At 32.8% G+C, this 109,272-nt stretch overlaps 12 protein-coding genes and 1 pseudogene across 12 annotated transcripts; 6 read left to right on the top strand and 7 right to left on the bottom strand.

The window, feature by feature from the left end:
- The first annotated feature begins 2,323 nt into the window (after window positions 1–2,323).
- LOC125817971 (syntaxin-71-like) lies at window positions 2,324–5,357 on the top strand. Its single transcript, XM_049497474.1, has 9 exons — window positions 2,324–2,598; window positions 2,674–2,799; window positions 3,447–3,606; window positions 3,686–3,771; window positions 3,863–3,931; window positions 4,026–4,070; window positions 4,156–4,218; window positions 4,344–4,420; window positions 5,272–5,357. The coding sequence occupies exons 1-9, from the start codon at window positions 2,446–2,448 to the stop codon at window positions 5,282–5,284; spliced, it is 792 nt and encodes a 263-aa protein (XP_049353431.1). The 5' UTR covers window positions 2,324–2,445; the 3' UTR covers window positions 5,285–5,357.
- Window positions 5,358–9,893: 4,536 nt separating this feature from the next.
- LOC125817958 (zinc finger protein BALDIBIS) lies at window positions 9,894–13,290 on the top strand. The gene is made up of 4 exons (XM_049497462.1): window positions 9,894–10,320; window positions 10,780–11,179; window positions 11,888–12,168; window positions 12,518–13,290. The coding sequence occupies exons 1-4, from the start codon at window positions 10,155–10,157 to the stop codon at window positions 13,162–13,164; spliced, it is 1,494 nt and encodes a 497-aa protein (XP_049353419.1). The 5' UTR covers window positions 9,894–10,154; the 3' UTR covers window positions 13,165–13,290.
- Window positions 13,291–18,784: 5,494 nt separating this feature from the next.
- On the bottom strand, window positions 18,785–20,560 carry LOC125817975 (fasciclin-like arabinogalactan protein 11). The gene is made up of 2 exons (XM_049497477.1): window positions 20,032–20,560; window positions 18,785–19,131 (listed from the first exon to the last, which is right to left on the bottom strand). Exons 1-2 carry the CDS (start codon window positions 20,527–20,529, stop codon window positions 18,913–18,915), a joined length of 717 nt encoding a protein of 238 aa, XP_049353434.1. The 5' UTR covers window positions 20,530–20,560; the 3' UTR covers window positions 18,785–18,912.
- A 2,480-nt stretch (window positions 20,561–23,040) lies between these two features.
- On the bottom strand, window positions 23,041–27,239 carry LOC125817990 (ABC transporter I family member 10). The gene is made up of 6 exons (XM_049497490.1): window positions 27,149–27,239; window positions 26,875–27,049; window positions 25,948–26,034; window positions 24,411–24,536; window positions 24,203–24,325; window positions 23,041–23,388 (listed from the first exon to the last, which is right to left on the bottom strand). Exons 1-6 carry the CDS (start codon window positions 27,208–27,210, stop codon window positions 23,179–23,181), a joined length of 783 nt encoding a protein of 260 aa, XP_049353447.1. The 5' UTR covers window positions 27,211–27,239; the 3' UTR covers window positions 23,041–23,178.
- Window positions 27,240–32,186: 4,947 nt separating this feature from the next.
- LOC125818425 (U2 spliceosomal RNA) lies at window positions 32,187–32,370 on the bottom strand (annotated as a pseudogene).
- A 6,672-nt stretch (window positions 32,371–39,042) lies between these two features.
- On the top strand, window positions 39,043–45,855 carry LOC125817954 (beta-galactosidase 8). Its single transcript, XM_049497458.1, has 19 exons — window positions 39,043–39,308; window positions 39,390–39,485; window positions 40,224–40,336; window positions 40,428–40,494; window positions 40,577–40,669; window positions 40,779–40,928; window positions 41,075–41,163; window positions 41,274–41,379; window positions 41,476–41,563; window positions 41,659–41,777; window positions 42,250–42,411; window positions 42,498–42,694; window positions 42,853–42,962; window positions 43,278–43,387; window positions 43,542–43,655; window positions 43,803–43,904; window positions 44,509–44,720; window positions 44,841–45,177; window positions 45,557–45,855. The coding sequence occupies exons 1-19, from the start codon at window positions 39,123–39,125 to the stop codon at window positions 45,662–45,664; spliced, it is 2,559 nt and encodes an 852-aa protein (XP_049353415.1). The 5' UTR covers window positions 39,043–39,122; the 3' UTR covers window positions 45,665–45,855.
- An 89-nt stretch (window positions 45,856–45,944) lies between these two features.
- LOC125817966 (uncharacterized) lies at window positions 45,945–47,439 on the bottom strand. The gene is made up of 2 exons (XM_049497469.1): window positions 46,994–47,439; window positions 45,945–46,819 (listed from the first exon to the last, which is right to left on the bottom strand). Exons 1-2 carry the CDS (start codon window positions 47,301–47,303, stop codon window positions 46,101–46,103), a joined length of 1,029 nt encoding a protein of 342 aa, XP_049353426.1. The 5' UTR covers window positions 47,304–47,439; the 3' UTR covers window positions 45,945–46,100.
- Window positions 47,440–50,626: 3,187 nt separating this feature from the next.
- LOC125817972 (probable pyridoxal 5'-phosphate synthase subunit PDX2) lies at window positions 50,627–56,756 on the bottom strand. The gene is made up of 7 exons (XM_049497475.1): window positions 56,381–56,756; window positions 56,174–56,301; window positions 54,787–54,874; window positions 52,729–52,802; window positions 52,069–52,260; window positions 51,243–51,340; window positions 50,627–50,943 (listed from the first exon to the last, which is right to left on the bottom strand). Exons 1-7 carry the CDS (start codon window positions 56,430–56,432, stop codon window positions 50,820–50,822), a joined length of 756 nt encoding a protein of 251 aa, XP_049353432.1. The 5' UTR covers window positions 56,433–56,756; the 3' UTR covers window positions 50,627–50,819.
- Window positions 56,757–61,819: 5,063 nt separating this feature from the next.
- Window positions 61,820–62,626, bottom strand: LOC125818332 (leucine-rich repeat extensin-like protein 3). The gene has a single exon (XM_049497865.1). The coding sequence runs from the start codon at window positions 62,624–62,626 to the stop codon at window positions 61,820–61,822; it is 807 nt and encodes a 268-aa protein (XP_049353822.1).
- A 955-nt stretch (window positions 62,627–63,581) lies between these two features.
- Window positions 63,582–71,238, top strand: LOC125817962 (serine/threonine-protein kinase GRIK1). Its single transcript, XM_049497465.1, has 13 exons — window positions 63,582–63,784; window positions 65,271–65,504; window positions 66,038–66,444; window positions 66,618–66,692; window positions 66,782–66,826; window positions 67,390–67,464; window positions 67,610–67,697; window positions 67,797–67,921; window positions 69,389–69,484; window positions 69,806–69,872; window positions 70,011–70,126; window positions 70,220–70,298; window positions 70,684–71,238. Exons 3-13 carry the CDS (start codon window positions 66,118–66,120, stop codon window positions 70,833–70,835), a joined length of 1,245 nt encoding a protein of 414 aa, XP_049353422.1. The 5' UTR covers window positions 63,582–63,784; window positions 65,271–65,504; window positions 66,038–66,117; the 3' UTR covers window positions 70,836–71,238.
- Window positions 71,239–73,889: 2,651 nt separating this feature from the next.
- On the top strand, window positions 73,890–76,005 carry LOC125817964 (F-box/kelch-repeat protein At5g60570). The gene has a single exon (XM_049497467.1). It carries the CDS (start codon window positions 74,530–74,532, stop codon window positions 75,694–75,696), a length of 1,167 nt encoding a protein of 388 aa, XP_049353424.1. The 5' UTR covers window positions 73,890–74,529; the 3' UTR covers window positions 75,697–76,005.
- Window positions 76,006–80,220: 4,215 nt separating this feature from the next.
- LOC125818331 (uncharacterized) lies at window positions 80,221–81,639 on the bottom strand. Its single transcript, XM_049497864.1, has one exon. It carries the CDS (start codon window positions 81,637–81,639, stop codon window positions 80,221–80,223), a length of 1,419 nt encoding a protein of 472 aa, XP_049353821.1.
- Window positions 81,640–88,726: 7,087 nt separating this feature from the next.
- LOC125817951 (zinc finger CCCH domain-containing protein 24) lies at window positions 88,727–104,204 on the top strand. The gene is made up of 14 exons (XM_049497454.1): window positions 88,727–89,437; window positions 91,801–91,893; window positions 91,981–92,295; window positions 92,406–92,478; window positions 94,237–94,369; window positions 94,456–94,609; window positions 94,787–94,873; window positions 95,277–95,399; window positions 95,783–95,956; window positions 96,065–96,199; window positions 100,474–100,569; window positions 102,357–102,791; window positions 103,457–103,500; window positions 103,616–104,204. The coding sequence occupies exons 1-14, from the start codon at window positions 88,727–88,729 to the stop codon at window positions 103,863–103,865; spliced, it is 2,823 nt and encodes a 940-aa protein (XP_049353411.1). The 3' UTR covers window positions 103,866–104,204.
- The last annotated feature ends 5,068 nt before the right edge of the window (window positions 104,205–109,272 follow it).

The following is a 109,272-nucleotide window of genomic DNA, read 5'->3' as shown; positions in this document are numbered from 1 at the left end:
TGGAATTTTTGGGCTTAGACTTTCTTCTTCTTTTTTCATTATTTTTTCCTTTTGTTCCATTTCTTCTTTTTAATTTGTTTTCTTTAAATTTATTAGACACATTCTTTTTATTTTATTTTTTATTCTTTTTATATCTATTATTTATTTTGTTTCAACGTAACTTTTTTTTCATATACTAACTTAAATAACTCTTTTAAAAAATGATGAATTATATTTAACTAGAAATTGATGAGATAGAAATATAATTTTTTTTTAAAAAAAAGAAGGTAAATTAGATGTAATTGAATGAAGAAACTTAAATATCATCAACATCCTTTCAAAAATATTAATTTATATAATTCATGAAATTTCTTTTATATTTTTAATTCTATTTTAGAGAGGTGAAAACTAAACATATTTGATTTATTCGTTATTTGTCTTTTTTATAGATTATGACTAACCTAGTAAATTGAACTATATGAACTAAAAAAATTGACAATGTTATTTATTTATCTTCTGAATATGCATTATAATTTTAGTAACTCTATTCTTACACACTTTTAGAGAATCTTGACGATTTTCATAGTAATATGTGATTTGAATGAATGCCAATTTAATTTTTTTAAAAAGGGAAAATTAAAGTATAAAAAGCACAAGAAATTTTAAGAATGCTCGATGGAGCATGATAAAAGTAGAAAGAAATGATTAATACGGTATAATAGAGTAAGTTAAATTTAGCATGATAAGGTAAATATCTTTCTTCTCTGTCTTGCATCCTTTTTCATCATTTAATTTTCACGTTTTTAGGAGTTAACTTACGTAATACAGTCGATCCACTAAAATTCTTATGAATGTATCTTTGTCCTCCATATTTTTAATTAGTTTAGTCTTTACTTTTATGAACCAATGAAATATCTATGGTTCTTGTACAAAGAGCATGCCGAGGGACTACTACGCTCACCGTGCACTTACATTATCACCTGAACTTCTCCTTTATACTTTGAACCCTTGAGCAAAAATCCTGGATCCGCCACTATTTTCAACATGTAGGAGTGTGAAAAGTCCACTATGAATACCAGACTTGATCACCTTAATTATATGATTTTGAACAATCCTCGACTCAAAACTCAAAAGATATAAAACTTTTGTCAGTAGTCCCAAAACCTCTCACCCTTTGCTTTATTATTGCCTCTTGTTTAAATTGTCTTTTCATCCACCAATTTAATTTCCACACACCACATTTTTCACAAAACACAAGACATATATTATTTGATAGATGGAGAATTACTTTCAAGGGATAGTAGGAAAATTGGGAAGACAATGCTACGCAGTGTTATGTTTGTGGGTGCTGCTTATTTCACTAACCATTGCTCATTATTCAAGTTTTTATGTTCAAGAATCCAATCACCAACACCGCCGCGTTCATGAACGCACCGGGAGGCGTGTTCGGGCCTTACATGGTTCTCCTCTTCTTCCACGCCACCCAAATTGCTAATGGAATTAGAGACGAATTTAGAATTTAAATTTAGAATTAATGAATAATGATGTTATATTGATCTTTGTTTAATTTTTGCATGTAATGATGAATTTGAATTGATGTACTATTGTTTTAATTAATTAATTTGCAAGATAACACATCTCGTTTTCCCCAAGATGGATGGATTACATTACATATTATAATGGGTGCAATCTTATCCTTTCTGAATTAACGCAATTATATGTTGTCTCTTGCGTTTTGAGAACTGAGCACCACTACATGTGCATACTCGAATTATAATATGTTTTAATCAAGTATCTAAATATATGATGAAATAATTTTATTAGATATTTTCAATTCATTTGCAAAAGTGTGTGTTGTGAGTTCATTAGGTGTCCGTTATAGATAGCTACGTTAATCACATAGAATATAAATATTTTTTTTCTTTAATTATACACAATAATAACAATTAAAATATGCATAAGATTTTACGTATTATCAAGGTTAGTGTGTATGATTAAAAGAAGTAATATATTTTAAATAAATTCAAGTCAAAAGTATCTAATAAACTTCACCATATGTTCATATCGTCATTCAAAACATCATAATTCGAACGTTAAAATGAAATTTATTGATAAGTTTAAGAGACTACGGGAAGTTAGGGGTGAAAGTGAATTAAACAAAAATTACCCCCACCCCTTTTTGTGATTAAGCTCCTTTTATGACTGAAAAAACGGATTACTACTAATTAATTACTCCCGCTAAATTCACTCTACTCTCCCGCAAAAGCCGATATCGCCGGTGAACCTTTGCTTCGCCGGTAAACCAGAGAGAGAAAGAGAAAGGGAAAAAATGGCTGAATTCGATGAGACAAATAGAGGAAGAAGTGTATCTACGTTTCTCTCTCCTCCCTTTTTCCCGTCCGCCATCATTTTCTACTTCTCAAAAATCCTCCGTCACCGGGAAAAAATAGTTAACCGGAACCGAAAATGAGCGTCATCGACATTATCTTCAGAGTTGATTCGATATGTAAGAAGTACGAAAAGTACGATGTCGATAAGCATGCCGCTAATGATTCCTCCGGCGATGCCTTCGCTCGCCTTTATTCATCCTTCGAATCTCAAATTGACGCTACTTCTGAGGTAAATTCTCGTTCCGATTACAAATTGAATCGAGTTGAGAGTTATTTTTTAAAATTTTGTTGTTCGATTTGGCAGAAAGCAGAGATGGCTGCTATGGAAACGAACAGAGCTAAAGCGGTGGCTATGAAGGCGGAGGTACGACGAACAAAGGCGCGTTTAATGGATGAAATAAAAAAATTGCAAAAGCTTGCTCAGAAAAAGGTAAAATTTTGGGTATTTTTGTGCTTAAATGTATGTATGTAATTGGAGTAGTTTTTTTTTTTTCGTGTGTTTTCGAGAATTCTGCGTTTTGCTTGTTGTTTTGGTTTCCCATCCGGTGTCTAGTACCTGCATTGGGACCCATTTAAAGAAAGCCCCTCTACCAGAATTTTTTCTATATCCAGGCTCGAACCTTAGACCTCTGGTTAAGATGAAAAAAGCCTATCCATCGCATCACAATCCTTGATAGTGTGTCAAGGCGAGCTCTGAAGGAAATATATACTAGATGTGATTTTAAACCATATGGTCTTCTTTTTATGTTTAATAATGTCGAAATTGGTTGATATGTTCTCCTGTTGTATTGAGCAAAATGGTTGCTTCCAACATTTCCGAGTATCATGTTACTCAGACTCTCCAAAAAGTTGCCGCAACCATGTTGGATCCTCTGAAAATGCACTACTTTTGGAGGGATCCAGCATGCACCCGTCTACATTTTCTTAAAAGTTCGAGCAACATAGATATTAGGCATAAAGAACGTTTAACTGCAGAATTTCATTACCCAAGGTGCTAGTTTTGATAACTGGACTTTAGGTCGAGGTATGAAACTTTTCATATTTGGAAAATGTTAGTCATAACTAGATTACAAACAGGTTAAAGGACTATCCCAAGAGGAACTGGAGACTCGTGGTGATTTGGTACTTATGCTATCGGAGAGAATTCAGGCAATACCTGATGGAAGTACAGATGCAGCCAAAACAACAGGAGGTCGCGGGACTTTATCATTCAACAAAAATATAAAATTTGACTCAGGTAATATATAATCAATTCTTTTTTGCTTTCGTAACAATTACGTTCCTGGATTTCTCATGATGTCAAAAACGCGTATTAGAGGGACAGTTCAACGAGGGTTTCTATGAGCAAACTGAAGAGGGTACTCACTTTAGATCAGAGTACGAGATGCGGAAAATGAAACAGGCTTGTAACTTTCCAATTCTTGTTCTTTAATTCCTTTTTGTCTGTTAGTTTTACATGGAACCATCACATAACCGAATGTTGAATTCTATAGGATGAAGGATTAGATGTTATTTCAGAAGGTCTGGACACACTGAAGAATTTGGCTCGTGATATGAACGAGGTTGCCCCTCATCACCGACTTGCCTCCTAAACATGATTCTGGTCTCAGGAATAAAACTGTTTCTTGATCATCATTTTGTTCCACTTTGTTTCAGGAATTGGATAGGCAAGTTCCTTTGATGGACGAAATCGATACAAAGGTTAGAATGATTTCTTAAATCTCCATTTATTGGACTACTGTAACAAACAACGTTCATAATTCACCTTACTTTGGTTGTCTTACAGGTGGATAAGGCAACCACTGATATCAAAAACAATAATGTCAGACTCAAGGATAACATTAACAAGGTATCCTAAAGTTCTATTAAAATTCCTCCTCTCCTGTCCGGTTCACAAAGCAGATTACTTTTTCTTTGTTTCGAGTCAATTTTCTTATGAGGTTTACCTACTGGTGTAGTTTTTCTTTCCTCCAGATAAGGTCCAGCAAAAACTTCTTTATCGATATAATACTTCTCTGTATTCTTCTGGGGATTATGGCCTATCTTTACAAGTGAGTAGCTATCTTGAGAGATTACTTTACATTGTTTCTTCTTATTCAGCTTTGTGATACCTTCCTTGATGATAATTATGCTTAGAAGTTAACAAAAGATGCAACATCATTACTATTCGCATAATAATCTGACAAACATATGGGAATCTGAATTTCATTACTTACACTATAGAAAGATCGAAAAAGTATTGGGGAGAGGTGATTAGACAGGACATAATGTAGTTTTAACTTACCGATGACATGACCTTAAATAGGAGGGTGTGGAGGACACACATTAAGGTAGAAGGTTAGTAGGTAGCAGTGCGTTGTCTTGTTGTTCGTTCATATTAGTAGTCGTAGTATTGCTTATGTAGTTTCATGTTCTTCAGTTTCTGTTACTATCTGTTGATTCCTAGTACCTCGATTATTTTATTGTTTTGTTGTAGTTTCTATTCTGTTACTATCTGGACTGCTTTAAACTATTTTTTCCGTTGAGCCAAGGATCTATCGGAAATAACCTCTCTACCTGTGAGGTAGGGGTAAGGTCTGCGTACAATCTATCCTTCTTTTCACTCGGCACAATCTTTGGTTGATGTCAAGTAGTTGCTTTAGTTGATGACTGCCTAGAAGAAAAATGAGGAAACCAGAGATTCTGTTTTGACTCAGTGTTCAAACTGGCTAAGCCATTGGAATTTAGATTGATTCTGTTTAAAAATGTACCAACTAGGCCTGCGTATCTATGATCTTGAACAAATTAAGTAACATTTTATCAACTTTTCTACTATGCTCCTGGGGAAGTGGTGTAAAAATAAAGTAACCAAGCAATAGATATCGCATCTACACTTCTAAACAATTTTTCTTTATTGGTGCAGTGTACTAAAGTAAAGTACTGGGAGCTCGAGCTTCATTTGATCCTGATTGATCTCCCGCGGTCAGGTGTAAGATTCATCTACTCCCCGCGCTTGCTAATTCTATACTGTACTAGCCTTGGGAAATCTTAGAATTCACAGTTAAGATTGTATATTTTGGCTACTTCACCTTTTTATTGTCTTCTTAATATTATAGAAGCCTATGTAGAAATGAATCAATTTTATCTAGCAGCCAATCTTTTTTACCATAAACTTGAGAGCAAGAAAGAAAATTGAACAGAAACAGATGGAGTGTTTGTTTTCTGGTGGGAGGGAGAGGGGAGCATTCTAGCAGAGGCGGAGTCACAGTTTTAACTACGGATTCAGGGGAACCTAGCTAGTAGTTTTGGTTCAAATTCTTTATTTGTGGTAAAAAAATTATTTGATATGTATAAATAATTTATAAAACCAGTAAGCAACAAGGATTATGGTTCAGAATGCATAAATTAAAAATTCTGGATCCGCTTCTACGTATCAGAAATTTGTATTTGTTTTCATTTGTTCCTTATTACTTAATATATATGCATACAATTATCGCACTATTAATAGCATGCAGTAACGTGTTGTCTTGCTTTTCCAGGGCTAAGGTTTTTTGGTGTTTGTCGCTGTATTAGCTATAGTATTGTAGTCTTTGCTTTTGATGTACTACATATCATCCTTTGTTGTTTATTGTATTTCAATTATCACACTGTTTTGTTGATCTTGTTCCTTTCTCGTAGGCTTTGCACTGCTTCCCGTGTTAGTTACTATGTTTTCTCTACTGTTTCTTCTTTGTACTTGGATTTGCCCCACTTGAGCTGAAGGTTTTTTTGGAAAACTACCTCTCTACCTCCACCTCCATGATATAATGATAAAAATTGCAAGGCTCTATGGTTCTCAAACTCCACTTACAAAATTTTATCGGGAAATAAATATTATAAAAGTGTCAAGTTTAGGTCTCGAAAATAGAATTGTCACACTTTTAAAGTTGAGCTTTTTCAGTTCAAATTTGTATTAGTCGAACTTCAGAGTAGGAAACACAAAAAACACGAGTACCAACATGTTCATTTTATATATTCATCAAATTGTGGGAGGGAACTCTTTGATATATTAATTGGCGAAGGAATTAATGTCAAGTTTGTTGTGCTTCCCGGGAATAATATAAAATAATATTTCCTTCGTCTCGTATTATTTGTCATTAATTTTTCTCCTCATTTTATTACCTCGGATTAATTATTTAATAAAGACAGAATATATCTTAAGACATAAATAAAGATAAAACAGTCAAAAATATCTCTTATATATATATATATATATATATATATATATAATACGATAGATAATTTGTGAATACGAGAATATAAAGATTGAGTGAGTGTAAATTCCTATTAGCACTATATTTGTTTTTGCTTTTCCAAGAGAGTTAATTAGGGTTAATTATACAAAGAACTATTCAAAGAGTAATGAGATTAGTTGAAGTTGTTGGGTATATGTCTCCATCATTTTATTCAAGAAAATCAATATATAGAGAATTTAATAAAAATAATCTGTCTTTCAAATACTAAATTCCAAGAACTTAATTCCAAAAAAGTGGTTGAGTAAAATATGCTTCCTTTTTTCTTTTTAAGTATATTATTTAATAGAGACACCTAAAGGTTATACATTATCCATCTTTTAGGGATCGTTTGACTAGATGTATTAGATAAAATGTATATGAATAATATTGATATTAAATTTAATATAATGTATGATTACTTAACTTCAAATGTCATTTATATAAAGTTGTTCGAAGTAAATAGACATACAAAAATAATGCCCCCAAAGGTTGGCTATATATGCACTTGGGCTTTTTTAGTTACTATGTTCTACTCAAATCATTTGTAACGTGAGAATTTAGAAAAGATGTGTTAGAGAGAGACCTTGACAAAAAAATAGTAGATTTTTTGTATATATATTTATATTTTGTATCGAAAATAATTCTGAATCTAAACTACATATATACTTGTATTTGTTTTCTTTATGATGGAATTGATTAACATTTTTTTTATTTTTAATTAAAGTTCTTACATTAATTACTATCTGTGGATAGGAATAGTGAATAGAGCTGCTTCTTTCTTAATTAGAATTTTTGGTTTTTAAATTCTGGATATATAAAATTTGAATAACTTCTTTTCCTTCTCAACTCAAGGTGATCTAAATATCAGGTCTACAACTCTCACCTCCCCGAAAAGCACATTCGTTCCCTATCAATTATACAATAAAATATATCTCGATTGGACTAAGAAGAATAAAAAAAGATCCTAGGTGGAGTGTTACCTTTGCATAGACCTTATCCGATGCGAACTCGGATGAGTCGGAGACGAATAGGAGTACCAAACATCGAATTAAAAACAAACAAAAGAAAAAAAGAGGTGTCAAATTAAATAAGCCCTAACATTGCTTGAAACAAATACTTTTTCCACCGTGGATCAATAAAAAAATTATGTGTTCATCAATTTCTCACCTAATCAACTCACTGAAAAAACTATGATGGGAAATTGATTCTTGATAAAATGCCGAAAAGTTTCATATTTTTTTTGTAAACACTACTATTTTTTCACCAATTTAATCAAACTATTTATATTTTAAAAAAAAGCTACCTAACATTTTCAGTGAGAAACTAATAAGAAAATAGTAACTTTTTAATAATGTAAAATAAGTACTGGGTGAGAAAAAATTAAATTTAATTATTAACAGTCACCAAATAAAGTGTGGAGAAACAATAATGACATAATCATTTTTACTATATGTAAATTGTAAAGGCAACATACTTTTTTTCAATCCCTCAATCAATCTTTTTGGAGAACTAAAGTTTTTCATTCTGTCTTTTTGCCCTTTTTTCTTTTTTTTTTTCTTTAATTCATCATATGGTATTTGAACTTATCTACATTTACCCTTCTTAATTTATGTGGTATTTAATAGAGTACAAAATTCATAAATTAAAAAAATAAATTATGTTAGAGTGGTAAGTACTTCATCCTTAACCACAAGATTTTGGGTTTAAATTTTTTTGAGTACGGAATCACCTTTGTTAAGGAGCGTTTTACCCTCAATGTGAATCTTTCCGACGTAAATCTAAATTTAGTCGAGCTCTGAATATCAAAAATCTAGTGGAAAACTAAAAAAATATATGATCTAAAATATATCATATATATTTGTCTATATGTAATTTTCTTGTTAAAGAAAAATAAAATAAAAAAGATCATTCTTTTATAGATAGATTAAAAAAGAAATATATACCTATCAATCAAATTGATTGGAGGAGTATTAAAGAGTCATCAAAGGAAGTACTTTAGTCTCCCTTCCAATTTTTATGATTGAAATTAGTTTGATTGAGTACGAAATTTAAAATTTAAATTTATGATTTAAAATAAAATATCTTATTAAAAATAAGATGTATTTATTTTTTTGAGGTTGGGATACAATCAGGGGCGTAGGCACATGTATGTCAGGGTGTCCAATTGGACATTCTTCGTCGGAAAAAAATACCGCATATACAAGTAAAATAATACACGAAGTGATTAAATAATATATTTTGGACACCCTTGACATAATAGGTTGTTATAGTCTAATGGTTTAAGATGTCTTGAATAAGTGTTTAGACATCTTTAATGAGCTAGTGCTTGTGTGTTCAAATCTCACTTACAACATTTTTTTCCGCTTTTTAAAAAGAGTTTTTTGTTATTTAATTTTTGGACCCTCTTCGTGAAATTTCTTGCTCCGCCATTGATACAATGGGGTTCGAACGCCCACCACAAGTGTGAAGGTGTAGGCAACTCGATCACCAACCGAACTATAAAGTTAAATTAACCTATATTTATCGAGATCGACAAAATAAAAAATATATCATATAAACTGAGACGAGTGATATCGTAGTATATATAATTCAAAAGCAGAACTTTCGTATTCAAAATAAAATATTCTCTCAATTTTATTTTAATATTTTGAAAGCAACACATCATGCAAAGCTGTGGCAGCAGTATATATATTGACAAATTGATACAGTTATTCTCTCACTCACCCCACTGTAAATTATACAATATTTACTTGCATAGGGAATTTAGATTACTAACATAACGATTTACGAAAAATTCAGTAACTTTTGTTTTAATCTTATGTATCAAAATAGATATTAAATATTTATAAATATTTAATTTATTATGAACTCGACTATTATGTATATTATTAACTTGAGGTTACCATTAGAATCCATAAACTTTAAATTTTATAAATATTTCCTTTTTTTCGTTTCTCATCTAGTGTCTGATATCAGCATAAGACTGAATTGGACTCGGGTTTATGTCTTAAAGTTCCATATTAGAATAAAACTCTATAACGAAAGTGAATCGTATTGAATAAGAATATGAATTCGAAATCTCTGATTAAAACTGAAAGAGTACTTGTCACTCCACGACAGCCCTCGTAATAGGTTGAAGTGGTCCACTTGAGTCTATGGCTGACCAACTTTTAGAGACAAAAGCCGTGTGTGAGAGAAGGAATAGTATAATAGAGGAAAATATTCTTTCTTTTATTAAGGTATAATAATTTTTTGCTTCTACTTCTACTATATACTAAAATCAAACATAAACTCAAAGAAGAGGAAAATCAAGAAGAAGTGAAGTTGTTATAACAACTCTATTGTTTGTTTTTGTTTTAAAAACATAGTACACTATACAATGAGTATTTCTTGGGATTTAGCTGTTTTGAGCAAATCTTGTGGCTTCTCTTGAAATCGAGCTGAGCTGAACTAAACTGAACTAAACCGAACTTCTTCTTTTCTTTTGGTGTGTGTGTTCATTTTACTTCAAATTTTGAGGTTCAAGAAGAAAATGATGTCTAATGATGGACTTTCTTGTTCCATGAGAGGTGGTTTCACTTTCATTCAAGATCCAAAAAACCCTAGTACTAATATTAATCATCCAAATCCAAACCCTAATTCAAATCCAGATGTTTCTTGTGCTAATAAGAGGAAGAGAAATCTCCCCGGAAATCCAGGTATAAGTCGTCAGAGGCAGATCCATAATTTGAATTATGAAGCTTATATATATTTTGTTTGTTATTAAAATCAAAGATGGATTCAGAATCTATATATTTAACGAGTCCAAGCTTATGTATTCTTCGAAAAATATGAGTTTAATTAGAACTTAATATTTATATGACTATATACTTTTAAAGATTTTTTTTCATGTATATATATTTTTTTAGTTGAAAATGATGTACGACGTTCATTGAACTCACTCTTGACACTCTAAATCCGCCTCTGAGTCCATCAATAACATGTTTTTTTTTATACATGCCTTCAAGATTTTATTTCTTTTTTCCTCCTTTTTTCAATTGAAAATGATATACGACGTTAATTGAACTCACTCCCAACACTCTAAATCAATTTTTTTCTTCTCATTTTAACCCTTCTTGCTCTAACATAACTAACTTCTTTTTGTTGCTAAAAAATAGATCCAGATGCAGAAGTGATAGCTCTTTCACCAACATCTCTAATGGCGACGAATCGATTCGTGTGTGAAATATGCAACAAGGGTTTCCAAAGAGATCAAAATTTACAACTCCATAGAAGAGGTCACAATTTACCATGGAAATTGAAACAAAGAAATAACAAAGAAGTTATAAAGAAAAAAGTTTATATTTGTCCAGAAAAATCATGTGTCCATCATGATCCATCAAGAGCATTAGGTGATTTAACTGGGGTTAAAAAACATTATTCAAGAAAACATGGTGAAAAAAAATGGAAATGTGAAAAATGTTCAAAAAAATATGCAGTTCAATCTGATTGGAAAGCTCATAGTAAGATATGTGGTACTAAAGAGTACAAATGTGATTGTGGCACACTTTTTTCTAGGTACGTAATTTCTGTTTCAATTTATGTAGCACATTTCAGATTTACTAGTAACTAAGTTTAAATGTGACTGTGGTACACTCTTTTCTAGGTACTTTTCATGACTTAGATTTTATTACTTTTAGAGAATTTAATTTAATAGAGAATATTGGTAATAAAGTACTAGTCCTATAATATGATTAGTTTGTTGATGAAATAAATGGTCTAGATATATGTGAAATTTAATTCTAACTCAATCAAGATTCACTACAAAAAGTTGTAAGATTCTATCGCAAAATTACTCGTAGTTAATTTTTTTTATAATCCACCGTTAATCTGTTATAAAATTGCTTGTTGCTAAGTTTTTAATAATACGTTGCTAATTTGTTCCAAAATTTCTCATATAGCTAAGGTTTTGATAATATGTTGTAGCTAATTTATCGCTAAGTTGTTTGTAGCTAAGTTTTTGATAATTTGTCGTTAATCTATGGTAAATTGCTCGTAGCTATGTTTTTGATAATTTATCGCTAATTTATTGCAAAATTGTTAGAAGCTGAGTTTTTGATAATATGTCATTGTGTATGTAATATATCGCTAAATAGGACTAGCGATGGATTTCTGTTGTTATCTATGTAAATTGTCTGTCGTTAATTTCTATTTTTTTTCAGTTGTGATTTTTGAAGGGTTTTGTTTTCTTCTATTTAATTTATCCATCGCTAATTTCTATAACAGAAAGGATAGCTTTATAACACACAGAGCATTTTGTGATGCATTAGCTGAAGAAAGTACAAGATTTACATCAATCCCAACAGCAACAAATCTTAATAACTTGAGAAATCAATTGATTATTGGTGGGATTAGTACTAATCTCCAACAACAACAACAACAAATGAGTGGAAATATTTCTCAATTAATGGGATTGGGATCATTAGACCCTTCAAATCAACTTAATCTTGATCATGGACAAAAAACAAGGCTACCACTTTGGCTTCATCATAACAATGCAAACTATGGTAAGCACACAGGTTCATCTGAATTCAGTATGTATATATATGTGAAAGTCACTAAAATATCGATAAATATTTGATTTTGACCCGTAATTTTGAAAAATACAATGAATTAGCACTATTGATAGATGTCAGATCCTCAAAAAATAGTGTATTTTGAAGGATCCAACACATAGTGCAACATCATATTTTATAGAGTCTAAACAACATAAACTAAATGTTGTAATCATATTTAAAATTAAAATTATGATTCGTCTCTATAAGTTACAAGTGAGTTCCACTTAACTTGATTTATATGTATATGTGAAATTCCTTTATCCTTATTTCAAATTTTGAATCTATCTCTGCTCTGCAGATAACCCTGATGACTTTTTATCAACACCATCAACCACAACAAGCACCTTGGCTCATGAATTGGTACAAATGGCACCACATACAAACATGTTAGGCTTGTCTTCGTCACAGAACAATAACAACAACAACAACAATAATAATCAATGGTTCGTCAATGACAATGGTGGTGGTGCCATCACCACCACCTCGTCATCGATGCCACGTGTGCTAAAGGAGGAAGAAGAGAACAAAAGTCTTAGCCCAATGTATTACAATAATAGCCACATGTCAGCAACAACACTTTTGCAAAAAGCAGCCCAAATTGGATCAACAATTCACCACAACAATTCACCACTCTTTAGCAATCAATTTGGGCTAATGACCTCATCTAGCCTTAATATGATGAATAATTCTTCATCATCAAGTGCTACAAATGTGGCTATTCATGAAAATATTCAAGGAAATAATGGATTGCTAATAGGGGCTACAAATTCAACATCTTTTGTGGCCAACAATGCAAATACTTTGATGATGATACAAGATAAAGGGAAGCAAGGTAACTTAACAAGAGATTTTCTTGGTGTTGGAAGGAATGAAAAGAGGCCATTTTTGCAACAAACTCATGAGATGGCCAAGTTTGATAATAATAATAATTCTAGGATTTTTTAATAGGTTATTAGATTTTGTTTTTCCTTAATTGGATTCGTAGATGTTGAAGACAACAAAAGAGAGTAGTTGAGAGGGTCGCCTCCAGAAAAAAATCCATCAAATAATCAGAGGCAAAATCAAAATTTCAGTTTTGTGAATTCTAAAACTTTAAAATGGCTACTTGATCAAGTGTTATTAAATGTGAGTTTTAAATGTAGAATCATAAATGTTAAATGAATTTCTTAATACAAATATACTATCTGACCAAAAGTTAATGAGTTTGACCGAATATGCAGATTGACTTCTATGCTCTAGCTTCGCCATGCTTGTAATGTACAATTTTGGATTTAATCGAGTCTCAATGCAGATCGATATCGAAGGAGATAAACATATTTTTTTTTAGAGATCTTGTGAATTGTGGGGGCTACTAAAAAGACTTTGACAAAAAGTGACATGGCTTTTTACCCACATTGTATTATTTTTGCTGCATGTACAAAGTTTTTTACCTTTGAGATTACTTTTTAGTGTTATTTTATGCATTTGTTTTTATTATATAGTATATGGACCACATAGTACTGTGAAACCTGTGACTTATAACTGATAAAACAATTTAGAATTTATGAAAAAGTTAAATTTATTGGTATCTTATAATTGTACCCTTTTGGAAATTTTATGTTTCTTCATTCCTTGTCATGTAAATTTGTATTGATCGAAAGTTTTAGTTTTGTGAATTTTATTTTTCTTCATATTATGTTATATATTTCATATAATAACATTTTATTATAGCATATATAAGATATTCAAACAAACTATACTGTTATATAACAGACGATTGATCATAATGTGGCATCATTAATTTAATTTGGAATCATTACTTGAGCTGTTGGGAGGCGTTCAAACATGATTTGATCGAAATTTGAAAAAGAAATAAGATACTATATTGATAATGTTAAAAAAAATATTTAGATTGTCAGTTTATATATAACTTAATTATTTCATTTACATTTTTTTTATGTATATATATACATATCATGTATCCATGGTCATAATAACAACAACAACAACGTTATATTATAATTTTATGAGTAGAGTTTAAAGAGGATAAAAATACTAATATTATCCTTATCTTTAAGTAAAATAGAAAAAATGTTTTCTCGTAGACCCTCGACTCAAAGAAAATATATCCAATCTTTATTGAAAAAACCCTAATTTTGTTATATGTGTGCGCGCAATGCAACTAACGTTATAAATGTGGTATATATTCTATATTTTCATCATCAAATTATAAGTCTTGTTATTGGATTTTCTTGTTTTCCACAATAAGTTGTGTAAGTTTGCAATAATTTTCATTTTTCATGAATTGAAGGGTAAGATTATCATAATAATTAATTAACGTACATCGTTAGGAGAGAGAAAAACAACGCAAAATCCAAATTTAAACTATACTAGTTCAGAATTTATCATCAAAACACATAATTTAAATATTCATAGATATTTAATGAATACATATATTAATATATGTATTTGAATCTATAACTAATACTGTAGCTCCGCCCCTCATGAAAACACAAACATTCAGAGAGGGTACATTCAGAGACTTGTCTTTTGTTTTGGCAGCATATATACTCACAAGAAGAAGAAAAAAAGATGCCCAAAAATATTATTCCACCTCTTTCCCAAGCTTATAATTTAAAGTTTAATGAACAAAAAGACAAGTTGTCAAGCTTAATTCTTTTTAAAAAAATTGTTTATTGTAATACAAAAGGACAAGTTTTGAAGCTTAATTTTTGAAATAAAATAAAATAAAATAAATTGTTTATTGTAATACAAGAGGACAAGTTTTGAAGCTTAATTTTGAAATAAAATAAAATAAAAAATTGTTTATTCCTGTTAATTACAATATCCTAGTTTTTTCTTTTTATGTAATGCTCTATCTGTTTCAAATTGTATGTCTAGTTTTAATTTAAGATGGAGTTTATTAAGAAAGTCAGAGGCGTATCTAGAGGGGGTTTCGTGGGATCACGTGAACCCATGCTCCCCTCTCTAGATTATATATAATAGTGTTATATATTTTTTAAAATATTTAAATATAGAGGTGTGAACCCACGTTAAAAATAGCATATAATAATATGACCATGATTGGGTGCACTTCTCTAAGCAAAGATAGAAATTTAAAATCTTATATCTATCTTATTTTTGTTAGTAGCACCCCTCCAAGTAGTTACCAGTAACACTTTTGGCGTTTCAATCAATTTTTCTTTTGTTTCTTGCTTTAATCTTTCAAAAATTTCCAGTGTGTAACATTTGAAATTCCTAAAAAGAATTAGCACGGTAAAATTTCTATATAATTAAATCAAATTTGTATATTAAAATTTAAAACTAGTAATATTATATATGTTGAATCTATAATTTTTAAAATTTAACGGTTCAGTGTTAAGAACGTAAAAGTCAAACCGATCAAATTTATATCTTAGATGCATCTTTTTGTAATAGTGCACCCATCCTTTCGAAATCCTAGATACGCCTTTGAATTTAGAAAGTAATGATTTTTTTTTGAATTTTAATTTATGATCTTAAATTAAAAATATATTTAGTGTATTAAAATATATTTTATTAATTTTAATTATGATTTTAAACATATCATGCGAAAATTAAATTTAAAATTATCAAAAAAGAAAAATATATTAATTTTTATCGAGCAAAAAAAAACACGAATAATTTAAAACAGATGAAGCAATAATTAATCAGATAATCATAATGAATCTTTATTTCAAAATAATGCATGACTAGATGTAGCTGTCAAATCCTCCATGTGATAAACCTATCAGAGCTGTCCACAAAATTATCTCTCTTTTTCAAAATTATTTGCATATTCTAAAAAAGAAGATATTAAAATAGTAGTAAATATTTATTTTTATTCGATATTTATTATTATTATAAACTTAAATCACTTTAATATTATTAGCAAAAACTCTTACTGATATAATATATATATAACTTAATTGGGTGAAACATTTATTTCATGTGTGGATGAAATGTTAGCATCACACATATATTGCGGTGGTCAATATGGTAATATGTCTTTTTTTATATATTATGATATCAAAATCAACCTTCTCTTAATTTTTCTTAATATAAATGTAAAATTTGAGCCAAAATAACTAAATTCTACTAAATTCAAAGCAACCAAGCATTATGATATATATATATATATTCATTTATTATAGTAAAAGTCGCTAGGCTTGAATTATAGTGAATTAGTCTAGTAAACCGTAATATAAGACTTTTAGACTTATAATAGAAGACTATTGACCTAAGAAAAAAGTGTTTTTCCTAAAAGAAAATGACATTTTTTCTTCTCAAGTCCCAAGTTTGGACATAGTTTTTTTTTTTTTTTTTTAAGGTTTAAGGGAGACAAAAGTACATATTTTAGGTAGTGTTTACTTTTCACTCTCTGGAGGAATTATTTATGAGAAATTTTGAGAAAATGTACTTTTGATGGAAAATTATTAAATTATACGTTATATATGGCCAAGTTCTTTTTTTAATAGGACCAAAAATTAAGCACCAACCTTTCAAAAAGCAACTTAGTTTAAGAGTTCATTATTTAAATACACGTTATTTTGCAATATTATAGATATTCTTATCAAATTTTGACAGAGACGTATCTAAGGGGGTCACCGGGTTCACGTGAACCCATGGTCTCCTCCAGAGATTATATACAGTAGTGTTATATATTTTTTTTAAAATATTGACATATAAATATGTGAACCCACACTTGAAGTATCACATAATGCGATTATGACTGGGTGCACCTCTCTCCACGAGGTTAGAAATTTGAATTTTATATGTATCTTGTTTTATTTCTCTCTCTCTCTCTCTCTCTCTCTATATATATATATATATATATATATATATATATATATATAGAATTAATTTTAGACCTATAATTTTTTAAAATTTTAACGGTTTTCAATAGTAAAAACATAAATGTCGAACCGATCAAATTTATATCATAGATCAACCTTTTTATAACAGTGCACCCATCATCTCAAAATCCTAGATACGCCTTTGGATTTTGATGTATTCAGATACGTCCAGATACATGTATCTCGAGATATATGAGGGCTAAAATTTGGTATAATTTGTTTTAGATGCATTGTATCTAAGTAGATTCGTGTATATCTGGAATACATAGACAAATGATTTCGCTCGCCTCTGTCCCATACATCTCGCTTACCACTCTCATATCTCTCTCCTTGTATCACAGATACATGTATCCAGTGTGATTTGCATGTATGTGGGATACATAGACAACTCTCACTCGCCTACCTCCTGTTCTTACTCGCTTCTCTCTCCATTTCATTGTATCTGGTAGCAAAACACATGTATCTAGATGTATCGATCTGACTTGAAATATGATATAAAATTATTAAATAGTGAGATAAAATGTAATTTCAAACTATAAAAAGAAGTAGTAAATATAATAGAAATATTTGTGTAATTAGAGACTTTCTTCTAAAATTTGAACATCAAGTTTCTATTTGGGCCTATCTAAGTGGGCCGAAAACATGATCCAGCTCAAGAACTAGCATGTCAAGATGATAACCTAAACCCTTTTGTTCCTTAACGTTTATTCTAGAAATTATTAATATTAATTGTAAAACTTACATAAATCTCGTAGTATTAAAGAGCTAATTACATCATATCCCTATTATTTTTTCAAGTTATAAAAAATCTCTTATATTTATTGGATCTTAGATACATTAGATACCTGCGGATACATAGCTCACGGATTGCGAATGATACATTACTTAATGTGAGGGATATATCCGAGAGGGGATAGGGGTGTAGCCGAGAGAGGATGAGGATGTATCCGAGAGAAGAATAGGGATGCACCAAGAGAGGATTATTATAATTTTTTTTTAAATGGTAGAAAACTTTAGAGATTATAATAAAATAAGATGTGTATTTATGTAATTTTTCCATATTAATTTGTATCCTTGGTTTACTTGATTAGACAGAATTTCTGTTGAATGCTTTGTTATATTTTTCCTATTAATTATTTTGTTAAGTAATTTTTTTTAAAAATTGTTCGGACATGCATTACTCAAATTGATGGGTCTTTTGAAAGTAGTCTATTTACTTTCACGAGGTAATATAAGGTCTTCTGTATACTTTGTATACCCTACTCAAACCCCTATTGTGGAATTTCTCTGAGTTGTTATTATTGTTATTGTTGCTGTTGTTGTTGAGTTTCTATTATACTCCCTCCGTTCACTCGTTTTACTTATCTAATGTAGTAAAAATACATTTTCAATTTTTAGTATATCTAAAGAAAAATATGTTATTTTTTTCATGTTCAATTCTATCCTTAAAATTAATTACTTATTTTTAAAATTAATTTTTTAAGTCTAAGACTAAATATCAATCAATGTGAATATTATGATAAAATATCATATTAATTATTATTTGTCAAGGAACGTGTAAAGTTCAGACCGAACAAGTAAAAGCGAACGAGGGAAAGGGAGTATGATGTAAGGCAAATCTTGGAACAAAAATATAATAAAATACACATAATTGTAGATACATCAAAAAATTGTTTCTTAGTAGTTCACATAGATGAATATACCCAAAATTAATAAAGGTAAAAAAATACATGAAAAAAAAGAATTTAAAATGAAATAGTAATTATTCAAATGAATCACAACCGTTGAATCAACTCATCAAAAAAATCACAATGAATCCTCACCGTTCATTTTCTAAAATTTACAACAATACAAACAAAGAAATTCCAAAAACCAAAACCGCCGTGCCGTGCATGGCAATCTTCTCAACACCGGAATTATCCGCCGGCGAGTCATCATTGCCGGAGGTAGGGCTCAATCCTGCCGGAGACTTGCTCTTTGGTTTCAACGTCGCCGGAGCCGGAGCCACTGCCAGAGAAGGAGCAGCAAAGATACTCATAGGTTGAAGCACTTTATCAACCTGAGAATTATTACACTGTCAGATCATCGAAAAGATATTTACAAATATACATTCTTAAAAAATGTTAATTTTTTTATCTCGAAAATAAAACATGTTATCTACTACTAAAATTATTAAAGACCATTTGATGGTGTAAAAATTCTTATATATATACTCTCATTATAATATTACATCTTTGCATGTCAATTAATGTGAAGGGGTAATTTAGTTTTTTTAAGGGTATTAACGTCCAACAAAATCTTAAAAGAATTTCTATCTATCGATATTTTACTTTTGAGGTGTGCGCTCTGTATGTTTTTTCAACGGAAAAGAGGCGAAAATGCCCGGACACTATTGCAAAAAAGTCTAAAATATCCTTTATTAACCTTTTTTGCAACAATTATTCTCTATTTATATTATTGACTCGCTTATACCCTTTGACTAACCGTCAACATTGAATTTAAAAAATATATTTTAACAAATATTCTCCAAAAACTGACTTTTTTCTGAAAATTATTAATTCTCCTATAGAATGTTTCCCGATATTTGATTGGAAAGCAAAAAATATTTTCGATCCAAAACAATAATATTTAATTACCAAATCTTTTTGTTTTTAAAAAATGAATAATATTTAAGTGTCAACTATCGATTTAAAAAAAAACTAATATGAAATTAAAAATTAAGATATTTTAAAGAAAATTATGACCTATCCCAAAAAGTCCAAAACATAAAACATTTCCCTCACAATGAACAACAACAATAACAAAATATCTAGTGTGACCCCACACGTAACACTACATGTTACCCCTACCTTATGTAACGTAGAGCAGTAGAGAAGTTGTTTCTCGCAACCAAAACATATTTTCTAAAAAAACATTTTCCATCGTACCAAATAAACGTAACAACTAACAATAATAATACCTGATAAACTGCAAGCTGACCATCAGTATAAATTGTGTTAGAAACAGTAGCATCATCAACTCCGGTAGAGACATTAACTTGATTACCGGACGTCGTTACGTTTAACGGGAAGTCTCCGGGAGTAGCATCACCAGCTTGTGTTCTTAAAGGGTTACTAATAGTTTGAAATTGTGACATTGAAATAAAATTTGGTAAAACATGAAATTGTACTAATTGAACTTGTTGTTGTGCACTTAATGAATTTATTGTGCCTGATTTTAGGCTAGAAAATGCATTATCTGTTGGTGCAAAAACAGTCATGCCTTGATTTGAATTGTTTAATTGTGTGTTGATTTGATCACTAACTTGTGATACTTTCATTAGTCTAATTAATGTTGTGAATTGGCCTGCTTTTTCTAGGATTTGTGTTATGTTTGTTGGACCAGAAGGGGTTGTTTGAGATAGTGTTAAAATTGAAAATTGGAGGATAATAAAAATAATAAAAATTTGGTGTTTCATTTTTATTCAAGAATGGGATATGGAGGGAAATGATGTAGTGTTTTTTTTTTTGTTGATAATTGATGTGAGAAAGTTTAGGGCCTTATATATGGAAAGTAAAGAATGTGTTTGGTGAGTGAGAGAAGGCTTTTTAGTTTTATAATTAATTTATGGAGCTATGTCGACTTACGAATAATATCTTGTTGATTAAATAATCAAGTATATATACTATGTCATGTATTATCTCCTCTTTATAGAGAAGAGAGAGTGACCTTGTTTCTTTCTTATTGATAGTCTTTATTTTTTTCTCGATTTTACTGAAGGTCGAGGATCCTATCAGAATCAAGCTTTAATTTTGGGAAAAGTATTGTTTCCTTTATAAGTTGGAGTGGAAGTATACACACTTAAAACTTATCTATTGATCGTAATAAAGTAATTTGTAAACCATCATCAAATTATATTAAAAGTAATAATATGTAATTGTTCATAATAAATGAAATTAATAATAAATGTATATAAATAAGACAAATTACCAGCTACAATCGAGTTAATATACATATAGTATAAAAATTCTTCATATTACATAATCCTAGCTAGCTAGTATGGCATTCCTTTATTATTGAAATTTGGTGAGAAGTTACAATATTAGTGGTTACAAGAAGGAGAAAAAAAATCATTTTTTTTAAAAGATTGACCATCAAAATCTTGAAAGAGAGTAGAATGGAAAAGTTTGAGGGGTGGGGCTTGGGTGGAGGTTAAGAAAGTATTATTGCTCATAATTTTGCTTAGAAAGGAAGGAAGATAGAGAGATAAAGTGTTATATGTATAGTTTTTTCTATCTTTACGAGATAGGAATAAAATTGATGTACATTATATCTTCTTCAGATCGTACTTATGAAACAACAGTGAGTTTGTTGTTGATGTACACTTGTAAGTGCATATAATCTAATGCAAGGATTGGTATGTCATATACATAAGCCTCTTTATAACATTCATTTTCTATAATAATCTTGTCTTATAAAGGTTAAACTTAATTTTTTGTTGACTGATTTTCATGTTATGTTAAATATTATATATGTTATATAACAATATTTTATAATAACAATAAAAGAATATTGAAACTAATAGCTGAGTTTGAATATATATTACTTGAAAAGGAAGCTTCAATCAAGAACATTGCAATTCTTGATTATTTGGGGCCATGGTCTATCTAAAGTTGGTCCCAATTCATCACATATTGCTCTTGGGGGGGTCATAAACTAGGCTCCCTTTTTCTTGATTTTCTTCTTTTCGTGGTAACCTTTCACCTTAGTTTTTTATTCAATATTTGGTATTTGTTTTAAAAGTCTGATTAATCCAGATTCATGACATATAAGACCATTAAAAGGGAAAATACTTTTTATCAGGATTTCTTTTGATTTTTCTGAAATTCAAAATCTCTAGATCAAGGTAAAGAATCATATTCACTTCTTCACAATACTAAGATATACTTTGAATATTAAATAAATTAGTATACCCTTTATCCCAACTTATGTATCACTATTTATTTATTTTTAGTCTGTCTAAGAAGAATGATTTACAACTACACAAATATTTATGATTCGTTTTATATCACAAATTTTAAAAGTCTTTCTTTTATTTTTCGTGCTTAATCAAACACCTCCACATAAATTGAGAAGAAAGTAATAGTTATGGAGTACTGTATTTATAGATGAGTAACAAAGAGAGGAGGGAATGGATGTATGAGCTATGAAAGAGTCAAATCTTGAAAAATATTGATAGCTTGATCCTTTTCCATACATGAGGTCATAAGTTCTACATTGAGTGTAAAAGAACTTTAACGCTATCAAGTCTCTCAAAAGATAATTACAGACTGGGAAACCAACTATAATAAGTAAGATTAGTTACTTTAAAATAGACAAATTAAAACTATTTACATTACCAAATAAAAAGGTCATTTTCTTCTACTATATTTATAAATGGTCATAAGAAATCATTTCCTCTCACCTAGAACTAATAGGCGAGTTTTTATATAATCTGTGCATAGAACTTTAACTCATTTTTTGTGGTATGCTCTCACCATCTTCTTAGCATTTCAAATCTAATTGATTGAGTTAAAGTTGAGGTAAACTGCTTACCCACTGCCATCACCAGCAGACAAACTCAGTTGAGCAAAATTTCTAAACAAAGTTTATGGGAAAGTTTACAAACAGTTAGTACATTACATCAAAATCTCCAATTTGATGTTTTACCAGAATACCACTTATTAGGAATAACGGTGACTACTCACGAGTCACGAGTGGGGTCTCAGGAGGGTAAGATGTATTCAGACCTTATCACTATCATTGTAAGGTAGGCTAGTAGAGAGATTGTTTCGATAGACCCTCGGCTCAAAAGAAGTGTGAGAGTTTTTTTACTTCTAAATGTTTATATAGAAAAGATTATAGATACACTTTCTTTTAGGTGTACACAAGGTTGGATATAGAGTATGATGTGAACCAGTAACTTTGACTCGATCACTGTGTATATGGTAAACTCACTAAATACATACAAATAACAGATTTCGATCCTGTAAATCAAATGTGATGTGGTAAAATCCTGAACTTGAACGCATAATGTTCAAATTCTGGACCCGCATCAGCACGTACAGGATTCATTGAGGAAAAGTGGTTACAAGTTTATTTGGTTGACATAAGATGCCAGTTTATCTTCAATGAACTTCCTTATACTAGTTGCATCACCTTGTTGAATGATTCTTCCATCTTCCATGTACACTGCACCATCTGCAAACTCGAGTTCTTCCAAGCGATGAGTTACCCACAATGCGGTAATTCCTTGAGATGTATCCATGGAGTTTCTCATTGCTTTTATCACTCCAATCTAGCAAAAGTGGAAGGAAAGAAAAACAATTCACTCGTAAAATTTATCTATTCCGGATAAAAGAATTTCCATACTAAACACTAAACAACATGTTGTTCTTCTCCTCATCGATGGAGTAAATTTAGAAAAGCTTCCTTCCTCTTCCGGGCAACACAAAAGCCAAAGACAAAAAGGAATTGAAAGAATATAGAACAAGGAAAAGGAATAAGCATGTCATGCAGAGTAGCCAAGTCAGTCAAAGAAAAATACTACTTTAGTTTGATGACAACACTGCAACGCACATTGAGTGAGGCGATGCGCTCAACACATTTTGAGCCTCGCTTCAGGGCTTAAGCGTGCTTGCCTTTGACAACACGGTATGGATAGCATTAATATATTTTACACTGTGGTTATGCAGTGTTGAACATGAGCCAAAGTTTCAAGTTTGTGAACATCTCTTGTGCATAGGATTTCACTTGAATGATTATCTTGAGCAGTTTCAGTTCAAGAAAATACCCTTTAGGTCCTTTCCTTTGATAGTTCAACAGTTGGATAGCACACTAATACAGGTGGTTTGGTACGTGGGATAAGGATAATAATCCCAGGATAAATTTGGGATTAACTTTATCCCATGTTTGGTTTGAGGTATTAGTTAATCCCGGGATTATTTTATATCCCAACATTTCTACCAAAATTGTGGGATTACTATCCCATATAGAAGGTGGGATATATTTGCTTATCCTATCTGGCATACCAGACGACCCCTACATATTTAGGTGACCAGAGTGAAAGATTGGATGCTACAAAGTGAGATAAAAGTTGAATCAGATTATACCTGATCAGTTTCATCCAAAAAAGTAGTCAGTTCATCAAGTAACAAAACTTTGCAAGCTTCCGCCAAAGCACCAGCTGTAGCAACCCTTTGTTTTTGGCCACCACTAAGAGTGTGAACTGGTTTCTGCTCAGCGTAAACAAAAGCACAGACATGAGAGCAGTTCGGTATATATGTTAGGAACTCAAGAAACCATACCTGAAGAACATACTTTCAAATATTCATACATCCCAACTGCATCCAAAGCTTTTGCCACCCTAGTCTTAATCTCATTTGGTGTTAAGTTCAATTTACCAAGACCAAAAGCGACATCAGCTTCCACTGTTGGCATCACGACCTGTAAGCACAAGAAATAAAGAAGGCCATGCATTTCAGAGCAGAATACTTACTTAACATGTGGTCGTGGAAAGTCCAATTCATAAAAACTATCCAACGATCCAGACAAACTAACATAACAAATAACGGCAAATGTGACTCTCTGCTTTAGCCACACCAAGCACAACATCTGTTTTGCAGAGACCTCGTGAACTCATCATGCCAAAAGCATGTGAGGCTATGATAAGAAGCCTTGTAGATTTACCATACAAAAGATAAATGGACCAATGTAGCAAAAAACTCTGTAGACTCGCATTCTCGAATCAGTAAATGCAGAGTACAGAATCATGACAGACACCTGTGCTACTAAATGACTCATAAGTGCAATGACAAAATGATGAGGACTTTGCTACCACATATTCTGGAGGTTTTACAAAGATGGATAAACTGCACCATCCACCCAAAGTAATGGTCATGCAGAGTTACAGACCAGCATAATCAGCAATACAATGTAGAAAGTTAAGAGCTTTCCAGATTCTGCCTACTTACAGGGCTACAATAGAAGTTCTATAATGACATTTTAGTCCTTATGACGGCAAATTGCTGAATTTTTCAAAAGTGATGGTCTTTCCAAATCTAAACTCAGATTGAGATATAGTTCAACAAAAGCCAGATAAACCAAAAGCATAATTACATCAGTAGGATAGTTATCAAGGGGACTTGATTCTCTAATATGAAATAAAGGTTATACAAAATGAAGCGCTCAATCTTTTGTAGTTCACTAATGATTTACATTCTCTTTGTTATAATGTCGTCTGAGCCAGCTTACCTAGACTATTTCACTAGGTACTTGTTACCTCACACCAGCACAGTTAACTGGTAACACAATGGCTTAAGCAAAGTAAAAAAGATCACCTATGCCTTTTATTGGTCTCTGCTCAGATTTGAACTCATCTTCCGTGGTTTTCACCCACTCAATTGTCCAGTAGGCAACATCCTTAGGTTCTCCTTGTGTTTTACATCCATTTGCAGTGGTTCCATTAAATCCCAATCCTCAGTTATTGAATTAATGTGATACGAATCCCTTTTTTTTTTTCAAAGATTGGACCGAGATGAGTTTAAATGGAGTGACATGGATAGTGAAGATTTATATAGCTGACCGACTAGATTGGAATTGAGGTGTATAAGTTGTTGTTGTTGTTGTGATAAGTATCTCGAATCTCGAGTTTTAGATCATTAATCTCACAATTCATTCATTATCAACAAGTTAGAAGTCATCAGCACAATATTGGAATCCAAACATTCTCGCTTAATCATCCAATTTAACCCACAAAAGAGGGCCACAAATCCGAAGACGACTGATAATTAGGCAGCATTACCCTCTAAAGGCAATTTAGAACAAAAAAACTGAAAATCGCTTCAAGTAAACACACCTGATGATCAGGATTCTGATACACAAAGCTCCTTGGCCTCTCCACATACAAGAAACCATCATCTGGACTCAATAGACCTGCTAATATCTGAAACAATTTCACCCCAAAAAGAACAAAACACAAAACCCCATTAATTCTGACAGACTATAACAACATACCAATGTAATTTCACAAGTGGGGTTTAGCGAGGGTAGGATGTACGCAAACCTTACCCCTACCTTGTGTAGGTAATCAGGTAGTTTCCGATAGACCTTCGGCGCAACAAAAGCATAAACACAACATTGGTGGAAACATAAGTAGTAACCACAGCAAGATAGTAAGAAAAAACCGAAGCATAAGGGACAACAAGTAGTATTAGAAAACTAAGAATGAGAAATACGAAAAATAATAAAATAACAAAAATACACTAAAATACCCAATATAATCCTAAAAGTGGGGTTTGGGGAAAATAGAGTTCACGCAAACCTTACCCCTACCTTGGGAAGCAGAGAGGTTTTATCTAATAGACCCTCGGCTCATTAAAAAGCATATCAAAGAAGATACTATACAAAGCATGACAAAGAAAAAAAAAAAAAACTACAATAAAATAGTGTGATGATCAAAGTACAAGAGACAATAGAAAGTAACTAACATAAATTACTACAACTACAAGTATGGAAGGATAAGCGAGAAAAAGCTAAACCACTAGCTATCCTTCTAACTTAATTTGTGTACTCCATAATCTCCTATATAAGGTCGTATACTTGATAAGCTTCAATTGCGACACGTAACGTATAATCACATCTTCCCAAATAATACTAATGCTACTGGTTTAAAAAAATCGCGAAATTACCTACTACTAGTCTTCTAAGCTAATCCTCGACTTCCACACCTTCGTATCAATTCTAACATACTAACAACCAAAAAAAAAGTCCTAGATATATATACCTTTAAAAGGGTTGATTTTCCACAACCATTAGGTCCCAAAAGCATCCAGAATTGTCCAGAAGGAACTTGTAGTGAACAATCTTTAAGAATTGGAAGTAATTTTCCTTGTCTTGAGACAACTGAATAGCTAAGATTTTGAGCATCAATTGCAAAACTGTCAGTCATTGCGGCATTTCTACAAACACATAGTAAGCAAATTATGGTATCAATAACAAATGGATACTTCCCAAAAAGTTAAAAAAAATTAACGTAAATGTGAGGGAACAGAAATTGCCTGTGAGAATTAATGGGTGGCAATTGCAGAGCTGAAGCTCGAACACAAACAGACTGTATCATTTTTACCCAACAAAAACTCGATTTCAAGCTTGTCTATGGCTTTTTTGATTAAAAAAATTGTACTTAAATTATGATGTATTTATGTGAAGGTGTTCGGAATCGGAATAAGAGTGCCAAATAAATTAAAACAGAGAAGTACTTCACCAAATTGAAGATATTCCTATCTTAGTGACGTAGCTCGGAAGGTTGTTTCTCATAAACCCCGAATCACCAATGAAACAAGAAAAATAGATAGTAAAATAGCAACACACTACGAAGCAAATGAAATAACTTATGGTACCACAAAATAAAGAATAAGAAACTTTAGTGATTACTAACTATTAAGTACTACTTTCCTTCCATACATAGTAACTTTTGTTACGTAGCGGTTTATTCTCAATATGAAATTTTCTGATGTGAATTTGAATTTAGTTGAACTTCAATGAAGGTATCACACACCAAGTAGGCGTTTGGTCATGCGATATCATATCACGATATGGTATCGTGAGATGGAATTAGCGTTTGGACATGCGATTTTACGTTGATTTCATCTCATGATTCCATATTCTCCAAAAACCATGATATGGATTTATATGGGAATTTCATATCATGATTTGAGATATTTTAATACAAAAATTGATTCACAAGTTTATATTTTGTTAAAACAATCCACATTTATATCTACTAACAATTTATTTCATATGTAAATAAAATTTATAATCACATTATTACTTTTTAAAATTTATTATTCTCACCGACATAAAATTTATTATTCTCACCAACATATAGTCACTTAAACTCACACCAACCGATTGTTAAAGTGATGAAATATTGATGGTCTATGAGCATGAAAATATAGTTGCGGATGATATTGACCAACAAATGACTCAAAGTAACAATGTTGGTTCGTCTTCTTGGTCACATGATCGAGAAATGCAAGTTCAACGTGAGGAAATTATTCGTACTATGTGGGAGGATTATATTAATGATTAGTACACTACAATTTATGTTCAATTTTTTTTATTATTAAATTAAAGTTAGATGCAACAATTACTTAAGTGGAGAACAAATAACTTTGTAATAATTTATTATGCGATTTTATAATTTTTTGTTTATTTGATAAGATTGAATAAACAATTGGGGCTATTTTAATAGTTTTACAACTTATGATATTTTTATGTTTATCATAAAATATACAACACAAAAATTTCATATCGCATGTCCAAACAAAACTTCAATTTCATCTCAATGATTTCATATCATGACACCATATCGCATGGCCAAACTGGCCCCAAGTAAAATTAAAAAAAGAACTACTAACTACTAAAAGGAGGGGAAGGGATGAGGCTAGCCCTTCACCTCTTTCACATACAGTATTCGACAATCTACTAATTGTCTAGTATTTTAATTTTCGATCTTTATCTCATCTCTCTCATCTTGTGTACCATAGGATCATTTACACCTGGTCTCTTATGACCATTTCAATATATCTTTAAGAAATATACAATATTTATACACTTTTTTTTCTTTCTATTCCATCATTTATATTAGTTCAATTGCTAAGCAAAGTCCAATTATATCAATCATTATGTAGTATATATTTAACATTTATTTCCTTCCAACAACTTTAAAAATAAATAAATTAGTATAACTTACATGAATCTCATAGTGTAAAAAGTAAATTACATATTATCTCTATTTTTTTTTTCTAATTACAATAATCCCTTAAAATGTGTACCTTTTGGATACATAAGTCATCATCCGGATACATTAATTCACCATCCGGATACATTAATTCTAATACAAGAAAAATCTTTCTGATGCGCTAAAAAGGAAATAAAATCTGAAAAATAATTAAATTCCATAAATTACGCTTTTATTTGCTTGATCCTCGTTATCTTTGAGCAGATTTAATAACCGGTTGATTTCTTTTCCCATTAATAAATTTTCTTCTTCAATTTTATTCATGCAACACATCAAATGAAGCTCCTTTTCCTCCCACTCAACCTTCCATTTCTCTAGTCCGTCTTTGATTTGTTCGATGGAATTGGTAAGAACATCATGTTTCTCTTTTGCTTCAGAAAAATCCTAATAGAACGAAGATATTCAAATTTTCAAATTGCTTCCCCCGTTCAACGAAGAAACCTTTCAGATTTGATTCAAATTTTTTTGTGGAAATTTTGGGTAAGTAAGGTGAGTTATGAAAGATAAAAAGTGATGGAATTGTTGTTGGACAAACGATATCCTTTTGAATCTTCAAGTTCATCGAAGATCCTTTCAATTTTGATTAAAGATTATCAAAAATTTTGAGATTCAAGATTCTTTCTTCTCTCTTCAGTGAAGATCCTTTCAATTTTGATTCAAAATTGTTGCAAATTTTGAGATTCAAAATTCTTCTCCTAGTTTATTTTTCAATTTTGATTCAAATTGTCGAAAAAATTGAGAAGATATCTTTGCTACTTAGCATTTTACTATTTATGTATCTTGTTTAAATTGACAAGTAATGTATTTTTACTAGATACATTAAATAAATAATTGTTGCCCATAAGATGTTAGATTTAAGATGATACATTACTGTGTGGTAGTTGCTATGTAATTGATACATTTAATATAAATTCAAATTTATGTATCATATCTAAAAAATTAGTGCATGATACATTACTATTTATGTATCTCGTTTAAATTGATAACTATGTATTTATGCTAGACACATTAAATAAGTAATTGTTTCCCATAAGATGTTAGATTTGAGATCTATACATTACCATGTGATAGATGCTATGAATTGATACATTTAGGATAAATTCGAATTTACGTATTATATCTAAAAAAATACTGCATGATACATTACTATTATGTATCTTATGTAAATTGATAAGTATTGTATTGTTGGCCTTGAAAGATATGTATAACTTACATAATGTATCATTTTGTAGTTCATAATAATGTATTTGATACAATAAGGTTGTGAAAGAAGGATGTATGTAAGCTGAAATAAAGTGTATCTATAAATGTATCACAATAAATAAGAATTAAGTTATCAATTATATACATGAACAAACACAATCCATTAAAGAAATTTGATTATGAAAAACACCAAAAAAAGAGGAAAATATTAGACTGTATGAAATTTTGGTGAAATTGAAACTAATATTATTATGAGACAATAGGAAGATTAAATTATAAAACAAGAATCCTAATCAGTTTCAATGAATGATTAGTTGTTAGAGTCCATAACCAACTCAAATTATGAAAAATGTACAAATATTATATTAATTATTACCATATAATAACTAATACTATTACTTCTTCTTTTTTCTAATTTACGTTTTAGTGTTGAAAATTTGAAGTTCACTTATTTTATTTTATTATAAATTTTGAAGTATTTTAAAAATATGTAACAGACTCATAAATATCCTTTTTAAACTTTTTTGTCTAAAAAATATTCTTAACCTACAGAAAAGAGTATGATTTTGAATTTCAAACGTAAATGAGAAAATAACTATCAAGATTATGTGACTAAAAATAAGGAGAGATTTGTGGAGTAAAATAAGGAAGGGATAAATGTTCCAAATAGCATATATTTTTTGTGTGTGATACATAACACAAAGTTTATGTATCACGCATATAATTTGGTACTGTGTACGGATACATATCCTTCTAAATTTGAATAAGGTAGAAGATACATAACCACACCTAGATACATGATAAATGATACATTTGGTAGAAGTTTTGTATCAAGTATCAAAACTAATTTGGGTTATGTATCAAAACGAATATTTAAACATGATACACTAATTGTAATGTCGTAGTATTGAAACAAAGGCATTATACATTAATTAAGAAACAAAATTAACTAGATATATTAAAATTCTAGTTAATGTAAGATAATTGTGGAGAGATTTATGACTTGAAAAGGGGAGAAAAAAATTGTGGAATTAATTATGTATCCGGCAATTTTTTATTTAAATTTATTATTTCTATAATTGAGTTATTACTACTATAACGATCAAACATTATTATGAGTAATAAAAATAATTTATTACACATATAATTACAAAAACTAGTGACCTATTTTGGCGCTATAGGCTTAGCTGCATCCACCTTGCATTCCTAAAAAAATGGTATGACTAACAAGTTAGTTGGTGCAACTAATCATAACTCATCCTAAAGTTAATTAAGGAAGTATTTTCAACAAACCCATTTAGCCGTATAGGATTATATTAAAGAGGAAATATTCCTCTTTTAATTCAATTTTGTTTTTGGTTAGTTTAAATTTTTATTTATTTTTTTATTTTTTTATGTTTGGTTAGTTTAAACTTTTTGAAAATCAAATTTGGATATGAATTTTGTAACTGGTAATAATTTGGAGCGAATTTAGGGAGAGAAAATAGGAGTGGTGACTGTGGGTTTGGCTGGTGACTTTTATGTATCCGGTAGTTTTTAAAATTAGGAGAAAGAAGAGATTTATGTAATATTTTAAAAAGGTAGAGAAAAAATGAGAATAAGAAAATTAAATATGTGTATATAAGTAATTTATCCAAAAATTAGGCAAATGACATAGTATAAGAAAGAAATTACTTCCTTTCCCTACTCTTTCATTAATTACCAAAAATCCCTTTTTTTAGTGTTTTTCGGATACATAATATAGCAGTGTGGATACTTAATATAGCAGCGCGGATACTTTAATTAATAACGGGCAGATACTTAAATTATTAAGTTGTTAGCAGCATAGATACTTAATTAACGGGCGGATACATAATATAGCAGCGCGGATACTTTAATTAATAACGGGCAGATACTTAAACTAATAAAGTATCCGGTTAAGTTGAATTGGGGGAAAATAAGGGATTTTTGTATTTTAGTAAAAGAGTAGGGAAATATTGAGAATAGGTAAAGAAGTGTTGTGTATTTAAGTAATTTTTCCAATAAAGTATGCATCACTTGAACACTGTGACATAGACACCAGGCCCAAATAAAGTATTGGACTGGAGTTGGTGGGCTGCACTAGGCCCATGCAGTAGTATAACGTATGGGATACGCGAAAACCCAGGTAGCAAGCTATCTTAAAGGACTCTACCCTTTTAAAAAGTCGAGTTAATATCGTGTAAGTCGATAACTCACGTATCAGATATTAAACTAATAAAAATAGCTCTAGACTCCAATATATCATAAAGGTCTGTGCAATATAACAACCTAGTATACAAGTAACTGACTTGTCTTATACATTCTAATGGACTTAGCAAATTTTTCCTAGCCCAATGTTTTGCTTAATAAATGAAACTCACATGGATTTGCGAATTCGATCGTCATGATTTCATAGCTACAAGTAAGGAAGATGAAAAAATAAATATTTTATAATGAAGGCATATAAGTCATGACAAATCGACACGACTTGCATTTCATCCTAGTTATCATATTGGATAACTCACAAACTTAACTTGATTGTAGTGACTCAAATCTTCACGCATGATACCTCATCTCAACTTAATTTTTTTCAACCTCCCCCTTATTAATTCTATTTTGCTTATGATACCTCTCTTTTACGAAAAAAATTCTATCAAAACATTGTGCCCTAGCTCTGAAATGATAAAATGGATGAAATGATGTGAGTATCAGTTGATTCGGATATTAAAATTGAGTTAACATAATTAAATTTAAAAATTTACGAGACTTTATATTATACCTCTATCAATTCATCCTTTATAAATTCTAAAAGTCAAGCTTGTTAAAAAAAACCATTCATTATTAACAACATAGTCAAAAATCATCAAAAAGTGGTTGTAATTGATTGCTATTAGTTTTATAATTAATTAAAAAGTATAGATTTATTTGATTTTGAATTTTTGATGAGAAATCATGAGGACCACTTTACTATTCCTTTTCACATGGCTTTTCTTCTGTTCATACTTGTGAATAGTATACACGTACATTTATTTTATTTTTTTCAAAAAATGTCCTCTTTTTTCTTGTTTGTTGTTTTTCAATAAAATGACTTGAGAGTTTTTTTGTCTGCTTTTAGCTTTGGAAATTGGGATTCAACAAACGAATATTTGATATTTTTATATTGTAATTATAGTTTTTGTCATGTTTTTATAGAAGAAAACTTAACTAGTGAGATATGACATATTTGATGCACTAGTTATTATTAATAAGGTGTACCAACTTAATGAAAATTTTGAGTTTGAGTATTTGAGAATAGAAAAACTTTTATTAAGAACATCAATCTTAGAAATGAGCTTTATGCATAAATTTGAATTTAATTGAGCTCTAATGTAGATATCAATATCGAGTCGGAAATCAGTTTTTTTTTCTTATCAATAACGTATTTGTGTCGATAAATATTTTCTAAGATAATAACTATTATTAACTCCTTATATATGTGTAATAGAGAGCTATAAGTAAGAACGTGAAACTTATCAATATAGATTGTGGTGGGATAGTTTGGATCGCTCCACCATTTATTATAGTTCTCGCCTTCTTGGATTCGAGCATCTAGGAAAGGAGGAAATGACGTTGGATGCGTGCTCCTAAAATGAATCCCGCAATGCGTGAATCTTGATTTAGTTGAGGCTCGATACATATACCAAGAAAGTCATGTTGGAAGCATCGATCTCATTAATGAGTCATGCAATGCGTGAATTTTAATTTAGTCGAGGCCTAATACTGATACCAAACACCATACTATAAATTAAAATAAAACCTATTTTTGGAGTATTTTGAGAAAATGACCTAACTTCTTAAAAGTAGTTGACTATCAAAACTTACTACTTGTAAATGATTTCATTTATGATTGCATTTTCTTTGTATTTTTATCCAAGAGTGCAATTCCCAATCCATGAGCCAAAATGGACCATGATAGTGATAATTATATTGCCAAGTAGCTACACTGCAAATAAAATTGATTTTAAAAGATCTCAAAGTGTCAAGACATTCATAATTATATTGATAATTTAAACAAATCTAACAGCTCATAAAAAGGTGAGGACAATTGTATCAATTAGAAGAAAAAGAAAGGACAATTAATCATGACAATGATGGTTCATTGTGGGAAAGTCCAATCATGCAATTCATTAAAGTGTAACAAATAAAAATTCAATGAAGAAACTAAACCCTTTTTAATCATCAAAAGTCAAAATTTTCACACTTAAACGTGAATTCAGATTTAATTAAATTTTAATTTTTACCCTCAAACGTGAATTCAAATTTAGTTGAATTTTAATGCAGATATTAAAATATTGGGTGAAAATTAGAAAAATAGTTAATTTTTAAACCCAATTTTGCTTGTTTTTGTTTATTGGGATTTTTATAAGAAATTTTTATCGATGGTCGCTTTTTAAGAGTTATTTATTAAATAGTTTATGAATATTTTAGATCATAGTTTAAAGATTTATTCCGGAAAAACTCAAAAACTTACGAGAAGACAATAGATTATAATCTAAAATTTTGTAAGTTATTACAATAATTAAATGACAATTTTAATGTTTTGTTTGTAAAATTCAAAAAATACATGAGCAACAATTAGACAGAAATTCAAAATTGTTGAGGAGTGTACTTTTTCAAAAGCTATATTTATACAACTTTGTTAGGGACAAAATTTAAATACGGCAAATAAAAAGGACAACAAGGACCATAACAAAATAATTATTGTGATCCCTCTGTTATAATTTATATAGCATTGTTTGAATTCGAAAGTCAAAATAAGTTTTTTTTAGTATATTTTTTTATATATTTTTTAAATATTTTGAATTGTCAATTATATAATTTAGTTTATAGTACTTTTAATTATTATTAAATAGACAAATTTTATTTTTTAAAAACTTACAAGCTCCATATATATTCAATTAGCTCACAATTAACATTAAAGAATTGGTTCTCAAAATTTAAACAACGCAACATAAATTTGAATAGAAGGAATAATAATTTTTATTTTCTTATAAATTTTAACTAATATAATATAATCAATAGTGTAAAATGATTATACGTTTGAATATATTATATATACCTCACGATTGAGTAAATATAGGAGTAAAGTTTAAATATATATATATATATATATTATCTTTTCTAAATTTTATTTATAAAATTATATCGGATATATTATTATCGTTCTTCCAAATTTCACAAGGCCATGCAAATGATATTTATTACCAAACTCAAATGAAATGGAAAAATAATGAAAGATTGGAATAGCATTCAAAATGAAATGGACAATGCAATTAATTAGTGATAGCTATTAGCTCTATTATTGCATTGCACGGCACATTGAAGGTGACCCCCTTGGTCCATATTCCATTCATTTTTCTCGCTCGATGTTTGGAGCCTATATTAAAACTTCGACTAAATTCGAATCACGTATTGCAGGGCTCATTCGGAGGTGATGCTCCCAACAAAATTTTCTCCATATCTAGGATTCGAATTTGAGACGTTTAATTAAAGGTGAAACAGTCTCACCATTGCACCACAACTCGTATTGATTGATCCATATTCATGACACCATTGTTTCAAATGACTTATCGTAGTCGAATTCGGAATTTTAAAATTTATATGCGAGCGCTTTAATTTTGAAAGTATACATCAAAATATCATAATTTGGTATCAACTAACAACTTAATATTTTAATTCATTTTTGTTGTGTATGGTGGACAATCGATATTAATGAACATTTTATAAACAAATTGAGATGTCTAAACGTGGACATACTTCTAAAGTAAAAAATGTTTTATTTGACTTATAATCATAATAAAATACATGATTTAATCAAGTGCAAAAAAATAAATCTCAAGTGTATAATACTTTAGCTTAATATGAATTTTTTTTTAACGTAAATCTAAATAAATTGAGTATTAAACAGATACCTTATGAAGAAAGAAAATAGAATAATCGAATTTTAAAATAGATACCACGTATAGAAAGAAAAATAGAACACTTTATAGTGGGAAGAGTAGGTAATATGTGTGTGGAGTCCCTACCAATTACTAAATGTTGGAACAAATTAAATAAATTGGCATTTTTAAAATTTATTACTCCACCGACAACTTTGGGTGCTATTTACCAACACTATGTTTAATTATATTTTTTTTCAAAATAAATTATATAATAAGGTTGGAACACAAGTCAAAAAGCACTAATAATGTAATCAACCTTAATCAAAAAATAATATGTTTCTGTAATTATATGCACTATCTATGTTACACGTTTACACCTTTTAATTCAAAAATCAAAAACCAAATCTTGGGATTCTCTTCATTTATAAAAATAAATGGACGAGTTTAATTGAATTTGAACAGATTAAAATAAATAGATTATTAATTTACTCGAAATTATTTGAATTGAAATGAAAGGAAATAAAAAGAGAGGTAAAATCCAATCGTACATTTTTACTAGTATTAATTATTTTATTTATTTTTAAGTATTTAATAAAATATTATTTTTCTTTATATATGATTTTATATAACATATTAAACTAAACAAAATATTTATTTGATAAATTTCTCATAAATCAATTTGGGATGGCGTTGATTTTTAATGAACTGAAATAAATCAATCTAATAAATAAATGGATCAATAACTAATCAAATTTACATTGAGCGACTCCCACTTCTTAACGAGATAGGTGTAAGACTATCCATCCTCTCCACATTTCTGATGTAAAATTATCCTTAGTATATTATTATTATTATTGTTATATATATATATATTTTATTTTATTTTTTAAAAAAAGATGGAAAAAGGCAAAAAGGAGTCTTGGGATTGGGATTGGGATTGCTTGGTAAGAGTTTGTCTACCACTTTTCCCCTATTTGATTCTATAAATATTTTGATTAAAAAAAATATTAGTAGTATTAACAAACTTTCTGTCTTGTGAAAAAAATGCACAACTATAACTTGAGTAAAGTCTCTGTATACTTTAACAAAAGAATACGTATAATATTTTTTTCATCTGATATTCGATATTATAGGTTGGATTATATTTTATGTGGATTCATATTGTAAAAAAAATATTTTATGATAAAAGTATTTTTCATTGAATGCAATTTAACAATTCAAATCCAAATCTCTAATTAAATAAAGAAAGATATTTATTATTCTATCATTAATGACGAAGGTAGAATTTTCATCGAAAAAAAAAAGGAACTCATAAAATCACTTGAAACGGCAAATACTTCACTAACGGTGTGACACAATTTTTCTCATCTACCTGGTAAAGTTTCATCGTCCTTTTCACGTGACGTGAAAGTCTGTAAAACGGAAACTGACAACAACAAAAATAGCACACACATTTATGATTTAACTATTTATTTTTTGTGTCAGAGTCAAAATTTTCAAAATATAAAAAAATAAACTCATGAAAAAGTTTTAAAAATAACTTCTCCGTATACTCATTTTAACTATAACATGTATAATTAGGGATCTCAAATTTTCAAATTTGAATAGGGAGAATTGAAATTTCTTTTAGTAGAAATTAATTTTCTTTTTAATTTTAGTAAATTATACTATATTATACAAAATTTAAATTAATTGTTGAAAATATTATCAAATACTCCCTCCGTATCATTTTATGCGAGATAGTTTGACTCAGCATGAAGTTTAAGAAAGAAAGAAAAACTTTTAAAATTTGTGGTCCAAAATGAATGATAGAAATTTATGTGGTTGTAAATCATTTCATTAAGGGTAAAATAAATATTTTATAGTTAAATTGTTGTCATTCTTTTTTTGTACTAACTGAAAATGAAAGTAAGTCACATAAATTGAGACAGGTGGAATAATAAATATACTCTCTAATAACTTAAGTTTTTAGATGAGATGACACTTCAACATGGTATGCAAAGATCTTGAGATCAATCTCACCGTCACTCATGTCAAAAAAAAAATTCACATAAATCAGACAATTTAAATAAAATGGTCACACACTTTAACCCGCAAGCCACTATTTACTTTACAACTACTAATGTCTACCTACCAAAGAAATTACCACGCCATTCTCAATTTTCACCTCACATTACAAACGGTAAAACAACAAAAAAATCATTTATCCAATTGAAAGTGATGACTTAAACCTCTTTCTTAATTATACATATTCACCTCACATTACAAACGGTAAAAACAAAAAAAAAATCTTTATCCGATTGAAAGTGATGACTTAAACCTCTTTTTTGATTATACTATATATATTCATATTGAGATACGATTAAATTCAAAATCTCCTGAACAAGGAATCTCGAACCAGGAAAAAAAATATCAAGAAATTTCAAATTATTTCACCATAACTCATATTCATCATTATTGAACTTTTCTGTTTATTATATCCGACAATAGTCCCTTATAATTAGGAAGCTTTAATACACCGAACTACCCTTTTTGGTTCTGTTAGCAGAATCAGCGGTAACATATATTTTCACTTTTCGTGCAAGAATATTACTCTGTTTTATACATTTTCTTATATAATACCCAGAAATGGCAAAAATGTCTGCTTGCTTTTAGTGTTTTGAGCCGACAATACTAAATACTCTGTATTTATTTCATTGAAAAAACAAAAATACTTATCTGTATAATTTATAATTCATAAGCATTGAAAAAAACTCATCATCATCAGTATAAAGCCGTCCAGTACTGCAGAAAAATGATGAACAAAACGACGATGACAACGTCATTATTATAATTAATTTTAATTTTTTTTTTGACATTATTAGTTGTCGTGTCGTCTCCGGCTTATGATAACTTCATCTTCATCCTTAACATTTTGATTCCCTTTTCAGTTTTCATACTTTTAAGCAAACAACCGTAAAAGCTGCAAAAAAAAAAACCAAAAAGCTCTGTTTCTAACAAAGAATTACTCTGTACATTGTTTTGGGTATAAATAATTTTGGGAATTGTATTAGTTGATCGAAAAATCAAGGATTTTGGCCGGAAAATCAGAAATTTCGCCGGAAAATGGAAAGAAGAAGTGGGTATTGTTTATCAGTTATAATGTTAGTGTTTGGAGTGGTTTTCTTGCATTGTTTGGTGATGACGTCATTTGCCGCTAGTGTGACGTATGATCACCGGGCATTGATTATTGACGGAAAGAGAAGAGTTTTGATATCCGGTTCAATACATTATCCTCGGAGTACTCCTGATGTGAGTTTTTTTTTTTTCTCAAAATTAAAAAAAAAATGATTTTTAAAATATTTTTTTAATCTATTGTTTGTGATAATGCAGATGTGGCCAGACCTTATACAGAAATCAAAAGATGGAGGATTGGATGTTATAGAGACTTATGTTTTCTGGAACCTTCATGAACCTGTTCGAAATCAGGTAATTTCAGCTCTGTTGTTGATCGGGATAAGGTCTGTGTATACACTATCCTCCCCAGACACTACTCGTGGGATTGCAGTAGATTGTTGTTGTTGTTGTAGTTGACTCTGGGGCGGAGCTAGTTGAGGCCGAGGGGTTCATCTGAGCTCTCGTTGGGTGAAAAATTATATTGTTTATATATGATTAAATATGATTGAAATGATGTTTTATGTATATGTAGTAGGTGTTGAACCATGTTTGACTTCATATTTTGAACCATCTTAGTGAAAATTCTGTTCCATAATCTTCAAATCCTGACTTCGACTATGAGTGTTGTTGCTATTCTTTGCTTCAGTTATGTGCCAAGAATAGGAAAGAATGGAAATGTTCCTACTTTTAATGTTTCTTATGTTGAGTGCTAACAAGTTTTGATTGAGCAAATAAAGTAATGAGTTGTTTTCCTTTTAATAAAGTTAGGAATCTTGAGCTAGACAAAAATGAGTGTGGAAAGTTTCCATTTTTACCTATGTTGCTCAGACTTTCCAAGAATGTTGTCGCACCAGGCTAGGATCCTCAGAAAATGCACAACTTTTGGACGATCCTATTGCACCGACCGCATTTTTGAAGAGTCCAACGTAGATTTTTACTGTTTCGAGTTCCAAGAACTTGATTGAACTTATAAAGTAATGAGGTTGTTTTCCTTTTATGTGATGAACACGACGAAAATGGGAAGAACTGATGTGATGAACACATTTGCAGTATGATTTTGAAGGAAGGAAAGATTTGATTAATTTTGTGAAGTTGGTGGAGAAAGCTGGCTTATTTGTTCATGTAAGGATTGGGCCTTATGTTTGTGCAGAATGGAACTATGGGTAACTCTATACTCTTTTTGCTATGTTTCAAATATTATGGATTTTGCTTTACTGATAAATTAATTGATGGTTTTGATATGTTTTGAGACAGTGGGTTTCCTCTTTGGTTGCATTTCATTCCTGGAATTGAATTTCGAACGGACAATGAACCATTCAAGGTATTCCCTTTTTTGCTATTGATTAGTTTTTCCTTGGGATACTGGCTTTGGAGTTCATTGACATGAGGGCTTCGTGTTGCAGGCAGAAATGAAGCGATTCACGACTAAAATTGTTGACATGATCAAGCAAGAAAATCTTTTTGCATCCCAAGGTGGGCCGGTTATCTTGTCTCAGGTTTGCTTCTCATAGTGATTTACTACATTTGGAGTACTAAGAAATGAGTTGATATTAGTTGCTCTTTGTTATTGTTTTGAGTACTAAAGATGCTTTGCTGACCAAGCAGATAGAAAATGAGTATGGCAATGGTGATATTGAGTCTCGTTATGGTCCTCGTGCCAAACCTTACGTGAACTGGGCAGCATCAATGGCTACGGCTTTGGATACAGGAGTGCCATGGGTTATGTGTCAGCAACCAGATGCCCCTCCTTCCGTTGTGAGTTTTTCATATCTCCACCTTGTGTTTAAGTGATTGAAAAAACACCTTGAGAACCCCTGTAGACTATCCAATTTTTTTGACAATTTGTACAGATTGCCACTAAGGTAGTTATTAACTTTCTGTGTGTGCTGTGATAATGACAGATTAACACTTGCAATGGATTTTATTGTGACCAATTCAAGCAAAATTCCGATAAAACACCCAAGATGTGGACTGAGAATTGGACCGGATGGTAAGGCATTTCGGTTTTTAGTTCTTTAATAAACTGATCATATCTGGTGCTATTCAAAATATCCCAAGTTTCTCTTACAATTCCACCTTTTTGAATTGTTTGGAACATAGGTTTCTGTCTTTTGGTGGTCCTGTCCCTTACAGACCTGTGGAAGACATTGCTTTTGCTGTGGCTCGATTTTTCCAGCGAGGCGGAACCTTCCAGAACTATTACATGGTACTATATGAGTGTCTTGATTTATAGTTCCTTGCCTGTAATGACAGTTGGCAGCTGAACTAAGTCTTATAAATGATATTTACTGCTTTCGGACAGTACCACGGGGGAACTAACTTTGGCCGAACCAGTGGTGGACCGTTTATTGCAACTAGCTATGACTATGATGCTCCTTTAGATGAGTACGGTATGGTTCCTCTCCCTCTTGACCAATCTTGATTTCCCTAGCTTGTTATGGGCTTATCATTTCACTTAGGTGAAAATCTCCATTGCGAAATGCAGGGCTTATAAGACAACCAAAATGGGGTCACTTGAAAGATCTCCATAAAGCCATAAAGCTTTGTGAGGCTGCAATGGTGGCAACTGAACCAAACATCACTTCTCTGGGCTCTACTATAGAGGTATATTTACCTTTGTCTAACACGAAAACAGTACTTCCAATCACTCGTGAAGAATTTTTCAGTTGCTTCAAATAGTAATGCAATTTGACCTATGGTTCAACAAGTTTAGAATTTGTTGTGGTGTGTATTGTATTGTAAGACTTCTAGTCTACCAGATCATAAGTTGCTGATGCTAGCATATCTGAGTTTCACTGTATATTCAAACCTATTGCCGCCCAAATGATCCTAAAAACGATTGTCTAAGCATGCCATACTACTAATGGCTTTAGAAATCGGGACTCAGCGGTAGTATAACAAACATCCTTGAACCATCCCGTCTCTTTTTCATTTTGCCTTCTTCACCTTCTTTGTTATTTCGGATATTTCACTTAAAAACAACACATAGTGAAAGAGAAGAAGGAATTGTACAGATAGCATTACTTTTGTAAGGAGAGCTTCACATTATAAACTACAATATTTTTTCTTCTTTCAGGCCAGTATTTATAAAACTGACTCACAGTGTTCTGCATTTCTCGCCAATACTGCTACGCAATCTGATGCGGCTGTGAGCTTCAATGGAAACTCATATCATTTACCTCCATGGTCCGTCAGCATTTTACCTGACTGCAAGAATGTTGCTTTTAATACTGCAAAGGTTTGGCTCATAATCTTGTCTAGTCTGAATCATAGATATGTGGTTGTTGCAGCTCAAGCTAATGGTTTTACATTTCTCCGTGACAGATTAATTCTGTATCAACCATCTCAACATTTGTTACTCAGTCTTCGGAAGCTGATGCATCTGGCGCATCCCTATCAGGTTGGACTTCAGTTAATGAGCCTGTAGGCATCTCAAGTGAAAATGCATTCACAAGAATGGGGTTGGTGGAACAGATAAATACTACAGCTGATAAAAGCGATTATCTCTGGTACTCCCTGAGGTAAAAACAGAAATATACTACAGCAAATTGCATCAGCTCCACTTTTGTAGTTTCTAATCAGCAGCATTTTATGAGAATAATAGTGTTCTCTGTTTGCACGCATGATCCTCATCTGCTCTGAAGTTCACTTTTCTTACATCAATTCTAATTTTTTCCAGTGTCAATATAAAAAATGATGAGCCTTTCCTTCAAGATGGATCCGCAACGGTACTTCATGTGAAAACACTTGGCCATGTTCTTCATGCTTTCATTAATGGAAAGCTATCAGGTAACGGAAATAAATGATGCTTGATGACTACCTGTTAGTTACCCAAGACAATGAGAAGTGTACTGCAATGATTTATAGTAAGACTATTCAAGGTGCCAAAGCAAAAAAAGTAGCCGAAGCATGTTAAGTGGTGATATTGTATTTAGCATTTCTCTTGTGGTTGCTGAAATCAGCAGATAATTCATCCTTGTTGGAGTAATAGATAGTGGAATAGGCACTATATATGATTTTCACTGCCCTTTAAAGTAAGTTTTACTGTGACAAGTTGTTCTTACAATGCTTAACATTTTGCATAAACTTTGTGATTGTTTGTAGGAAGTGGAAAAGGAAACAGTGGACATTCTAACTTTACGATTGAAGTTCCAGTCACCCTTGTGCCTGGAGTAAACAAAATCGACCTGTTGAGTGCGACTGTGGGACTTCAGGTTTGAATTTTCATTTATCCTGTCGAAGATTTGTTATCTGCCATATATTCTTTTGGTCCCTGATTATTAACTTTTACTATCTATGAAAAACTTCACATTGTTATAACTTCCATTTTAGAAGCATGATCTAATACACACCTGATATTGACTCCAGAACTACGGAGCATTCTTTGATCTCAAGGGAGCAGGGATTACCGGTCCAGTGCAATTGAAAGGTTTCAAAAATGGCTCTACTACTGATCTTTCATCGAAGCAGTGGACATATCAGGTTAAGTTAATAGGTCCATAGGATTTCATTCCATTTTCAATCTTTCATTTCCTTCTATATTTTCGACAAATCTCTGGTAGCATAAGGTTTTTAATTCTGAAGGATAATCATATTGACATTGCCTATCATGTGTACTTTGTTGGTCAGGTTGGATTGAAAGGAGAAGAAATGGGCTTATCTAGTGGAGGTTCTACACTTTGGAAGTCACAAACTGAATTGCCTACAAACCAACCATTAATATGGTATAAGGTAATATGTGTTTCAGATATGTGCAATTTAAGGATAAATGTGAACATTTTGACATTTGCTTCTTTTCGATATGCTCCTCCTTGAGTTGAGGGCAATCGGAAGCAGCCTCTCTACCTCTCAAGGTAGGGGTTAGGTCTGCGTACACTCTACTCTCCCCAGACCCCACTTGTGAGTTTACGCTGGGTATGTTGTTGTTGTTGCACATCAGTTATGTAACCTTGTTTGAAGATTTTATTTGATGGAATGAATAGGCTACAAATGTTCCAGACAGATTTGCGAATAGAATCAGAACAGATTTGCCAAAGTTCCTAATATTTACTAGTTATAATAGGCTAATGTTGATGAACTCAAATCAAAAGAACACATCATAGAGCAATATTATCAAAATACTCGTTTCATCTGCTCGTATATTTTACTTGAAAGTAGGTTGACAATAAAAGAACTCAGGATTCTTTTCATGACTGTTGGTTCGGTATGTTAGCAATATGCCTCTTATAATGAACTGATATAATCTTGTCTTTGTATGTGAGTACCTATCGTTAGGTAACAGTTGTCCAAATCTTTCGATTAGTCCATAACTAAACTACAAGTTTTGTTCATTTAGGCAAGTTTTGATGCTCCTGCTGGTGATACCCCTCTTTCGATGGATTTTACTGGAATGGGGAAGGGTGAGGCATGGGTGAATGGGCAAAGCATTGGTCGATTTTGGCCTACCTATACTGCACCAAATAACGGTTGTACTGACACCTGCAATTATAGAGGAGGATACAATGCTAACAAATGTCTCAAAAATTGTGGAAAACCATCCCAACTGCTGTAAGTATTTAGCAAATCTCAAGTATTTAAAAGTTTTCAGAGAGTATCTGGTGAAATGTTTCGGTATATCAATTCTAGTTAAGCAATCTTGAATGTAACTTTCATATTTAAACTTTGTAGATACCATGTTCCTCGTTCATGGCTGAAATCCAGTGGAAATGTCTTAGTGTTGTTTGAGGAAATGGGTGGGGATCCTACGAAGCTGTCTTTTGCAACAAGAGAGATACAAAGTGTATGCTCAAGAATATCTGAGGCTCATCCACTTCCTATTGATATGTGGGCTTCGGAAGACGATGCACGAAACAAATCAGGGCCAACTCTATCTCTTGAGTGCCCTCATCCTAATCAAGTCATCTCTTCAATCAAATTTGCAAGCTTTGGCACTCCTCAAGGAACATGCGGGAGCTTTATCCATGGTCGATGCAGTAGCAGCAATGCTCTTTCAATTGTAAAGAAGGTTAGATCCAGTTTATTTGATCTTAAGTATCCTAGTTACTTGAGTTTCATACCTGAATTATAAGGTGTGCGAGTTTTTAACTGAACTATCACCAAATATTTATCGAAACACACCTCAACTATCAGTTGTTCCCTTTTCCTACCTGAACGATGGTGATAGTTTAGGTAGGAAAAGGGGACAACTGATAGTTGAAGTGTGTTTTGATAAATAGTCGATGGTAGTTCAAGTAGGAAAAGTGAACATCTAATAGTCCGGGTAGGGAAGTCAAACAAACTGGGATACTTTAAGTGTGTTTTTGACCGGTCACTCAATAAAAATTAAACTGGTAGATCCAGTTTGAAATATCTCTAACCAAATTTCAATTCGACCATCTTTGCAGGCTTGCATTGGCTCAAAAAGCTGTAGTCTTGGAGTTTCAATAAATGTATTTGGTGAGCCATGTAAAGGAGTCGCAAAAAGTTTAGCTGTAGAAGCTTCCTGTACATGATGCCTCACGGAACTAATGGACCGAGAAGGCACATTCCTAAGTATAAGAGTGGTAGAAGGTCAGATAAACTATTACTAAGTTACAGCTTCAGAAAGATAGTGTTTAGCTACTTGTACGTCTCGGAGAGGAAGAACACTTTGGCTTCCCTCACCAATTTGATGAGATATAATAAAAGAAAAAAAGCTTCAATACTTTTGCTTTGCTCTCCAACTTGATGAGATTATAGTTTAGAAAAAGTTGCCGCATGGATGTTTCCATCAAGCAGAGTATAAGCCACATTCATAGATTGATATATCATAGTAAACTCGAAAATTTCTGCATGATTTTCGCATCCATTATTCACATATTTAGTAACAGATCCAAATACAATCAGATTAATAGCAATATTTTAGTCAATACACAATACACTTATTGGTTAATATCTTTATCAAGATTATCAAGCTGAGGCCACACTTGAGGGTCTTTGGAACCTGCATTTCTTGCAGATAGCTGAATGAAGTGATGGTGTCTGATACTTGTCTTCCCCTCCCATGATTGGCATCGGCACCCCTCTCTTGACTGGACTAACATATCCCGGCTGGTAAGTCTTGCCAAGAATTCCTTCAACATCTTTAGATAGATTGAAAAACTTAAATTGTGTCTCTAAGTGAGCAAAAGCATCATCTGCTGGTAGCTGATAGTTGTGAACCTTGTTTTCTTTTTCTCCAATGGGTACTACCTTCACATCTAATTGCAACAGTTCAGATACTGTGACCCTCACACTGTTGAGATCATCTGTCCTTTCGACCACGACTGATCTCTCAGCAGTGTTAACACTCCATTCTGCATCTCCATCTGTTGGGACATTAACTGTCTCACCGTTCCACTGTACAATAAGAGCATCAACCTTATCATCCCAATGTGACACTTCCGTTGCTCCTACGACTAATGTATGGGTGTCAAACTTGACTGACAATGTTTGAACCCATGTATAGTCGCGCTTCCTTCCCTGTGGTCGTGTGCCAATTAGATGTGCATTAATGTGGAGGTTGTCATCTGAAACAATGGCAAAGTCGGTATCCTTTGCTCCATGGAAGTAGAACATCACCCCGTCACCCCCCACAAATCTCGGATCGTAGCATAGAGCACCATAACCATCACACCTAGGTAGTCTCCCTGTCAAAGAAGTGAAAACTTTGAGTTTATTTAGCGGGTCATCAAGAAAACAGTATATTTTAACAGTATCAAATTTGTCCTACAGTATACTCGTGTCGTTTCATACATTCATTTAGACAGACACTTTTAAATTTTGTGGTCTAAAACTAAAGAGAATGAGCATATAGTGCTTACACTTGCAAGTTGCTTCACACTTGCTGCTGCAATCAATATAGCATCCCTTCTGCTTCTTGTTCTGTTTAGGCTTCCTTTGAGGACACTCTGTTGGACAGGTAAGAGTTCTGTAGTAACAAACTCCCTGAACGGTGCAGAACGCACGTTCTTGCCCCGTACCTGGCAATGGATCCAATGCAACATAACCGGGATTCGGAGCAACTGCATTCACCTCCTTACCTTTGCCTTCTGGTTGATCAGCAATGGTTACTTGTGAAAAGATGGATAAGAGTAGCAGAGTCACTATTAGGCACAAGTTTCTCTTATCCATCTCTACTATGACTGTTGTTGATATTTTTTTTGTTTGTTTGTTTGCTATTTAGACAGAAAAATAACACTTATGGATGGAACAAGAGTTGATAGGGTTGCTATATATATGTTTAGAAATTGGTGTTTGGACTTAAAGTAAGGCTTAATTCATGGGTTTTTTAGCCTCATGCACATGATGAAACAACTAATGTTGCACAATATGCAATGTGCTATGAGTTTGACCAAATGAATGGTGGATAAAGATATAATTAATAAAGATTAACAGGGGCGTATATAGGATTTAAGCTCTATGAGGTCGTGATTTCAGTAGATTTTGACATATGAATTTATGTTACGCATTGAAAGTAATATTAGTTCAAGTGAACCCGCAACTAAATGATTGCATCCGCCCATGACAAGTTATTGTTTTGTTTGGCATTAAATTTTCCATGCCTTATTGTAGATTGAGAAAAGTATTGAAAACATTCTAAACTTGATGCGAATTGTTAGTTTCATCCTGAGTTATTGATAGCCTTAAAAACATTCATTTATTTGACTAACTGAACTTAAATACACCTCTGATCTTGTAACATGAGTGAAATAATGCACTCTTAAATTCTCGTCAGCTTTAGGAGTGTTTCCAACACTTCTCCCGGCTTTTTATTAAGAGTCTTATGCTCCTACAAGAATTTGAGACCAATTGCTATGTCATGTGGAAGATCGGGGTGTATCTAAGTTAAGTTAATCAAGTAGATGAGTGTTTTTAAGGCTGACAATAGTTCGAGGACGAAACTAATAATTTGCTCTCTCTTGTAAATTTATACTCTGATCCCTCCGATCCATTTTACTTGTCATATTTTTCTTTTACACGTACCTTAAGAAAAAATTAACACTTACTGTAATATTTTTGATTTTTTAGAATGACAATTGTTTTGGATTAGTTATTTTTAGTAAGCACGATAACTAAAATGGATCTGAAGGAGTATTAGAGGTCAAATGTTATAGATTATAATTATTTATATATTCCAAATAGAACATTATTTTAGATGTGAAACTTTGTACTGGATTACTTTTTTTTCTTATGCAAACATTCAAATAAAACTTTATTGTATAAAGGTAAATTAGAGAAGAAAAACAACTAACATATAAGAGTTCATTTGAAGACAAATCTTTGACTATGGAAACATTCTAAAAACTTATTTATGCATGGCCAGCACTTGCTTAATGTACAATTGTTCAATAATACCTTTGTGCTTTTAGTGATTGTGACATTAGTTTTCCATTTGGAACTATTTCATACACCAATAAAGATTATGATCGACTGATAAGTATCCATTTATTTTTAATCAGAACTTTCGAATTCGAACTCTGAGAATGAAGTTATCTTTTAGTGAACAATTTTAGCAGGGTTCTAGCCAGAGCTCGAAGCTTTGGTAACTCGAACTCTAGCACAATATGTGATTGAGTTTGAAAAATTCATGGAGTTACGAATGTAGTTTAAACTTTTGGAGTTCAAATCGACAAACGTTCAAACTCTAGATTAAAAAAATGAAGATTTTTCATGTTTCAGCTATGGTATTTTTGTCTAAATTTTATTTTCACGTTAACAAACCACTAAATATAGCAATTTGTGCATTGAATCCGTGGTAAAATTCTAATTACCGACTCGAAAAGTGAAATTTGCCACCTTTCTCCTGCCTCACCTCTCCTTAGTTGGTTTATATAAATCTGATTTAGCCAGATCAATAGATTTCAAATATCGAGCGGTTAAATTAAAAAATAAATAAAAATCATTTTTTTCAGCCGACCCCATATCAACTAGTAGTTTCTAAATGGGAAAGAAATTTAAAGTAAAAAACAATATTGTGCTCTGCTGGAAAATAAAAATTGTTAAAGTAATAATAAAGAAATAATTTTCTTGAATGTCAAAAGGAAAAAAAAAAAAAACTTAAATGCAACATAACTTCACATGGAAGGAAGTCAAAGGCAAATTAATGGTCGTAAAAATCACGTAGTATCAAATATTATTTTTATTTTTATGGCATTGGATCTCAAAAATCTAAGAAGCATTAAGAGTACATTAAATAATATAATTATGAAACTATTAGACTAAAGTTTTTAAAATTAAATTTTAGGGATATTAGCACTTTAGTCCCTCAGTTACTATTAAATTCTGATTTTAGTTCTTGTAATATACTACTCAATACATTTAACCTTCAATTAATCAAATTGTACGCTTTTAGTCCCATTATGTAAGGAATATGTTACCCTCAAATATACAATAACACTGCAAACTTAATACAATAAATGGGAAATTAAATGATAAAACAATTTATAATTCTAAAAATTTATGAATATTTTCAATAAACGGATTGAAAGTGCATATTTCGAGTAATGAAAGGTTAAATGTATTTAATCATATATTATAAGGATTGAATTAGAAATTATCAATAATTAAGGAACTAAAAATGTAATTAACCCTTAAATTTAATAATTATGACACTATATAGTAGTCATATTTTTACTTTTTGATATCTGAAAAGCTGTGGTTCAGATCCTTAAAAAACTACAAAAGTCAGCAGCTTGATGCTTTTAAATTACTCTTCCAATTAAATAATTTGCTTCTTTTCTACTTCTTTTTTTCAATATTTAATAACCCCAATCCATGCACCCCATGTGATGAGTTTGGCTTGTGGTTAGGGGGGGGAGGAGGGGGGGGGGGGGGGGAGTTGTTGCTAACGTAAAAACATAGATTATTTTTTTTTCCATTTCTCACTTGATATTGAGTATCCGATTATAAGACATTTATAAACATATGTATGACTTTTCCAGGATTAGAAAAATCGATAGTTTTAGCTCAAACCTTTTATGTGTTAGAACGAATATAAACAATTTGCCAACGACAGGAATAACAGTGGACTAAAAATGTAATAGAAGGTAAACCCGAGTACTTTCAAACCGTACAAGGACAAATTTGAACATTTTCCCTTCAAACATAACAACAATATTAACGTTTACAATGTAGTTATTTGAATCGATAACATCCTCCAAATTTACAAGTCCTGAGATGTCGAAACAACTTGAAGTACTTGTGTGCCGGTCTTATAAAGGAGAGTTATGATAGGTTGACAGATAACTAAAATTTGTTAATTCATGATAAATCCTATTAATACATATCATACTTCATTGGACATGATTGTAACATGTCCATCTAAGCATTTCGTTCGCACCCAAATGTAACGAAAAATAAACAAGGGATTTCATCGCGTTGCCACCTAGGTGTCAGGGACTAGCGGACTCCAACTTGTATGGGATTGAAGCGTAATTATTGTTGTATATGAGGGGTGTGAGAGAAAATACTTTACTATTATGTACAACAATGAATGGCATTCAACATTTCATGTTTAGCATGAACAACATTTAGAATGTATGATAAGCAAATGAAAATTAGCAAAAATAAAAACATAACAATGTCAATGAGTAGCCATTTGACCTTTTAATATGATCTGCATTTCTTTCAAGCAATTTTTTTATTCTGCTATTGGTATATGGGAAAATCAATAGTTGAACGCGCTCCGAAGCTTTGATTTGAGGTGGATGTTGACACAATATCAGAAGTTCCTTCTTCGATTTCAGGCACCATCTTCAAGAAATAACTGTGCCTGTAAAACAAAGTGATGTTACTTGAGCCGAGGGTCTATAGGAAACAGACTATCAACTTTCTCAAGGTAGGGGAGATAAGACTGCGTACAAACCACCCTCTCCCATAATCTGTTAAAAATGGGTTCTCTCTTAACGAACCAGCACCATAGGTTATAGGAAGAGAACATCTAATTTCGTCTTGCAGCGTCCCATAACTAGATCCATATCAGGGGTTCGTGAAAAAGTGAAGTTGTAATAGTAGTACATAATGCCCCTTACGTAGTAGATAACATTCATACTAGTTGCAGAAGAAACATACCATCGAGTATCTGCAGTTAATTCGGGATGAAAAGCAGTAGCTAGTAAGTTCCCTTGCTTTACAGCAACAATTACTTTCTTTCCAGACTCGGTAGAATCCTGAAGCATCAAAAGATATCATATGACACTGAGCTGATATTCAAAACAAATGGGGAAGTAAAAGATTAAGTTGCATTACGATAACTGATGAAGGGTGAAAAATATGTTGTTAATTGACCGGGACTTAGTTTATTGTAATCAATATTCCTCCTTCACGACGAGTTAGACTTGGTTTAATCAGAGTTTGTGAACTAACTTGTAGTGCACTAGTGTGTTATCACATTCATTGTTTTCCAATCGCAAAACAGGCCACCAAGTCTTACTCGCTAGTGTAATCTTTTGACACATGTAGAAGCGATAGAAAACAAAAATTCTTCTACACATGCACCAACTTTTAGGAAAAGCATAATATATAAACACATTCAAACTTGGTCTCAGTTGGTAAGTAAGCACTCTAACTTTGAGTATGTACATCTAGACACCTCAACTCGTCTCCATTGTGCTAGATGAACACTCCAACTTACAACTGATCATCTAGACACCTCCAAAATTATGTGCCACGCCAACGTCAGATGTCCACAAGACACAGCGGGGATGAGTTGGAGCGTTTAGTTGTAAGTTGAGACCATGTTGAGGTGTCTAGGTGTGCATACTCAAAGTTGGAGTGCTTACTTGCCTGCTAGATGAGGCCAAGTTTGAGCATTTGTTTATGTGTTATGCCTTTATTTCTTATAAGGCACATCTATATTGCAGTTAGGACACTACATGGACAGAAGGACAAAGTAAACCTCTTCCTTCGGAATAGCAGGATTGGAATTAATAGTTTCTATGGCTGATAGAGGAATGTCTGCCAATACTTCAACGTCTGGTCCTACATCAAGGATTGCCGGAGCACGGATGAAAACAGCACGAAAACTTGGAGGACCACCTTCTTCAGCTACAACTTGAGGAATAGGAAGTTCTGTCTCAAAGCTTTGAATCTGTTCAATTTGACAATTAAAAAGCTACATTAGCATACTGTAGTTAATAACACAAACCAACTCCAACTCATTCATCAAAATTGAGCACTTCTTCACTAGTTTGCTATAACAACCACAACTCCATCATCATATAAAATAAAATAAAAATGTGTGTGGCTATCTATCTTATGGTGTTTGCAAAAGCTCTTAGTTATAGATAGATCGTTAAGTCGTTAACTACTTCGGTTGCATGCTACTTATCAAGGGACGGGAACCTTATGTAGAAAATGTCTTTAACTTGAAAACAAAACCCATAAGCGTGCCTCGCTCACCCCTGCCTCCCTCTTTTTTTCTTCTATTTTTAGAAGTAATGTTCCCTGCCTCCCTAATAACTAATAAACATAGAACGAGTGTTTGCTTATCTATGCAAATGAATTTCTTCCTTTCTTGCTAATCTATTAAGATGTTGAGGAGGAACCGCTCGTTTACCTGGCTTCCAAAAAAGTTTCGGTGCACAGTACAATCAAGGCCTCCAATTAGTTTCTGTCCTCCGGTTTTCTGCCCTGAGAAGAGAAGCCACAAAATGTGTGGTAAGATATTCGCCTCAATATGGTAAAAAATAGTAAGAAGGTTCATCAAAAAGAGTTTGTGATTACTAGTCCAGACAAAGTGAGCTTTATATTATTCTGGATAAGTCGGGAGGGTGCTCTACAAGTACAGTGAAGCAAAATTAATAACCCCAAGAAAAAGGAGAAACAACAAATTCTCAAAATTTGTGAAATCATAGGTGTCTACAGATTAATTGCCTAATGTTGGTGAGATCAGTAGATGCAGCAAAATTAATACAACAAGAAGAAGATACCCAGTGTAATCCCATGAGTGGGTCTGGGGAGGGTAGAGTGAACACAAACTTTACCCCTACCTTGGGAGGTAGAGAGTTGTTTCTGATAGACCCTTGGCTAAGGGAAAGCATATCAAAAAAAGAAAAAGTGGAAATGAAGAGATCATGGCAAAGTACTGAGAAAGCATGACAAAGCATTCTGAAAAAAGTACAATAACTACAATAAACTAGTGCACTAATTCGTGTCCTAAACAAATCGAAGGATAAGAAACCATAGGCGAATACTAATAAGAGACAATAGATAGTAACAGAAATCAAAGGACAAGAATCTACAGGCGAATACTATGACTACTAGTATGGAAGGATAAGCAATACAACACTCAACTACCTACTAACCTAGTACCTAATCTGTGTCCTAAACAACCTCCAACGTGAGACGACAACTTCTCAAAATTTGTGAGACTCATAGGTGCCTTTAGATTAATTGCCTAATGTTATTGAGATCAGTAGATGCGGCAATGTTTTAGCTTTACGAGTAAAAGCTTAATGTGAATATTTGACATGACGAAATGAAGAATAAAAGTTCACAAATGGTGTTCTCTATTGAGTAGAATTCACTCATCCAGTAGCTATATCGGATGGGTGAACAAGCATGCTATATCGGCTCACCTTTCCATTATCTGCGTTAAAAGTGATGGTGGGATTAATGGCCCACAAATCAATCTTTCTTTCTATCTCGAACTCTTAATTGGTGCGAGTGGAACAAAGGAAGCGGGGAACAAACTCCACTACTTACCTAGAAAGTCTAGCAATAACAGAAATACATAATAATGGATCATCGATCAGAACTGGTGACAAGTATATGCCCTCTTATATTAGAATATGTAACCAATATAGATCCTCACATGCTACCAGAGGAGAGATTAGAATATTCTCCAGTACTAACAAACATAAGTTGTATCGTACTACAGTAAAGAGTAACATGAGTCTTTTGTCGTTTGATATATTCAGAATTCATCTTTTAACAAAAAATATATACTATTATCGACTTTAGAGAAAATTTAATATAGTTAACATTTTTACTCCTATATTCTTAAATGCAACCTCGGAGTCCATTAGGATGATTATATTATGACATCATTTGCTTCTCAAGGTGGAAAGACAGATGGCTGGTGACTGAAGACTGTTGATCAAGTAGAGTTAGCCCAGATCAAATGGCTCTCATGTGATATTAAAACAAAGAACAGAAAGGATGTGGGATCTTTAAGGAAGAGACAAGTATCCTTGACTAAAGCTCTGTTTACTCATAGAATGTAATTCCTATGGTTTATAGAAAGGGTAGGGCAGCGCAGTGCACTAAACCTCTTTGCGCGGGGTCCAGGGAAGGGCCAGACCACAAGGGTCTATTGTTCGCAGCCTTACCCTGCAATTCTGCAGAAGGCTGTTTCCACGGTTTGAACCCGTGACCTCCTGGTCACATGATAGCAACTTTAGCAGTTACACCAAGGCTCCCCTTCCTATGATAAATAGAAAATGCATACCAATTTCAAACCTACATACACGCAAATTGGCTATTAAATAGACCGTGAAAAAACAAAAATACGACCTCGAAATCTGGCATTATAAGATAACTAAGAAGATAAGCAGCAAGGACTCTGCAAAGATTGCCCTAAACTGTACAGCAAGATATCGAGTTAAACACTCACCAGTGGCTCTATTTGCCAAGAAAATGAGCCCTGCACAGGTCCCCCAAACTGGCTTCCCCATTTGTACAAACTCACGCAGAGCAGGGAACTGCAATTAGAAACACGATCAGGCAAACATGGACAAAAGTTATACCAAACATAATAACTATCACCAATTAGTACAATTATGCATCCATACATCCAAACTTATACTAAGATACCCCTAAGAAACAATGCAACAACAAACGACTAGTGAAATCACAAATGTTATTAGGAGTATGTAATAACAGTAGAAATGAATGAAAAAAACTAACAGACAAGCCACACTATGTGTGAGTAGGATTTCAACACAAAATGCAATCCTTTTATGTTATTTTTCTGAATATCTAACTTTAACTTAGCAAAGTTCAACCTTTCATGCTTAGCACTTCTCATGATGCTCCACAAAAACACATTCAACAGTAATAATTCATTAGTTTGTCAAGGGCAACAAGCAATCACTCTACTAATCCCCAATCTCAAACTAGTTGGGGCATGTAATGTGAATTCGCTAAAACACCAATTCCCCTAAATCTAACAGGCTTCTTCTTCTTTTTTTGTTGACAAGGGAACCCGCAGCCACTACCCTTTGGGCACGCACAGGGTATGCCGCACTCCTATGCAATAGCCCTCAAACCACACCGGAGAAGTAAACTGCACTAGGCAAGCTCTGTGCGACGAGCTCGACCCAAAAAGCCAAACACCTACTGTCGCAGGCAATGAGTTTCAAACTTAAGACCTCCATTATGGAATTCACAAGCCAAACCATCTGAGCCACCCCGAAGGTTCAAACGTAAGCCACTGACACACTAATGGATAAAGAGCTGCTATTGAATGGTTCTCCATTCTCATATTGGAATCAGAAATCGTGCTAGTTAAGGATGGTGTGACAGTAACCATCCCACAACACTGCTTCAACAATATCATATTATTCATCGCCAGTGTAATCCCTCTAAGGAAGGTGGTGTTTACGCAACCTTACCACTACACCACTTCGTAGTTGCTAAATCTCACATTTATTACTACACAAACTTAAAATTTCAATTTTCTAAATAACCTTTGTTCAATAAATAACCAAAAAGGCCAAGGAGACCCGCCTTTCGCCTATCAATAGCAAGTAAAGGGTCGTTAGTAGGATTTACAAGAGTAAAATCATACATGTATTAGTCACAATCCTTTGTTTGATATTTTCAGTCTTGTGTATAACTAATATACACCATATTCAGTATAACAAATGCATGACAAATTATAGTATTACTAATACAAAGAACACATTGGAGTGAGATAAATAACCTCGGCATAACTAATCACAACATTACTAATACACCATATTCAGTACTATTCTTATACCCTCAACCAAACGACTTACCAAATTGTGGAGCTCAGCCAACTTGGCCATGGTGGTGCTCTCTCCACCAGGGATGATTAGGGAGCTAACATTCAGCAACTGCTCTGGCTTTCTCACCTCCACACCTTTCACTCCTAATCTTTTCAAAACTATCAAAAAAACAAAACACATAAGAAACACCCAAACAAACACAAAACATTTACACAATCAAAAGCACAAAAAGGGTACCTGCTATGTGTTCATTGAAAGATCCCTGTAAAGCAAGAACACCCACAACCATTTTTCAAGTTGCAAAATCAAGAAACAATGAAAATCAACAAAAGGGTACTAAAAAAACACAATCTTGAAACAGCAAATTGCGGTCAAGGAGTTTAAGGGACTGGAAAAAAGGGTGAATTTGGTGAGTGTTTTGCTTTGCTTTTGCTTCACTGATAATATCTGTAGGCGGCTAGGAGGCGGCCACCTGCGTCACACTTTCTTGAAAATCGAAAAAAAAAAATCTTTTTTGGAATGATCTTTTTATTTTTTATTTTGATTTTTCATTCACTGACTCTGTACTTACATTAAAGTTCAAACTAATTTGAATTTATGTCGAGACCCATTTGGAATAAACAATTTCCATCAAAGAATTTATCGTTATTCATTGCACCATATTATGTGATGTGGTATAGAAAATCTTTACTTGAATGAGAAAGAACTTATTTTTTGTTTCATATATACCAAACATAAGTTATGTACATGGGTGGATCCACATATAGCATATCGAGTGTTTGAGTATTCATTAATTTTGACGTAACCTCATATATTTATTATATACAAACATTTATAAGATGGATATATCAAATCATTAGCATTAGTGGCGGAGCCAGGATGTTCGCTAAGGGAGTTTGAAATATAAAGTAATAAATACGTGAGATGGGAAAGAAAAATATTAATCTTAACTCGCTAAATTTAACTTGTCTTTTTATGCCGCGTTTAGGCTCTTCTTACTTTTTACCCTGCTCCATCGAGTTTTTTTTTTCAAATTCTTGTGCTCTTTTTTCTTTAAGTTTTGTCATGTTTTATTTTTTTATATTTTTTTATTTAAAAAAATCGAAATTAGTGCCTTTTCAATCATATGTTACTATAAAAATCACCAAAAAATTTTAAAGGGATGAAAATTGACATATTTAGAAAATAAATAAATGACGTCATCTTTTTTTAGATCAATTAATTCAATTTACTAGGTTAGTCATTTGTAAAAAAACAAATGATCAATAAATCAAATAAGATTAGTTTAATTTTCATCTCCTTAGAATAAAATTGAAAAAAAATACAATGAAATTAAAGAAAGAAATTAAATTAAATAGATTTTGTTTAAAAAACTATTCACAATTTTAATAATTCTTCGTTCGGTTAAATTTAATTTACTTTATTATATATAAATATTTTTTCTAACTCAATTTAAAATTTAATAAAATTTTATCGTTTCTTCAACTTAGTACACATAAAGAAAACTATGTAGAAACAAAATAAAAAATATAAATAAGAAGAATCTAAAAGAAAAATTTACAAAGAATGTGGCTAATAAATTTAAACAAAGACAAATTGAAAAAAGAAAAAGAAATAGCATAAAAAGAAAATAATGAAATATAAAAAGGATAAAGCTTCACATTGAACCAATGAGGCCTTTTCATTTGTTTGGGAATCTGGGCCCAAAACTTCTCAGCCCTTTTAAAGCATAAAAAAAAGATGAAAAACACTATTGCGCTTGATGAGATTCGAACTCAGCCCTTCCAGGTGGAACTTGAACCCCTTGATTATTCCGCTATCCTTCTCTTTAGTGTTGAGGGGATTCATTTTAATTAATATACCCATAAAACTAGAATTTGACCTTACATATACAGTGTAATTTTTTCGCGGGGGTTCGGGTTCGGGTAAACCCCCTCGGTTCCACATAGTTTCGCCCCTGATTAGCACCCATTTAGGGCCTGTTTGGAAGGACACCCAGGTAATTGGATTTGGTGTAATTGGGTGTAATTACACTGTTTATCCTGTTTGGTTGGACATGTAATTACTTGGTCATCAGGTAATTGGTGTAATTGGCAAGGGTAATTACACTCTACAATTCACAGGGAGAGGCTGTGAATTGCTGATAAGTACACCATGTAATTCCAGCTGATTACTTTTTAATTATTATTTTTTTATTTCTATTTTTTGTTTTAATTTTTTTTAGGGATAAGGGTCTGAAAAATACCCAACTTTGGTCGAATTTGATGTTGCGATACTAAACTTTCATGATGACCTATTACCTCCATAGACTATTTAATACCGTATTTTAAACATATATATTTGCCCACGTGGACATAAAAAATAATGCAAAATTATAAATAGTAATGTGTTCACGTGGGCACATATATACCTTTAAAATACACTATTAAATAGTTCAGGGGGTAAAAAATACGGTATTAAATAGTATAGGGAGGTAATAGGTCCTCATGAAAGTTTAGTATCGCAACAACAAATTCGACCAAAGTTGGGGTATTTTTCAGACCCTTATCCCTTTTTTTTACTTCTATTATTTTAAGTTCTTTTTTTATTTTTATTATTCTAAAAATTTGTAAAAGTTTATTTTTTATTTTATATTATTATATTTCATTTTCTTCTTGTTCTCAACCTTACTTTACGTGATTCTATGCAATTTTTTCATATTAAGAGACAATAGGTTAAACTCCTTCATGTACTTTCTCATAGAAATTTTGGAAAAACCCTGTTTCAGATTCTTAAACTTATTTATGAATTCCGCTTCAACATCACCTGGTAGAAATTAATCCTTAAACTTCAGAACTTCTTGTTCTTCGTAGCGCTTCTCCTCCAGCTCCCTCTTCTGTCGTACATGTGCTCACCATAAACCTGCGTTTTTGTTTTCTTCAACTTCTCTTTATGTCATGCTTATTTTCTCATTAGCATAATTTTATTAGTATTATAATTTTTAAATTAAAATAGAATTTATTGTTAAGTAAGGTTATAGACCTACGTTTTCTTTATTAAAAAAAAAATCATATTTATGCATGCTATGTTGAAATTTGTTATAAGAGTATTATGTTAAATTTTTTGTTTTGAATTTATAACTTATGTTATATTTTCAGTTTAATTTGTTTTAGTAATATTGAATTCACATTGCACGTCATTTTTTAATTAGACTTGATAGATTATATTTTTGTCAAATATTTAATAATTTATGACATTTTATTTATATATTAATCTTTTTATCAAACATGCATTTCACGATGTTCATAGAAACTTCATACTTTTAGTTTTTACGATCAATTCAATTGAAATATATTAATTTGAAAAAATATAAATTAATTATTTTTTTCATAATATTAGTTAAAGAAAATATGTTTATTAATTATTGTATTTTCAAAAAAGAATATATATCTTAAATATTTAATTTAATGTCATTTATAAAGTTTCTTATTTGTCTTGTATAAATTTTAAATAATTAATTTTTATTTTTAAAATTTAATGTAATTTTATGATTGCAATTGTGCATCCAAACAGAACATGCGTAATTACACTGTGACATCCAAACAGGACATGTGTAATTACACTGTGGCAACCAAACAGGTCAGTGTAATTACTAGACAGTGTAATTATTAGGCTGGTAATTACTACCCTAGTAATTACACCAATTCCAATTACCAGGTGGCTTTCCAAACAGACCCTTATTGATTTTTTTATGGATGTTTTGGTTTGTCAGCTGACTTAAAGGCCTTCTTTTTGAGATAAGCGCAGGTTTCGAACCCAATTACTACAAAATATTTATTTATAGCTAAATATATTTATACTTTATTTATTTACTTTATGCTAAAAGAAGTGAGCACTCACAAGCTTAAAATCCTAAATTCGTCATCAATTATGTGAAAGGCAAAAATCGTAAGTGGACATCTAAACCAGTCTAGGTCTTTCACTTTGATGCTAGAACTTGAATTTTCTTTTATTGAATACTTTGAATGATTGATCGTGATTGTATTATTTTTTATTTTTTTACCCTCCCTAGGAGCTCCCACCCATTTTGCTCCCTTGGTGACTCGAACTCGCAACCTTCAGGTTGGAAGTGAGGGGTGCTTACCATCCAAGCAACTCCCTCTCGTCTCGTAATTGTATTATTTGTTGTTGTTATGGCTTTTTTTTTTCATTTTTTTCAGTCTAGCATCTTAATTGTTGTATTTGCTTTACATATTTTTTTTTGTTTAAAAACGGGCTAGCATTGGTGTGCCGCACACAAGAGGAGCTTCTCAAGATACGGTAAGATATGTTCTTATTTGGACATCTTGTGGGCTACTGAATTTATGTTCTTAATTTCTTGACGTGGATATTGGCAGGAATTGATTGAAACTATAGCATGGGCTCACGAACGCACATCTTTGGCCAATTTGATTCGATGGAGAGATAAATCAGTGGCCCTGAATTATTTATTTTATAAATTTTTTTCTGGAATAAATCATGAATTTTCTAGGACATTATGTCTGCACATCATCCTCAACGCCTAATTATAAGGTTATACAAGTATTATAGTTTTAGTTGGATGGTAAAGTTGACATTTTGTTTGAATAAGCAATTTGAATTTTGAACATGAAAACCTATGTGAAAATTATCTCTTCAACTCTTATATATTTTTATCAAATGAACAAATCATAATATCAAAATATTTTAAAATTTCGCATGTTCTTTTTTATAAATAAATATTTGCGATTACATGTTATTGTAAGCTTTCAAATACATATAATTTTATAAAGATCTATTTGTCCAATTAATCAATATTAGTAACTAGTTATTTTTACCTCTTGCATGGTACATATAGTATTTCCTCGTCAAATATGAGTCTTTTTTGTGAAAATTTAAATTATTGATTCTTTATATATATAACTTATGAATAAAGTTTTAATGTTTTAAAAAAAAATCATATATTTGGAATTGAAATATTATCTTTTAGGAAATTTGAGATTTGTAATAAAATTCCCTAATTGAAATTAAATTTCTATTAAAAAGCAAGAACAAACTGCTACTATATATTAGGTTCGAATAACAAGCTCCTTTGGGAACTTTCTTACATAGAAACTTCATGTAAATATCATGAAATAAGTTGATTCATTTAAACTACAAATAAAGTGAGCAAACTTACATTACACGTAATTATTTAAAATAATTTTGCATATTTTTTTCATATGGATTATTTTTTTGTACATTGTCATTATATTTTGATTCTCTACAACATCGCAAAATGCGTGATAAATATTTATGAACAACATTTAAATAAGAAGGGGAATGTGTGACATGTGAGGAATTGTGCTACATGCTTTGAATATAAGGAATCGTTTGGTACATAAATTAAAGGGAAAAAGGACAAATATACCCCCGAACTTTCAAAAATGGTATGTATATACCCTTCGTTATACTTTGAGACTGTATATACCCTTGTCGTCCAATAATCAATGCACATTTACCCTTCCCACTAACGGCACACTCTTTATGTACACGTGGCGCAATCCTAAGCCATTATCCAATTGACCAATTTTTTTTAACCCAATTCCTAAGAACCCGCCCATGACCCAATACCACCAAATTTATGGGTAAAATATACTCTCTAAAATTTAAAGAAAAGACTCAAATCCTAGGAAGCGATTAGATTGGTGAGATCAAGAAGGAGAGGCCGAAGACAGTGAATTGGGGCTTCGTCGAGTTCAGGACCAGCAGGAAAAATAGAAAAGAAAAGCATAGGAAGTGATTAGATTGGTGGGTTTCATTAGATGACGGAAAAAAATGTGAAGGAGGAGAAGAGGAGGCCTGCAAGGGAGGTGGAGGTGAGCGTACACAATAAGGCAATGGTGATGGAGGAGGTGGAGATGGTGGGGGTAGTGGCGGTGAATAAACAGGTGGTGGAAGTGATGGCGGTGGCGGTGGAGAAGGAGATGGAGTTGGTAGTGGCAGTGAATAGACTGGTGGTGGAGGAGGTGGAAAGGGTGGTGGTGGCGGTGGTGAATAAAATGGAGGTGGAGGAGGTAGTGGTGAAGGTGAAGGAGGAGTATAAATTGGTGGCGGAGGCGAATAAACAGGTGGCGGAGAAGGAAAAATAGGCACCACAACAGGCGAAGGAGGGGCAGGCAACGGCGGTGAAAGTGGTGGTGGAGATGGCAAAACAGGAACAAATTTATGACACCTAAAAGCACTACAATGAATTTTTTTAGACAAAAACGCCTTATACTGTCCCGAAGACCGTTGCACCGGTATTTTGGGCAAACAATTCCGTTCATCATGAAACTCCGGCAACCCCAAATACACCGGCGGTTCACCAGTGAAGAAATTATAAGTATATGTAAAATTCTGAAGCTTAGGAAGCTGACAAATACTTTTTGGAATTGTTCTAGAAAGCATATTATGTGCCACATTCAATTGCTCTAAATTCTCCAAATCACCTAAAAGTGGTGGCATCAGTAGCACTCCAAGCATGAGAGGAACTGTATGTTATGTTGCACCAGAATACGGTAGCTGTGGGGATTTATCTGAAAAGTGTGACGGGGACACCCATGTCCGAATTTCGGCGTGCTAATCTTCTCTCTTGGGCATGTCTGAATTCCAGCTATGGGGTGCTGATTTTGGGTCTTTTCCTTAGATTTAAATTGGGTGGGTTTATTGGGTCATGGGCGGGTTCTTAGGAATTAGGTTAAAAAAAATTGGTCAATTGGATAATGGCTTAGGATTGCGCCATGTGTACAGAAAGAGTGTGTCGTTAGTGGGAGGGGTAAATATGCACTGATTATTGGACGGCAAGGGTATATACAGTCTCAAAGTATAACGAAGGGGTATATACATACCATTTTTGAAAGTTCGGGGGTATATTTGTCTTTTTTCCCTAAATTAAATTATCTTAAAATTATAATTTCTGAATTAATAATTTCAATGTTAAAATTATACTTAATTATAAGATATTCACCTTATCCGACGTATTAAATAATCACTAAAATACTATATCTGGTTAAATATTGTAATATTTGCTTATAATTTATTTTTACCCATATACCTTATAACATCATGACAAATTTTATTTTTAAAAAAATTAGTTTACAAATCGTGTACGATAAGCAAACAAATTAACTAATTTACCTATATAACCAGTACGTGTCAAATTATGGCGGGATTTCTATACCGTTAATTAGTTTATCTCAAGTTTGAGTCTATAAAAATGAGAGAGAAATCATGTAGACCGAGCCATTCATCAAAATAAGTTCAATACACGAATTTAAATTTAATTTAACCTCAATATACTATAATCAGATGAAAAATCAAAAAATAAAATGAAATATACTATAGACTATAGTACTTAACCAAACAGTTCTTATGCAGCAGGGAGCAGGCTTATAAAACTCCCTAAAGTGCATCTGTGACAGTCAACCCTGGCCACATCAACAGCCTCTATGGACCCTTGCTCCCCACCCACCCCCCATCTCAACAATCCCTAAAAGTTTGCTCCTTTACCATTTTCTTCTTGTTTTTTCCTCCCCCATCAAAATTTTCTGTGCCGTTTATAAGCTTTTAGAACATTGAACAGCCAAATTTGTTGAGCAAGAATTGATCTTTCCCTACTTAAAGGTAATGGGGTTTTTATTTCAGAAAGAATCTTGGAAAAAGATTGTGTTTTTTTATCGATTTTGATTGTTTTTATGTACAATTGTTAGGAGAAAGATTGAAACTTTTGATGATTTTGATTTCCTTCAAAGAATCTTGGAAAAAGATTGTATTTTTATGAACAATTGTTAGGAGAATGTATGAACCTTTTGATGGTTTTGATTTCTTACAAGGAATATTCGTAAAAGATTGTTTTTTATTGTTTTTATGAACAATTGTTAGGAGAATGATTGAACCTTTTGATGGTTGTGATTGTCTACAAAGAATTTTGGAAAGAGATTGTATTTTTTATTGGTTTTGATTGTTTTTATGGAAAATTGTTTGGAGAATGATTGAACCTTTTGATGGTTTTGATTGTCTACAAAGAATCTTGGAAAGAGATTGTATTTTTATTGGTTTTGATTTCCTACAAAGAATCTTGGTAAAAGATTGTTTTTTATTGGTTTTGATTGTTTTTATGAACAATTGTTAGGAGAATGATTGAACCTTTTGATGGTTTTGATTGTCTACAAAGAATCTTGGAAAGAGATTTTATTTTTATTGGTTTTGATTGTTTTTATGGAAAATTGTTTGAAGAATGATTGAACCCTTTGATGGTTTTGATTTCCTACAAAGAATCTAGGGAAAATATGGTATTTTTATTGGTTTTGATCATTTTTATGAAAAATTTGTTAGGAAAATGATAGAACCTTTTGATGGTTTTGATTTTCTACAAAGAATCTTGGGAAAAGATTGTATTTTTATTGGTTTTGATTGTTTTTATGAACAATTGTTAGGAGTAAGATTGAACCTTTTGATGGTTTCTGATTCCTACAAAAAATATCTTGGGAAAAGATTGTATTTTTATTGGTTTTGATTGTTTTTCTGGAAAATTGTATGGAGGATGATTGAACCCTTTGATGGTTTTGATTTCCTACAAAGAATCTTGGAAAAAGATTGTATTTTTATTATTTTTGATCATTTTTATGAAAGAATTGTTAAGAAAATGATTGAACCTTTTGATGGTTTTGATTTCCTACAAAAAATATCTTGGGAAAAGATGGTATTTTTATTGGTTTTGATCATTTTTATGAAAAAATTGTTAGGAAAATGATTGAACCTTTTGATGTTTTTGATTTCCTACTAAGAATCTTGGAAAAATATTGTATTTTTATTGGTTTTGATTGTTTTTATGGAAGTTGTTAGGAGAATGATTGAACCTCTTGATGGTGTTGATTTCCTACAAAGAATCTTGGATAAAGATTGTATTTTTATTGGTTTTGATTATTTTATGGAAATTGTTAGAAGAATGATTAACCTTTTAGATGGTTTTGATTTTCTACGAAGAATCTAGGGAAAAGATTGTATTTTTTTGGTTTTGATGTTATGGTATTTTGAGTTAATTTGATTCCTATATGTGGGTCAATACTCAAATGTGCTTTCTTTTTGTTGATTCTTTCAATTGTGGCAGAGGTGTAATCCATTTGTGTGATGAGGCTCCAACTCTGGTGACGAATGGAAGATTCCGGCCTGACATTGATCTCTTGTCTGTTGTTATAATAAATTGGAACTCTCATGATGTCGTGGTTCAATCGCACAGGAATCAATTTGATTAACTGCTTCTTTCATTTTGCTGAATGGCATCCGATTGAATAACAAAGTTGAACGCGGGTGGATGCCCGAATAGCGTTTTCCTCTTTTTAAGGTTGTTATCTGCTTTCGTTTTCAATTATGTGCTTTTGACATACAGTATATATTTCCTATTATCAGCTTTGTTGAACCAATGAATATGAGAGTGTTGGTTTCAGTGTTATCAAAGAAGCGCGCTTAAGCCAGGAAGCAAGACTCAATACTTGTTGAGCACTTCGCCTCACTTAATGTGCACTTCATTGTCTTTTTCAAGGTTCTAAGGCATTCTTTTCCTTGCCAGTGAGCCTACACTAAATAATTGATATTTCACTTTATCGTAATTCTTTTTCAATTTCCTTGTTTACATATTTGTTTTTTCATGCCTATAGGCTATAACTATTAGTCTTGGACTAAACATATATATTTGTACTTTTTTCTCTCTGCGGCTTTTTTCATTAAAGTCCATGCTTTATTTGCACTTTGCACTTAAAGCCCCATTGGACCTTAGAGTTTTTTTTTGCCTTTTGCTTTTGATAACACTGGTTTGGCTTATCATTTCGTTGTTGTCTAGTTGATTGATGTTAATAAGAGGTGTATGCTAATTTTCAGGTTCTTGAATCAAATTGTTCGATTGTGCTGTATATTAGTGTACTCCACTGGGACGTATTTTCTGTTGTTTTGGATCTGTGATGATGCATTCTGTTGATGAAGTTACAGAAATGGGGTGCTGTGGATGTTTTGGATTCTCTTTTGCAAGAAAACCAAAAAAGGTAATTAGGCCCAATAGGGGATATGGAAACAACTGGTCACATGAACCATTGTTACAACAAGAGGTTGAAGAAGTTGAAGATGATGGCTTTGATAGTGGCGATATAATTGATACTGGTACTGAGGATGATGAAGTGTGTCACAGCCCGGTTAAACGTTCTGAAGAGATTCTCATGGAAAGAGCTCAGAATGGGTTAATTTGCAGGGAGATCCCCGTCAAGGAAACACACAAAGTTGTGCGCACAGAGGTAATAGCAGAAAAACTCTTTCTTACATTCGCTGTGAAAATCCTCTACTCATATAATTGAGACATGGATAGCTCAGACATACGTTTGTACAAGGATCACTAGTTTTGATTTATCAGGGGAAAAAAAAGGGAGGTGTAACTTGACTGTTTTCCTCTGTTGTCTTTTCGATTCAGGATGAAGATGGGAACAAGATGGTTAACGAATATGTCCGTGAACAGAAAATTGGCTCTGGTAGCTACGGTAAAGTGGTGAGCTCAAAGATATCAATGTTATCTTTCTTTCTTTTTTTCGGTTGGAGGGATAAAAGTTGACATCTGATCACGTTGGGATGGCACAGGTACTTTATAGAAGTTGCACTGATGGAAAACATTATGCCATTAAGGTAAAATTTCTAACATATCCAGTTAGCATCGGGGAATTTACTTGGTCACTATATTTACTTAGGTTAATTGTACTAGTGGTATTCCCATATCAGAAAGCTAAATTGTTTCTTTACTTTTCCGATGAAGTTTAAACGCTAGATGTTGAGAGTGGGATTTGAAGCTTATGTTTCTTTACTTAGTGCTAGGAGTTTTTTTGTATTGTAGTATTCTTAATGGAGTTACATTTAGGTTTTTACTATTGTATTTATACTGGCATCTAGGGTATCTGATGTTGATTTTGGAGTTATATTTTTGAATAATCACCAAGCAGACTGCCCATTCCAATTCATTCATAGATACATCATACATGTAAGGGATAATTAGGTAGTTGAATTACTCTATGCTAGGGAAAATTGTACTTAGGATTGTGGAGAAACAGCTGGAAAAGGGAAGTGGACATTAACACAGAGTCGCAGACAATTTTGTCCGCAAAGAACAATTAGTGTTGTTACTTGTTAGTCATTGAGTACAGGCTTGATTAAAGTTGTCAAATAGTGATAATGTTTGTTTTCATTGAATGCAGGCCTTTCACAAGTCTCACTTATTAAAGATGCGGGTGGCGCCTTCAGAAACTGCTATGGGTGATGTTCTTCGTGAGGTATGTCCTTTATTTCTTCCCTTGAGTTTCAATCCTCCTTTTGTGGGTTATCCGCAAAATTTATCCTGTAGCATTAGCTATTTGTCTGCTGAATTGTTATTTTTCTGTCCCGAAGTTTGTCAATGTTAATTCTCGTCACTTACAGGTTTCGATCATGAAAATGGTGTGCCATCCCAATATAGTTAATCTTATTGAGGTGATTGATGACCCAGAAACAGATAACTTCTACATGGGTATTATAACCTTGCCTTATCCAGTTTCTTTTTTGTGGAGTCGTCCAGCTTCTTCAATTATATGAATGTCAACTAACATTTCCCCCCTTTATTAAACAGTTCTCGAGTACGTGGAAGGAAAATGGGTCTGTGAGGATACTGGTCCCCCAAGTGTTCTTGAAGAAAATAAAGCACGGCAGTACTTGCGTGATATAGTGACTGGCTTGATGTATCTGCATTCTCATGTAAGTCCCAGTCGTTCGGATCTATTTATTTATTAATTATTTTTATAATATATTGCACACATATTTTATTACTTCTTTTTCTTCATTGCGCGTTTCTTTACTAAAGCCAACATTGTAATTGCACTTTGCACCCCCAACAGACTTGGTGATGCGCTTTTCGGTTTTGACAACATTGTTGTCTTTTAACGCTTATATGCAAGGATTCTAGATCATGTCCTCAATCAGTCTATAACTCACAAATCTCAAATCACTTTAGTAAAGTGTTAAGTAATCATAGTTGGACAATCGGCTCTTGCAAAAAGAGAAAAGATAGATCTATATAAAAATAACTCTGGATCCCTTGTCCATTTCTAGAACAAGTTTCTGAAGACTCGGCTCCTGAATAATTTACCCATGCATGGTCAATACTTTCATCTCAGTTTTTTACTCTTGCATTTTTTTCAAAACTGTTCCGAAAAATGTTCTTGGGACGAGTGTGTATCGGAAACAACCTCCCTACTCCACAAAGGTAGGAGGGGTAAGGTCTGTGTACACCTCATTCTCCCCAAACTCCACTTGTGAGACTATACTGAGCATGTTGTTGTTGTAAGGTCATGAATATAAGTTGCTTGGTCAAGATAGGTAGTTTCCCGTCGATTTCCTGTAAAATTAAGATAGGAAAAATCATGTGACGACTTTATTGACAATGTGAATCTATTTCAGTGATGTGATAATTTATGTAGTCGAATCACCAGGATTTTCTTGGACTCCCTTTCTAGAGGATAGATGGACCTTCAGTCTGTGCTGTTGAATACCAATGATCACTTGCTTAGGGAGATGTTTTCCCTCCCTCTCTCCCATTTTTATAGGAAATATATGGGCCTGTAGCTATTTGATTTTCACTTATCGAAGACCAAAATGATATTTGTTTCATTTTACCAGTTGTTCCATCAGCTAGTTGTTTAGCTAGAGCTCGGGTTCCTTTTGATGTCTTTTTCTTTGCTAATGAGCATTGAGATAGGACTGTAATGAATCAAGTGCAGTGTTGTGAAAGGCGCACTTAAGCCCTAAAGCGAGGATCAAAATCTGTTGAGCGCTTCGTGTCTCTTATGGACTAAATATATATATTTGTATTTTTTTTCCCTTTGTGCCTTTTTTCATTAAAGCTTATGTTTTCTTTGCGCTTAAAGCCCCATCGGACCTTTAGAGCTTTTTTGTGCTTTTTGTTTTTATCGAGTGATCTGCTTTTCCTATAAAGCGGAAAGGTAGTACTTTTAGCAGCAGCGAAATCGCAATGGGATGTGGATTACTTGCTTTATCAAGTAAACTAGGACTTGAAACTTTAGAATTTAGTGTCTCCGCCGGGCATAAGAAATCATGCATCAGTAGTAATTTTACGCTTATCGGACACCTTACCTTTACTGCTTTACATTCCCGATCCACGGCATAGTGTTTTACCTATGTTCTTTCTTGTTTTGTGTTGAGCAGAATATCATACACGGGGATATTAAGCCAGACAATCTTTTAGTGACTGCTGCTGGTAGGGTGAAGATTGGTGATTTCAGCGTCAGCCAAGTTTTTGAGGTATGACCAAGCTCAACAATGTTTTTTTTTAAGAATTTCCAGCCCTAGTTTCTTATAATCTTACGACTAAGAATGTGTATATGAATAGAAATGAGGTTGGTTGTCAGAGTGGTTGGTAGTCTTTGTTTAAACGCACCTAGTTGGAATAATGTCCTAATGATAGGAAATTCTGTTTATTTGCACTCGTTGGTTGTAAACTTTTGGGGCTTGAAGGGTTTGGTGGTGATTGCGTTAATTTAAGTTGTTTTCGTTTGATGTTTGTTCTTTCCTGTTCTTTTCCAGTATATTACTAACTTTAGTTGGAACTATTCCTGTTTGTAGGATGATAATGATAAACTTCGTCGATCTCCTGGCACTCCTGTTTTCACTGCTCCTGAATGCTGCGTAGGTCAGAATTTCTCGTCCTCGTTGAATGCTGACATCTAAATTATCATTAAACTTAGCTGGCCTTAGTTTGGGATCAAGGCATAGTTTGTTGTTAATGTTGTCATTGAAGTGGTTTTTTCTTTGTATTCTTTATTAATAGGAGATAGATATCACGGAAAATCTGCTGACACGTGGGCGGTTGGTGTTACCCTTTATTGCATGATCTTGGGAAAATACCCATTTCTAGGAGAAACTCTCCAGGATACATATGACAAGGTGTGAGTCTTATCGTATATTTGAGGTACAACATAGTCAGGCTCAGACGTTAGTCTTCCTGCTTTCTTAACTGCCTTTATTTTGTCTTTCCAGATAGTAAATAACCCCATCATTCTCCCTGACGATATGAATCCACTACTGAAGAATTTACTAGAGGGGCTCCTCTGCAAAGGTTTGTCTCTCGTCCTGCTTGATATCTTGATCCTGCCATTTTATGACAATGCCTTCTGTTTTCCTCTTCTCACTACTAGTACTGCTATTTGGTAATTGCTTATAGTCTCCTATTCTTCTATATGTGGTGCGTTTGTTGGTTCATTTGCTTTGTATCTTGCTATTTGATTGTTATATTTTTCTTGCAATCCTTCTTCGATAACATTCCTTTTGATTCGAGAGTCTATCGGAAACAACCCTTCTACCTGCCAAGGTAGGGGTAAGGTTTGCGTACTTCCTACCTTCCCCAGTCCCCACTTGTGGGACTACACTCAGTATGTTGTTGTTGTTGGTAGCTACTACTAATTTCTCCACCTATTTTCCTAACAAAAAGTCCTTTTGCACAGATCCAACACAAAGGCTAACTCTCGAAAGTGTGTCTCAACACGAGTGGTTCATAGGAGATGAAGGCCCCATCCCTCAGTATTCGTGTTGGTGCCAGCGCCATAAGTTGCAGAAAGACGTACAAGATGGGAGCGCAGAGGATACTCCTACTTGAATTAACTGCAGAATGTTCTAGTATGTTTATAACGTTCCGTTCTCTCTTCTAAGTTCTTGTAGGAAGATAAACTAGGATGTCTTTTTTTCCGACAAATTGCACTTGCAGGAGCAATCGAATACATGTTATGTGAACGATAGTAGAAAATGAGATGTTCGAGTAAATTTTGTTCGGTTTCTGTCATACTCCGAGAGTACTCGTTGTTGTAATGGCAGGGAGACATCGCGATATGTTTTCGTCGTTTTTTTGTTGGTGGTGATGGTACAAGTTTTGTGTTTTGATACTTAGCAGAAAGCCAACATATTTGTTTTTGTGGATATTTGTATTGTGTTTTTTTTATATGAAGAAGAATTTTCATATGATAGTGTATGGTAAAGTTATTAAGTGAGCATTCTGTTATAGATTTTTAGTATATGTCCCTCTTATCGTTTTTCTTGAGCCGAGGGTCTATCGAGAACCACCTCTCTACCTCTCACATGATAGAGGTAAGGTTTGCATAAATAATATGAGAAAATGTTATATTACATTCTATAATTTTGTAAATATTTAGATGATAGTCTAATATCGTCTATAATATTTCAGAGGCAGAGTTGGGATAAAGAGTTTGAGGGTTCTAAATTTCCTTTAGAACCGTCAATCAATTTTGTTAGGGGTTTACAATTTAACATACATATATATATATTTAATTAATTTTCTACTACAAATACAGGGTCTACGAAAAAACTATTGGATTCGTTCGAACCTACGAACTCCTACCTAGCTCAGCCTATGTATAGCTTTACCCCTATCTAGTGAAGGTAGAGAGACAGTTTCTAATAGATTTTTGTTTCAACTAAAACATGTCAAAATTAAGTATGAAAATGATTTACAAAGATAGTATGTAGCTGAGCAATAATAACAATATAAATACAGTTCTAAACAACACTCTACTCCTTATTAACCGTCTACTCTAATTCTGGACCTCCATACCCTCTTATCTAACATTAAGTCCTCGATAAGTTACGTTATGTCTTGTCTAATCATCTCTTCTCAATATTTCTTTCATATATTTCTATATGTTCAAAAATAGTAATTTTGGTATGAGAAAAAAGATACTCCAAATACTTTATATTTCTATCTAATTTTGATACTTGAAGGGACAAGAAAAAAGCAGTTTCCTTTTCTTGTATTATTACAAACTGAAATAGACATTTGGAAAATATTTTTTTTTTGGGTAGAATTGAAAGAGGATTTATTTGTTTATTTGCTTAATAACAACGCAATGTCAAAAAGTATGTTATTTTAATATTTATTATTATGATTATTTCTTATTCTAATAACATGAAAAACACATTAAATCAGTTAGTTTATGACTTGTTTATATGTTCACCAATCAAAGCAAAAATAATGGAAAAAAATCTAATATTTTCAATTACGATTGTTTGTATTTTAATCATGTATAAAACACATTATTTTTCATTAGGTTTATGACTTGTTTGTATGTTCGAAGAAGGTTTCTAATGTTTTCTATTATGATTAATTTTATATCAGTCATGTACGAAATATTTCATTAAATTTATGATATCTTGATATGTTATTAATTAAATGAATTAGTGAGAAAGAGATTTCTAATATTTACTTTTATGGTTATTTTTTATTTTAATAACGTGAAAAACACGTTAAATTAGTTAGGCATATCGTTTGTCCATATATTCATCAATCGAAACAAAAATGAATTAGTAAAGAAAATTACTAATGTTTTCTATTATGGTTATTTTGTATTTTAGTCACGTGCAATATATATATATATATATATTAGTTTTATGACTCGTATTTATGTTGATTATTCGAAGAGGATTTTTATTTACCTTATATATATTATGATTGTTTTTTTATTTTGATTACGTATAAAATATGTTATTTTTATTAAATTTATGACATGTTGATATGTTCATTAATTAAATGAATTAGTGAGGAAGATCTCTAATATTTAAAAACTATATGATTATAATTTTTTCTATAACGTAAAGAATATGTTAAGTTGGATTATATATGCTCAAAATAATATAATAGGAACAAAAGTGTATATACTATAAAACTTATAGGACCCTTTTTCAATAAAAAACTCTAAAATGATAAGGTGACAAAAGCATATTTGACTTTTTCTTGGTACTTATCCGATAAAAATACGAACTTCACTTACGTAAGTGAGTTTTCGAAACCGTTTTCGATTTATTATTATTTGTTGTTTTCTTTGCTTCGATTATCATTTTATTTGTTGTTATTAGTATTTTTTTTCCTTTATTTTTGATGTGATATTTCATTATTATATTTCCTTTCCTTACTAATATTCGATATGTTTTTCTTGAATAGAAACGTATATTGAAAATGTTCTTTCTATCTTCACACGATAGAAACAAAACTGTGTACACATTATTTCGTGAACTTATGCTCGATAATCGATATATTCTTATTGTTTGTTAGTGAGTTTCCAATATATATATATTCAATCGGTGTACTGTTCCAAACTAACTTGAAACAAAATCCTTTTTTTTTTTTCATCTGGTATTTGTAGTCCACATTAAAGTCCCAATTAAACTCGGATCTCGAACTATAGGATCCATTTAGGGGTGACTCTCCCAACAAAACTTTCTAAACTAACTTGAAACAATATCTCTTTTTCTTTTGGTTTCACACCAGGTGTTCGGAGTCCACATATAGGTGCCCTGATTAAATTCGAATCACGCATTGCAGGAACTGTAAAAAGGTGACTCTCCCAACAAAATTTTCTTCATATTTAAAGTTCAAACCTAAAATCTCTGGTTAAGGATGAAACAACTTCATCACGACACAACAATCGATATTGGTTAAAAGAATATCATTATGGAGAATACTGATAATAGTACATAAAATAGTAGAAAATTAGAATAATAATACAAAAGGACGATTTTGCACAAAATTTCTAAATAACAGGGTAATTATATAATATATCGAAAGATAAGGGACTACTATTGTAAGTAAATAAAGTTTCCTCTTTCGTTTTCCATTTCCTTTTTATCAGTTTCCTGTCCTAATAGAACCGATCCCCACTCTCTAAAATTCTCTCTCTAAAAATTCCGGTGAGATGGTCGCCGTAAGTTCATTTACCGGCGAATATCCCGGCGCAATAGTTACCTGAGATCGGATCGAAACTTACTTCACTCCAGCAATGGAAGCATCACCACACCGGTTTTGCTCTCCGGCGACGCTAATTTGCAGCTAGCAGAAATAAGTAGCTGGTTTCCCGGTGAGATCAGAATAGGTTTCCTTACCTGGTTTGGATCCGAATCTCTATCTGTTTTTCCTTACCAAATAAGCATTTCTTATTCAATTTACCTCTTTGCTCAAGTTTAATAAGCTTTGTTCTGTGTATTTGATATTTTCCGCTTCAAAATAAGGGAAAATTTCTGAATAATATGTGAAATTTGAATCTTAGTGGAAAAAACATGAGGAAGTTTGAATATTTTGGGTAATATTTCGAAGTATTTGATTAGAGTTTTGACATACTCATGGAGTTGTAATGGATAGTTAATAAGCGAGCTGGAGTTCATTGCTTTTTGGTGCAGAGAAATTGATATTTTGATGGAAAATTTGGGAATTTTGTGTTTTCATTAATAAATTTTGTTGCTTTTTCAAGTGTGTGATTGATTGGAAACTGTGGGTTGTGTATGATAACATGGCTTCTGAAACTAAGAAGGTGAAGAATGAGTATTTGTTTGGGAAGGAGGAAGAGGAGAAAGGGAAGAGAATGAGGTTAGAAGAAGAAGATGATGATGGTCATTGCAAATTTAGATCAAGTGATTCACTTCTTCCAGGCCTACATGATGATGTTGCTTTAACATGTCTTGCTCGGGCTTCTAGATCAGATTATGCATCGTTGTCGTGCCTGAATGCTAGGTTTAATTCATTAGTCAAGAGTGGTTATTTATATGATTTAAGGAGGCGGATGGGTGTTGTTGAACACTGGGTTTACATGGTTTGTGATCCTCGGGGTTGGGAGGCTTTTGATCCTTTCGGAAAAAAATGGTTGAGATTGCCAAAAATTCCTTGTGATGATTGCTTTAATTATGCAGATAAGGAGTCATTAGCGGTTGGTAGTGAACTACTGGTTTTTGGCCGTGAGTTGTTTGATTTTGCTATATGGAAATATAGTTTGATTCAAAACAACTGGGAAAAATGTGAAGGGATGAATCATCGTCGTTGTCTGTTTGGATCAGGTAGTCTTGGTTCAATTTCTATTGTTGCAGGGGGTAGTGACAAGAATGGAAATGTACTAAAATCTGCTGAGCTTTATGATTCTTTGACCGGTAGATGGGAAATACTGCCAAACATGCATTCTCCCCGTAGATTGTGCTCTGGCTTTTTCATGGATGAAAAATTTTATGTGATCGGTGGGATGACTAATCCTACTGATTCTTTGACTTGTGGGGAAGAGTTTGATCTACAAACGAGGAAGTGGAGGAAAATTGAGTGCATGTATCCAAACGTCAATAGAGCTGCTCAGGCACCTCCTCTTGTTGCAGTTGTTAATAACCAACTATATGCAGTTGAATATCTAACCAACATGGTAAAGAAGTATGACAAGAAAAAAAACTCATGGGAGGTATTGGGAAGACTTCCCGTGAGGGCTGATTCTTCGAATGGTTGGGGTCTTGCTTTCAAAGCATTTGGTGAAGAACTTCTTGTGATAGGTGGCAATAGGGGTCCAGAAGGTGAAGCTATTATATTGAGTTCTTGGGCACCAAAATCAGGGTGTAAAGACGGCACCTTGGATTGGAAGGTCATCGGCCTAAAAGAGCATTCTGGTGTCTTTGTATACAATTGTGCCGTGATGGGTTGTTGAGAAGTTCATCCAACCAAATGGAGAAAGAAGTCACTCGTTTCAACCGTTGTTTCTAGCGTAATTCCAACACATTGTTTGATTTATTAGTATTTGATTTTTATTTAACATCTTTCAGGTGTTTGAGATAAGCAATTGTTCTAGCTAAAACGTCCTCTTAACTGGATGGTTATTTTCACTCACTCATTCTCCAGACTGCTTGCTTCCAGATTTCGGTTTTCACCTTGTTCATTGAGTTAATATGGTTGATTCACTGATCTACATGATACTAAATAATGGATATTTCCCCTCTTATGGGTCTGAATTTCCTTTCCTGAGGCTTCATACGCGTTATTTTTCTTTCTATTCAACAAGCTATAATTCATGTTGATGTTTACAGTTTTCCTTGGTGATTTGTTCTCAAGGTTGTCTTATTTTGGTCTGGCTTTACTTTAGAGTGAATAGGAAACTTGTTCTGCGCGATGAAGGAGATATCATTAGCTCACTCGTCTTGGTTTAATCTTCCTTTCGACTGTAAATGCGTAAAACACTCATTTGATGTAGGGATTTTGGAATGAGCTTGTTGTATTAAGTTGAATCTGTTCTTGCTCTTCTAAGGTGTATTGTAATGGTTTTGAAGGGGTTCAGTTGTATTGTATCCTCCTTTATTGGAAATTATACTATTGCAAATAGGATAAAAATGTCATTTTTTTGGTGTGTATATATTTTAGTATGATGATGATAAAAATGTCATTTTTTTTGGTGTGTGTAAATTTTAGTATGATGATGATACAAGTTTACTAGGTTTCTCGTGAGAGGTAGCAGATATCCTATAAAATTAGTCGAGGTGTGTAACCTGGTAGGATCTCAAGTTCCAAGACCTGCATAGACACAGAAAGAAGAGATGTACACTGTTGATATTTGTTAAATTCAGTAAAGTCTGAATTATGCACTTGTCCTCCACTCAAAAACAAATTTTGGAATTTTATTTCCTTAAATCAACAGTAAAAGTGCCAGTTATTTTTATTATATATATATATATATATATATATATATATATTGTTAATTTTATTTTTTCTGACACAAATTGATGTGCACTGGATTTTTCTCTAATTGTTTAACATAACAAAAGTACAACTCAGTAAGCATCTTTTCTTCAAACACAAAACATAACCAAAAGAATATTCTTGGATAGGAACTCTTCAACAAATTGTCCATTACGGAAGTCATTCTCATCTCGATCCGAATTTTTTCGATCATAATTCTATCTTTCTTAGTATTTCATGCATTTATTTCACCTTTTTCATTTCCGCTACATTTATTTTTTGGACGTATGAATTCTTCAACAGCCAACATTTTGTCACATTACAACATAAATTTCTATTTTGCAATGTAAATAATGCTACCTAATTAGAAATTGTGACAAAAGTGTTCATGGAGTGGGACATAAATTCATTATAGAATTACACGATACTTGTGTTGATGAGAGATGATAATTGCTGATAGAATAAATCAATTTATGTGCAAGTTGATTTAGACACCATCGTTCAAAATAAATTCATATTTTTGGCAAGCTGTAAATCTCTAACAAAAAAATATTCAAATTTAATTGATCTTTAAATCGTTTAACAATTCTAAACAAAATCAACTGCTGAATACATTGACACCACTTAGACTGACAACTAATTTCATTTAAATACTCAAATTACGACATATTTTATATTTGTGCGTATTTTTAAGCACCTATTATGTAAATAGAAACATTTTATCGTTGTTTGACTGTTTCATCAGAACAAGCGCTTTAGCCTAAAATGTGCTTCATTGAAACAAATTGCAATTTTAGTGTAATAAATCTTTTTGATAAATTTAAGAGATTGTCGATGTATTTCATCGTAATCATTCTTTATGTATAGTTAAATATTCAAAATTCCAAGGAAAAAAAAACTGGAATATTTGTTGCAGGATTTGGTTTTTTGTGATGGGAGTATTTATATCTATGCACATGCATACAGTAAGTGAAAAAGGAAATATTATTATTTTTAATGAAAAAAAGAATCTGACTTTAGTTTATGTGAAAGGTATGGTATTTGCAGAATTTGTGGGACTCATGTGGTTGTACTAAATTTATTTATTTTTCTAGAAAAAGCAAATGCCTTATTTGGACAAAACTTTGGTCATTTTTGTCCATTTTGATATGTCATTTTTAGCCCATATTAGGGAAGAAAGAAATGCAAATCCCCCTGCTTTTTGGGATTGTGGGAAAAAAATAATTTTTTTTTAACTTTAATTTAATCTGTACATATATGTAAAATAATTTAAATTCTTAGTTTAATGTTAGCAGACTCAGCACTATGGTTTTTTTATTTTTTACTTTCTAGGTTATGCAATTAAGTGCTAATTTTTAAATTAAGAGTACTAACTCTTGTATGTATGTGTAAATACTTGTTTTTCTTATTGAGATACTTGAGTCGAGGGTCTATAGGAAAGAAAAAAGTTCTACTTTCATAAGGTTGGGTAAGGCTATGTGCACAAAACACACGACTTTCTTCATAGCTCACTTGTAAAAGTTATACTTGGATATGTTATTGTTATATTTTTTGTAAAACTGATAGATTATAGTATTGTATACGAAATAAAGTTTATTTAAAATAAGATGGATTACGATGTCGATGGAGTTCATCGGCTACTATAGCTATGTAGTAATGTGCTTGTCAATTATGTAATTTTCATTTGTGCTAGTCGAAAGGATTGATTTATGCACAACTTAACTATTTCACGAGTACCTGCTACCTCCTGATAGTACTTTGAAATGCCCCAATGAAAGTGCAAACTCCCAGCTCTACTTTGGAGTGGGTTGGGCCATATAATTTTTGGGCCAAATACATAAGGCTTTATTTGGGTTATTTTTCTTGGCCCAAAAAGTTAAGTGGGAGCTTTGGATTGGATCATAGTGTAGTTCCTCCCTGTCTTCAAAGCAATGAAGTTTGTTTTTCTTTCGAAAAAATGACATAAATACACAACTTAGAATATCATAATTTTTAAAATTTCCTGCAATTTTCTTTAAAAAAATACAAAAATCCCCTCTCGGATACATCTCTATTGCCTTTCGGATACATCCCTCCCATTAAGTAATGTATCGTTTGCAATGTATCGGACAACCAAGGAATGTATCCGAGAGCAATGGAAAATCTGATTTTTTTTAATTGGAGAAACTTGAGGGTTAGGATGTAATTAGCCCCCAAATGTATGAAATTTCAGTAAGTTTTCCTGTTTCTTATGATTTTTTTAACTTTTTTTTTAATAGTATCGATCGCGTTTAGAGTATCGAACTAATTCACTCGCGGATGTGTTTATCGACCCAACAATGCTCACCATCAAGGGAAATGAAATGGGTCTGAATAGAGCAAAATGAACATAAAAAAGTTCATGTAATCAATCATTTCTAACTAATTTAGGGTTGAGAAGTAGTTGATTCATTAATTGATTGACTTTTTTCCTTCGAATAGTGGGATCATAACCCATTGCCTTACCACTTAGTCACATCTCACGCCACATTTAGCTCTCTAAATAGTTTAGAATTGAGACGTAATTGATTGATCGATAGATTACATTAGCCAAAAAGGGTTTAATAGTTTCAATTTGTTGCTAAAGATTTGTTTTGTTCTTTTCCTTCAAGTGTATCAAAATCAATGGTTCACACTTCAAAAGTGGTCTATCTTTTCCTCCACCATTATCGTTGAAATTGATATATTTGTGCTAAAGGCTATTGGAATCTTATACTTAGTGAGTAGTGATATCTCTTGTTTGTTCCAATAGCATCTAATGTGCTTTATCCAATTTATTTACTTCAATTACTTGATTGGAATAGAATAATAAAAAGAAATGAAAGAGCAGTCTGATGCACTATGCACGTAGTTCATGAATGCTAGAAGAGATAGAGAAGAAAAACACCTAGTATCAACTTTGCCCAACAAGGCTCGAAGTTATGAGAAAGAATCACCTAGTAATTTTGCGTATGGTGAAATTTCAAACGTGAGAGCTCATGATTATCCACTTCATTAACCATTGTGTCACACCCTTGGATGCTGGATTGAGATGTTAATATCTTTTAACAAACATGGTGTCTACGACTACTTATACACACCTCAATTAATTTCACGGAATACCAGCTACCTTCCACTAGCACATACTAATATATTTTCTTCATTTCCTAACAATCTTGAATATTTGCCACAACTATAACCATCAAGAAACCAAAATTGAAACAAATGTGGCAAACTACAAAGTGGCAATCACAATAAAGCATAGTTTTTAAAACACATAACACATATATCTTCCATAAACTTAAAGAGAAACTTACAGACAAGCAACTCACATACACACATGGACACATACACAAGACATCAAGTGCAGTTCCAGAAGGGAGAAAGTAAGATTACAGTATCAACTTTCAACCTACAACCTCCCCTCTATTTATTCCCAACAGACAATAAAAGCAAAAGTTGAAGAAAAGACAGACATAAAATGCACCAAACTCTTGACAAAACTCTAGTCTCCCCACCATTGATGAGCAAACACACCACTTCTCCTTAGAGTTTTGAAAAGGCTCATGCAGTCCCCACAAAGAGCATTTTTGCAGTCTACAGCCGAGCAGCGAAGGAACAGCTCATCAACATGGCATATTGATCCAGTTTTGAATAGTTCTGCTAGAATATTTAGCTCTGCTGCTCTAGCATTCATCATGAGGACGACATAGTCTCCGTCTTCAACTGTTTCACTAAACCAACGAATGAAGTCGAATCCTTCATGATCTAGCGGTGCACCCAAATATTCGTCAGTGTCAACAAATGGCAAAGTAGCCTCTCTGGCGACAGCAAGTCCTGGATGATACACAAAGTTAATACCAGGATTCTTCACATATAAAGACAGGGCGGAGATGTTATGATCAATGACGAAAACATTGAACAAGTGGTGAGGGATCGGATAATGAGGCTTGAATGTTCTTGCAAGAGTTGATTCTACAAATTCCCCTGCACCAACGTTGATATACACCAGTTTGTTCCTTGATGAGATGTTCATGAACTTGGGCAAGTATGAGATTTGTGTCTCAAACTGTCCAAGCTTCTTTTCCACGAGTGGCTCAAGGTGCTTCAAGTACGGCTTGTTGTTCACATTGGAAGGACAATTAGCAGGCAGCACAGAATGCACGAGAGATTCAACAATCTCTGATCGTTTCTTGAACATCACTAGAGTATACGTGCCAACCCCACATACGTGCACAACATCAGAACTCTTCAAGAACAACGAAACTGGGGTGGCAGACCTTATCAAGTTGCCTTTTATCAAGTTACCCGCGTAGAAACTACTAGAACCCACGAGCATAACACCAGTGCCCCCTGGACGTAAGACACGCTCAATCTCAAGCACCATAAGAGCTGGAACAGTAACCTTATCAAGATCCCTCGAGAACACAAAATCGAAAGAATTATTCTCATGATCAAGCTCATACATAAATCTTCTCCATACAAGAGAGAAATACGGGTGTGCATCAACACCAACAGCACTCAAGAGTCCCAGTTCTCGCAGCACCAAAGCTGCATACAACGATTTCTTCCCAACACACAATGCATTAGCATTCAAATCCAAGAAATTCTTTTCCATTAGCTCCTTAAACACATTCTTGGTCAATTTTTCATCGTCGCGCTTCATCAAAGACGCCCCAAACAGTGGAATCCCCAATCCATAAACGGGTTTAAAGAACCCGGTCACATTCATATACTGGTTAGACCCAAAGTTCAAAGGGCATACACCAAAATTCAACATTATAGGTTCAGATTTCTGAATCATATGTGTCATTTGAACAAATGACACAACAATCATAACAGTAACAAACAAGAACCCTTTCAGAATCAAACCTTTCACTAATGAGCCGTGAAGAAATTGCCATTTCAAAACCTTCATATCCATTTTTTTTCTTTTAAGATTTCTGAACTTTAAAGCTCAAAACTTTCGAGATCTATAACAGCAAAGTGAAGTTTTCACAGAAGCTAAAAAGCTAAAACAGGAGATTTAAGTCTAAAAACAACAAAATCAAACAGATTAACGAGTACAAAACCTGGATGAAGTGTGATTTCCACCCACCATTAATACCATTGTCATTTGAGATCTAAGCCATACCCTTTTCGGAACCCTTTTCCCCATTTCTTCAAACGGGTTCATACCCATCTCAAAACCCCAATTCATCACCCAAAATTGGGCTCGACCCACATCATATTTTCACATAAAAATCAAAATCTACATAATAAATTAGTCAAAAAAATTCACTCAAGAACTGAAAAGGGAATCAAGATTTGTGAAAAAAGACTGAAACTTTGGGATCTGTGAATGAAAAAGAGTGAGTGTGAAGTGAAAGGATGAAAGATGCTATAAGGAAGCTGCTGAACTGTAGGAAAGTAAAGCTCTTTGTCGGCTATCCACTGCGTGTCAAATGGTGAGAGGATTTGTGAAGTTGTTGTTAGGGAAGATAGGGTCCCAGTTAAGCTATTATTGTATTGGTTGGATTTAGGTTTTATATGGGGTTTGTGTCATCTATCAAGTGTGATTAGCGTGAGTAGTGCCAGCAAAATAAACGCGGTAACCCGTCCAACCCGTCCATATTTAATGAGTGACTTTTTATATGGATAAAATATGATTGGATATCCATATTCAATCCATAAAAATATGGGTAATATGGGTAAAATATGAATTAGCCAAATGAGTTAAGTTTCTAACTTTTATTCACTCACAATTCATGATATTACCAAATATATTGTAACTTCTCTTCCTTTTTATGTTCTTCTATAAAACTAATTATTTTTCTCTATAATTGAAAATGTGAAGTCTTTGGCCCTCCAAAAATATTTATTTTAAATGTACATTTCTTTTGTTAATTCTAATTATATTTTTTTTATTTGTTTAATTTTATATTAGATAATAAATAATAGTGTAAAATAAGCAAATCATGTACTAGTATTGACATTACTTAACGTGCATTAAGCATGTTTTAAGGTGTGTTTGCTATGCAGGAAAACATTTTCACCACTACCCTTGACCCCCGCACCCCCCAAAAAAAATTTAAGTTTATTTTTGAAAAAAAAATTAAACTTCAAAATTTCATTTTTTCACCCCTACCCTAGACCCCCCCCATCCACCCCCTACCGGCCCCCCTCCCCCCCCAAAAAAAATAATTTTAAGTTTGTTTTTAAAAATTATTTTCAACTTCAAAATTTAATTTTTTCATCCTTACCATCGACCCAGCCCCCACCCCCCAAAAAAATTTTAAGTTTGTTTTTAAAAAATATTTTCAACTTCAAAATTTTATTTTTTTCACCTCTACCCTTGATCCCCCCCCCCGCCAGCCCCCCTATTATCCCCGCCCCCTCCCCAATCCTGAAAAAAAAATTAAGTTTGTTTTTTAAAAATTATTTTCTACTTTAGTAAAAATAAAAGATATTTCTCAAAAATATTTTTCATTCATAAACCAAACACTACAAATCTTTTCCGGAAAATATTTTCTACTCACCAACCAAACATGAGAAAATAAGTCAAAAATCTACTTATTTTCCAGGAAAACATTTTCTAGATAAACATAAATTTATTTTATATTGAAAAGTTATAGGATTTTTTTTTTTTTTACTTTTATGATACAATAAAACTTAATGAAGCATTTTCAACATATTTCATCTAAAAAAAGACTAAAATATTTTCTCCATGTTGAATTCTTAAGTAGAGTACTATTTACTCATGAAAATATGGGTATACTAGTATTTTACCCAACTCATTTGTTACCCAATCAATTTTTACCCATATCAAATATGGGCGGTTGAATTATTACCCATTTTATGTTGATCCATTTTCAACCCGCCCGAATTTGACCCAACCCACCCATTTGCCACCACTAAGTGTGAGGTATAATGTATAATAATAATCTCATGATAAACGATAGGATTAACTTATTTAATGTTTTGTTGGAGGTATCAGGTAGATACCCTCCGTCATACTTTTGACACATTGATGCCACTGTCGTCCAAAAACATGTAATAATAATAACATATGAAATTGGGTTGTCAAAAATTTAGATAGTCTTTAAAATATAACAATAATAACATATTTCAATATAATTTTAGGTAGGTTCTAAGAAAAATAGAGTTTACACAATTTTATTTTTTCTTATAAAATTTTTGATAGATCATCGATCCAGATGAGTGTTTCAGTTGATTAAGTAGCTTTAGATAAAAAAAATATGAGGATGAGAAGCTTAATTTCTTTACGATGAGAATATCAATAACAAAAAAAATCAGATCACTTTAAAAAATAATTACATGTAATCATAATAATACATGAAATTAATTTGTCATAATTTTAAATGATCTAAAAACATTATAACAATATATATAATATAATTCTATAGGTAGAATCTAAGAAAATATAGTGTATATACAAAATTTAGTTTTTTTCTTATAATTTTTTTGATAAATCATTGGTCCAGATAAATCATATAAAAAAGATAAGTATGTAAAATAAATAAAATAGCAGAGAGTTCATAATGAAAAAAATAAAGAACAAACAATAAATAATAGGATAATAGAAGCAAAAAATAAAAATAAAAAGTGATAATACTAAACTAGCGTTTGGCCATAGATTTTTAAATATTTTTGGCAAATATTATTTGGGTGAAATTTCACTATGTGTTTGGCCATAGTATTTGGGAAATATATTTCACTTTTTTAGAAAAATATGATTTATACCCATAAGTTTTGAAAACTATCAAAACTAACCATAAGTTTGTATTACAAGTCAATTGGATCTTCGTTGCAACAAATAACAAGTAGTGTCCATGAAACTAGAGCAATGTGGTAATTTAGAGTGAGTGCAACAAACATCATTTCATATATCGTGAAGTAAACAAAGCACATGACTTTGTTACCCTGAGTTAATTGTTCATCATTTTCATCAACAACCATATCATCACTTTCATATTCACCGAATATTTCATCACTATCTTGGTGTTCACGTAAAATATTATGTAATACAACACAAACAACTACTATAGAGGGTGTTTTTGTAAAAGATAAAAAAATTTGTGTAAAATTTCAAATTTCAAAAGATCCCAAATAATGAGATTTCGCCCAAATACTAGAAAAAACTAGTATTTGAATTTAGGATATTTGCCAAAAATATTTACCAAATAATGACAAATTGTATGGACAAACAGTATTTGCCAATTTTTTCCCCAAATATTATTTGGAAAATCTATGGCTAAACGGGAAGAGAACTAGATAACACTCAAATCTCAATTACTTGCTAACCTTTGATTTATCTTTTTATCTGAAATTATTTTCTCAGTGAAAATTATAAATTTCATATCATATTTTGTCTAATCACTTTTATCACAAATACTATATGAGCAATAATTAAAGAATTAACCCTATATATATATTTTTTTTATCTAAAATCATCTTCATAATGAATTATCAATTCGTCATATCATATATTATCTAATCACATTATCACAGACACTATATGAGAAATAATTGGAGGACTAACCTTTAACTTCAATCTTCCATTTATATGTCTTTCTATTTAAAATTATCGTCTCAATAAATTATAAATACAACATATCATATCTTATCTAATCATTTTATCACAAACACTATATGAGCAATTATTGAAGGGATGGAAGCATGTGACATTGAAAGAGTTTGGACCGTTAATTTATTTAATTAGATTATGGTACATAAACAGTATGTCTACCACGTGGTGCATTTAATTTCGATCATTTTTCTAAGCATTCACCCCACTTACCAGATTCAATATTTCTTATATAGTTAATTTTTTTATAGAAAAAATGTTTCAAAAAAAATTAAAAATACAATTGTCTTGAATGCTTGGATTATGAAAAATAAATAAGAACGGTACAAACCACATAACAAATGAAAAATAATATTTTCTACGATAACATATGTAGTGAAATTTCATTGAGTGAGGTTTAGGAAGAATAGGATATATGCAAATCTTATGAAGGTATAAAAATTATTTTTGAAAAATCTTCAATTTACGTATATCAAATCCAAATAAATAAAAATAATAATAGTGAAGAAAAAATGAGAAAAAAATTATTTTCTATCCCACCAAATATGGACATTCAATTGTTCTTTGGTAGTCATATGATATTATGATTAAGACCAACATGGATTGTGGTGCAGTGGTGTGACTACTCCATCCTTAACAAAATATTTCGGTATGGAAAAATCCTATTGGGAGCTTCACCCACGAATGAGCTTTGCAGAGCGCAATTCAAATTTAGTTGGAGCTCCAATGTGAACTCCAGACATTAAATATGAAGCAAAAAAAAAAGATATTATGATTACGAGTTACGACTTACTTCTCAATAATTTAAGAATAAAAATAAGGTGAATATTATTTTACTGTAATTTATTGCAATTGATGAAATATGTCCAATTTGTGACATGGAATCTACTCAATAATTTCTTTGGTGTTCCTCGATTAATATGTCAAAAATGATTGATTTTCAGTCCCCAAGTCAAACTTGCAATTAGATGAGTTCTCTGTTTTTTTTCTTCTCTTATTTTCTGAACGGTGGGTCCAGCTTAAATTAGATGTGTTCTTTTATTCCTGATCGAGCACGTGTCTATCTATTTTTTGTTAGAAAGGTAAGTTAGTGTTAAAATATAACGTGAGAAATATATTTAGCCTGAAATATAATATAAAGTATATTTAGATTATTTTTAATAATACATGAATATATTTGGCCTTGTTCCATTTTAATTTTGAGGCTAAATCGTAAGTATTTTTTCCCCTCATGAATCATCACTTAAAATTTTAATGCATATAACTTGCTTATAAATTTTTCTTTCACCTAAGTGCTTTTTTTTTTCTTGTTGTGTTTTAATTACTAAAGTTTTCGATCAAAAATTAAAGGTGAATGGTTTTATTAATTGAGGAGAAAAAAAAGATAAGAGAGTGATTTGTCGAGAAACCTTCATTCAATGTGCAAAAGTTAGTTGAGGAGTTATTGGGTGCTAATCAAATACTACAAAACAATCTTATATGAACTTGGTAAGAACAAAAAATAAAGAAAACGGTATCAATATATATATATATATATATATATATATATATATATATATATGAAAATGAATAGAAAATAGATGTAAAATTTTAAGAGAACCTATTTTGTTAGATTTGTTGATATTTTTTAAAAAAGGGAAATTTGTATATAATAGCTAACTATTAATTCAAATTAAATGTCATAACCACTGTTTGGTTTAATTGTACCCCGTAGCAAACTGTTGCTATTTCGCCTCTCTCCCTAGTGAATCTCGCTCGCCGCTCTCGGTAGTCTCTCCCTCGCCTCTCTCGCTTTTATACAAACGCAAATGTATAAAATGCGTTTGTGTTTGTATAAAGCGAGAGAAAATTGTATATATACATATATTTTCGTTCCCCTCTCTCCCCTCTCTCAGATCTAGCTCTCCACTCTCACTCGCCTCTCTCACTTTATACAAACACAAATGTATACATTGCGTTTGTGTTTGTATAAAACGAGAGAAAATCGTATATACAAATACATATATTTTCGTCCTATACACTTATGATTATACAAATACAAATCTTCTCCTGCCCAGTTTTCTTTTGTCTTTCTCTCTTTTCTCGCTTTATATAAATACAGATTATACAATTGATTCTTTTGTATATATATACCAAAACAGATTATACAATTGCTTCTTTTGTATATATGTATAGCGAAATATACATATTAATAGCCATAACAAACATAAAGTTTGTTATGGAGCGCAATTATGCAAACTATAACTATAACATACAAATATGATTTTTGTGTTTGTTATATGTGAAAGTTGCTCTTTAAAAAATACTTAAAATTTATAATATGAAAAATTACATAGTATAAGGTAAACATATAATATGTATTTACTATACATCACTCTAGTTTGGAATAATTACTATTCGCAACTACTGCTTCATAAATATAGCTGAGCTAATGCCCCTTCTCTCTTCTCTCCCTCGCCTATCTCTGCCCTCTCTTTCGCCTCTTCCTCTCTCTCTCTCTATGCAGGACACATAAATGGTAATAATCAATACAACAACAAATGAATTCAAATACAATTTGTTACGACTTACAACAACGATATAATTGTATTTTTTGATACCATTCGTCTATACAAATTGTATTCATTAGTATACCTGATACAATTGATTTGAATCAACGAATTGAATACAAATAGTCTTTGATATACAAATCAATTGTATTCATCATACAATTTTCGATCAGATATGTACAAATCAATTGTATCTCTCTCCTTCCTCTCTCAATGTCGCTCGCCTCTTTTCTCCATCTAGTAGCTAGCTTTTGATACAAATCAATTATATCTCTCTCTCGATCTCGTTCACCTCTTTCCTTCCTCTCTTAATCTCACTTGCCTCTCTACTCTTTATAACATATAACTACGGATCATAATCAAACAAATTATAACTATATAAGGAGCGTACACAACTTTGAGTGTACACAAGTAATATTTATATCTCCAACTTTGAGTGTACACAAGTAAACACTTTAACTTGAATAAAATTGAATAAATAAACAAATGTGCCCTATATGACATAATACACATGATTCCACATAGGCTCATTAATCCATGTAGTAACGTTTGTATATCATACATACGACTTGCAATATTCAAGTGTTTATATCTTCACGTTATGAATACATGAAGTGCCTACTTGTGCAATAACAAAATCAAAAATTATAATTATCGATTGAAGTCAAGTTAAAGTTCGTATTTATGTTTTTAATAAGTTCATTAGGTTAGTCTAACCTAATGTGTTTCATTTTATTTTAGCAAATATAATTGGGAAAAAAAGTAACTGAACAGTAGTGGGGGAGTTATTGTCACACGTAACAACTCTACAAACTGCTAAAACCTCTCCGCCGTCAAAACAGCCGCAGAAAAATTCGAAAAACCCTTCTTCCCCAATGTCGACAGAAACTTTAAACCCTGAATTGAAAGGCGAGGCTTCATCTGAGAAGCTCCATTCACCGGTAATCATGAAATCGGAATTGAACGGAGATGACTCATCGGAGCAGCTTCAGTTGCCGGAAACTCTGAAAACTGAATTGAATGGTGAGGATTCATCGGAGAAGCTCCATTCGCCGGTAATTGTGAAATCTGAATTGAATGAAGATGACTCATCGGAGCAGCTTCAGTTACCGGGAACTCTGAAAACTGAATTGAACGGCCAGGATTCATCAGAGCAGCTCAATTTGCCGGATACCCCTGCGGAACCGACGGAGAAGCGAAAGCGAGAAGAATCAGAAACAGTAACAGAAACAGAGCAAAAACAACAAAATCCATTATGGAAGACGACGCTTTGCTCTTACTTTCGAAGAAATGATGATTCATGTAGCCACGGGGAATCCTGCCGTTACGCTCATGGTGAATCAGAGCTTCGGGTCCGACCCGATAATACATGGGACCCGACTTCTGACCGGGCGAAGAAGATGGCTAAGACGGCCGCTGATGACGACAGGGAGAAGGCAGAGGATAAAGAAGAAAAGTGCAATGACGTTATGATGACTGAGGCGTTAGACGATGAGGAATGTTCTGGTTCTGGGTTGTCAAAATGCTTGGTGAATCTTCCCATGAAGTGGAGTTCAGATAATTTAAGGTGTTTCCTTAAAGAACATGTAAGTTTTTTGCTCAAAGATGAATCTTTTTAGATATTGAACATGTACGTCCAATTCCCTTGGTGTTTATTTTCTGATCACTTTTATAATACGGATATGGAGGTCGAGGATTAGGATAGAAGGTTATTAGATAGTTGAGCTTTGATTAGTTTTCTAATGAGTATTGTTATTATCACTTTCATACTAGCATATTCTTCGATTTTAGTATAGGGTGTTGTTTCCTTTGCTTCAAAAATCATTTTTTTTTTGTTGTTGCTTCTGTTCTCTTCTACATTAAGTATGACTTCTTTGCCATTGTATTTGCTTTACATACTTGATTTTTGATATGCCTTACTTGAGCTGAGTGTCGATAACATTTACCGCTCTACCTTCACAAGGTAGGTAGTGGTAAGGCTACGTACACACCACCCTCTCCAGACTCCACTTGTGGATTAACACGGGGGTATGTTGTTGTTCTGTCATGGTGTATTTTGTGTTTTCTCTCTCAGATACTGGTAATTCCCAGTTTTAAGTAGTGGAAAACCAATAACTGTTGTTATTAAGCTACAGTAAAAAATTTGGGTTGAAGTTTTAGTTCTCACTAGTTACGATTTGAAAGCGAACTTCACAATTGTATGTGAACTTTGTCAACTCTAGTTTGTTTTTGTGAATTAGACACCTATGGATGTCAATGCATTTATTTTGTGGTGAATAAGATTATGGGAATTCATCAGCCAGAAGATTAGTTGTTGGAAACTATGAATAGTCTGAAAGCACTATGCCAAAAGTGTAACTTCAACAATTTGGTCTCTTTCTGATCAAAGGATCATTTTTAATTTTCTGCAAAGTGCAAACCTTTCTCCGCCGGGAATACTCTGATTGGATGACTTCCAACGGTTCCATTTTTCTTCCTGATCTAGAAGAGTATGGGAAACATTTTAAACTTTCCATGGCCTTTTATTCTCATTGTATACTTTGTTACAAAATTGTGTGTACTCCTAGTATATCTGGGTTGTACTGAAAATTAAGTGAAGTTGTTATACGAATGGTAAGATTTGTGTCAGTTATGGCATTTGATGAGGAACTGGAAACTAAGTGAACTGATCCACAGGGAGGTTTAAAACAATCAGTATCTTGGAAAACTGGTAAATTGGAGGGTGGTGGAGTCTCTAGGTGCTTTTCCCTTGGTTTTCCGTTAAAGGTTGATAATGAAACAATATTTTTTTTTATATAAAAAGTAACCATGGTGTCCGGGATAGCTTTGCGTGCACCACAGCTAATTTCACGGGTAGCTGATATGTCCCACCAGCATATGTACCGAGTAACTTTGTTCACCCAGGTTTGGACAGATAGGAAGAAATCACCTAGTGTTTTTTTTTTTATGACAAGGGAAATCCGCAGCCGCTACCCTTTGGGTGCGCACAAGGTTTTACCCCCGCTCCTATACAATAGCTCGCAAACCACATAGGAGAGGTAACCCACACTAGGCAAGCCCGGTGAGACGAGCTCGACCTAAAAGGCAAACCCTTTCGCTGGCAGGGGGTTTCGAACTTGAGACCTCCAACATGGAAGTCTCAAGCCCAAACCACTGGGCCACCCCGAAGGGTCACCTAGTGTTTTTGTCTCCCCGAAGATTTGAACTTGAGGCCTCATGGTTCTCAACTAAGTTGCTCAGACTCTTCACTTTTGGTGCCACACTTGTGTCGACACGACATGGGTGAGGGATCTGTGTCCGATTTGGTCAACCAATTTTGGGTACTTTGACCATAATCGATGGGGAAAGTCTGGATAGTTTTAATGATTTCTATAATCAATACAAAAGCTAAGATGAAATTGAGGAAAATGGAATATCTTTTATATAGAAATTTCTATGTCACTCCTCTTTCTTTAATCTCCTTGCAGTATTCTCCTCAAGTTCTCCACAAAATATCTCATAGTTTAGGTTTTATAACTCTATTTTTAGGCGAATCCCCGCACCTGTATCCATACATGGATCCATATCTCAGAATCTTAAAAATTAGATCATGAAGGATCCGACCTCTAGATCTGCACCCGTATCGGACACCCGCACCCGAGTCCGAGCGACTTAGGTTCTCAATCCACCACATTAACACTAGACCGCACCCTTTAATGCTTGAATTCGTTGTTGGCTTAAAGAAGGGTGTAATTTTGTAGACTACTTGCAGTAACACTGTTAGCATCTGTAGAAGTACGGATGTTTGCTCTATGGCTCGACAAGTCTGCTCTCCTGGAAATCACGATTCTGTTTCCTAGATAACATAATCCTTACTCTTTATCTTTTTGATGTATCGTTATACTGTTCTTCATCGATTCTTTTTATGATGTGATGAGATGTTTGTTGGAGTTGACTCCTTAAATCTCAGGGTGTTACTTTTAAATCAGCAAAAAAGAAGAAAGGCATGGCTGTAGGATTTGCTACTTTTGAAAATGCAGAGCAAGTGAAGACTGCTGTGAAGGTACTCCTTTGTTGTCTAAATTTGATTAGAGTTATGTGCAGTTCTTCTATTATCAGAAACTTTATTTGTCCAACCTAAACTCTGCAGGAGTTGGATGGAAAGCCTGCTGGCAACAAGATTTTAAAGGTTGGAGATATTATTCCGCGGGCATTTGAGAGAAAGGGTAATTCAGCGATGTCCTCATTTCCGACCAATCAACAAGGTGAAATGCAAACCCAAGCTGGAGACGGTTTGGATTTGACTAAAATATCAGAGGAAACTGAGGCTGAGGACCCAGTGACCAGCGATTCAGTTCTGAAGGGTAGGTGTGTACGAGATGTGGTGACTCCTCTTGCTAAAATGCCATATGCTGATCAACTGGAGCAGAAGAAGAGCTCTTTGACGCGAACTCTCAAAACACTTGTTAGTATATCTTATCCCCTTTATTCCATATTGTTATAACGTCACTAACCACTTTCCCAGGGATTGCGAAAATAGACTTTTGACCCTTTTTTCATCTTCTATATGCATAGACTCGAAATGCACGTAAAGCTTGCCCAAATGGTGTTCCATTTCCAGAATGGATTCTCAATGCTAGGGAAATAGGTATGCTATTTTTGAATTGCATCGGCTGCAAGTTGGCTCTATGACTATTTCTTTGTAATTAATAGACAAATAATTTGGTCCTATTCACTGTGTTTAAGGTGAAATAGGATGATATTATGCTTATGTTTATACTATACTAGTTTCTTAGCACGCCCTTTGTGTGTGTACCCCATATCAATGAGTATATAAATTTATAAAATTACATATATTATTAAATGATGTGTTTGACTTATAAAATGAAGTTAAAAGAGAAAGTGTCTTATTGTGATTATGGCTTTTCCTCTAATTATCAAACTTATATAACTATCTTCTTCATTGGGATTAGTTTTTGTTGGGATTGTTAGAATGACATACTAAACATAAATAAATTAAATGATAAAGTTGGAATAGTAGCCTATTTAATATCCTCTTAAGTTAGATTATTTGGACTTGATTTGTAATTGGTAAGAGGCGTGTATAATGATGGCAGGTGATGAGTATAGATATAAATATAGATTGGTATAGATATCGTGTTATAAATCATATGCTACTCTATTCAAGTTATAAGATACATCTTATATCTCCAAAAAAATTAAACTTTTAGTGACTTTTTATTTTATATGCTATTATAGCTTTGCATATTTTATGTAGGTATTGAAAGCAGAGAATGGTAGTGTTAAAATAGATTATATATATGTCTCATCTAACCCCATGCAATCTCCTATAAAATAGAACTTATTTAATTCAGTGACACCTATCAAAATTTCAACAAATTGTAATCCAGATTGTTTAACAAATACATTTAAATCGTTATTTTAAACCTAGAATTTCAATTTTTTTCCACATATAGTAAATTTATCTCTTGTAAAGGTTTTTAGGATTTTAAAGTCATATGAAAATTTCAAAGAATTCATCATTCATGTATATAATTATAATTTTTACATTTGTAAATTTAGGTTCTTATTCCCATACACGTGTCTCTGGTAATAGATGGTTGCAGAATTCAGATTTTATGGTTAAATGCATTGTTATTGTATATGAATCATGAATGTATGGTATAAACAACGTTTACAATATGCAAAGAAAAAATGAAAAATCTAGGTTTTGAATTATGTATTAAATCTATTTATTACAACAATTTGAATTCCAATAATTTGTCAGACGTCATTCAATTAAATTAGCTTGCTTTCTTTCTTTCAACTCATTGAGTATGTTGTTGTCATTTCTTTCTTTCAACCTATTCAATACCTACATAAAATATGTGATTAAGTTATAATAACATAAGATTAAACACATTATTTTAATAAATTACTATTGTTTTATGTAAATATAAAATGTATCTTACTTGAATAGAGTATATGATATTATAACACGATATCTATATCTATATCTTCCTCCATTCCTGACTATCATTTTACATATCAAGTTCAAATATCTTAACAATAGCACATCAAGTTCAAATTAGATTAGAGGAGATCAATAGACTATTATTTCAAGCTTATCATTTAATTTCTTTATAGTATATATGCTAAGTAATTCCAAAAGAATGAAGATAATCTCATAACTTTGGTAACTGGAGGCAAAGCCAGACATCACAATACATCACAATCAGGCACTTTCTCCTACCTTTGTTTATAACTCAACTACGCCGCTTAATAATATACGTGAAGTTATAAAATTGTATACTCGTTGACATGTGTTACATGCAAGTGCCGAATACTAGTAGCATTTGACAAAGAAAAATGATATAACCTTTAGCTCAACCATTTCTTTGAGCAGGTGGTCTTCCATGCAAACTAGAGGGCATAATTGAATCACCACTTATCGATGAATATCGAAACAAGTGTGAGTTTTCTGCGGGATACTCTGTACTAGGAAAGCCAACTGTGGGATTTCAGCTTGGAAATTTCAGGTGGATAAAGGCAACTGCAGTTTTCTAAGATCTAGTTGTTTTTTTTCTTTTTGTAGTTCATTTAACAGAAATTATCCTTGTACCAGGGACGGTGTGACAGCTGTTGAGGAACCTGTAGACTGCCCAAATGTTTCTAAAGTTGCCTGTAAATATGCTGCTATCTTTCAAGAATTCTTACAACAGTCAACCCTACCTATTTGGAACAGATTGAATAATACCGGATTCTGGCGTCAACTTACTGTATGTCCAACTGCTTCTATGACCAAATAGTTTGTTCAGCCTCTACTATCATGCAGAGATGATTTAATGTGCATTGTTAGTTTGGCTGGACAAATTAAGTATTTTTCTTTCTTTTATTGGGGGTGGTGTTGTGATGCGCGGCCAACTGACTGGTTCTTTCGGTAAATCTACATCCAGGTTCGAGAAGGTCGCATGCCGCCTGGTAAAAATGTAGAGGTTGAAAATCCCAGTGCAAACATTTCAGAGGTTATGCTGATAGTTCAGGTTTTTTTCTAGTTAACTTAGTCGTTGTTTTGTTCCTACATATATACCATTTTCAGGAGGGGAGTCATGGATCAACGATGAAGTTGTTTCCATGTGACCTATAGATCAGAGGTTCAACCCATGGAATCAACCACTGATGCTTGCGTCATGGTAGACTACCTACATCCCACCCCATTCAGATGCGGTCCTTCCCCGGATCCTTTGTGAATGCAGAGACGCTTCAGGCACTGGGTTTCCCTTTTTTATGACTACCATTTTCAGCAAAATGAGGAGCTAGCTGTATGATCCAGACTTGTATTACTGATATCCTGATTCAGTGATGAGGCAGTTGATATTACTTTTTGCTTAGGACTTGCTCTTTGCTGCTTCTTTTTAAAATTTATCTTACTCCTTGATTGCCTAGGTTTCCACTCTGGCTTTTGACGATGCATTAGTTAATGATGAACTTCAAGGTTTGGCCAAAGCGTTTGCTATGGGAGCTTCTAGTGCATCACCAACATTACCTCTTACTGCCCTGGTAGTTCAGGTGGTTGTCATACAAATTTTCTTTCTTTATTATTGTACACTCCTACTTCCAATTTTCCCAGGCATTTCTCAATATATGATGACAGCGGGGTGAAGCTTTGGGTTAATTCTAAAAATCTGGTACTTATTGCTCACTAATATATAACCTAAACAGCTTGCTTGCCGGCGAAATAAGCCATGGATCTTGCGAGTTATAAAAGCTATCGTTTTTGTAACTTATTATCCTTGTCTTCAAATCTTTTATTTTTACCTGTTTCCTTGCTTCAAACAATATTCTTGTTTTTGACCTTTTCAAGATGCTAGCCTTTTCATACTAGTGAGTTATGTACATGATCTTCCAGTGGAGCCTTTAACCAACCTTGATGCTGTTACTTTTTCATGCAGGATCACACTGGTATATCAAATGTAGCACCAGCAGATGCTCCTCTGCGTGTGCTTCCATTTCCCAGAGGGGAAAACTATTCTGAACTGCATGAAGATAATGCAGTTGCTGAAGCAAAAATTCACGATTTTATTAATGGACTTAAGTTTTGTATTTCGCCCACGGCCTTTTTTCAGGTGAGATCATTGCTTATTTTTCTCTTTCCTAAGCTGATCCTATTTTTATCCCCCCCCCCCCCCCTCTTCCAGAAGTCGCGACTCTTTTAAGTTCTTTAATTGGCACAGGTGAACACCCTTGCTGCAGAGAAGTTGTACTCCCTTGCAGGGGACTGGGCCAGCTTGGGTCCTGATACCTTGCTTTTTGACGTTTGCTGTGGAACTGGAACAATTGGTCTTACTCTGGCAAATCGAGTTGGTATGGTAATGTTCACCACTCCAATTAAATCCTAAATTTTCTTTTTGAATTTGTTTTACGTCACACAAGGTAGGGGTTAGGTTTGCGTACACTCCACCATCCCCAAATCCCAATTCTACTTGTGAGATCACACTGGTTATGTTGTTGATGAAATTGTTTTGCGTCATGATGTTAACTTTTGGCCCACATATTCACTGTTTTTGCTTTAACCTATTTTTCAAAGTGTCTTACTTTATCTGTAATGGTACAGTCTTGTTATAACTGCCGAGCATCTCCTTTTTGCTGAAGTTACTATATAAAGTTGCCTATTACTGATAAAAAAACAAGTGCCCCAGGAGTTAAAGATCAATTCCATCATTCTATGTAAATTATTATGTTTAGTTAGGCAAATTAAGCATTTGAAATTCATTTGTTGTTCCCTATTGAATGTCGTAGTTTGAATTTATATATATTGTGAGAAATATTGAAAAAGAATATTATTGAATTGTTGTTGTGTCTACATTTTTTTTTTTTTTTGATAAAGTTAAAGTTGTATTCTTCAGCATTAAGGGTATGCTGGCTACCTCCAAAAAGTTACAAGCTAAAACCATAATTACATAGATCCTAGGAAATCTACCAACTGTTCTACTTCTTCTATACCATCTTCTTTACACCAAAAAAACAACATGTTAATGCAATTTTCTTTAACTTTCTGAATAGAGTTAGTAATATTCTCATGACACCTAAGGTTTCTTTCTCTCCCAATAGTCCACCAGACACAAGTAGGTACTATAGACCACCATCTTTTTTGGGTCTTGCTCCCCCCCTCCTCATCCAGCAGCTCAAAAGATCAGCAGTATGTTCTGGCATCACCCAGGGCTCTTGAGAAATGCTGAGAACCATGCACCACACCTGGACAGTAACTTTACAGTGTAGGAATAAATGGCTGTTAGTTTCTTCCTTCTCATGACAAAAAAAACATCTGGAGACAATCTGGAAGCCTCTTTTCTTGAGTTTTTCCTGAGTGAGACATGCCCTTCTGGTGACCAACCAGGTGAAGCATTTCACCTTAGTTGGGGTGTTGCCCTTCCATATTTGTTTCCATGGACCAAGAATTCCCCAGAGTGAGTCATGACCTCTCTCTTATACAGTCTATGCACAGAGAGCTTACCATCAGAGTCATGTTTCCATCTTATACTATCTGCTTCTGTAGCAAGGCCTGTGAATTCACCCAATTTGAGTAGCAGTTCAACAATTCTATCCACTTCCCAATCATTTAGATTTCTCCTGAAAGTGAGGTTCCATCCCTGAGGGGACCAAATCTCAGCAATTTTAGCCTCAGGATTGGTACAGAAAGAAAAGAGATCGGGGAAGACTGAGTTTAGACACTCTTGTCCAATCCACTTGTCCTTCCAAAAAAATATTTTGTTACCCTCTCCTACCTTGACCACCAAATTCTCCTTTAGACTATCCCATAAATTTCTGATTGATCTCCAAACTGTTACCCCATACGTGCTATCCTCGGTCTGCCCATACTTGTTGAGAATTGCTATTCTCCATAATGCCTGATCTTCAACCACAAATCTCCAAAGCCATTTAGAAAGTAGACTTTTGTTTTGGACCCTCAGATTTTTTATGCCGAGACCTCCTATCTTCTTGCTTAGTAAGGCTGTCTGCCATTTAACTAAGTGTATTTTTTTTCCTTCTTTGTTCCCCAACCATAGAAAATCACGCCTCAATTTATCCAACCTTTCTTCTACCTTTGCTGGTAAAGGGAAAAGTGACATAACATATGTAGGCAACGCATCCAGAACCGAATTGATCAAGGTGACTCTTCCTCCCAGAGATAGATAGTTTGCCTTCCAATTAGCCAACCTCTTCTCTGTCTTCTCAATAATTCCATCCCAAATATCAAACTCCTTGTGATTATTCCCAGGTAAGTAGTTATTGAGACCCTATTTATAGACACTAGAATACGATCCTATTTCTATTTGTATTCCTATTCCTATTCTAAATAGGATTGTATAAACCTATTCCTATTCTAATAGGATTGTATAAACCTATTCATGTTCAACACTCCCCCTCAAGCTAGTGCATACAATTCATGTACCTAGCTTGTTACAAATGTGTAATTAATACGAGGACCGATGAGGGGCTTGGTGAGATATTTGCAAGTTGATCGATCGACTTCACAAAATTGACAGTCAATCTCAATGTGCTTGTCTTCTCCTTAAATACTGGATTTGATGCATAATGTCAGTCAATCTCAATGTGCTTAATCTTATGAAATACTGAATTTGATGCATAATGCCGATAAAACACAGAGTGATAAAATTACAGTGTTGAACTTCCCAAACCAAACTTGCAGACTGTTTCAGACCATAGAGTGACTCACATAATCGACATACAAGGCTACTAAACTCTCCCTGAGCAACAAAGTGCTCAAAATCTAGTATAAAGTATATGTATCATGTTGGAATCAATAGATGAGTTGATATTAAACAAGAAAGTCACCGAAAAATTGGCCAGAATATGCTCATACGTCGGAGTATCAGATTTGATTGCTGAAAGTGGTCACAATCTAAGAAATAAAATTATATGGGTAGGGTTAGAATGATGGCACGACCCAACTAGAAAATAGAAATTATATGGGATAGTTCGAATTGATGGAACGACCCCATTGAAAAAGAGAAATAATATGGGTCGGGTCGGAATGATGGCACGATCCTACTGAAAAAGAGAAATTATATGGGTAGGGTCGAAATGATGGCACAACCCTATGCAAATTAGATTTGAGGAGTCACCAAAAAAAACGAATGAAACTATGCAAATCAAATCTAAGGAGTCACCGAAAAGACACGGGTGCTATGCAACTCAGATTTGAGAAAGTAGTTCGGAAAAATCTACGGTACTACGCAAGTTAAATATGAAAAGTAGTCCGGAGAGATGCACGGTGCTACGCAAATCAGATATGCAAAAAAGGTAGTCACTGGAAGGATGGCACGGTGCTGCACAAATTAAATATGAAAAAAATAGTCACCGGAAAGATCGCACGGTGCTACACATATAGGATATTAAAAAGTAGTCACCGGAATGATGGCACGGTGTTACACAAATCAGATATGAGAAAATAGTCACCAGAATGATGGCACGGGCTACAAAATAATTATGAAAAATAGTCACCGGAATGATGGCACGGTGCTACACAAATTAATTATGAAAAAGTAGTCACCGAAAAGATGGCACGGTGCTACACAAATTAAATATGGAAAAGTATTCACCGAAAAGATGACACGGTGCTACAAGTTTTGCTAGCATAATTGTTGGCCAGACGGGCGACATATATGAGTAATAGCCGCCCGCCGGCAACGGAAGCTCTTTGATTGTTTACCAAGATCGTAGAGGCTCTGATACCATGTGAGAAATATAAGAGAAGAATATTATTGAATTGTTGTTGTCTACATTATTAATTTATTACAGAGAAACCCTATTTATAGACACCACAATAGACACCTTTTCCAACTAGGACACTGCAATACAATCCTTTTCCAAGTAGGACACAATATATTATTCTTATTACTATTACTATTCCCATTTCTATTCTAAGTAGGATTGTATATACCTATTACTATTCTAACATTTATATTTAAGATAAAATTCGATAGTGCAAATGCGCAATATCTGTTGGGGTACATACGGGCTCATACATTTACTTATTCATTCTGGAAAATGAAATAGAGAAAAGTTGTTTCTAACACTGTAAAGGTTTCATCAAAGGAAACAATCTTTCTTTATATGAACTGAGTCGAATTTTTGGATGTTCCAAAATGGAAAACTGGATATAAATCCAATTCGTAGGAGTAATAGTTTAAAACTAAAAAAATGGATGATTGGTTAAAAACAAATATATCAATCCAAATTCAAGAAATATAAGTTAGTAACAGTTTGCATTTATTTGCGTTTATTTGGGGCATTCAGTAAAATGGGATGGATATATATGTTTTAACTGTGCAGGGAGAAAAAAAAAACCAGTTTAAGAAAGTGGTCAAGCATTTGGCTAGTCAAGAAGGAAAATGTGTAAAACTTTTGAAACACAGGAGAATTTTTTAGGGGATCATAAGATAATAGAAAATCAACAATGCTACCTCATTTTCTGTTACTGACTTAGTATTTCAATTCTCATTTAAGAGTGTCTTACTAACGTTTTGTAACAAGGTGAAAACTAAATCTATATGCACTTTGAATATGTTTGGATGTCTTGAGATGATATGAAGCTTCTTCTTAACATCAATTTCTTCAGGTTGTTGGCATTGAAATGAATGCTTCTGCTGTTTCTGATGCTCAAAGAAATGCTGAAATCAATGGGATAAAGAACTGTAGATTTATTTGTGGAAAGGTCAGATTGGACTACCATCTTTACTGGTTTTCTCACTATTTCCTCCCCCCTTCGCTATTGTAATGTTGGCCTGTCCTCTGGCTTTTGTCATACCTTCTTTATAAAACTAGTCACTACCAATGGATTTCGTTCACATTTTATTTTACTTGCTTTCGGTCATTGCCATGAAACTATGCAGTGATGATTTTCTTTTGGGAAAATACAGAAAGACCCCCTTAAACTAGTCTCTAGTTTTTAAAAAGACAAACTTTGTGGGGCGTCCTCCTATGACTAAGGGTTCATAAATTTTTCTTCTCAATTAGGTGAAGTAAATTAACCCAAGGTTAAGCAAGGTAAACCTGATTTTGATATGGATTTTACCATGACTCCCCTATAGTTCCTGTGAGATTTCACTGGGTTTGGTGTTGTTGTTGCCCCTATAGTTGTTCGAACTTCGAAGAGTACTAATACCCCTTTTTTAGCCCATGTGGCATTTTTGGTGTTCCACACAACCATTGAAGCGCGTGAAAATCTCCAAAATTAGTGTAATTTAGTGTTTCTTTCATAATTCTTTTGCACATCTTTTTTTCCTTTTTTTTTAAAAAATAAATAAATCACGGTGCCCGGGCCAGCTTGAGCGTACCTTGACTAATTCCACAATATACTTGCCAGACCTACCTACAACAACAAATACCAAATAACTCTATCCACCAAGGCTAGAACAAATGAGAAGAAATTTTCCTTTTTTCTCTTCTTCCATGGACCACTCCTCCACCTATCCTCCCACCAGTCTTGCACCAGCAAATCCCCGAACATACACCAATCTAACTCCTCCTAGTACTAGTAGGAGGGATGTTTGATAGAAGAAGGGGGAATATAAATGAAAAAAGTTCTTCTTGACCTGTGGCAGTGTGTCCTAGATATCTGGTTGTTTCGTCTCCAGGATGGTATGGGTTCATTTCGAGCGGGTCCAGGCAAAGTTTAAGTATCTTTTTAGAAATGATGGACTAGTTTGGGGGATCTTATGTTCTCCCATTTATGTTTAGTAATTCATGCAGCTTTTTTAATCAGGTTGACTAAGTCATGTGGTTACTAAATTTAAGTACCACTTACAGCTTATAGACCATCATCAGAAATGGCAGTAGGTGGTGCATTTTGTGTTCCAAATTATACTTCTTGCTTCTATGTTGGGGCTTCAAGAATGTTGTCCTTTGTGAGCAACTCCTACATTCCCTTTTTGAGCCAATCGGATTAGACCTGATGCTTGGAGAAACTGTACTGATTCGGATGTAGTCATTGTAATGTCGTGCTCTGAAGGCCAGAGGATTTTTACTGTTTTGGGGAAATTGCAGAGGTTTACTGTTTCAATAAAACGATATTATGAGCCACCTTTAGTTTCTTGCTGACCTAGCTATCTGGGAGATGATGTTACTAATCTAGCAGGAGATTCTAACAATCTAAAGTTTTCGTCCCGTTTTTAATTCCATTAAAGATATACAAGTCTTTTTTTAGTTTAGGAAAAAGATATATCAGGCATTTTAAGTTGAGTAACCAAGTGTAAAAGCCCGATGGATCTGCCTTTAACACATTCGGAAGTATATCTGAACTAGTGTTGGAAAGCTAGCTTACTTTTGATACAACCTGTATGTAAAGACTAGTTAGCTTTGTTCGGGAGCTCTAGCTTAGATTTCTGTGGAAACAATGACCATGTTCATCTGTACTTCCCTTTTTCTGTAGCATATAGTATCTTTTGTTTCCGAATTTGTTCTGCACATTTTAATTCCAGAATTTTCATTATGAGATTGCAGGCAGAGGATGTCATGGGATCTGTACTGAAAGAATATCTTGCTTCACCTCCGAAAGTAGACGGACTTCTAGATATAAAAGAAAAGAAAAACCAAGAAAATACTACTTCCACAGAGAAGACTGATTCTATAGTTAACACATCGGAAACAGATGGGGAATCGGGTATTGGGTCTGAAAATGGTAAAAGCATGTGCATTGATCAAGATACAACACCTACTGAGAATATGAATTCTACGGATGGCACCGCTGAACCTGAGGGGAAAACAGGCCTTGAGTGTACCAATGGTAAAAGCTTGTCAGAATCTTCAGCAGATGGCATTACAGAATCAGCAACCCAACTTAAGAAGTGTTCATCAGAGAATTTGACCACTCCAGTACAACATTTCAAGAATGTTGTTGCAATTGTAGATCCTCCACGTGCTGGACTTCATCCCACTGTAAGTGATTTCTCTGCTTTCATCCTTGGCTGTTATCTGTTTTAGTAATTTGTGCACTACTGCTCTCTAATGTCTAATTGCTCTGTTAGCCACATCGTAAGGCTAGATATGCAGCTTGGGAAATCTTCCTTCTGGCCATTGAGAAGATCTGCTTTCTATTTAGGACTCACTTGTTAGACGAGTATAGTGTAATGTTATTCTGAATTTTTATTTTTCAGATAACACCAGAATTTTTTTATAACATTCCTTGACTTCTAGTTGCTGCATGCACCAAGTTCTGCATGGAGGCCAGAATCTTGGTGTTACGAGTAAGACTACGCTAGAAATGGGAGGAAGTGTAATAAAAAGGAACTCGTGCCATATGTTGAACACTTCATATCTATGTGAATTAGTTGACAGAAGAAATTTGGCTCCTTATGATGCTGGTCACCAGTCTCTAAGCTATATGCTTTTTCATCTAATATAACGGATGAAGCTTTCATCTTATCTTTGATCTAATCCCTGTTTTATGTGACCCTCAGGATAGATATTACAATGTGTTTCCTATGTTTTTGAGTGTTGAGGTTTGAAAAAAGCTACTTTGTGCTACAATGTGTTTCCTACGTTTTTGAATGTTGTGGTTTGAACTGAGCTGCTTTGCTAATTTTTGTTCTCTATGCTTGTAGGTTATCAAACTTTTAAGGACTAATTCACGTCTAAGGAGGCTTGTGTAAGCTCCGTTGATGCATTAACTTATCCCTTCTCCATTTTCTTGTTCGCTGCTTGTACTTTTTCCACTGTTATTTATAGTCTAACTTTTGTTTATGTTGAACTGTTCTTTTCAGTTACATTTCCTGTAATCCTGAAAGCTTGGTTGCAAATGCTATTGAGCTCTGCACACCTTCTCCAGATGAATCGGAGAAGGGGGATAATAAAAACAACAGATTATGGAGGAAGATGAGCAGCGCTACTCTTGCACGACATAGGACCAAATCTATGCCCAATTCAGAACCTTTTAAACCTGTCAAAGCCATGGCTGTTGATCTTTTTCCACATACTCCTCATTGTGAACTGGTGATGCTTCTGGAGAGGTAAATTTATCTATTTCCTAAATGATAATCTTGAGTAGCCATATGTATGAGAGAAAATAGAAATGCTCCTTTAGATTTGTTCTCTCAATGTGAAAAACAAGGGACGGGCTTTCGACCTAGATATCTGTTATTGATGTTGCTGATGGCAGTTTTGAGGCAATCTTCTATTCGTGGAAGATTTCCATGATATTGTTTTGTAATTGTCTCCTTATTTAACTACCAACTTCCAGTTCTCTGATTCCCTGTTCGAAAAGAATACCTCTAATGTAATGACAGATTATGTTTATGACCTCTCATATAATTTAAGATGCTGTCACAATTTCAAGTGAAAAGAATTCTGTTATGTTGAGTAAGTTTTAGTCATTTTGTTCCGTTGCATAAGCCGGATTTAATCACGGATTCTTGTATTGTTTGTGTTTATGGTTATGTTGTCGGTTGAAGTCAATATATCTCCTAAAACGGAGAGGAAACTTGATCGCTTGAATTGCAAATACGAATATTTGTACTCTTACTATGACGATTCCCAGACATCCTAGTTGTGATAGAAAACATAAGATCCCCTTCGAATAAGGGAGAACATTGTTTCATCCTTATAATATCTCTCGGCAGAAAAACCGGATTCTGGATACGATTATTAGTTTGTTTCTTGCGGATGCAAATGGTGTTGGTTTTACTATGCTCTGTGCTAAATGCCGGTGATTTCTTCTCATCTGCACCTTGGTAGGCGAAGCCTGTCTGGTATTTGTAGTGGTGGGAGCTAGCAGGTAAGATGGAACAGTCTAAGTACTTGCAAGATGACTAAGGGGTCGTTTGGTAGAGTGTATTAGTAAAATAATGCATGCATTAACTACGTGTATTGGTAATATCTTGTTTGCAACACATTTTCATGTTATATTAGTTATACACTCTATTGTGTATTAAGGTTTGTATTACTAATATCATAGATTACTAGGTATTAGTAATGCAAGAGATTTTAATGCATGCATTAACATGGTTACATAACTCATTGTCCCTCTACATCATTTTTACAACTTTTCTACCATAATTGTTAAGGATATTTTTGTAAATAAATGTATAGTTAATGCAGACATCGCTAATACACTTTACCAAACGACTTAAGACACCACATTATTGAGGTAGGGTAAGTACACCTTTTTGTAGCTTCTTTATAAATGGTTGAGTCAATGACTATTAAAGTTGGAATTCTAATGTTCCCTTTCTTTTATAGGAATGTTCTCTACCTCAATTGTGTAGATTGTTGACAATGTATTTGTTGAAGGTGCTTTGATAGCTGTTACACTTAGCTTTCATTCTTTTCTCTTTGGAAAATCTTGTGCTATATTCAACAAAATTAGGCTCAAAATAAAGTAGGGAAAGATTGATTTTCATTGAGTTGAAAGGGGAAAGAGGGGAACGTGTCGAATAAAAAGTTCTTTTTTTTTTGCACTACATAACAACCTAATAAAATAAACATTTATGCGCGCTAGGAACTAGCATCAAATCTATAAATACATGACATGTTTTTTACGTACATTTTTTTATATTTATATAAATACAGAGTGTGAATAAGTTGTTTTTTGAAGAATGACAATGACACATCATTAGATGTTTTTAATGTGAAAAGGGGAAAAAAGGAAAAAGAAGATGGACCCAAAAGAGCAAAAGAACACAAATGACAGTTTTTTTTTTTGGGGTGGGGTGGGGGGGCTCTTAGATAAAAAAATAAATATGGAACTGTAAGATATGTTCCCAATAATCTTTGCAGGTAAAGATTCATTGATTTGAAGAAAATGTTTTTCCAGAGAAATATTTTACTTGAAACACAAATTCCAGTGTTAAGAGTTATTACATCCTACTTTTTTTTAATTTTTCTTAAAATATAAAATTGGTGGAATTTAGATACATTTTAAAATGTCCTGACATCGTGTTTTGGTTTTGGATACATCACTTGACGTACTCGATACATTGTTTACGTCCTGATAGGGTTGCGTATCGGTCAGTTCGGTTCAGTTTTGAAGTTTATCGGTTTGGCTTATTGGTCATCGGTTTGTAGAGATGCTAAACCATTATAGAACCATTAAGCTATTGGCTTATCGGTTATGGTTTATAGGTTTTTGATCGTAATCGGTTCGGTTATCGGTTTAACCGTTAAGATTTGACATAAAAAAAACATTGAAAATCACTTAATTAGAAACAAGGTGACAAATCAAATAAACCATGCACACAAGTTCACAAGTTACATCTTGCTCAAAAGCAAACACTTTTACATTGTAGAATAACCAAGTATTTGAGACAACCAAAAATAAAAGTAGGAAATCAAACTCTAAGTCAAGGACTTTATAGTAGGATGCAATGTAAATAAACGAGCTGAGTTAGTTCAGGATTCAACAACTGGAAATGAGTCATATCCTAATTCGATTTTCCTCTTGTTTTAGGTGGTTCTAACTAAATGAAAGAAAGGTCGAACAACAATTTAAGTTATATTTTCTCATCAAATTTAACTTATATATGTTGATAGTGTGATTAGATTTGACTGTGAAAATTTATGTGTTAAAAAAACAAAAGTGTAATTGCTTTCGATCGATAAAAGAGAAGCGTTAAAGTAGGTCGACGACTAACATAAAAGTGAAGTGTTAAAAGACAGGTCGACGACTAACGTAAAAGAGAAGTGTTAAAAGACTTAAAGTAGGTTGACGATCAACATAAAAGAGAAGTGTTAAAGTAGGCCAACGACTAACGTAAAAGATAGGTCAATTTTGATAAGCATTTCAAATACCAAATAAAGTGGACATTGAGAATTAATATAGTCAAACTTAATTAATTTCAATTTATTCAACTTCATTGTACACGTTTTCTTGATGCTTCATTACAAAGTGAATATCTTTAGATTTTGACTTGATAAATTCAAACCTACTTTCCTAATAAATGAAGTCGTACTCTTAAAAGTTCTTTAATAGATTCATGCTACAACTTTTAGGCTTATTACTTTTATATCTAGACTTTGACTACATGTAAATATCACAATTAATGTGTATATTCTTTTTAAGCCTAATTGTGTGAGTTAGGTAACTTTAGGGTAAAAGAACCTTCTTATAAATCTTACTTTTTAAGTTTATGTACAAAAGATAATTGCTCAAAGAGGAGTGTTGAAGTAAGTTGACGACTAACATAAAAGATAATTCAATTCTGACAAGTTGTTCAAATATCAATTCTAAAGGGATATAGATAATTCATATGGTCAATTTTATTCAAAATTGAAATGTACTTGAATGATCGAGTTCTCTTTCAGACCTTCCTACCACCTCAACCATTTAAAGTGGAGGTGTGTTTCTAGTGGAGAAGTGGCATGATTGATTTCATTTATTTAAACCTAAATCTATTTAACTTTATTGTTAGGCATTGTTTTAGTGAATAAATAAAGTGGAGGTGTGTTTCAAGTGGAGAAGTGGCATGATTGATTACATTTATTTAAACCTAAATCTATTTAACTTTATTGTTAGGCATTGTTTTAGTGAATTTATTCTTTGCATAAGGTAAATATCTCTGGATTGACATGATTAATTTGAACCTAACCTACTTTTCCTTGTAAATAAGAAGCACTGAAGCTCTATACTAAATTAGTGTAACAATTTTTAGGTTTGTTATTTCTATATCTAGACTTTGACCACGTGTAAATATTATAATTCATGTGTATACTTGAGACCTATTCTTACTTTTTAAGCCTAATTATGTGAGTTTGGTAACTTTTAGGGTAGATAAACATTCTTATGAGTCTTACTTTTTAAGTTAATGTGCAAATGTATTATTGCTCCAAATCCCCAATAAGTACAAGAAGTTGGCAACTCACATATATAGACGGTTCACTAATATGAGTTTTGGTGCAGTGGTGAGACTGCTCCACCCTTAACTAGATGTCTCGAGTTTGAGCCGTGGGTATGGAGAAAATCTTGTTGAGAGTGTCATCCTTAAGAGGCCCTGCAGTGTGTGATCTACATTTAGTCGAAGCTTCAATTCGAGCACTAGACACAAAGTGAAAAATAAAAAATATAAAAGACAATTTGATTGTGTGATCTACATTTAGTCGAAGCTTCAATTTGAGCACCAGACACAAAGTGAAAAATAAAAAATATAAAAGACAATTTGATTCCGATGAGCCTTTTAAATATTGAACGCGATGAACACATAGAACTTACATAGTCGAATCTTAACTAATTTGAAATTAGATATAGTTAAGTGACCGACTTTCCTATAACCTTGATTATTAAAGGTGAGTAGCGTTTCTAATGGAGTAGCGGCCATAACTCATTTCATTTTTCCAATACATTAACTTTTTACTTTATTGTCACACGCTGTTTTCTTGATCTCTTTGTTGCACCAAGTAAATATCTTTAGATTGACATGATAAATTTGAACCTAACCAACTTTTAGGTTTGATATTTTCATATCTAGAGTTAGACCTAATCTTACTTTTTAAGCCTAATTATATGAGTTTAACCTTTCTGTAACAATCTAACCTACTTGTCTTGTCTTTTTCTTGCTTTTGTGCTTTCTCTTCTTTTTCTATCACTGACAGACAAAGATTAAAGTAAAAAGAAAAAAGAAAAGGAAAAAAAAGGGTCAAAATCATACTTTACCTATAGCACAATAGGATTAGTTTAATTATTTTCAATACTTAATTATCTATACTTTACCTCCAAAAACTTTGTTTGATATGAGTTCAATTTTAAGGATATGTCATCTATGTAGAAACATCTAAAGGACATTTTAACTTTTTGTATGCGAAATTCTAGAAGAGATAACTTACTAAACTCTGAATAAATTTATTTATATAAATATTAAATGCATTTCTCAACATAAATATAATTTTCTTGGCTAAAGTTATTGGATTTTATTGAATTCATAACTAGACCTCTAACTCTGCCTCGATACATGACTCAATCAAACATTAAAACATTTCTTTTTTCAAAAAAGTGATTCTTTTAGAAATATGTCTAGTTGCAAAGATCTGTTTGGATGTACTAATTATGAAAAAAAAGAAAGGAAAATAAAGTGTTCAATGAAAAGAAATTTGTGTAGAAGTGACTGTAGTTTAATGCAAAAAATTCTTTTTAAGCGCCAATGGTTTTAGAATTGGATGCTTTCCAAACAGGGAATTATTCTCCTTAACAAAACTTTTTATAGTGTCTTTTGAAAATAAAAAATAAAAAATAAAAGCAAAGGTTCCTATTAACTCTTGAAATATCAAAATTTGAATTTTGAATTTCTGTTGTGATGGGAGGTTAGTAGGTAGTCCGAACATGTCTTGTTTCCTTTTCAGTTTTGTTAGTATTATCTAGCGATTTTAGTATTACATGTTGTTTCATTTGCTTCAGTTATCGTGTTATTTATTGCTGCTACTATTCTCTTCTTCT

This window comes from Solanum verrucosum, unplaced genomic scaffold (genome assembly GCF_900185275.1).
Source record: "Solanum verrucosum unplaced genomic scaffold, falcon-dt-bn FXZP01000253.1, whole genome shotgun sequence".
Lineage (NCBI taxonomy): Eukaryota > Viridiplantae > Streptophyta > Magnoliopsida > Solanales > Solanaceae > Solanum > Solanum verrucosum.
The sequence above is the reverse complement of the archived record's forward strand: the minus strand, read 5'-3'. Positions and strand labels throughout refer to the sequence as shown.

Excerpts from the sequence above, each read along its gene's own strand:
- LOC125817954 (XM_049497458.1), top strand. The coding sequence starts at position 39,123 with ATGGAAAGAAGAAGTGGGTATTGTTTATCAGTTATAATGTTAGTGTTT. Across the intron at positions 39,309-39,389 it reads ATCCTCGGAGTACTCCTGAT|ATGTGGCCAGACCTTATACA; the intron begins GTGAGTTTTTTT and ends GTGATAATGCAG. Across the intron at positions 40,670-40,778 it reads GGCCGGTTATCTTGTCTCAG|ATAGAAAATGAGTATGGCAA; the intron begins GTTTGCTTCTCA and ends CTGACCAAGCAG.
- LOC125817958 (XM_049497462.1), top strand. The coding sequence starts at position 10,155 with ATGATGTCTAATGATGGACTTTCTTGTTCCATGAGAGGTGGTTTCACT. Across the intron at positions 11,180-11,887 it reads TGTGGCACACTTTTTTCTAG|AAAGGATAGCTTTATAACAC; the intron begins GTACGTAATTTC and ends TTTCTATAACAG. Across the intron at positions 12,169-12,517 it reads TCATAACAATGCAAACTATG|ATAACCCTGATGACTTTTTA; the intron begins GTAAGCACACAG and ends TCTGCTCTGCAG.
- LOC125817962 (XM_049497465.1), top strand. The coding sequence starts at position 66,118 with ATGATGCATTCTGTTGATGAAGTTACAGAAATGGGGTGCTGTGGATGT. Across the intron at positions 66,693-66,781 it reads CTGGTAGCTACGGTAAAGTG|GTACTTTATAGAAGTTGCAC; the intron begins GTGAGCTCAAAG and ends GGGATGGCACAG. Across the intron at positions 66,827-67,389 it reads GAAAACATTATGCCATTAAG|GCCTTTCACAAGTCTCACTT; the intron begins GTAAAATTTCTA and ends CATTGAATGCAG.
- LOC125817966 (XM_049497469.1), bottom strand. The coding sequence starts at position 47,303 with ATGGATAAGAGAAACTTGTGCCTAATAGTGACTCTGCTACTCTTATCC. Across the intron at positions 46,820-46,993 it reads GTGTGAAGCAACTTGCAAGT|GGAGACTACCTAGGTGTGAT; the intron begins GTAAGCACTATA and ends CTTCTTTGACAG.
- LOC125817951 (XM_049497454.1), top strand. The coding sequence starts at position 88,727 with ATGTCGACAGAAACTTTAAACCCTGAATTGAAAGGCGAGGCTTCATCT. Across the intron at positions 89,438-91,800 it reads GGTGTTTCCTTAAAGAACAT|GGTGTTACTTTTAAATCAGC; the intron begins GTAAGTTTTTTG and ends CTTAAATCTCAG. Across the intron at positions 94,370-94,455 it reads TTTCAGCTTGGAAATTTCAG|GGACGGTGTGACAGCTGTTG; the intron begins GTGGATAAAGGC and ends TCCTTGTACCAG.
- LOC125818331 (XM_049497864.1), bottom strand. The coding sequence starts at position 81,639 with ATGGATATGAAGGTTTTGAAATGGCAATTTCTTCACGGCTCATTAGTG.
- LOC125817990 (XM_049497490.1), bottom strand. The coding sequence starts at position 27,210 with ATGATACAGTCTGTTTGTGTTCGAGCTTCAGCTCTGCAATTGCCACCC. Across the intron at positions 27,050-27,148 it reads CCACCCATTAATTCTCACAG|AAATGCCGCAATGACTGACA; the intron begins GCAATTTCTGTT and ends ATGTGTTTGTAG. Across the intron at positions 23,389-24,202 it reads TTTTGGATGAAACTGATCAG|ATTGGAGTGATAAAAGCAAT; the intron begins GTATAATCTGAT and ends CACTTTTGCTAG.
- LOC125817971 (XM_049497474.1), top strand. The coding sequence starts at position 2,446 with ATGAGCGTCATCGACATTATCTTCAGAGTTGATTCGATATGTAAGAAG. Across the intron at positions 2,599-2,673 it reads AAATTGACGCTACTTCTGAG|AAAGCAGAGATGGCTGCTAT; the intron begins GTAAATTCTCGT and ends TCGATTTGGCAG. Across the intron at positions 3,772-3,862 it reads AGATGCGGAAAATGAAACAG|GATGAAGGATTAGATGTTAT; the intron begins GCTTGTAACTTT and ends TGAATTCTATAG.
- LOC125818332 (XM_049497865.1), bottom strand. The coding sequence starts at position 62,626 with ATGCCACCACTTTTAGGTGATTTGGAGAATTTAGAGCAATTGAATGTG.
- LOC125817964 (XM_049497467.1), top strand. The coding sequence starts at position 74,530 with ATGGCTTCTGAAACTAAGAAGGTGAAGAATGAGTATTTGTTTGGGAAG.
- LOC125817972 (XM_049497475.1), bottom strand. The coding sequence starts at position 56,432 with ATGGTTGTGGGTGTTCTTGCTTTACAGGGATCTTTCAATGAACACATA. Across the intron at positions 54,875-56,173 it reads TGGCTGAGCTCCACAATTTG|TTCCCTGCTCTGCGTGAGTT; the intron begins GTAAGTCGTTTG and ends TTCTAATTGCAG. Across the intron at positions 52,803-54,786 it reads CTTGGCAAATAGAGCCACTG|GGCAGAAAACCGGAGGACAG; the intron begins GTGAGTGTTTAA and ends TTCTCTTCTCAG.
- LOC125817975 (XM_049497477.1), bottom strand. The coding sequence starts at position 20,529 with ATGAAACACCAAATTTTTATTATTTTTATTATCCTCCAATTTTCAATT. Across the intron at positions 19,132-20,031 it reads GTCAGCTTGCAGTTTATCAG|GTTGATAAAGTGCTTCAACC; the intron begins GTATTATTATTG and ends AATAATTCTCAG.